This window comes from Dendropsophus ebraccatus, chromosome 4 (assembly GCF_027789765.1).
Source record: "Dendropsophus ebraccatus isolate aDenEbr1 chromosome 4, aDenEbr1.pat, whole genome shotgun sequence".
In the NCBI taxonomy this organism is placed as follows: domain Eukaryota; kingdom Metazoa; phylum Chordata; class Amphibia; order Anura; family Hylidae; genus Dendropsophus; species Dendropsophus ebraccatus.
In genome coordinates, this window is record NC_091457.1 from 48,988,005 (window position 1) to 49,132,183 (window position 144,179).

Below are 144,179 nucleotides of genomic sequence, written 5' to 3' on the forward strand. Positions count from 1 at the left end.
TAGCTCCAAAAGACAGCCATCATTGTGACTATGATGGCCGTAAATAATGATCATGAGCATTGTTTGCAGCCAACATTACCAATACCAATGTCATTTTTACGCAATCGAAATGTATCATTGATATGATATCTTATCATTATTGGATTGGAGCAGCACCAAAGCATCAGATCTTGTGCAGTGTTACCAGTGGAAGGTCATGTATGCCCAGTGCTAACTTTTAGAGAGCAAAGGCTGGTCCAGTCCCACATAAGAGGGTCTGTAGTATAAAATACCTGAATGGCTACATGCCCTTTAGGCTTCATAAATGCAGCATATATACTATTATCTCTCTTATCCAGTTATAGAGCCACAGAGACCCTGCATGCAGTAATTTGGTGCCAACATAGGGTATTTTCTCTGGAATTCAATAATGTCGTAAACCTTGGTGATAGCTATCCGTCATCTGGAACTCCACTGAGTCTGAATGCACATTCTCTTTCTCCCCAGCAAAGTTATGGAAGTTATTAAAAGTTTCTACCTTATATGACTCCAATTTATTTACTGTTAGGAGGGCTCTAAGATAATGTATTGTATAGGACACATATCATGTGGGGCATTGTTTTTTGGGGTTAACTATAGCTATGAGGGCACTGGAGGCAGAAGCGGGTCTTTAAGAGCCAAGAGACGTGAAGAGCCAAAGTTGGGCAACTAAATCTGCAAACAAAGTCATAGTGGGACATGATCTACATGGTATTCTATGCCAAATGGAAAAGAAATGGGAAAGAATGATTCCAGTCAGAGAAGACGTCATCTATGTGGATATTCCGATGTAGTTCTTATTAGGATGTACCTAGGAAGTTCTAAACAGTTGTTGTCTTGGTTGGAGGCCCACTCAGGTTTAGGATGTGTTTGGTGCTCCCCCCATGCCAATGGGATTGTGATGTCGGTCTGACTTCTATAACAGTATAGTAAAACTCTTGAAAACATATTATTAAAGGATAGTCACCTCTTTGAATTAGGAAACTGATTACATATGACTACTTAGTTATAATTATAGGAATCTATGAGCAAAAAGGTGATTAACTTAAATTGCCCTGTAAGTCTGTCAGCAGGATACCAGCTGCCTGTTATACGATTCTGTAGACATAGACTTTCATATGAAAGGTTTTAGTATGCAGACAGACTGGAGGCACTATGGGGGATTTCATTCTCCTGTCCCGATCCTTGTCTTGCACTCTGTCTCTAAGAAGTTTTATATATATATATATATATATATATATATATATATATATATAATTCCTTAATGTATAACTGTAGGTTCTCATTTGTAAAACAGTAAATTGGCAGCAGCACTTAATACTACACCCCTTCTTTCTCAGGACCAGTGGGAGTTCCAGTGGCCAGACCACTATCAATAATAAAGTGATGGCTTATTCTCACATGCAGGCTGTTTTGAGATCTGGGGCTTGGGGGGGAGGGGAGTCAGTGTATTTTACCTTATTAAGGGTGCTTACAGTGTATTATACCTTATTGGGAGGGCACAGTAAAATAGGGAGCCGCAATGCATGATGCCTAATTAATGTGGGTCGCAGTGTTAAGGATGTCATATGTCACACATTATACCTTATTAAGGGGGGGGGGCTACCGTGCATTATACCTCATTAAGGTGAATCACAGTGCATTATACCACATTAAGGGGTTCCAGTGCATTATACATCGTTGGGGGGCTAATTAAGGGAAGTGCAGTGCATTATACCTCATTGTGGGTAATAGATTTTATTTAATTAAGGGGCTTAGTACATTATATCTGACTAAGGGGAGGCACAGTGCATCATACTTCATTGTGGGGCACAGTGATTATATCTCATTAAGGGGGTTTGCAGTGCATTATACCTTATTGGGAGGGCACAGTGTACACAGGAGCCAAAGTGCATGAGGTGGGTCACAGTGCATTACACCTTATTAAGGGGGGGGGGGCGTGCATTATATCTCTTTAAGGTGGGTCACAGTGCATTACTCCTTATTAAGGGGGGGGGGCGTGCATTATATCTCTTTAAGGGGGGTCCAGTGCATTATACCTCATTGTGCACAGTTATTGCATTTCATTAAGGGGCATAGTGCATTATATCTCATTAAGGGGATGCACGGTGCATTATACCTCATTGTGGAGCACAGTGATTATATTTCATTAAAAGGGTATAATACATTATATCTCATTAAGGGGGGGGGGCACAGTGCATTATACCTCATTGTAGGACACAGTGATTATATCTCGTTAAGTGGGTTTTCAGTGCATTATACCCTATTGGAAGGGCACAGTTTAATCAGGAGTGTGTGTGGGTGTGTGTGTGTGTGTGGGGGGGGGGGGTGCTCCAAACGGAATCTTTTCCTCTGGGTGCAGGAAAAGCTAGCTACGCCTTTGAAAAGATAACCAGCTTTCTGGTCACTCTATAAGGTACCCTTTTTACCAAGGACCATTGACCCCCATACAGTAGGGAAGAGGGTTATTACTTCTCTAACGCAGAATCCAAGGTCTATCACCATTTGCAAATATTCCCAATAACCTTCTGGCTTTATTCCTTTTTTGTATTCCATTCTCTTTGTATACAATAAACTATCTAATTGTAGTGTACCAAGAGCAGACAGGTCTATTGTTATTTTCTCAAGCTGCAATATAAAGAGTTTAAATCAAGTGAGATATCCAGTTGAAGGCTATGTTCACACTACGTAAAACTACGGCCGTTGTTGCCAATGCCGTTGCCATATATGCTCAGGCCGGGATCCCGTACGGGGCTGCAAAAAACTGACATGTCAGTTTTCTGCGGCCGGAACTCAGTGAATTCCGGCCGCAGAAAGACCTGTCAGTGCACAGAGTAAAGTGAGCGGCTCCGGCCTCTTGCTTCACTGTGTGCCATGGGAAGCTCTGATGCGGGCGCACGTTGATGCGCCCGCATCAGAGCTCTGCGGCCGGAAAGATCACTGGCTGGTCTCATATGTTGTGTGAACATAGCCTAAAAATTACAACTAATAGCAATGAAAGTAACAATATATACATTGATAACAAAGTATCCTATAATAGGATGTATTTCTACACGGAGGTGCCAGTCAGTAACAACAGCTTCAGCACCAACAGTCAGGTGAAAAATATCATTATTATCTTACATTTTAGAACTTCATCAAAGTTTGCCAATCACCACTGTGTTTCAAGCATGAGCTCGATGACTCAGTATCACCTAGAGCTGTGTAGCTCGCATGAACCTTTCAAGTGAGAATAGATGTCATTGAGACTCCCAAGTAGGGTTTTTTCATGTTATGAACCCTGACAGAGAATAGTTCTTTTTTCATTTTACTTTCATAAAACATTCTTTCCACTTTTCGTTGCTTTGCAGGCTTTCATTTGCCAAGCAAGGAAAGTGTTACGGTTTTAGAAATTCAATCACTGTTTCCTGTATACTGTATGTGTACATGTTTATGTCGAGAAGTAAGTTAACAGTCATTGTTCAGGCTGGAATATACTGTAGGTTGCCTTAAGAGGTTGGGAAGGTCAAATGAAGAAGAGGTGTACATGTCTGTAAGGGCATGAGAGCAATCACTAGACCTACTACACAAGTCTTGTACCAATTTATATATATATATATATATATATATATATATATATATATATTTATTTATATGTACTGGCCAGACCATTGTTTTTAACCCCTTAAGGATCGGGCCAATTTTGTTTTTTGCGTTTTCGTTTTTTCCTCCTTTTGCTTAAAAGGCCATAGCACTTGCAATTTTTCACCCACATGAGTCCTTATTTTTTGCGCCACTAATTTTACTTCGCAAAGACAGGCTGAATTTTTTCATAAAGTACACTGCAAAAGCAGGAAAAAAATAAATGTGTGGTGAAATTGAAAAAAAAAAAACTGCGCATTTTGTTTATTTGGGGGTTATGTGTTTTTATGCCATTCGTGCTGGGGTAAAACTGACTTGTTATGCATGTTCCTCAAGTCGTTACGATTAAAATGATATGTAACATGTATAATTTTTATTGTATCTGATGGCCTGTAAAAAATTCAAACCATTGTTAACAAAAATATGTTCCTTAATAGGCTGGGTTCACACTATGTATATTTGAGGCTGTATTTGGTCCTCATGTCAGGTCCTCATAGCAACCAAAACCAGGAGTGGATTGAAAACACAGAAAGGCTCTGTTCACATAATGTTGTAATTGAGTGGATGGCCGCCATATAACGGTAAATAACGGCCATTATTTCAATATAACAGCCGTTGTTTTAAAATAACAGCACATATTTGCCATTAAATGACGGCCATCCACTCAATTACAACATTATGTGAACAGATCCTTTCTGTGTTTTCAATCCACTCCTTGTTTTGGTTGCTATACAGCCTCAAACATACAGCCTCAAATATACGTAGTGTGAACATAGCCTAAAATTGCTCTATTACCATGCTTATAGCACTTTAATCCTTTGGTCTATGGGGCTGTGTAAAGTGTCATTTTTGGCATCATGATGTGTTCTTTCTATCAATACCTTGATTACGCATATGCGACTTTTTGATAATTTTTATTAAATTTTTCTGGATTTGATGCGACGGAAAATGCGCAATTTTGCACTTTGGGATTCTTTTGCGCTTACGCCGTTTACCGTGCGTGATCAGAAATGTGATAAATTAATAGTTCGGGCGATTACGCACGCGGCGACTTCAAACATGTTTATTTTTTATATATTTATTTATTTTTATTTATAACATGGGAAAAGGGGGTAATTCAAACTTTTATTAGGGGAGAGGGCTTTTTATTATTAACAAGTCCCTGGGGGACTTCTAGTATAAGTACACTGATCTCTCATTATTATCTATGCTGTATAGATATACAGCATAAAGCAAACGAATGTCGAGCTGGGATCAGCGCCATTACCCGGCCGGGTGAGGATGTGTGGATCGGTCCTCTGGGACAATGTTGGAAAGGATTCCCTTTGTCACTTTATCACCACCACTGTACCTTAGGGTCCTATTAGAGCGATCTACAGGAGCGAGCGCTGACCTGTCTGGTCAGCACAGACATCAAGCGGGGGGGGTGACACAAGTAGCTGTGGGAGGGGCTGCCCAGATGATCTTTAGATCGTCCAGGTGCCCATAGAGGAGAGCTGTGGTCTGCTGCCGCTGTGCCTATTACATGGAACAAGAGGCAGCGGACCTACGGAAATCAGAATTATAGAACATGCTGAAAGACAACAATCAGCCAACATGGTGCTTGTCAGCTGATCATTGCTTTTCAGCATGAGCTATTACACAAAACTATTATCGACCAGAACAGCCCGTAATTGGCCAAACATAGCTTATATTCATCAATTAATAGGATCCTTACGGGTTCATGGCTGCCTAGGGCCTATTAAATGCCCCCGAGTCTGCCATCTCTATATGCCTATTGGCCTCAGCCTGGCTGTACAAAATTATTGCAGTTTATTATAGAACATATCCTGTTATATTGGGACATTTTATAGTGGAACTAAAAAAATATGTTAAGAACATCAATACACTTTATAAAAAAGCCCAAGGTAAAGGAAATTTAGTATTTGTATTACATTTCTTGCAGCTGCAATAACCTAATGACCGAATTGTTATCTTATGATCATCCTGCCTCCCAAAAATGTAAGAAAGGGCAACCAAAGAATTTTAAGCACCCACAATGGTATGAATGAAAACTAGAGACGAGTGAAGCAAATCCAGCCAAGCCAAGCAGCTACAGACTGAGACAAGACAGCTGTGTGGACAGTGATTGGCTGAGCAGGCTGTCACTCTTGTCTGGACGGTGACAGCCTGCTCAGCCAATCAGCAGGTGACAAACACGTGACCGTGCTGTGTCCAGTTATTGGCTGAATGTGCTAAGCAGACTGTGACTCATGTCTGGAGAGTCACTGGCCGCAACGCTGTCCCATTTCAGTCAGTAATTGGCTAAGTGGGCTGGGAGCAGCTGAAGACACAGGATATACAGAAGAGGACTACAGGGGAGTGCCAACAGGTAAGTATTGCACTAAAAAATTGTTTTGCTGTTGTAGTGCTGTTCATTAAGGTTCGGTTCGCAAGTTTGTGAATTGTACACCAAAAAATTGCAAACCTGGCAAACTGACGTTTTTGAAAACCTAATTCATCTCAACATAAGCCCAACAATAAGGGTATGTTCACACATTTTATGCTGTGTAAATTAATGTGAATAAATAATTGAACACTGCATAAAATCTTCAGCATACTGTAAGATGCACACTATAAAATCTGCAGCGTATATGCTATGTGAACACATACCCTAAAAGAGTTTTCTTATTTTGCAAAAGTAGCTGGAATAGTGGTAATTATACTGACATGCAGAACAAAAATATCATGTCATTTATATTACACTGAAAACACTGTGAAAAACTAAACCCAAAACAAATTGGTGGAGTTGTTGATAAATTAATAAAAGTTTTACAATTTATTCTATATACAACAAAATGGTACCATTAACCCTTTGATGACTAAGCCCATTTTCATTTTTTCGCTTTCGTTATTTTTTCCTTGTGTTTAAAAGGCCATAGCACTTGCATTTTATCACCTACAGACCCAAAGGAGCCCTTAATTTTTTGCGACACTGACTGTACTTTGCAATGATAGACTTGTTTTTTCCATAAAACATGAGGCGAAACCAGAATAAAAATTTTTGCATGGTGAACTGGGGAAAAAAGCTATTATTTTCATTTCAGGGGTTTTCATGCTTAGGCTATGTTCACACAACGTATATTTGAGGCTGTATAGCAACCAAAACAAGAAGTGGATTGAAAACACAGAAAGGCTCTGTTCACATAATGTTGTAATTGAGTGGATGGCCGACATTTAATGGCAAATATGTGCTGTTATTTTAGAACAACGGCTGTTATATTGAAATAATGGAAGTTATTTACCGTTATATGGCGGCCATCCACTCAATTACAACATTGTGTGAACAGATCCTTTCTGTGTTTTCAATCCACTCCTGGTTTTGGTTGCTATGAGGACCTGACATGAGGACCAAATACAGCCTCAAATATACATAGTGTGAACCCAGCCTCATGCTGTTTTCCCTATGATAAAACTGACATGCTACATATGTTTCTCAAGTGAGTACGATTAGGCAACTTGTATAACTTTTTTTTTAATGTATAATTTTGTATAGTTTTTATTTATTTTAAAAAATTTGGTCAATGGGGCTATGTAAGGTGTCACTTTTTGTGCCATGATCTGTATTTCTTTTTTTACCTTGTTTGTTTATATTTGACTTTTTAATCGCTTTTTATTACAACTTCTCTGGATTTGATGTGACCAAAAATTAGCAATTTTGTGTTTTGGCATTTACCATGCAAAATCAGGAATGCCTTAATTTAATAGTTTGGGTGATTATGTACATACCAAATATGTTTTTTTTTTTTAGTTTTTTTTTTATTAAATGGGAATAGGGGGTGATTTAAACTTTTATGAGCTAAGGGAATTTTATTATCAATGTAAATTACACTGTAATTTGAAGACCCCCAGGGGACTTGTATGTTAATTATATTGATCTCTCATAGTGATCAATCCAGTATATACATACTGCATTGATCAATGAAATCAGTGATCCATTGTTAAGAGCTGCTGGAGCCCATAACCCTCTTAAGAGAGTTTCCAGCCATCACTATTGCTGTGAACATGGATTCCCTCTATGGTCCCAAATGCATATGTATCGATAGCCTCTGAGGATTTATGGCAAAAAGAAATGCTTTTGGCTAGAAGCAGTGATAGTATGAAGAGTTCTCTATAAGAATTATCATAAGGGAAGTAAGAAAATTATCTTCAGTTGTTGTATACTGTGTTACTTGTTATATGGATACTCCTAAAGAATGGTCATACATTTATACTTACTGCGCTTCATTTGATGGTTTGATGGGAAACATTCATTTTTCCACATTTTTCCAATTTTTAAACACAAATAGGATTGTGTGCAATATATATGGACAAGGATGCTATTTAGTGTGAACAAGGACATTTAAGTGATGGCTACACATAATTAACCCCTTTACATCCACAATAGGTATATATATGTTCCTACTGCCAATGCCCCATGCAGTAGGAATGCGTGTATATACGTTCCTGACAGTAAAGGGGTTTTAATTTGTGATGGGTAGCTTCAATGTCAGCAGTTCCACAGTAGTGTTCAGAAGCCTGGCATAGTGACAGGCAGAAACTTGCTAAAACCATGAAAACCTGTAAAAAAAATACTAAAACAAAACTAAAAGGACAACTCTGGCGCTGATAAAAAAAAAACTTAACTGAAGCTCCAGTTGGTGTCTTCATTTTTTCTTTACTTCCTGGTTTGGGCTTTCACATGATGCACATGATGTCTCCTGTGATTTCTAACTCACTCTGTATAACTGTAAGATGGCTTACAGCTTGCTCAGCCAATCGGAGTCATCTGACAAAATTATATCATTGTCACAAAATGGTTGCCACAGAAAAGCCTGGGGTGAACAGCCATTAGGCAAGAATGAGTTTACTTCACTTCCTGGTGGGGGGGTTGAGGGGGGGAAAGATAGGGAAGAGGGGCAGATAGGTGATTGAAGCATATAACAAAATTATATAACTTTGTAATGTGTTTCAATTACTGGGAAAAAGCTTTTCACCGGAGTTGTCCTTTAAGGCAATCTAAAGAAGCCATTTCAAAAGCAATATTAATGCAACAGCTCTGGCCCTTGTCTTTAAGCCAGTACTTACGTGTTATCATCTTTCAATCACAGTCGGTCTTAGGTGTCAACCATCCTTTCATCCTCATCGTCTTCATCATACAGACATTCATGTAAATTATATAATATAGAAAAGAGCATTATGACAGCCCTGAACATACACCGCACAGTAATGCACGTAGAAGCTTTTTCAGCCACTATTCCTGTTGTCAAGGTCTATTGACCCTGGCAACCCTAACGCCTTGGAGATCTCATATACTTTTATAGAAATGTTTGGTTTACTATAATGAGATAAATTTAATTTTAAAAATTACCTCTTATGTTGAGATCCACTTTAATGTGATTTTCACCAGTCACTTAGCCACCTTTCATCTGTTTGCTTCTTTTCAAGCTGGCATTTTCTACCTAATGTCAGCACATTCATGTGTAAAGGAGAGACACCAGAGATTCACAGATATTTAATGCAGAAAAGGAACCGGTGACGTCTAATATTTAGATGGCAAATCCAAGCTAAGGATTAACAAGTCTATTAGTTTTAGGCTCTCACTTGTTTGTGATTTTATGAGCATTCAAGAATTAAAAAAAAATAAAAAAAATAAAAATAAAATATATATATATATATATATATATATATCGTAGTGACAACAAATAATAGAGTTACCAAAACAACAACAACAACAACAAAATCTAGCCTTTGAATCCAATAGTTTTTATTAGGTATTAACCTTGTGTAAATTCTCCTCAAAGGGGTTATCCAGGACAATAATAATAAAAAAAAATAAAAAAAAAAGCACAGCTACTTTCTTTTTGCATGGGGTATTTTAATTTAGCTCAATTTATTTCAATATGTTTGAGCTACAAAACCTCAACCAAAATGAAAACTGAAAGAAAGCAGCCATTTATTTCTAAGCCTGGACAACCCCCTTTATTAAGGTCCCCCATACATATTACTTAGAGTACATGTTCTGTGATCAGAAGAAGGGGACTTTTTGATTCCTAAAAACTAGAGATGACTGAAACTCGCGCACGCTCTGCAGTTAATTACGATTAGCTGAAGACGTTGGATGCAGCCCTAAGACTGCCTTAAAAACATGGAAACAGCCATTGTCCATAGGCTGTATCCACATTCTCCAGGACTCCCTAGGGCTGCATCTAACGTCTTCAGCCACTGGTAATCAAATGCAGAGTGTGCTCAAAGTTCACTCATCTCTACTGAAAACATGTTAGTTTTTGAACAAATAGGATTTTTGTTTAACTTATCCATGGAGCACTTGATTTTGAGCCAGGTAATTTCTGTCATTTATTCCGTCTATCATGTACTTATGCTTGAAAAGTAGAGCTGAGCGAATCACTCAAAAAATTCATTTTGCAAAGTTTGCAAATATTCACGCAAATTCAAGAATATTCGCAAATTGCATACAAACGAATTTCATTAAGAATAGTGGCGAGTGAACATGTTCTTATGTTCATAAGAACGTGCCGCTAATTGTCCCTGTTTGCCGATACGAACAATTTGTTCGATGATCGGAATGGTTAAAACAATCATTTTTGAACATGCAAACGTTTATCGTGTGATGTATGCAACTGGATAATATTAGCAACTGTGGAATATTTGAAACTGTGTAATATTCGCAACTGCGTAATGTTTGCAACTGCGTAATGTACACAACTGTGTAAGTAAAAGCTAACATGTGCATTCGCTATTGCGGTCGCCATGTTTCGCGAATGTGCGAAGCATATCTGGCGAATTCATATATTGCATTGAGGCAAATTAAACGCCCGATTTGCTGTGAATTGGAATTTGTCAGATTTGCTTCGCTCTTCTCTATTGAAGAGTACCCACGAGGAACAGTGGTTCGCTGGTCCCAATTATCCTGTTGCTATACCAATCGTGGCACCTGTAAAGTCAAACTCTCATCTGTTCGTCAGATTAGAGTAGAGACACAGTCCATACTGGGTAAACTAGTTTTTCTGAAGCAAGTGTATGAATCCCAGCAAGTTATTTGCACAAATCAATAAAAAAAAAAAAAATAATAGATAGATAGATTGATATATAATTTTTTTTTTTAATTACTAATTCTCATTGAGGATTAATTTGCAAATGCTTTTAGAGATATTTAGATAAATTTGAAATGTGCCTTTCAATATTTTCAGAGCTGTGATACAGTTTTCGCACTTTCCGCATTAGTGTTAACCAAGCACCTGGCACAGAATTTATCCACTTGTACATTCCACATAAATTGGGTAGTTTTAGATATTTTTGGTGATGGAGATGGGATGAAATATATGTTCACCTGTGGATGCAGTATATTTCCTGAGCTGAAAAAGATAAACCATGTTGAAATTCAGAGGACTGCACCCATACATGTTAAATTGTTGACTTTATTCTAATCTTTATAGTTATTTTGTAATTGATATTGTGCTTTAGGTGGCCTATGTAATTGTAATTCATATTGTGCTTTAGGTGGCTTCTGTAATTGTAATTGATATTGTGCTTTAGGTGGCTTCTGTAATTGTAATTCATATTGTGCTTTAGGTGAGCTTATGCATCAATCAGAAAAGGCAAAGCATCAGTATGAAGCATTGGATAGATAGACAGTCGGCAGCACGGTGGCTCAGTGGTTAGCATTGTAGCCTTGCAGCGTTCAAATCCCACCAAGGGCAAAATCTGCAGGTTTGTATGTTCTCTCCGTGTTTGTGTGGGTTTCCTCCGGGTACTCCAGTTTCCTCCCACACCCAAACATATACAGAAAGGTGAATTTAGATTGTGAAGCCCTAATGGGGACAGGGAGAAATAATTGGCAAAAACCTGTAAAGTGATGTGGAATTAGTGTATACAAATAAAAGCAATATGGCCTAATGCTATATCAGTAACTAGCATTGTTCTCAGTGATCAGTGCTTGATTGCTCCTTCACAAACAATCAAGCAATTGTACACCAAGCAATTGTACACCAGGGCTGCACAGATAATTGCTTAATCACTCATATGGCCCTAACAATTCATTATTGTCAGCTGTCCATTACCTGTTTATAAAGGGAAATGTGCAGCCAATAACAACTGAGATCAGGTGGAAAAAAACCACTGCATAAGTGTATAGCATTGCTTACCTGTTTACACCAGCTCTGAAACTATAAACATCTATTTTCTTTGTGTGTTTAGGGAGAGTCTCTTCCTATGTCAGATAATCACTGCGCTTCCACCCAGATCACTCCCCTTCAGCAGCACTCTTGCAGAACACTGCAAAAGTTGCTGTATTCCCTGTCTGCTCCTTTGCTTGTGGCATTGTTCAGCACAAGGCAGCATGCTGTCAACACACCTCATTGTTCCCTAAATATTCCAATAAAAAATAAATAAATATATATATATATATATATATACATACATATATATGTATATGACAGGGGGACAGTGATGTCGACTGAGGGAGCCAATTAGAAGTGATGACTAGAGATGATCGGACATCGGGATTTTTCAAGTTTGTTCGAACTCGAACCATTGACTTCTCATTCACTTTAAATGGGAAGCCGATGGTTCAAGTTCCAACGAACTTGAAGAATCCCGATGTCCGATCATCCCTAGTGATGACATCATTCAGGGGATGGAGCTTGAGCTTAGAAACAAGATTCTCGTGAAGCTATAGGTTTTGAAACAGTAGAATATGATGTGTTGTCTTGGTAAAGAGGGAGGAGCAGGGGAGCTGGTGATTATACCACAACATCCTGTCGGGGTAACTCCAGCAAAAACCCACTGAAGTCAGTAGTATTAGTGATAACACTATATTATAAAGTTAATTGTATTGGGGTTATAGTTTTATTTAAAAAACTATTTTCTGATACTGGAAGACCCCTTCAAATTGCGTCAAAAAGGATCCAATCAGCCAGCGTATGAGTGTATGCTAGTTCTTCAGCTGATTAGTAGCACTTTTACAGATTGTCGGGATAAGCATTTATAGGATCACTGATTCAATCAATAATTGGCCCATGTAAAAGGGGATATGTCAACTGTAATTATAGTGCTTGAAAAGCACTATATTGCAATCCGTATTCTTCTTCTTCCGTTTCTTCTTCTTCCAGCTATTTTTCTGCGCGTAATACAGCCCGAACCACTTTACACACAGACTCCAGTCAAACTGCGTTTCGAAGCCCTCGGCGGTGTGTGGTGTGCTATCTATTTTTCGTTTCGATCAGATTTGTCGTTTTTAAGAAATTTACGTTTAAAGACCCCAAATTTCCCATAGAAAATAATGGCCCATTGCAAATAATGGCCACACTCTAACTGCTAACAGCCAATCACAGCACATATGCAAATAGATGAGATATAGCAGCCAATAAGAATTCTAAGGTCTTGTCAGGCAATGTCTCACACCATCCACAGTCACATCCACTATTGGCCAATAGAAGATGTAATACATGGAAGGTCCTTAACGATTTTGTCTCACTAACATGAGTAAGGTTGTCATGGTAACCGAGCAATGATCTTTACCATTATAAGTACCCAGATCGTTCTTAAAGGGACCCAGGTCGCCCTTAAATGAATGCAAGTTGCTCTTAAAGGGACCCAAGTAGCTCTTAAAGGGACGGGAGCCATGTGGCTCCTAAAGGGACCCAAGTCGTTTTTAAAAAGGGACCCAAGTAGTTCTTAAAGGGACGGGACCCAAGTCGCTCTTAAAGGGTTCCATGTAGCTCTTAAAGGCATCCAAGTTGCTCTTAAAGGGACGGGACCCAAGTTGCTCTTAAACGGACGGGACGCATGTTGCTCTTAAAGGGACCCAAGTCACTCCAAAAGGTATGGGACCCATGTCACTCTTAAAGACACCAATGTCGATAGAGCGACCTGGGTCCCTTTAAGAGCGACCCGGGTCCTTTTAAGAGCAACCTGGGTCCCTTTATGAGCGACCTAGGTCCCTTTAAGAGCGACCTGGGTCCTTTTTAAGAGCGAAATATGTCCCTTCAAGAGCGAAATATGTCCCTTTAAGAGCGACCTGGGTCCCTTTAAGAGCGAAATGGGTCCCTTTTAACAGCGACCTAGGTCCCTTTAAGAGCGACCTGGGTCCCTTTAAGAGCGAAATATGTCCGTATAATAGAAAAATGGGTTCTTTTAAGAGCGACCTGGGTCCCTTTAAGAGAGAAATGGGTCCCTTTAAGAGTAAAATTGGTCCCTTTAAGAGTGAAATTGGTCCCTTTAAGAGCGACCTGGGTCCCTTTAAGAGCGATCTGGGTCCCTTTAAGAGCGATCTGAGTCCCTTTAAGAGCGAAATGGGTCCCTTTAAGCATGAAATTGGTTCTTTTAAGAGTGAAACTGGTCCCTTTAAGAGCGACCTGGGTCCCTTTAAGAGCGAAATCGGTCCCTTTAAGAGCAAAATGGGTCCCTTTAAGAGCAAAATGGGTCCCTTTAAGAGCGAAATGGGTCCCTTTAAGAGCAAAATTGGTCCTTTTATGAGTGAAATTGGTCCCTTTAAGAGCGACCTGGGTCCTTTAAGAGCAAAATGGGTCCCTTTAAGAGCGAAATGGGTCCCTTTAAGAGCAAAATGGGTCCCTTTAAGAGCAACCTGGGTCCCTTTAAGAGTGAAACATGTCCCTTTAAGAGCAAAATGGGTCCCATTAAGAGCGAAATTGGTCCTTTTAAAAGCGACCTGGGTCCCTTTAAGAGCGACCTGGGTCCCTTTAAGAGCGATCTGGGTCCCTTTAAGAGCGAAATGGGTCCCTTTAAGCGTGACATTTGTCCCTTTAAGAGTGAAATTGGTCCCTTTAATAACGAAATATGTCCCTTTAAGAGCGAAATATGTCCCTTTAAGAGCAAAGTGGGTCCCTTTAAGAGCGACCTGGGTACCTTTTAAAAGCGAAATTGGTCCCTTTAAGAGTGAAATTGGTCCCTTTAAGAGCGAAATATGTCCCTTTGAGAGCAAAATGGGTCCCTTTAAGAGCAAAATGGGTCCCTTAAAAGCGTGAAATTGGTCCCTTTAAGAGCGACCTGGGTCCCTTTAAGAGCGAAATGGCTCCCTTTAAGAGCAAAATGGGTCCCTTTAACAGCGACCTGGGTCCCTTTAAAAGCGACCTGGGTCCCTTTAAGAGCGACCTGGGTTCCTTTAAGAGTGAAAATGGTCCCTTTAAGAGCGATCTAGGACACTTTAAGAGTGAAGTGGGTCCCTTTAAGAGTGAAATTGGTCCCTTTAAGAGCGAAATGGGTCCCTTTAAGAGCGACCTTGGTCCCTTTAAGAGTGACCTGGGTCCCTTTAAGAGCGAAATTGGTCCCTTTAAGAGCGACCTGGGTCCCTTTAAGAGCAACCTGGGTCCCTTTAAGAGCGCCCTGGGTCCCTTTAAGAGCGACCTGGGTCCCTTTAAGAGCGAAATTGGTCCTTTTAAGAGTGACCTGGGTTCCTTTAAGAGCGAAGGGACCCAGGTCGCTCTTAAAGCAACCCAGGTCGCTCCTAAAGGGACCCATGTTGCTCTTAAAGGGATGGGAGCCAAGTTGCTCTTTAAGGGACGGCACCCAGGATTAAAGTTTCTCCCAAAAGGAAGTCACTGGTAAAGGAGCGCTCTGGAGGTCACTGGTAAAGGGGCGCTCTGGAAGTCACTGGTAAAGGGGCACTCTGGAAGTAACTGGTAAAGGGGCGCTCTGGAAGTCACTGGTAAAGGGACACTCTGGAGGTCACTGGTAAAGGGGCGCTCTGGAAGTCACTGGTAAAGGGGCGCTCTGGAAGTCACTGGTAAAGGGGCGCTCTGGAAGTCACTGGTAAAGGGGCGCTCTGGAAGTCACTGGTAAAGGGGCGCTCTGGAAGTCACTGGTAAAGGGGCGCTCTGGAAATCACTGGTAAAGGGGCGCTCTGGAAGTCACTGGTAAAGGGGCGCTCTGGAAGTCACTGGTAAAGGGGCGCTCTGGAAGTCACTGGTAAAGGGGCGCTCTGGAAATCACTGGTAAAGGGGTGCTCTGTAAGTCACTGGTAAAGGGGCGCTCTGGAAATCACTGGTAAAGGGGCGCTCTGGAAGTCACTGGTAACGGGGCGCTCTGGAAGTCACTGGTAAAGGGGCGCTCTGGAAGTCACTGGTAAAGGGGCGCTCTTTTCAAGCACTATGTATTTCCCTGGAAATGCAAATCTAGTTCACATTAATATGCTGATATTGTTAGATAGTTGTTAGGTCAAGGTGACACATGATACCTTTCATATAACCAGCTGTGCTTCCAGAATGTAGATAAAAGCTTTTACTCTTTGGTACAAAGACTCAAAGATTATTTTGCAAGCTCCTGAATAGCTGAAAACTGGAATGCTTCCATTCTTCTTCTTCCTCCCTGCTTGATTGACACCTGGAAGCTGATACCCAAGCAGGGTAAGGTATGGTAGGGGAAGTAAGGAAGTGTTACAGCTTGCTGCACAGGAACTGTAGAAATCTTCTTTGACTCTTTGTATCATAGAATAAAAGAATTTTCTACCTTCTGGAATCCCAGACAGATATATCAAAGGGAACACGTGTCTCCTTATCCTACCAACTATCTAACAATGTCAGTAGTTTAAAGTGTGCATTGCAACTTTTCTTTCATTTTAAATGGAACAGATCTAAAATACAGCCTGGTGGCCCTATTGTATCAGGCTGGCATTAAAATTGGGTCTTTGAGTCTTCATATTCTTTTTAATTTTTAAGATAATTTTCCTTTTTTAATGAGCAAAGAGTTGAATTTGTTGGATTTTGCCTGACCCTGTTGTACTCACAGGAATAAACTAGTCTGAAAGCAGTCTGGCTTCATTCTACCTTACCCCTCCCAACAGAGAACACATGAATGTTAGGCCATGCTGCAATTTTATCCGTATGTGGAAATAGGGAGACAAGTTGTCTGAAAATTGATGGCTACCTCTAGGTAAGCAACAGTTAACAAGAAGCAAAGCGACACTGATATCCTATATTTGTGGAGACTATAGTGCCACCACAAAGTAAATGTGTATATTGCTCCCAACACAAGCCACCACATTCAGAAGAATATGTAATCTTCTTGTCCATTAGTGACCACTTACCCACAGACTATGCCCCCTTGTCACAGTATATACAGTCTACTTTTTATAAATCATTGAAGTCTTCCTGTATAATAACATGCGGTCAAACTAAAGCTCTGATCACATGCACTTTTAGTAAATACTCTCCCCGGCACTGTGCTCTGCAAAAAGATGGATTGCCTTTTATCGCTATGTATTGATTTCTACAGAGGAGAGTAAATTACAAATATCATTGATTTTAGATGGACATTAGAACAAGGTTTTATCAGAAGATCACTTATCACGTTATGTCAGTATTGAAGCTGCTTCTAATTGTGTTATCTTATTTAGATAGTTGATTATACAGCGTTTATGGTAAAATTGTAGAGTAAGGTTACACTGTATGTCTATATGGCTATAATAGCCTGTTTTTTCAGCTAAAATTCATGTCCACAGTCCTTCTGAACTAAACTTAGATTACCATAGCGTCATATGTGATCTAAGTTACGTCCTGTAATAAAACCGTGGAGGATGGGAGGTAATGCAGGGGATGCTTAGAATGCTAGGTAAACTAGACTTAATAGCCAGCGAGGTGTTAATACACTCAAGATGTTATATATGAGGTCAGGGGTCTGGTCCAGAACTTGTTCTCCTACCAAAGACACCTGATTACCTTACCTACTGATTGGCAGGAAGACCTGCCAATCACAGAAATCACCAAAGCAAAACTGGGTTAACTGTGAAGTGAACAGAGGGAACTATGTAGAGAAAAGATGGGTGTGGTAAGAAAATCAATTACTGAGGTAAAAGAAAGGATAGTGTTCCGACAAGTGTAAAGACATGATTCAAACACAAAAAAATCTGACTTCCGTGCCGAGCTCAAGACAGGTACGGGCATGTCAGGTATAATATTAGTTGCCACGACATGATGTGTTACTTCAGGGTCATATTCCTACACATGAGTGGATGAAGCAGATTTAGGGCTGATGGTGCTACTTCTAGAGTTATTTTAAAAAAATTAAGTATTCCCTCCCCTTTGTCTTTTTTTAACAAATCTTTATTTATAAACAGTTTTATAAACAGGTACATAGCTATACGGTTTGGTATGAGCACATTGCATAGTATAAACAACAATAATAACATGGGGGGGGAGGGGGGTGCAGTATCAATCCAATTGTTGTATGAGATGTTACTCGCAGTCTGGAATAGTCCAGGTATGTGGAGAGTCCATTCCATTCAGCCTTGCAGGTCCGGTTCCCACTGCAGGAGGGAGATGAGTATAGGAGGGGGTTGGAGGGTGGGGATCATGGGGAAAAACTAGCCCACTGCAGAAGGCACAAGGCGGGGGTTGGGTAAGGCACTGGTATCTTTTAATTTGAAATGCATCCATGGGCCCCATATCTTTATGAAGTTATCATGCTTATACTCAGACCAGCTGGTGAGTTCTTCTAGTCTGCATATATGATTCAATTTATCATGCCACTGTTGGGCGGTTGGGGGGGTCACACTTAACCATAACAAAGGGATGAGAAGTTTAGCAGCCGCAATCATATGCGTGGCTAGAGAATGTTTAGACGGTCGGTATGAGGCAGATGGGGCTGCTAGTAGCACAAGGGCACAGGGTCAAGAGGAGGTTTTCCTTACACACCAACATAATAATATTTTCAACCTAGATCCAAAAAGGCCTGATAAGGTGGCAAAACCACCAAATATGTGATATGATGCCCGGGCCTAGTTGACAGCGCCAGCACATCTTAGATTGTGAGAGCCCCATGTGGTGTAGAAGGTCAGGGGTCCTATTCCACCGGGTGAGCAATTTGTAGTGATTCTCCTGGAGTTTAATGCATCTAGAAAAGCCATGGGAGTTGCCTAGAATATATTTTTTCTCGGCATCAAACAAGGTTTGTTGTAATTCAGTCTCCCAAGCTAAAAGAAAGGGAGGTGTAGTAGGGGAGTGGTCTAATAAAAGTTGAGAGTAGAAATGGGAAAGTCTGGGTTTTCCCATAGCTCTGGCGTGGCAGATTTTGTCTTACCATGTAGGGTCTCTACACGCCTTGTGGGAGCGTAAAAAGTGGGTGCAAATCTGTCTGATTAAGTGGCTCTGTAAGAAATTCAGCGTGCTCGGTCCCATCAGGAAGTGCAACTGCTCCTCTGTGGGAGGCTTGTCGTCTGCCATCAGTGTGGATATGGGAGTATGGTGTAGTCGTTGCCATATGGAGTCACCCCTCCCCTTTGTCTTGTTCATATTTATTGTACACAAAGACTGCTCAATGTACAGTTGCTGAGAAGGGGTGAATAGATCTTGTGTTTAACTGTCCAAAAAAGATGGGGCAAATTTATCAATATGCAATTGTGCTGGTTTTGGTGTAAAATTGTCAAAAAGTTTGAGAAATTGCTCTAAAAGTTTGAGAACATAAGGGGATATTAGTCTTAGTTGCCCCTAGCAACCAATCAACCAATTAGATTCCACTTTTCATTCCTCACAGAAAAATGAAAGGTGGAATCGGATTGGTTGCTTGGGGCAACTATGAAAATTCTACTTTCCACCAGTTTAATAAATCTCCCCCATTGTGCAACATTTTACAGTGTTGCCACTTTTTTTCCCCATTTTTTTTCCCTTTGGGTGAAACCATTGACAAATTCCCCCAATGTGTTTTTACAATTCAATATTAAAGTCAGCATTATCATAATCATCTCTAAATCAGCTCTGCTATATCAGTATCTGCTGCATTTATAACCTCGTGCAAACATCCACAAGTGCCAAAAAGTAACATTTACTCAATGACGTGTATAAATAATAAATGTGGAAATATCTGACAAACCAGGTGTATTATCTTAAAACATAGAGGATCCTGGCCTAATCTGTTTTATACAGCCCATTAGTAGAAATGTTAATGTTGTACAGTGTGAAATTGCTCTTAGTAATTGCAGGTGTATAGCAGTTTCATCTTAAAAACAATAAATCTTCATCTTGTGTCGTAGCAGTTCTCCAGTGCTCTTTATGGAAAGCCTGCATGACTCATGGAAGACATTTACGCACTGCGATTTGCTGTTTTTCTGTTAGCATCCTTTCTTATTCAGAATGTGAACTGCCATTTTGTAAGCAGTTTCATTTTGAGAATATATTGAATATTTATATGATCTATCTATCTATCTATCTATCTATCTATCTATCTATCTCTCTATCTCTCTATCTATCTATCTATCTATCTACTATCAATCTATTTATCTATCTAAACCTCATATTTCCCCTCTACATAAAATGTGTTTGTGAGAAACATTATTGCTCTGTCCACTTCCACACCTTTGAGTTTGTAGGGGTAGTGAGCCACTCTGTGTCATCATAGCCTGTCAGAAACTCTGGGCACTGAGTACTTGCTTTTCTGGATACCAGCTTGCAGAAACAGGGAAAATGCTCAGTGCAGGCCCAAATAGAGCCCGCTACTATCACAGTAGTGTGCTCAATGGCTCTGAGCACTGTGCTGAAACTTTTTATATGTTGCTGCCCACAATTCTTTCCACACTTGTTATTATCTATTCAGTCTTCTTCCCCTCGTTCTAAGCTGCTTCTTTGTGCTGAAGATACAAAAAAACCTGTGTGTGAGCTTTTCTCTGTCTCCCCCTTCTCGCTCCCTTCAGAAATGGCTGATGTAAACCAGTTCCTATCTGCAACTTGGTAGCAACTGTGTAATGCTGTTGGGATAATCACAGTGAGTTCGTCAGCAACTTGATCTGAGATTAACCCTCCCAGCATTACAAAGAAGCTACAAAGTTGCAGATAGGGACTTGTTTACATCAGTTGTCTCGAATGGGAGGGAAAGGAGGAGGGGATGAAGAGAAAAGCTCACACACACAGTTTTCAGCAGAAAACAGCAACTCAGAACTGGGGGAAGGAGATTGAATAGATAAAAACAAGTATGGAAGGACTTATTAGTCTCACCATGGGTAAAAACATATGAAAAGTTACGTTTGAGTGGTATACTTCCTTAAAGTGTCACATGACAATTAACAGTGGATGTGAAATAAATTATTTTTGCAATTTACTTTTGTTTTACTTTTTTTTTAACTTATGACTTAAAACAAAGGTATACTTACTTGTATCCAGGTCCAGTCTCCTGAAGGCAGTTTTTTAGTATTGTGCCGATTAAAAAAAGAGATTAAACACATGAAGTTCTGTAACTCTGTGCTCTCACAGAGAAGGCAGTCATTTCATTGATGGCCAGGACTTCCTGCATTTAGTCATCCCACTTTTTTTTTCCAACCATCTTCAGACTAAAATCTACTTTCAGGAGACTGGACCTGGATTTCTGTTAAGTATAGCTTTGTTTTACAGCATGATAACAAAAAATAAAATATTGAATGTAAATTGGAAACTTGCTTTATTTCATATGTACAGTTGATTTAGATTTTCAAATTTTCAAAAAACTTTGCAGAGATTATAAGAAGGTCTGAGAGTCTGTAGACAAGCAGCCTGTGCAGTTTGCGGACTCTGTGGCTACATAAAATGCTGTATTTACATGTTAGACTGCTCAGTGCTGGTCTAGGAACTTCTGAAGGTTTGCTACAGTGAAGTAGGGTTGTAGGATCTTTTTTTTTAGTATGTACAGTATATACTGTAATGCATAGAAGGCAGTACAGAGACTAGTCAGCATCCACACTGCAGCTGATAGTAGGGAAAGCAGACATGGGGATTGTAGGTGGGGGGGGGGGGTTATCAAGGGGGGAAACAGCATAAACTTGTAATCTCATATACATACCCAGGACGGCACATCCTAAAAAGTAACCTGGAATGACTGAAATGACTTTAAAACTACTAGTGTGAGCTTTAGATAGAGAGGTAAGACCTTTTCTGCTCCAAGACAAACCTTTGAAGGGGTACTCCGGGCTAAGGGTATTTTGTACTCAAGCCGCAGCTCAGACCAGGAGGTGGCAGCAGGACGGGAGAACTGGGCGGTGCAATCCGGGACCCGGCACTGGAATCGGGGAGGTAAGTGGACAGCGGCGTCTATATCCAGTACAGTAAAAATACCCCTAGCCCAGAGTACCCCTTTAAGATAAACGTGACGTGTGTGAAATTATAGCTATGAGTGTATGGCTGTATTTTCACACACGGCACCCTTATTTCCACAAAGACTTGGATGCAAACTGTAGTCCAAATAAGGTATACAACATGGCACTTCAGTCTTCAGATGAATTCTTTATTTCATATAGAAAAAAAAAAGCAGCCAGACATGGAGAGAGGACGCCATCAGCGTAGCAGCTACAGCTGTTTCGTACCTGTATGGTACTTCGTCACGGCTGCGTGTTTGTGTCATGCGGCGTCTGTGCATATAAAGGGTTCAACCCACTGCATTAACATAAACAAAGCATGTATTTAAAAACAAGTTAAAAACAATTCATAAGAAGGCATTAAATTCATTTTTTTCATTAAAACCCAAAGGGCCAGTAGCTTCAAAATGTGCTATAAGAAACAGGGAATGCCTATCTCCGCCCCCTTCAGGTACATGAACCCTTTGTAGCCCTGCAAACATAAGGACCTTTTTGTCACCATTATGTACAGCATTGACATGCTCAATGAGCTTTGTTGCTCCCTTACCAGTAGTAAACGAATAGAAATGCTCCCTGATTCTATGGAATAACTTCCGTTTTGTTTTCTCAATATAATACAGTTTACAGGGACATATAATTACGTATACTACAAAAGTGCTCTGGCAGGTAATTAGTTGTATTACTTCCCATTTCTTGCCTCCCAAAAGCTACTGGACCTTTGGGTTTTAATGAAAAAAATGAATTTAATGCCTTCTTATGAATTGTTTTTAACTTGTTTTTAAATACATGCTTTGTTTATGTTAATGCAGTGGGTTGAACCCTTTATATGCATAGACGCCGCATGACGCAAACACGCAGCCGTGACGAAGTACCGTACAGGTAAGAAACAGCTGTAGCTGCTACGCTGATGGCGTCCTCTCTCCATGTCTGTCTGCTGTTTTTTTTTTTATATGAAATAAAAAATTTATCTGAAGACTTCAAGTGGGGTGAGTGCCATGTTGTATACCTTATTTGGACTATCATTTTACTGGACTTCTTCTCTACACATAGAGCACCACCCCGAAGTTCATTACTATATTACACCATCTTGTGTTGTTTAGAGCCACTGTGTTTACCGGATCCACTAGTAGTGCCGGACTCTACTACCTCTCTATTTGTCTTCTTGGATGCAAACTGTGTTGACTATTTTGCGATCTTGGATTGTGCTCCTGTTATGTGTTGGGTGGCATGCAGAAGATGTTTACAGCTACAGGTAGCTGGTAGGAAATGTGCAAACGGTAGTAACCTAGCCTGCATAAAACACCTAGGTGGGACAGACAGTGGCCTTTCTATCTAACAAAGTTCCTATCTATCATAAGAAAATTGTTAGTTTGGTTGGTGCACTGCCTTCAGCAGGAACCCACAGACTGGACTCTGTAGTTCTCCACAGGTCACTGCATTTAAGAGTAATAAAACACAAATATTTTTCCCATTAAACATCATCTGCACTGCAAATCACACTATGTTATTTATGTTTTGGCGTGCCCAGGCGGAGGACAATATGTGGGTCGTAGCACCCAGCCATTGCATTGTAGACTCAATGGGCATAAAATCATCAAGAAAGGCTACATGGGGTTTCCAGACATTTTGGTGCGATACATGATTTCAACCTGCAGTGCGGTACCTGGACCACTACTCCCTCATTGTTTTCAGGTTTGACATTCTTTTAACTATAGGTGAATTACACATCACCTACAGGGCTCAGCCATTGAGTTCCTGCTAAAGGGAGGGTGCTAACAAAATCACAGATTTTCTTCCCATGTCTAGTTTTTGACAAAGCTCCAGAACAAGCAGCAGCCTGATATTTAAAGGAGAAGTCCGGCGAAAATTTTTATTAAAGTATTGTATTGCCCCCCAAAAGTTATACAAATCCCTATTATACACTTATTACGGGAAATGCTTATTAAGTGCTTTTTTCCCTGCACTAAGTACTGAATCAAGGCTTCACTTCCTGGATAAAATGGTGATGTCACGACCCGACTCCCAGAGCTGTACGGGCTGTGGCTGCTGGAGAGGATGACGGCAGGGGGACACTGAGGGACACAGGGCACTGGAGGGACACAGAGAATCCCTCTGCCATCATCCTCTCCATCAGCCACAGCCCGCACAGCTCTGGGAGTGGGGTCATGACATCACCATTTTATCCAGGAAGTGAAGCCTTGATGCAGTAGTAAGTGCAGGGAAAAAAGCACTTCATAAACATTTCCCGTAATAATTGTATATTGGAAATTTGTATAACTTTTGTGGGGCAATACAATACTTTAATAAAATTTTTCCCCGGACTTCTCCTTTAGGTGTCAATAGTGTTAAGCCTATTGGTGTATGACTGCACCAGGTGAGCGTGCATTGCAGTAGTCTTTTCACTGTCTCAACCAGGTGTCATTTTGTCTGCACATGCAGCACTTTTTACTTTTTTTTTCTCTACCTATCTTTTTCAAAAGTATCTCCTAAGAGTATTGCTATACAGCTAAGCTGTTTACATAAAGTGTAACAAGGGCTCCAATGATGAATGCTACCAATGGGAACATAATCTACAATTTGGCTGCAATTGTTTTTCAGCTAGTCTGTGTAAATGTAAGTAGGTAGGTATAACTTGCACTGAAAAAAAAAAATGAATGAGTGAGTTAAAATGCATCAATCTTTACTCACTAACATTGCATGTCTGCCCACAACAATGCACTCCTGCAGTGACAGGGATGTCACCAAGGCCAGCCTAATGCAATGTAACTTAAAAAATACTAGAATGAAGTTATGTGCTTGGATGATTGATAGTAAATTAATGACAGATAAAAGCCACTTTTCAATCCTTTCCTCATCTAATTTCATTTACTACTATTGCTGGCTGTAGTCACATCATCATGCTTTCAATTTCAAGAAAAGGCAGCTGACAAAACAGCATGGAAAAGGTATTCTAAGGGTGGGTTAACAAATGGCTGTTTTTTGGAAAACTGCCATTGCAATTTTTCAGTCAAAACCAGAAGTGGATTCAAAGTAATGGGTAAATTAAAGGAAGTACTTATATGTCCCCTACCTACCAGATCCACTCCTTGCTTTGCCTCAAATACTGATATTAAAATGTATTTACACAGCACACAGGTCTGTAATATAGCAACCAGGGCTTGCTATGAGCCTGTACAGTGTCTGTGGGTGCCTTTATTTTTGTATTGGGGATTCGTGTCATAGAGGCCCCCAAAGGTGTCCGTGGAGCAGGCCCAGTTACGACTGGTCCCATGTCCTATGTTACTTACTACATTGCAAAATCCTATAAGACTCTCCAGAGGAACTTCATTGCAGTATAGTTCCCAAAGATCCAGGTTTTTTTTTTACCCCAAATGTTTTGTCACATCCTTATGTAGCTAAAGCACAGGCAAATGTTCCTCTAAATTGGTGTTCCTTGGAGGTTTTCTGGGTATTTCTGGGTCTTAAAGTGTACATGTCATAAAAAACAAACAAACAAACAAACAAACATTGACTTGTCACATTTCAAAAGGAATGTCACAAGACATGTCAAAAGTTTTTATCAGTCGAGGCCAGAAAAATGAACAGAGACACCTGTTACTATGCACTTAGGGGGAGATTTATGAAAGGATGTAAATATACACCTGGTGTGAACTGCCCACAGCAACCAATCACAGCTCAGCTTTCAGCTCTGTTAAAATATAAGAGGAGCTGTGATTGGTTGCTGTGGGCAGTTTACACCAGGTGTATATTTACCCCCTTTCATAAATCTTCCCCTTAGTGTCTATGTGAGCTAGACAGCCCCATAGACACACATTATGCAACTGTCATGGTCATGTGACAGGGATCCAGAGGAGAATTATTCTCCCGATCTGTTGGGGTCTGAGCACTCAAACATCAATTGATGAGAACTTTTAATGTGTCTCTATGTCATATGAAAAGTTTTCTTCTCATGACAGTGACCATATAAAGGGTTACTGTTAGAGATGAGCAAGTAGTGAAATATTCGACTTTCGAGAAATCGAATAGGCACCGAGATTCGACTATTCGAACGGTTATTCGATCCCATTATAGTCTATGGGAAAAAAAATTGCGCCACTTGGAAATCAAAATTCGACCACTTGGAGGTCACAAGTCCCCCATAAAACCTCCCTAAATGATGCGAAAGACACTGGGACATTAGGGGGAGCATGCCTGGGTGCACCCAACACCCCAAAATCGCAGTATAATGCCACTCTCCGCAGTTGCAAAGGAAAAATATTTGTGAACGCTTTATGAACATTTATGGCAATGTTCACACATTTCGTTCGTATTTCTTGCGCAGTGTTACATACATGATTCCAATGTGCGTCCGCAGAGCGTCATGTCATTCGCCCGTATCACGCGTAATGCTGTACGAACGTTACTGGAACAGTATGTATGACGTGCCTTTTTCTGGGCTACTGGAACAGTATATATCAGGTGCCCTTAGTGGGCTACTGGAACAATATGTATAACGTGCCCTTAGTGGTGTTAAACAGGGACACTATAAGTCACTTGTACACACAGGGTACTGGAATGAATACACCTGCTGATGCTGATGTTATATCATCTATTTCTTAGCACTGAAAAGTGCTTTTGATTCAGAGATGACTTTTTCGCTTGATCTTAGCCCTGAAAAGGACTTTTGGGTTCTGTAGTAATCCTGCCTAACCAAAACGCTACTAAAACCTATCTCTCCCTGCTGCAAGATCTTTCCCTGGCTAGGTTGAAAGCTCATCTGCAGTCAAGAGGCGGGAGCCAAGTATTTAAGATTCGGGGTCATGTGGTTCAGCTATCCAATGAGGGTAGATGCCGTTTTCGAGCTGTGTGCATACTCCCAGGGTCCCTCCCTGCATGGTCATTGGATTAAAAAAAGCGCCAACTGCGATGGGAGGGCTTTAGAATGTTTCCCGCGTATTCGACTCACTACTCGATTGAATTCGAATCTTTTGAATACCGCAATATTTAATCGAATACCTACCTATAATGCAGCCTTTCTCCTGCAATCTGACAGATTGAGTTTTAAATCAGGGAGTGATGTGCGCTATTATGTGCTGATTCTGGCTATATATAATAATCAGAGGAGGTCCGAATACTGAAATGCCAACCAATCTAAACTTTTGGAATTGTGCAACATGAGTTAGTTGTAAAGTGAGGAAGTGAGTGGAAAATTCAGTCTCTCTCCTTCTGCATAGTCAGTCACTGCAGCCTCTATAGAAGGTCCGGAGGGCCAGCATAATTAAGGCTTCTATTCCAGAGGACCAACATATTTGTGGCTTGTATTCCAGAGGATCGACATTGTTGCAGCCTCTCCATAGCAAAGGACCAACATCATTGTGGCTTCTATTCAACAAGACCAACATCATTGTGGCTTCTATTACAGAGGACCAACATCATTGTGGCTTTTTTTTTTTCCAGAAAACCAGCATCATACAGTTTGTCTGGAAACCATTTGGGGCCCCTATGTGTATCCCAGAGTATCATTTCTGCAGTTAACCACAAGATCTGCACAGCAATGTCACAGTGCAAAAAGAATACACAAAGTAGAGGTAACACTAAAAAGTAGAAGAGAAAAAAAAAAAAAACAATACCTGACAATATTCCTTGGAATGTTGGCGTGCAAGATTACCATGTGCCACCACTATACCAACTCTGTAGATTGATCAGAGTGGGAACATAATAGCTTTACATTTTTTTAAGTTACCATAAGGGTACAAACCCACTTGACGTATTTGCTGCGTGAATCAGTCTTAAAAATAAGCAGGCAAAACGCAGGTTGGCTTTATACAATTGTTCTGCGTTAAAATACGCAATTGCGTATTTTTGAAGCGTGAAGCTTGTTGTTAGCAAAGCATCAGTTGTTAACAACCTGTGCGAAAAACGCATGTAGCTTCACGCTTCAAAAATACGCAATTGCGTATTTTAACGCAGAACAATTGTATAAAGCCAACCTGCGTTTTGCCTGCTTATTTTTAAGACTGATTCACGCAGCAAATACGTCAAGTGGGTTTGTACCCTAATGAAACAAAATTGTTTTTTGTATCCTCGCTCTTTACTGAAAAAGATGTGATAGGAATCAAATCCAAAGATGTTACTACTCTTTGCAAGACAGACAATTAGGAAAAATACTGGAATCAGAAACTGAACTTGTGACTCATATTTGAAGTCAATGATATCTAATTGCCACAGTTGAAAAAAAAAAGTTGACGAGAGAGGTTTACAGAACTTTGTCTTGGAAACTGTGACGTACCTGCTCCCTCATGCTAATCTACGCATATTTTGTTAGGTGGTAATGGGAAGGAAACTATCTCCTTTCGTTTGAAGTTCCTTGCTTTCTATTTTAGCTAACCTACAATTTGCTTAGGGTAAGCTCCTTATTGCAGTAAAAGTAGATCTTCATCTAAATATGGGTCTATGTAAACAAGCCCCTAGGCAAAGTGACACAATTAACTGACAAAATTTACTATTGTAGAAATTTCTCAAATTGTCTTCCAATAGAAAATATATATTTTTAAAAAAGTAAAATAAATAAACAAGTAAAATGGTAGAAAATAATACATTTGGGATTAGTAACAATTACATTTGTTAGTATGGATTACGTGTTAAAGTGGTCATCCAGGCCTAGAAAAACATGGCTGCATCCCTCTAGAAACAGCATCTCTCCTGTCCTCAGGTTGGGTGTGGGATTTGGATCTTAGTTCTATTGAAGTTAGTGGAGATGAATTGTAATACCACACACAACCCGAGGACAGGGGTGGTGCTGTTTTTGAAATAAAGTTGCTGTGTTTTTTTCTACTCCTGGATAACCCCTTTAACATTTTATTCTGACTGTTTTTCTATGTATATTATCATGTTAATAGGGCCAATGACTCACTGGCAGACCCAGGCAATTGAACCCCCAGATGTCACAGTCAATAGCAATGGTAGCATCTAGGTGACTGATAGGTTCAAGCCCTTTCAAAAACTATATTAACTGGATATTGTAATTGTTCTGATCTACACAATAATGTTGATGTGTCAGTTTTGCCACATAATGAACAGTGTAAATGTCAATTATTCCTTTAAGCTATGTTCACACATGTATTTTTGAACCATGATGCCTCCATTTGAATGTAGCAGTACTTCTTTAAGAAGCCATAGAACATGACTGGAGATTTATAAGGAAAAACCAAAAAGTCAAGCAGGGGAAGTTAGCCATCTGTAGTTGTTTTGGTGTAAAAGACATACCAAGTAGCTGATCTTTGTCGCCAAGTGATAGATCTTGATGTAAGAACCTACAGCAGTGAGGTTGGTGAAAATAGACAACCCCTTTAAGGCCACTTTGGCCATATAGTGTCTGGGGCATGGAAGGTAAAGGGTAAAAGAAAAAAAATTCTTGTAGAGACTTTCTCCAGTGGTTGAAGTCTTCAAGTCTTCCCTTAATTATGGTAAGTTGGTGTTTCAGTGTTCAGAAATAAAATTGTTATGAAACCATATACCCTTAGGGGGACATTTATTAAGTCCGGCGCTTTCTGCGTCGGACTTAAAAATATCCCCGCAGCTCCGGCAATACGGAGATTTATGTAGCGGTGGACTGTCTCTATACATATCCCGTGCGCGCCGGTGGGCATGGCAGAAAACCTACGCCAGCTGATAGCTGGAGTAGGTTTTTTGCGTATCTTTAACAGAAAATAATAATGGATCGCGCGGACTCTGAGTCCGCGCCCTCCGCTCCGCCTCCTCCACACCCCCTCCCCGCCCCCCTGGCGTACCCAGCGTAAAGTGCAGATATGCAAATATTTTATTCGCAAAATGGCCAAAAGGGCACTTTACGCCAAAAAAATAAAATTCGCCCTTTGATACATGTCCCTCTTTGTGTCCCTATTGTCGCTAAGGCCATGAAGAGGGGAGCAAATACCAGACGCTTCAAACCTGGGTGGAAAAAGCCAGCACCATAATATGTTGCAATATTTGCTTTTATGCCCTCTGTCTATGATGTTTATCACCAGGATATAGTTCTTGTCGATGCTTTCCTTTTATCACATATAAAACAATAGGATATGTAATAATAAATAATTTTTTAACGTGACGTTACTGGTTTTAATAATAGTCTTCATTTGCTACATAAAGCATTTATATTTTTAGCAATTTAGTTGGATAGTCATAGAAAACAATTCCAAAGGCTTTTAAACCCGATGAGTCAGCCAGGTATTATAGAGGCCATTTGCGGAAGCCTATATTGTTTCTCTCATTCACATTCTGTTTCATGTGAGCTATGGTTTGATGAATGATGGATAGACAAGGCCAACCAGAGGAATGAGGGAGACCTTGAAAATAAAATGTTCATACAAGGATACAGATCAGTAATTATCTTCCTACGAATATATCTATCTATCTATCTATCTCTCTCTCTCTCTCTCTCTCTCTCTCTCTATATATATATATATATATATATATATATATATATATATATATACACATCCACGTCACAACTTGTTCCAGGCAAACAATGGAAAAAAAAATTCAGATAGTTTAAGGTAAAACCATGAGGACGACATCTATCAAAACCTTTGTACAAGTGGGCTGGTCTAACATAAAGCCCCGCCCCATGACTTAAGTCGGATATCTCTCATTAAATCCGGTGAGTCTGAGGCTGCCGTAAGATGGTCACATCAATCTACACCAGTTTTGAGCTGCTTTTGACCATGATTCACCATGATTTATGCCTGCTATGAGGAATGATAAAACAGATGCAGGAGGCCATTCCTCCTGCCACCTTTCCGCACTATGCCTCACCCCCTATCAGGCAAGCAGATTTTTGCCAATTTACCTCAAGTACATTATTCACATATGGTCCTATTCAGTGGAGTTTATGGCCCACTGTCATGAAGTCATAAGTCCCTCTTTATCTCCTCTATATATTTTTTTTTTTTACATGTATGCCTATGTGCTAAAATACAATATAGAAGAATATTTGCAAAGATGCTCAAAATGTTAACATTTTTGTAACAATTTATTCTGAAAGTTTTTACACCATCTCACTTACTTTGACATTTTATTTTGCTACCGTGGGCTAAAATAAAATAATAAATCAAGTTTTCCCTCATCATTCTGCACCCAACATACTGACTTACCATATAGACATAAGTATTCAAACCCTTTAATCAGTATTCAGTTGAAGCACCTGTGGCAGCAATTCCAGCCTTCAGTTTTCTTGGGTAGGATGCCACACCTGGTTTGCACACCTGGATCTGGGAATGTTTTACCATTCTTCTTTGTAGATACTCTCATGCTCTATTAGGTTGGATGGGGATTGTGAATAGAAGCCATTTTTTGATCTCTTAAGAGATGTTTAATTGGGTCTAGTTTAATCTAGAGGAATGATTTAAGAGATGTGTATGTGGTGCAGTCTAGTCTAGAGGAAAGAAGGGAACGGGGGAACATGATTGAAACATTTAAATATGTTAAAGGACTAAACAAGAGGGAAGTGTTTACAAAAAATGAACTCAAGAACAAATAAACACAGTCCGAAGTTAGTTTGGTAAAGATCTAAAGGAACATGAGAAAATATTACTTTACTGAAAAAGTAGTAGATGCTTGGAAAAAAAACTTCCAGCAGATGTGGTAGGTAAATCTACAGTAAATGCATGTAAACCTGCCTGGGATAAACAAATATTTATCCTAAGATAATGAGAAAGGAATTACTAAAATGGCAGAGTAGATGGAACAAGTGGTCTGTTTCTGCCAGCAATCTTCTATGTTTCAAGTCTGGCTGGTCACACAAGGACATTCAGAGCTCTCCTGTGATGTTTTGGCTGCGTACTTAAGGTCATTGTCTTGTTGGAAGGTCAACCTGCACACTAGTCAGAAGTCCAGAGCACTCTATATCAGGTTCTGATTAAGAATATCTCTGTACTTTGCTCCATTTAGCTTTCCCCCAACCCTGACCAGTCTACCTTTTCTGACCACTGAAAAACAACCCCAGTAGATGCTGCTACCTCTATGCCTTACTGTAGGGATGTTATTGGTCAGATGAGGAACAATGTCTGGTTTCCTACAGACAAGATGCTTAGAATTGAGGATAAGAATCTGAGAGTCCTTTAAGAGCTTTGTGCAAACTCCAGACTGGCTTTCATGTGTCTTTTGCTGAGGAGAGCCTTCTTTCTGGCCACTCCGACATGAAGAAAAAAATACTGTTAAAAAATGCAGCTTTTATTATATACCATTAAAAATACAATCCAAAATGCCAAAGTAGCCTGAAAGCCACCATGAAAATATTGTTGTTTTGTGCCTTTTGCTAATGGCAACTTTTTTTTATTGTGTCTCATCTGCACCTGTACATATGAAGTTTTCACTTTAAATGGTATTCTTTTATATGTCTATACATCTAACTTCTAGACAGGTCAGGCAGGCTAGATCAGTACCAGGAGGTCAGGTTAGATCCAAATCATGATGCAAAGATGAGCACTTACAACAATCATCAAGCCGTGTAAGACGGCCCAGAGGCTGGACCTACCTGGTTCCATGCCATGCTGGGGACTGACCCCTGGCACTTGGGCCTCATTTGCATAATAACAAAAAGGATTATACAGTGGTGGCTTGGATTACGAGCATAATTTGTTCTGGGACCGTGCCTGTAATCCAAATCACTGTTAAACCTAAGTAAATTTTCCCATAAGAAATCCTTGAAATGCAGGCAATGGGTTCCTCAACCCAAAATTAGTCTCTTACTTTTCTTGTATAGTTTAAAGAAACAATGAAAGTCCTGCTACAGTAACCACTGTCAAATGTCTTTGCTAGGCCCCTCAGGGTCGAAGAGAGTCTGAGTTCTGCTGCTGACACCTCTCTGTGTCTGTTCTAGGCCCCTCAGGGTTGAAGAGAGTCAGAATGCTGCCCCACACCTCCCGGTGTCTGTTCTAGGCCTCTTAGTGTTCAAGATAGTCAGAGTGCTGCTGCTAGTAGGTCCAGGTGTCTGTTCTAGAATCTTCTAGGACTTAGACATTGCCCCGATGGGGATGTGGCTTTGCAATGTCTACTGCTGTCCTGGGAGAAAGTGTTATTTAATGCCGCCGATTCACTGGCTTCCACTAATGTCCATGGCGAAAACATAAGTATACACCGCTGATTAACCAACATTAGAGATGAGCGAACCCGAACGTTCGGCATTTGATTAGCGGTGGCTGCTGAAGTTGGATAAAGCCCTAAGGCTATGTGGAAAACATGGATATAGTCATTGGCTGTATCCATGTTTTCCAGACAACCTTAGAGCTTTATCCAACTTCAGCAGCCACCGCTAATCAAATACCGAACGATCGGGTTCGGATGGACTCGAGCATGCTCGAGGTTCGCTCATCTCTAACCAACATCTATTGCTGTCCTAGGAGAAAACTTGATTTGATGTCGCAGGTCAACCAATGTCCATTGCTTTCCTAAGAGAAAGTCATTTTACACTGCTAATTTACAAAAATCCACTGCTTTCCTGGGAGAAAATTGATTTTAACAACTGATCTACCAAGGTCCACTGCTTTCCATGGTGGAAATTGAATTGACTTTTTTTTTTTACATTTTCCAATTTTTGACACTGTAACAACATCTGTTGAAAAAAAAAATGTTACTTTGTAATAGTCCCACTATGGTAGCTACTTTAGATTGGCTGTTTCAATGAGATTTGTTGGCATCCGATTAAAGAATAAGAACCTTGCAAAATGAATTTTCCACGTCTTCCCTCATCTCCACCCATAATCATGATGAGCAGCCCTATCTAGTAATGGGCTTATTTACTGTACTGGGGCAAATAGCAACAACATGTATAGTGAAATGTTGATTACAGAAACTCACCCATGCTAAACTGTTTTTTTTTTTATGTGTGTGTGCAAGTTTTGGATATGGCCAATGGTGATACATAAATATCTATAAAAATATTCCAAAGATGTGGACGTGAAGTAACCACTGTAGGACCTTTAAAAATGATGACACTATAAATACATAGAATATAGAACCAAATTGATTAAAAAAAAGATCATAAGAAATGTTGGACACATAATAAATCTAATAGAAAATGGAATGTGAACCTTTAATCCACCGTTTAACTTCTTGTTACTTATCCTCTCTATAATGATGGTCCTATTTTTTCTTCCCCTCTCTACCCTTAATGCCTGTTTTATTACCTGTTATCTACTCCTATCTGTTAACAAGCCCAGGTGCAGCTAATGCTCTAATTCGTTCCAGCAATCTCCAGCTCTACATAAGTGAATCCATGACATGCCTTCAGGATGGAAGGGTCAAGGCTTTCCTGTATACTGTCTGTTCCTAACAGGCTTGATCTTTTGGTGTCATAACGTAAACTTTTCAGTTATGGCACAAGACACAAGCACATTTATAAATGATGTTAGCCTTGAAATGATATACTGTAAATATATTCATATATATCCATTGATTTATTTTTTGGCTATGTTCACACACGGTATAGACAAGGGCTGTAGTTTGGCACTTAAAAACAGTGTCAAACAACGGACATTGTTGCATTGAAAATTGCATTGAAATCATTGCACAACAGCCAGAAATAATTAATGTATCAATAATTTCCATTGCTGTAGCAAGCAACAGCCATTGTTCAATACACTGTGTGACCAACGGACGTTGTTTTCATTGACTTCAGTGCAACACATTTCTCTATGACATGAATGGTCTTTGTTTTATTTGAAAAAAAAAAAACAAAACAAAAAAAAAAAGTCCGTTCTTGTCATAAAATATATGTTGTGTGAACATAGTCTTTGTCTGTATCGTTAGCTTTGTATATATGCAGCCTGGGTGAGTCTGATACCACCTCCTACTTTGGACTGTTGTACTACAGTATGTGCCTACCATGCAACTTTAGAAATCAATTTTAATTGTTGCTAATTCTGCCGTAAAACAGACCTTGATTATGCAATTGTGCCTCTTCTTGAGGATTTGTTCTTTTATGGTGTGTTCGCACCTACAGGATCTGCAGCTGATTTTTTGCAGCAGATTTCATTTAAATAACTGAACACAGCATCAAATCTGCTGCAGATCCTGTAGGTGTGAACGCACCCTTAGGGTATATTCACACGAACGGACTTACAGCGAGATTCTCGCTGCGAGTCCGGCAGGTCCTGGCAGTTCCCACACACTATATACTCGCTGCCGTCTGAATGACCCCAGCGAGTATGTAATTTTACCTCCCTTAACCCCTTCTGCTCCCCCGCTGTAAGAATACATTACCTGTCCTCGCTGCATGGGTCCGGCGTCCTGCTCTCCAGTCCGGCCAATCAGTGGCTGTGGCTGGGCAACACATTGATTGGCCGGACGGGAGAGCAGGACGCCGGACCCGTGCAGCGAGGACAGGTAATGTATGCTTACAGCGGGGGAGCCGGGCGGGAGCAGAAGGGGTTAAGGGCGGTAGAATTACATACTCGCTGCAGTCGTTCAGACCGCAGTGAGTATATAGTGTGTGGAAACTGCCAGGACCTGCCGGACTCGCAGCGAGAATCTCGCTGCGAGTCCGTTCGTTTGAATATACCCTTAGGAAAGCCTTTTTCTACATTCTTAGGTCACTTAAATGTCATAGAAAGGATACCCCCCCCCCTCCTCGCATCATATGCTCTGCCTAGGCTGCAGAGTAGGGGAAGCTGAAAATGAGAAATGTGATCCCAGGAAGATACGTGTACAAGATATCAGTGTCTCCACTTATATTATATGAGCAAGCAAAAAACTGGATAAGTGTAGAATAAGTGGTAGACTCAACATTTATTTATTATTTAGATACTTACTTGGTAAACAATTGTGAAAAACATTCAGTAAATAGTAACCATATACTGTATGTGACATAAGATTAGGAATGATTTGTAGGGGGGTGTATGTCCAGGTACAAATAGCTATTACACCCTGGATTGAGCGTCCCCAGTGCCAAGCGGAAGACTTTCCCTGTTGCTAGACAGGAGAGACAGTCCAGTAGAAAGAGTTGTGCCGTCACTCCTAGATATAGGAAAAGTCAGAAGATAAAGCTTGGTTTGTATTCTGTAAATGCCCGCAAAATTTTGCAGTATGCACTCTTAGGTTGACTGATATAAAGGTTGGTGTTCAGAACAGAGATCTGGTTTTTCCACAAGTCATCCGACGCATTTCCCCCTTGTTCCTGGTAAGGATATCTGGATTCATCAGGGATGTATGTGGATATTCAGCCATGTAATAGGTCATCAAAGGGTCTCTCAGATAAGCCAACTCGATATGGATGATACTGCACAGAGTTCCGGTTTCTTATTGTAGAGGATGATGTTTGTCCGGAAGGGTAAATGTACATGTGTGAGCGCAGGCTTTTAAATTTCTCCGGAAGATGCCCAGGAGTATTCAAATTCTAGCCTGGAGTATTGGCATCTAGTGTTCCCTCATGGTAGGTTATATATAAGTTACATGCAAGGAACCATTCACTGTTTAAGATGCAGGGAGGAAGTGGTGGTGCGGCAGTACAGGCGGCAGATGTGCGTCTCATCTGCTGCACATCTGCCGTCTGGACTGCCGCACCAGCACTTCCTCCCTGCATCTTAAATGGGGAACCCACCTAAAGATCATTCCTAATCTTATGTCACATATATGGTTACTATTTACTGAATGTTTTTCACTGTATATATAGAACACAATTGTTTACCAAAAAATATCTAAGTTACACTGCATAATACAGTGTTGAGTCTACCACTTATTCTACACTTTGAGTAGGGGAAGCTGTAACACACGAGCCTGGTGGTCTCCACAATAGACAATCTTTGCTGTACACAAATATAAAAAGAGAAGTCTTTCAAACTGTCTTTTCTCACTAGACTCATAGGGGGAGATTTATCAAACATGGTGTAAAGTGAAACTGGCTCAGTTGCCCCTAGCAACCAATCAGATTCCACTTTTCATTCCTCACAGATTCTTTGGAAAATGAAAGGTGGAATCTGATTGGTTGCTAGGGGCAACTAAGCTAGTTTCACTTCACACCATGTTTGATAAATCTCCCCCTATGACCTTAGATAAATGAGTTTTAACCCTTAGCCGACCCTGGACGTACCCGTATGTCCAGCACCGCCTACGTGTGTTCAAAGCGGGACCGCGCTCTGAACCGCTGCGGTCCCGGGTGCAGCATGTAGCCTGGGACCGCAGCTATTAGAAGGAGCGATCCACACATCCTACTCCTGCCGGGCTCAGCGTCGTAATGGCGCTGATCCTGGCTCGGCACTCCATTGCTTCCGGCTGCAGCAGCCAGAAACAATTAAAGTGCCTACCTCATTGATCTATCCTGTATTAGTTTACAGGATAGATCTCAATGAGAGATCAGAGTGCTTATACTAGAAGTCCCCCAGGGGGGATTCTAGTATAAGTGTAAAAGTAAAAAAAAAAAAAAAAAATTTTATTAATAAAAAGCCCCCTCCCCTAATAAAAGTTTGAATCACCCTTTTCCCATGTTATAAATAAGAAATAAATAAACATGTTTGTTAACGCAGCATGCGTAATCGCCTGAACTATAATTTATCATATTCCTGATCTCGCACGGTAAATGGCGTAAATGCCAAAAAATCCCAAAGTGCAAAATTGCACATTTTTGGTTGCATCAAATCCAGAAAAATTGTAATAAAGAGATCAAAAAGTCGCATATGTGCAATCAAGGTACCGATAGAAAGAATAAATAAGCCTGGGAATAGAGCGATTTTAAGGAACATATATTTGTTAACAATGGTTTGAATTTTTTACAGGCCATCAGATACAATGAAAGTTATACATGTTACCTATTGTTGTAATCATAATGACTTGAGGAACATATATAAGAAGTCAGTTGTACCCCAGGGCGAGCGGTATAAAACGAAAAACCCCCAAATAAAAGAAATGCGTTATTTTTTTGCGTCCTTTATGAAAAAATCCAGTCTGTTATTGCAAAGTACAATTAGTGACGCAAAAAATAAGGGCTCATGTGGGTTTCTAGGTGAAAAAATGCAAGTGCTATGGCCTTTTATGCACAAGGAAGAAAAAACGAAAACGCAAAAATTTAAATTGGCCCGGTCCTCTAAGGATTAAAGGGGTTGTCCTGGCTTACAAAAACATAGCTGTTTCCTCGCAAACAGCGCCTCTCTTGTCTTCAGTTTGAGTGTGCTTTTGCAACTTAGCTGCTTTGAAGTGAATGGAGCTGAATTGCAGTACCACACACAACCTGGGGACAGGTGTGGTGCTGTTTTTGGTACTGTAGCTGTGCTTTTTTAATCCTGGATAAACCCTCTTAGGCAAAAAGTTGTACTGGATTTTTTCCATTAACAACAAAACATCAGATTGCCCATTTCTTCCTTCTCCACACAGAGAGGGCAATGATTACATTATAACAGCTCTGCTCGGAAATGTCACTCACTTCTCCATCGGATGTCACCTATGGGGTATATGAGATATGATAGGTGAAAATATGGTTTTGTAGTGTGTAACTGATGACACGTGACAGTGATGGTATGGAGTTACACTCCTGTGGGTCAAAGATTAAGAGGGACTGAAGTGGAGAGTTTAGAAGGATCATCAGAAGTCACCTAAGGGCAAGTTTTGAGAATTTTGAGAGTGGGAGAGTAATGGTGCTTTTACACAGAATGATTATGGTTCAAATTTTCGCTATAACGCTTAGTGGCACTTCAGCGATAATCGGCTCTTGTAAACACATTGAACGATCAAGTAACGAGCGAGAAATCGTTCATTGTGATCTTTCAACATGTTCTCAAATCGTTGTTGGTCGTTTGCTAAAAATTCACAGATCGCTTTGTGTAAACAGTCTTTCAAAGATTCACCCTATGTATGAGATGGGCTTAAGAGATCTTAAAAACGATCGCAATAACGATTTTTCTAATGGTTTATTTGTAGAAACGCTGATTGCTATAAAATCGTTAAACGATCGATTGGCGCGAATTATCGCTTTGTGTAAACAGACCATAAGTAAGGCACAGGCTGTCTGGAAGAGGAACTTTCTGTGATTAAAGGAGGAATAAGATCTAGGAAAGATCCTAAACCTGCCACGTCGCATCTCAAATCCTGTCTCAACACCAAGAAGTAGCCATATACTGGACGGCAGTGGATGTTATTTTTTTCACCCACCACCTCCCTGGCATTCTGAAAAAAAGAGGCCCTGACTGAACTACCCCTTTGAGCTTACTAAGACTATTACAAGGCTTGCTGGATAATCATTGCAGCCATTTGTCACCATAATTCATTGGATGCATACCCTTACATTACACAGGGACATGTGTGGCCATTGAACTATGATTTTTGTTAGAATGGAAAAACAATGTAAGCCATGTAATTACACAGGACAATATCAGCCTGTTTGGTCACTAGTCAGTCTGTAGTAATTTAACTTAAGGCTATGTTCACACAATATTTTTAGGTAAAAAAAAAGGTTTAGGTTAAAAACAGCTGTTATTTTATTGTTGAGGCTGTATGTTGAGGATGATCATTATCATTACTAATGGGCATCATTATCAAAAACAGCAGTTTTATTATCTAAAAAAAAAAAAAAAAAAAAAAAAAAGATTGTAAAAACATAGTCTTAAGCCACTATTAAACAGGGCGATGTGGAGAGCAAGCAAGGGCCGACCTGTCAGCTTGCTCCTTGTTCCACTGCCTGCTGATAGCGTTATTACACCTGCTGACAGTGAGCTAGGAGGAGCTAGTAAGAGCAAGGGGGGCTGCGAGGAGCTGCGGGTGGCCTGCCTGAGCGATCATCAGGATCATAAGGAGATATCTGCGGTCTGCTGCTGCCGCTCCTATTACACGGAGTGACGACAGTAGATCGTTGCCAGGCTGAACGTTAGCGTTTCAGCCTGTTGAAAGAAAACGATCAGCCAACATTGTGCCTGTCGGCTGATCATTGTCTTCTATTAAACAAAGCGATTATCAGCAGTAGTGTCCGTAGGGCCTTTAGTGTGGAAGTCACAATACTGTATTCACACATACGATTACTTACTCATAGAAGTGCTTGTGTCAGGGAGTCCTAGGGTCCGGGAAAATGGCAATCCCTTCTCTCGACCCGCAACCCCTGTCCCTACCTGCTTGCCCCCCTAGGCTAAACCCTAGGGCAGCAACTGGACGACAGTCCCTAGCCTAACTAGGGATACGGGGAAGTAAACAGAACACACAGACAGGTATATACAAACAGGTCAGGCAGTCCGAGTCAGCAACAGGAGGTAACGTCAAAATCCAAATCAGCAAACAATGGGTTAACAGAGTCCAGTCCAAGATTGAGCACAGGAGGTATCGCAGTACAAAAGGATAAGGCAGAAGTCTAAGTCCGAGTCCAAATCACAAATATAGGCAACACACTAGACCGCTGGTGTAGCTGGAGACCAAACATACACTGGCAACTACAGGGTGTAAATCACCAGCTTAAATGCTACCAGAGCTCCCTCCCCAGCCTCTGATAGGAGCAAGGAGTCTGACAGCAGCATGAGACACCAATAGCAGCCAGGGAGCCCCCCCCCCCCCTGTACTCAGACAGGAGCAAGCCTCAGGAGCAATTGCAATACCTGAAGGCTTAACCCCACGAGCACCAGAGAGGAGTCAGGAGAAGCATGAAGCCGGGTGTCGGCTCCCTGTCAGCATAGTATGAAGTGTGTGAATCAGGTCAAAAGGATAGGGCGTCGGCTGGTTCTTCCAGCCAAATTCACACACAGGGAACGAACTCTAACAGCTTGTATGTAGATTGGAGTGAATGCCACATTTTATCCCACTCCTCTACAGAAATTTATGGGAAAGAATATAGAGTAAGGACCGATAGCCATTTATGGACACTGTATAGTAAAACCTTACAATGCAGATCTGTAATATGGCCATGTGCATGGGCTCTTATGTTAAGTAATATATTTATTTGGGATATTTAGAGATTAAATAATTATGTCTGAGCATCCCTGGCTTTGACAAAGCCCATTGTATCCAAGCTGACTTCTTCACTACAGTCTACAAATTATACAGTAAATTAAAGTACCGGTAATCCTACATTATAAAAATAGAATAGCTGTAAATAAGCAGGAGACATGTGAACATGATTCCCTTCGTCCTACAGTATTTGCCGGCCCTCCTACCCGAGTGAGCGATGAAACGTCTCTGAAGTTGCTCAGCTCCCATCCTACCATTCCTCATTTGGATGTTATGTATGTAGCTCTCTGTGGCAGCTGCCAGTCTGGCAGCACTTCCAGTGATGCCATCTGTCTCTCTCGTGAGTTCATCAGGTAGTGTGGGCAGCATTGAAGTATCTTTTGGATCAGATGTGTGGTTCGTTTGATGACGAGGTGTCAAAATTTTTCTTACATGTGCCATTTATTTCCATTTAACATTGATGTAAGAACCAGCTATGACTGTGTGAGTTGGAGTTACATAAAAGCCATCTCTTTGTGAGAAGGCTAAACTGAAACAACTTTAAATAGAACATACTGTAACTTGCATAACTATTTTATATTTATTTTTGTATTTTTACGTGTGACTCAGTGTCCTTGTGATGCAAGAGTGCTATCCATTCTGGTATTTGCAGACACCATGAAAGGTAAAAAACTGTTATACAAGATATATTACGTGCCATTTGTAATAGAGCTTTCAAAAACCAAATATGGGATCTTATTCTGTAGGTGTAGGAAGTATGTAGAGAATGTAGAGAACTGAAACTATTCAGCATCCTCCATCATTGTACTGTATGGCCTTAAGTGATCAAGTGAGATGGAAACCAGGCTAAATCCATCAAGTATTGCTAAGACCCGCTTAGTACAGTACGTGTAAAGGTGACCATACACCTTTAATGGCATCTGATCCCCCATACACATGAGCATTTGATTGTGTTTGGGGGAGGGCCAAGAGGAAGCATGCAGGGACACACGCGAAACAGGCTGTCACCCGTCCACATGTCTGTGTCTTGTTACCTGCATTAATGTGAAATAAACGCTTAATCTGCTTTTAGGAAGACAACAATGGTGAGTGCCTCATCCTTCACGGACTGTTTAAAGTGATTTCTGAATGAACTTGCATGGAGGATTGAGCACCACCAGTTGTTAGTAAGGTCTTTTGGGCAGTGTTCGGAAGGTCCGTTTTCCCTGCGGTAGTGCTGAGACACTACTCTTTTTGCTGACCCTTTAAGATTCAGACTAGACTTCTGGAGACTATGCCAGACCAGGGGTATGTGCATGTGGTTCTTGTAGCTGGAAGTGCAATGCTGTCTCTGGCCACAAGAAAAACAGAAAGCACAGGGAGCCAAAGGCTTCATGCTCTGTCAATCAGAGCAGCACAGCATTTAACTGTGAGAATTTATCATGAACGCTCAAAGTTAAAGGGCCAGGGGCCAGTGGACATACTTAGTGCACATGCCCTGTAGCAGTGGTATGGTCTGCCTTTTATGATAGCTACGCCACTGGGTAGATATAAAGAAGCTTAGAAACAAGCTGGCAGGACTTTGTCTTCCTTATTCTGTAGTTCGGTGCTGCACACCTCTTCCCACTAGGGTAGGTGCTCTGTGGTCAACAGGTTCTTTAACCAAGAAACTAGTATTGGTAGTAAGGCCACGTCACTCTTAAATCATAAGAATGTGAATATTTATTGTACAGTGAATAAATACAAGGTTTTACTCCAACCGTTGTAGTAAGTACATAAAAGCAAGAGACCATGTGAGCAACGCTTTGGTTCAGCCAGGACCTTCCTCAGGCCATGCGGTCTCTGTCAAGTGGTAAGAAGAGAAGAGACAATGTAAGTCTCCACTGGTTCTTCTCTTCTCTCCTTACCGCCTGACAGAGACCGCACGGCCTGAGGAATGTCCTGGCTGGGCTGAAACGTTGCTCACATGGTCTCTTGCTCTTATGTACTTAATACAAAGGTTGGAGTAAAAACTTGTATTTATTCACTGTACAATAAATATTCACATTTGCATGGTTTAAGTGCCGTGGCCTTACTACCAATACTATGTCTTCCTTATCATCTAGGACAATGGCTATGGCACCTGACTACTTATGATAAAAAGGCCTGTAGACATAAGAAAGAGATGCATGCATTCCCAGTCCATCAATTGCTATATGAGAAGGTAGGGTCAATAGACAAATGATGCTGACATTAAAAAATCTTTGTCTTCAGAGAAAATCTTATCTATTTTTTTTCTCTTTAATCCAAAGCATCTGAAAACACTTTCATCTAGTAGAAGAAGAGCAACAACAATAGAGCTCAGCAATCACCTCGCTCAATGAGTAAGTATCTTTATTTTAACCTCTAGAAATGAAAACATTATTGTTAGTGTTGACTATACATACATAAACATAGTAAATTCATGTTGACGCTGTCATTGACAATAAAGTGTGAATATTTAAACAGAACGTGTTGTGGGGCTTCGAGGTGCTGTTTAAATATTCACGCTACTGTACTGACACAGCCTGTCAGTACAGTAGTGCAAATATTTAAACAGTTTTGGAGTTCCCAGCATCATCGTAGTTCTAATGTGTCTTGCTATTAGAAATTTCATTTTTTCTTTTAAAAAAAAAAAAATATATTTCATTTACACATCCCTTCACGGGACAAAACATACAAAAATTTGAACAAAAAAAAAAGGAAATAGGTGAACTAGTTAAATACTCGAGTCTCCCATTGGTTTAAATGGGGCGTGTTACTCGAGTCGAAAACTTGAGCATTGAAAAATGCTTGAATCCAGTAGCAAGTGTTTAAGCATTTTAGTGCTTGCTCAACTGTAATAGAAAAATAAATAAATAGATAGATAGATAGATAGATAGATAGATAGATAGATAGATAGATAGATACCACTGTTAATGCAAGTCATACAGATTTTTTTTTTTCATTAATAAGCTATGCTGCTATAGCACAGCTGGTTCATATCACCAACATGGCTGTAATGCAGATGCACATTCCAAGTGCATAATATTCTTCTACCCTGCTTTCTTTCTTATAGACATATGTAAGGTTTATACATCTAAGAAACCTAAGCCCACATGGATGCAAGTCACAACTTTCATTCCCAAATAATTTAAAACCTCATTGCCATTCATTGCTTTGAAAAAGGAAGCATATACTATACTCCATTGTAAAGCTACACATTTGCAATACAGTGGTCCCTCAACATACGATATTAATTGGTTTCAGGACGACCATTGTATGCTGAAACCATTGTATGTTGAGACCAAAACTTTATGGAAAACTGCTAATTGGTTCTAAATCCCCCAAAATGAGGGAAAAAAAAGAAAAATAAGCAGCTAACTAATATGGATACAGCAAGTCCTTATATATAAAAGTCAGAAAGAGTTACAAGAAACTCTAAATTTCTTTCTATGTAGAGGACCGGAGCATTTTAAGGGTCCTGTACAGGTCACAAAGGGTCCCAGAAATATAAAATGAAGCAGCCCTCACTTGGTGCCCAAAGGTGCAACTCATCCTGGCCCAGGTAAAGAACAACACAGGACATGTATCAAACTGTACTATAGAGAGGAGATACCAGACTAACACAGCAATACAGGACATGTAGTATCAGGCTATGTTCACACATTGTTCGACCCCGGACAGCTCACGGAACGGCCAGTGTCAGATAAGATCATGCCGGCCGGTACTGCAGTACCGGCCAGATGATCTTTAGCGCGCTGAGTTCTGATGAGGGTGCATCAGTGTGCGCCCGCATCAGAACTCCCCACTCCACACAATGGTGCATGCGGCGCGCTTCATTCAATGAATAGCCACCACAGAAAACTGACATGTAGAGATCCTGGCTGGAGCCTATACTATGTGTATACGCTCCGGCCGGGATTCCGTTGACGGCAATGTAACATTTATTTTCGGATTAATCACGTACTTTTACAAAAATATAGGTTGTGTGAACATGGCCTAAGGGTAGCTTCACACACCCTATATCGCAGCGGATCCACAGCTGATTTGATCTAAATAACTGAACACAGCATCAAATCTGCACCATCAAATCTGCTGCGGATCTGCTGTGGATCCGGTGTGTGTGAAGGCACCCTTAGGATTTAATGCTGTGCTCTGTTATTAAGATTGGATCAGCTGTGGATCTGCTGCGGATCCGCAGCAAAAAGATCAGCTGCCATACGGTGTGTGTAAAGCTACCCTTACACTGTATTGTAAAGAGGACACACCAGACAGCCAACCAGTGTGTGTACTTCACTAATACTGGGATTTTACCTTTAAAATGCCCACTTTCATTGGTTGGTCAGCTAGTTTTTTTCACATGTTCCGCAGATCTGGACTGTCAGTAGTTTTGTATGTTGAGTCTGGTCTCAAGTTATGATGGTCCAAAAAGGAACATTGTATGCTGAAAATATTGTATCTTGAAGCCATTGTAAGTTGAGGGATCACTGTATATTGATGAATAGACCCTTTTAATGGAATGATCTCCTTTCTTTTTACTGCAAGGGCCTTTTCTAAGTGAACAGCAAATGACTTAAATAATGATGTGTCATCTCATGCAGCATTTCAGATTCCCGGGGCTTTCTATAGTTTCACTGGCACTCTTTGTGTAACACCTAAAAATGTAACTGCTATGTAAGAAATAAATGAATGAGCTATTACAGACAGCAGAAATACCAACGTTCAGGACACTGACAGAATGAGTTGACAAGTCTGTATGTCAAGCCTAATAATTCAGCTCTTACATTTTGCAGCATGTCATTCCTCGGGATCTTCCAGCAAAGTTTATAGCTTTGGTTACAAAATTACACCGACAGTACTTAAGGACCTAACTAGAAAGGAAGGACTTGTGTCAGGAGACCCTTATAGGGTAGCATGCAGAATATTCCTCAAATGCATTGTGAATTTGAAATAATATGTGAACATGCCCCCATTCTGTGTTATTCATTGCATGCACATTAATAAAAAAAAAAGTAAGTTTACAAAGGGGAGTAGACCTTCTAGGACTACCTTATCTTATAGTGCCATGAAGATCTTTTGTAATTCTAATTAACCACCCATGGACCACTGAACATCTTGGGGTTTATATTCACGCTTGACATCACTTACAGTACGTATGCATATACTTAGGGTGTCCACTAAAGTTTAATTTTATGACTGCCTGTAGCCCTGCCTAATACATATACAATGCATTCAGAAAGTCTTCAGACCCTTTCACTTCTTTTACATTTTATGTTGTGGCCTTGTGCACTCAATACTCAATAATAAGAACATGAAAAAAGAATTTTAGAAAGAATTTGTGATAATTTATTAACCCCAGTATTCATAACCCTAGCCTTTTAGGCCCGGGTGCTTAATTTTTTGCTATTTTCTGATAGATTACGTTAGTTAAATTTTGAAACTCTAGGTATTCTTCAAGTATGTAGTTGTTGTAAATTTCCAGTTGTTTATATTATTTTATGCAACAGGCATTTTTGTAAAACAATGCTTTTTTGGAAAACTACATATTTACATAACCCGGGCCTTTTAGGCTTATATTATGTTTTATCATATATTCATCATTTATGTGTCACAAGTTACTAGGTTATTGTAATTAGGGTTACTGGGTGGGGTTGATCATGTGTCTATGTAGAAAGTGAGAGGGGGACTGATTCCTTCACCAACGTCACATAGCCATCACATATCATCACCACATAGCCATGACATCATCACCACATAGCCATGACATCATCACCACATACAGTAGCCATGACATCTTTGCAGGTCTTTCTAAAAATAGACTGATTTTCTGGGGTATAAGATGACCCCTGATTTTTAAGAAGATTTTCAGGGGTTTGTCTTATACACCGGAAGAGGTTAACCCCTGCCTGACCGCAGCAGGGTTTACTAGCTGGAGTTGAATAAAAAAAAAAAAAAATCAACTCACCTGTCACCTGTTCCTAGCAGCTGTGCATCTCCCGTCTTGTTCCTGGCACAGGCAGTGTGATGCACACTGTCCACGCCGGTGGTCCCTGAAGGTCTCCCAGCAGCCAAGTGTCTCATTGGAGAACATCTGAGACGCTCAGCTGCTGGGAGAGCTTCAGGAGAATGACAGAGGCTTTGGGGACTTCCAGCACCTTTGTCATTCTCCCGAAGCTCTCCTGGCAGCCAAGCGTCTCCGAGCTTCTCTGATGAGACGCTCAGCTGCCAGAAGAGCTTCGGGGACCTCCGGAACAGGCAGTGTCTCTGCATCACACTGCCTGCTCCGGAAAGCGTGAACCTGCGCAGTCACCGTATACGGTGGGGATGCGGCCATTTTTTAGCTCCCACGGAAAATACGGTAAAGTTATTTAAACAATAGGTCATTTTCTGATGGCACATTCTCTTTAAAGGGACTTGAAGAATTTAAAATAGCTCACTGTTAAGGATGTGATATTTGTATATTTAGTGAAGCTTACGTAAATAAACTCTAGTGCTACATAACTAGCTGTTCTCGTACCTCAGCCTATGAAGTACTGACACAAGCCTTACTAGAGGAACACACGACCCCAGGGTATATAAACTGGCTGCCATCATTGAATAAAGTAGATCCACCTTAAACATTAGTGTGTCAGGGTGTTTGATTTTCAGTGCGCACTATAAACTTATAACTTGGAACAGGCAGTCAATATGACAGCACTCTTGAGGTGCATCCATTTCAGTAGCATATAGCAGTGTGGTGGTAGACAACATTGGATGACCTGGGTTTAAATCCTACTAAAGGAAAAGTCTACTTGGAACTGCTTGGGTTTCTTCCACATTAGGTTTTCTGTGAAATTTGCCCTAATAAGGGACAGGGAAATCAGAGCGCACCAGGTGCCAGAGGACTAATACAGCCGGAGGACCGCCTGGAAAACTGGGATACAGCCTATGGCTATGGCTGTATCCCAGTTTTTCATGCGGTCCTCTGGCTGTATCCACCTGCTGCACGGAGGCTGCAGACAGCGGGAATCAGACGCCGAGAGTTCAGGTTCATACGAACCCGAACCTCGGCAGGTTCGCTCATCTCTAATTATAATCAATGTACATCCTTATCACATACATTGGTGCGTTATAAGAAACGGAAATCAATAACAACATGAGACCAAAATGCAAAATGGGTGAGTAATTGAACAAGGCATAAAATAACAAATAAGAACAATAAGAAATGAATTTAAGAAGAAAATTGCAACCACATGTGAACACATATCAAAAACGTCACAAATTTCAGCTTGTAAATCATCCTGAATTGTTTTATCTGAGAACATCACACACCTGCATCTACCACATAGCATCTATGCAAATGAAAGCAGCTTCGATGCCTTGAAGATGACATTAATGTTAATATCTGAGATGACTCATTCAGCAGGAACTTACAGCAGCACCCTCTTCACCTGAATACATAGCTTCACAATTCTTCATCGTCTGTCTTCATTGCATCTGCTGCTTTATATACCTGAATGACGTAGATGTGCCACGGCCTATTTTACATCTGTTCAGAGGTTTGCGAGACAATAAATTTACAGTTCAGGCTTGCTGTTGTAATGATGTGCACTCGATGATACATATCTATATCTATATGATAAAAACTAATGTCTGTCTGTCTAACCATCGGTCTTGTATAGACTTTGAACACCAGAATCGCTTGACCCCAAACTTGGCATGCAGATACATTGGCTACCCGGGAAGGTTAGAGTAAAGGTCCAGAGCTATAGAGACACGAATGGGCAGATCCAAAGCATCACAATCACATACAGTATGTGACAGCCATGCCTGGTGGGAGCTCACAAGGAGAGGGTTGGGGAAAAACACATCCATAGTAATAAATGGTTGCATGTTCTGGATATCAAATTTTACCTCAAAAAGATGACGCCAGTGTCTGACCACACCCCCCTCCTCTCACACACACAGTGTCGGACTGGGCCACCGGAGGACCGGAGGATCCTCCGGTGGGCCCCTCCCCCACTCCCACTGCCTGTCCAGCAGCTGGGGCCCCCAGACAGCCATAGGATGATGCTGCCTGTCCTCAGTTGGCCCCAGCTGCAGCAGGATAAATACATGGTTTTGCCGGGTCTGCCCGACTCTGAGGAGACAGCCCGGCAAAACCATGTCCTGGGTAGTCCCAGGAAGCTCCGCCCCCCCATCACAGGAAGCCCCGCCCCCTCCGGTGTTCGTTCTTACTCAAGCAGAGCGGGGAGAGGAGTCGCTGGGGCACAAGAGGAACCTTACAGGTGAGGTAAGTATATCTGTTTGTTGTTTTAAATACAGATGGAGTGGCTGGAGAATGATGAGGGAGGTACTGGTATGCTGATGAGGGTCAAAAGGATGAGGGGGTACTACTATGATGATGGAAGGGCAGGAGGGTGAGGGGGTACTACTATGATGATGGAGGGGCAGGAGGATGAAGGGGGTAGTAGTATGATGGGGTAGGAGGATGATGGATAGGTAGTAATATGGAGGAGCAGGAGGATAAGAGGGGTACTACTATGATGATGGAAGGGCAGGAGGATGAAGGGGGTACTACTATGATTATGGAAGGGTAGGAGGATGAGGGGGTACTACTATGATGATGGAAGGGCAGGAGGATGAAGGGGGTAGTAGTATGATGGGGTAGGAGGATGATGGAGGGGTAGTAATATGATGGTGGGGCAGGAGGATGAAGGGGGTAGTAGTATGATAGGGTAGGAGGATGATGGATGGGTAGTAATATGATGGAGGGGCAGGAGGATGAAAGGGGTAGTAGAATGATGATAAATAGCGTAGTATGATGATGGAGGGGCAGAAAGATGAATGGGTAGTAGTATGATCTTGAAGGTGCAGGAGGATGATGAAGGAGGTAGTAGTATGATGATGGAGGAGCAGGAGGATGAGAGGGGTAGTAGTATAATGAAGTAGGTAGTAGTATGATGATGGAGGAGCAGGAGGATGAGAGGGGTAGTAGTATGATGAATCGAGGAGCAGGAGGATGAGAGGGGTAGTACTATGATGATGGAGGGGCAGGAGGATGATGAAGGAGGTAATAGTATGATGATGGAGGTGCAGGAGGATGAAGGAGTAGTAGTATGATGATGGAGGTGCAGGAGGATGAGGGGGGTAGTAGTATGATGATGGAGGAGCAGGAGGATGAAGGAGGTAGTAGTATGATGATAGAAGTGCAGGAGGATGAAGGGGGTAGTAGTATGATGATGGATGATTTGGTCAGTAACAGTGTGACGGTATGTTGAGAGGTACAGTATGGTGATAATATATATCTTAGTGCTGTTCTGGGGTCACTTCCACACACTGAGCCCCCACATAACTCTGTATTCTGATCTCCTACAAAGCCTCCAGTATACAATACACCAAGAATCCTCCAGGTACAACAGCTGCAAGCACTACAACTCCCAGCATTTACTGATAGTCTGCATCCCTCAGGATATGCTTGGAGTTGTAGTACATATGAGCTGCTACTGTAGAGACATATAGTGCTGGACCTTTAGGGCTGATGGTTGTAACAGATTACGGCCACCAGAAGATTCTGCACAACAATCAATTATTAAAGGTTTGTTCTCTCTGAAACTACAACTCCCAACATACCCTTCATTAAAGCTTCATAAGTGTAGGGTATTCTGAGAGTTATAGTTTGACTGAAAACACGTAATTCACAAGGGAGTTATCACAGATCCAGATAAATCCAGGATAGGGCCGGGTCAGTATGTCGCTTTTTACCGATTCTTCTTTGGTGGGCCCCAAGGATCATTTCCTCTGGTGGGTCCCAGGTACCCAGTCCGATACTGCGCGCGCACACACACAACACAACACACACACACACACAGTAATGGTACTTGGGAAGGTATACTGAAGCCTTAGCTACCAATATGATAACTACATTCATTTTCAAAGGAGCTGGAATCTAATTGGTTGCTAGGGGCAACCACTCATTGGTCAAAGCACTTCATTTGATCAGTGCTCCACTCATCAAGCCGGCAGCCTTTCAGTGCCGTTCCGCTCCCTGCCCTCCTCCCAGGATGCCGGGAAAAGCTGCAACCAATCCTGGGAATCCAGCGATTTGCTCATCTCTATACAGTTCTCATTAATAACAGAGATGGGTGACAACCTGCAGCTGATCTTACTTACTTCAGTGGCATCTTTTAGACTCACTTATGTCAAATCAAGATCAATACTGACTTTCAGCCACTTTGTTTGAGCAAACTCGCTTATTAGGCAGGATATCCCGCATGGCCATGAGAAAAACTGTACCACGAGCTCAGGCGTCAGTCGCTATTTGCGGAACCGTCATGCGTTGCAGTTCCTGGACTAGAGACTGAACCGCAAGTCTGCAACATTACTGTCAATGACTTCCCTGTTAAGGCGTTGCTGGACTCAGGAAGCCTTGTCACCTTAGTGCATGCCAGTCTGGTGGCTGGGGACTTTGTGCCCGAAAGACATATGAGTGTGATGTGCATACATGGTGATACAAAGGTTTACCCTATAGTACTGGCTAATGTCGGGACTGAACAAGGCACTGTACAATATGAAGTGGGTGTGGTTAAAAACCTTATGCATAATGTGATATTGGGGCGTGATTTTCCATTGTTCTGGGCTCTATGGGGAAAACAAAAATCCCCTGAAAGGAGTGAGGATACCCCTAAGTCTATTGCATTACCCACCGTAAGTGATAAAAATGTACAGGATGAAAATGATGCTTTTCCGTTGCAGGTTCTGGCTGGTGAGGAAGAGGCTCCTCCCACTGAGCAGAATGTTCCAGACTTAGAGGTGTCTAGGGATAATTTTGGTACTGCACAATTACAGGACCCCACTCTCAAAAATGCGAGAGAGCAGGTCACTGTTATGAATGGGGTACCTCAGGAACCAGAAGCTGAGAAAAAGTTTCCAAATTTTTCTATGACTAATGATCTCTACTATAGTCACTAAGATTAATGACGAGGTTGTGGAACAGCTTCTGGTGCCTAAGTCGTACCGGCGTCAGGTACTGGACATGGCCCATAATCATGTCCTTGGGGGCCACTTGGGGACGGATAAAACGCAGGAGAGAGTCCTCCAGAGGTTTTATTGGCCTGCGATTTATGCTGACATAAAAAAATACTGTGAGTCGTGCCCCACATGTCAGCTTAGCGCTCCAGTGTCGCATTTCCGCAGTCCTTTGGTTTCGCTCCCCATCATAGAGGTACCTTTTGACCGGATCGCAATGGACTTGGTGGGTCCCATTGTAAAGTCAGCTAGGGGTCACCAGTACATTCTAGTTGTATTAGACTACGCGACCCGCTATCCTGAGGCTGTACCCCTAAAACACTGCATCTAAAACAATTGCACGGGAATTGTTTTATATGTTTTCCAGGGTGGGGATCCCCAAGGAGATCTTGACCGACCAAGGTACCCCGTTTATGTCAAAGGTGATGAAAGAGTTTTTGCAGAAAAATAAAGACAAGTTTTCTGAACTTCCAGGGCGTACGCATCTCATTCACCATCACATTGAAACTGAGCCTAGAAGCAGGGTAAACCTTAAGCCCTATAGGATACCAGAAGCACGGAGGGAGGCGGTGTCAGCCGAGGTAAAAACGTATGCTTGACCTAGGAGTCATTGAGGTGTCCCAGAGCGAGTGGTCCAGCCCGATTGTGTTAATCCCAAAGCCCAATGGAACTTGGAGGTTCTGTAATGATTTTAGAAAGTTAAATGAGATCTCCAAGTTCGATGCCTACCCCATGCCCAGGGTAGATGAGTTGATAGAAAGGATGGGTAATGCCAGGTACATAACCACCCTCGATCTCACTAAGGGCTACTGGCAGATCCCCCTCACTCCTGAGGCTAGAGAGAAGACTGCGTTCTCCACCCCTGATGGGCTCTTCCAATATGTAGTGATGCCATTCGGGTTACATGGAGCCCCTGCCACTTTTCAGAGGTTGATGGACTTGATTCTGCGACCACATCGTGATTACTCCGCTGCCTACCTCGATGATGTGGTCATTTTTAGCCCGGATTGGGAAAGTCACCTCTGTAAGGTCCAGGCGGTGTTAGATGCCATAAGCGAGGCGGGGTTAACCATCAATGCAGAGAAGTGTGCACTAGCCTTAGAGGAGGCCAAATACCTGGGCTACATTATTGGAAGGGGGTTAATCAAACCACAGCTAAATAAAATTGAGGCAATACAGAATTGGCCTCAACCCCTCACAAAGAAACAGGTCAGAGCTTTCCTGGGTATTACGGGCTATTACCGTAGGTTTGTGCCAAACTTTGCCACAGTTGCAGCCCGCTAACTGACCTGACAAAGGGTGCGAAGTCCGCAATGGTGACATGGACTCCAGAGGCCGAGAAGGCTTTTCAAAGCCTTAAGTCTGCCCTGTGCCAACAACCTGTGCTAGTTACCCCTGACTTTAGGCGAGAATTTCTAGTACAGACAGACGCCTCTAACACAGGGTTAGGCGCCGTCCTCTCACAGGTTGTGAATGGCGAGGAGCACCCGGTGATGTATTTAAGTAGAAAGCTATCCCCGGCCGAGAAAAACTACGCCATTGTGGAGCGAGAATGTCTGGCAGTGAAATGGGCCCTAGAGTCCCTGAGGTACTACTTGCTAGGCAGAAAATTCAAGTTAGTGACCGACCATGCCCCCCTAACATGGATGAAACTTAACAAGGAGAAAAATGCGAGGGTGACTAGGTGGTTTCTGTCCCTCCAAAACTTTTAATTTTACGGTGGAACACAGGCCAGGAAAGTTACAGGCAAATGCTGACGCCCTATCAAGGGTACACTGTCTGTGGGGACAGAATGCTCAGCCCTCCGGTCTGAAAAAGAGGGGGGGGATATGTAGAAGTGTCACTGGGAAAGTGTTCGAGGGGAGGTACATCTCACCCAGGCTACTGAATATGGTGAGATGGTGAATCCAGGAGAGATCAGTCTCTCAGCAGTGTTATGCTGCTGAGTTGTTCTTCCTATTTTCTGGGCCTGGATTTACTGGAATGGTGGGTAGGTTGGTAGTGGGACCTGCCATTCCCTTCCCCCGATCCAGTTCGGGTGTTGCAGTCAGGTGTGGCCTGATGAGCCTGCAACAAGTGAAAAGCTCCACAGAGCTACAGGGGATTGCTCTCAGCCAGGGGTGAACAGCCTGCATGCTGTGTCTCCTGGGGAGCAAGGAATACTGCCACCGCTGGGGCCCTATTCATACCCTGCGATACAGCCTGTTGAAGCGTCAGATAGGAGACCTGTGTGTTAGTAAGCGCCCAGACGGGCAGGACCTTTTTGTTTTGGTTTTGTTCCTAAACGCACAGTGTTGCTATATTTCTGTTATGATGGACTGTTTATGTTGCAAATAAACACCAAGCTGTTTTTATAAGGCCAAGTTGCTGCCTGAATTGTGTCCAAACACACCATCCCCCGGGAAGATCCCTACACTAGATTTTATAATACTTTCCTATCCTTAAAGGGAATCTGTCAGCACCTATGGAGGGGGAGTGGTGATGGCTTTGTGCCGCACTTCGTGCCGCACTTTGGCCCGCCTCACCACTACCTCCGCTCAGCTTGTATTGAATATTCATGGCACCCATCCCCCGGCCTCCTAGCGATGGCATCTGTAGCTTCCTGGTTCAGTGTAATGCGCGCACGCTCCCGCGTCGTGATTCGCGCATGCACGGTAGTGTGTTGGAGCGGCGCAAGCGCACTGAGGGTCAAAGCCTATGCCCTCAATGGCTTTGCTCAATGCCGCTCCAACGCACTACGGCGCATGCAAGAATCATGCCGCGGGAGCGTGCGCGCATTACACTGAACCAGGAAGCTACAGATGCCCTCGCCAGGAGGATGGGCGCCATGAATATTCAATACAAGCTGGGAGGAGGTAGTGGTGAGGTGGGCCAAAGTGCATCACGAAGTGCGTCACAAAGCCATCACCACTCCCCCTCCATAGGTGCTGACAGATTCCCTTTAAGCATATATTCAGAGACATGAAGAACAGTGTGGGCCTATAAGATTCTATAGGCACCATATTCACAATGGGACACATTCTATCAATAGTGAAATCAAAGCCGCTCCACTCTTGTCTCCATTTCAGGTGTGGTTTGCAATTAAGCTCCATTCACTTCAATGGAATCAAATTACAAAACCCCACCCAAACTGGAGACAAAAGCAGTGCTGTCTCTGGATAAGAGTGGCCATGTTTTTTAGCACTTTAAAGGGGTACTCCAGCAAAAAAAAAAAATTCCCATAATTGAAACACATTACAAAGTTATATAACTTTGTAATATGCTTCAATCACCTATCTTCCCTATCTTTTTCCCCCTCAATCTCCACCAGGAAGTGAAGTAAACTCATTCTTAGCTAATGACTGTTCATCCCAGGCTTTCTGTGGCAGCCATTTTGAGACAATGACATCATCAAGAGGGAGGCTGGTCTAAGCCCTGTTAGGCCAGCCTCCCTTTGTCAGAAGGTTGCTCAGCTCTAATTGGCTGAACAAGCTGTAAGCCATCTAACAGTTCTACAGAGTCAGTTAGACCATCACAGGAGACAAAGTGCATCATGGGAAAGCCCAAACCAGGATGTGAAGAAAGATGACACCAACTGGAGCTTCAGGGACCTGCAAACTGCGGGAAATTGAAATGGAGACAGACTCAGGAGGGATAGTAAATGTAAAAACTATGTTTGATAGATTTTTTTTTTTTATCAGCGCCGGAGTTCCACTTTAAATTGCAATGGATTTGCTCTACATTGATATTTCTGGTAATTTTAAAGTAATAGCCAAATTAACTATTTAAAAACACCATCAATATAGCACCACCATAAGAGAATATTTATTGAAAATAAACTAAAATAATAAAAATACCATAAAAATACTAATTGTTATATCTGTATCTAAGAAAGTGAATTAGATCTGCTCCAGAACTAAAAAATGAAACCATGAAAAAAAAAAAAATCAGAGGCAGACATGTGGGTGTGGGAAAATAATAAAGAAGATATACTTACCCACTCCTGTGCCCTTGCAGTACTGCCTTCCTGATATCTGCCAGCTGCCATCCTCCAGCAGCTCCTGCTGCTGCAAGGTCACGTACCCCATTGATAGATTGGTCGTGAAATGGGCCGGACACTGCTGAAGTCACTGACTGGCTGAGTGGGCAATCCATCTGCCGATCCGTGCCAATGCAGAAGAAGAAGCTGGGGCCGTGGCATTATAGAAGTCTGGCTAAAAATTACTTAAAAATTACCTGGTTGTGCAAGAGAGGTGAGAGTCGCGCTACAAGGGCACAGGGACTGGTAAGTATACTTTTTTTTATGTTCCTACACCCCCTCTGATTTTTTTATTTTATTGGATTTCTTCTTTAAATATGATAATTATTGGCAAAACCAGAATGTCCTCTAACAGGAAGTGTATATCTATATTGAGTTCCACCCTATGATGCAATCTGCAATCTGTTTCCTTTTTTTCATTTGGTACTCCTGTTTTAGAGCATGGGAGCAGGGGAGTTACTATCAATAGGTGGCACTAAAGAGACAGTTGTCTTCCTTCTCGAGGAGAGCTAGTTTGCATTAAATAATCCTAGAAGGCTTTGCTAGTTTGTGGTCTCCACAAAAACTTTCCTCTTTATCCCCTTGTGTAAGCACACATGTTCCATACTCTGACCTATATCCCGACTCTCACTAGACAATCTGCCATGAAAAAAAAAAACTCTGTATGCCCCTAGTATGGGTTGTAATATGGAACACTAAAATATTAAGTAGAGACCATAAAGCACTGGGAATGATAAAAGAAATAAAGTGCTCTTATCTCCCATGCTCCAGGACTGGTGGCTACATACCACTGCTCCCGTCCCTGTTTTGGACCCTACTACGGCCGCTTACCGGCTGAGCGGACTTCACATGTTACAACTTGCTGGGTCAATGCTCAGACCAGGAAGCCGCCGGGGACCCGGGGATCGTGGAGGCTGGATGCAGCCACCAGTGCTGGAGCAGGGGAGGTAAAAGCACTTTATTTCTGGCCGGACTTATCCTTTAAACCTGTGCGCTAATATTTGAGCGGTTCCTCTGCCACACTAGAAGACACCATGCAAGGTTGGGGCTCCATAACAGAATTTACATTAAGGACCAGGAACCTTAACCTGCTTCTCTATATATTGCTAAATATACTGTTAAATGATACCTAAATGATACCCAAGTTACAATTGCAACAATAAAAATTTTGACACAGACTCGGACACATATTTTGTTAGCTTTGATCTCCCCATTTTCAATACATAATCTTTTCACGCAAATATTAACAGTAATGCCAAAGCCTCCTTATGATTATTTTCATATGCTGTGCCAGCCATTGGTAAATGTATCTGAGGCAGGAATTTTCAAGGTATAATATATAACTTTAGTGCTTTTGTGTTTTGATTTGTTGTTGTGACATTTAAATTTCAGTTAGCGCTACCAATATAATTGTAGGTTTGTCATGTTTCGACTGCTGCCTAAGTGGCATACGGCATGGGAAGGTGGGAGACAAATTAAGAGGAGCTCAGGAGGCTGAGTCACGAAGTCTAATAACTTACAATGGTTATGGAATATATTTAAGCTTTAGCGAGAAAGCAGCTGATAGTGACTCAGTAATTGACTCGTCTTTCTCAGATTTTACTCAGTGGAAAAGCTATAGTTTTAAACTGTTTATGATTCTACAGGGAGAACAAGTAACAGTACAAAATCCAGTAATTGCGTATGAGGGAATGTTGTATGGTGGGGCTGATAAATAATGCCTCGGCTTTGTTAGCAAGAAGCAAGAAACTTTCCTTTTTACTGCAAATAATCTTTTAGCACCTTGATTTTTGTTGCCATAAAATGAAAGGTAATCTTACTCAAGAATGGAGTCAATACTGGAAATACAAATAATGTATACCTCCATGTACAACGTCCATAGTATCATTTACTAATAAACACATTATTAGTTTGTTTCTCCTGACTTTTTAGAAAGGACATTTTCATCAATTTGTTTACTTCTTATAGAGAGAAGAAATCAGAAAGGAATGCAGGATAAGTTATTACAGGATTAGGAAGAAAGATGAAACACCTTCTAATGTCATTTATCCTTTAAAAACTGAGTACAGATTTTCAGAAATGCTACAGTCCACCTAGTTTACAGGGACAATCCCAACAAATCATTAAAGGGATAATATGGTCAAATTAAATGTAAAATGTCTGCTTAAAAGTTATTTACTCTCCAGCATAAACTTCAAATTGAATTTTCTTGGACTTTGGAACCATGTTGTAGTAGAAGGCCCACTCTTGTGTGTATAGTAGGAAGAAATCCCAGGACTCACTAATATCTTTCATAAAAAGGGTTTATCCAGCGCTACAAAAACATGGCCACTTTTCCCCCTCTCTTGTCTCCACGTTGGGCAAGGAATTCCCAGCAGATGGGTTGCACAGCAGGGGGCATTATTACTATATGGAGGAGCACAGCAGGGGGCATTATTACTATCATTATTTTTATATGGGGGCACAGCAGGGGCATAATTAATATCATTATTACTATATGGCGCACAGCAGTGGAAATTATTACTATATGAAGGGGTGGAGCAGGGGGCCTTATCACCATCATTATTACTATATGGGGGCACAGCATGGGACATTATTACTATCATTATTACTATATGGCGGGGCACCGCAGGGGATCCTACATACAGGAGGCAACCTAAAAACCTACTGACTTAGCTGGAAGCAAGAATGTTGCTGGAAAAGTGCAGAGCCTAAGATGTTTGTCTAGCAGGTTTTCAAAAGATGAATTGTAGCTGCAAGACATCATCCTAGTGGTCTGAACAAGATGGAGAAGAAACATTTCAGGTAAAAGAAGACGCCCTGTAAAGAGTGAACGACAATGACGTTTTTTGTATTTTGTAGAATTTAATTTGGTGTGAGTGCCCCAAGGTAGATTTTTTCCCCAAAGGGTGCCTAGAGATGGAAAAGGTTGAGCAACACTGCATTTGCTAGTGGAAAGTTAGGATGCAGAGTTGGAAGAGCAGAGACGTGTTACTTTTTTCTCCTCTCTTCCTCTTCTTTTTTCTTCCTTTCTCATTTGTGTAATATATATCACATCAAGGGCTACAGTAAGCCCTAACTGGAACGTAGCCTGCTGTCCCTGCCTATCTGATATGTTGCCCTAAATGGCAGACCCCAACTGAATGAGTGGTGAAAAGGTGATTTTATTACTTTCACTGCTGTTATTGAGCCTCAGAGAGTCCCTTCTATGGTGGATATATATTTCTCATTCTTTATACTTCAGGGAGTGGGACCAGAGTGGTCTGTAAGCCAGTAGTAGACATACAGTACATGGACTCCTTTACCATTACTTCTTTAGCCATTTACAGCACAGTACACACTTCTTTCAATGCCATGACATAGCGCTTGAGAAAGTGCACTGACTGAACAGACTGGCACTGTACTCAGTTAATGATTTACACAGTACAGTACTATAGATGGCAGTGCATACAAAGAGGGAGAGGGTCCCTACTTACTGTAAGACTTTTCCTGACTATAGGCAGTAAAAAGCAAACTTTCCATGACTACAGTGAACAGCAGATTGCAGACAAAAAGGGTACCTAGTGGCTAAATGAAATCTTTTTCTGTTGTTAGGAGTCATATTTAATTATGAAATGATTTACAAAAATACAAATGATTTACAAAAATACAAATGAAATATCAAATGATTTGAAGTTAAGGGCTAAACTAAAATGTAAATATGTTATTTTATCCTTTGAGGCAGGATTCACACTAGCTGAAACTAATACATTTTGGGAGAGATTTATTAAACATGGTGTAAAGTGAAACTGGCTCAATTGTACCTAGCAACCAATCAGATTTCCCCTTTCATTTTCCACAGAGTCTGTGTAGAATGAAAGGTGGAATCTGATTGGTTGCTAGGGGCAACTGAGCCAGTTTCACTTTACACCATGTTTGATAAATCTCCATATTACTACCAACTGTTAGTTTGGATCATCAGACCCACACTAGGACTTAAGGTCTTACTATAGATGCAAAAATGGATATAAATTATACACAGTAAAGTCATCTTATTTCCTCTAAGGGTAGCTTCACACGTACCAGATCCGTAGCGGCTTTCACGCGAAATCTGCTGCAGATCCTGTAGTGTGAAGCTGAATGGATCCGCTGAGTGTATGGGACCCGGCTCCTTTAACCCCCCCGCCTCTGGCCGCCCGCAGCCCCGGCCCCGAGCATATATTACCTGCTCGGCACCGCGGTTGTGTGTGACGCTCCCGGCTCCCCATCAGCCAATCAGTGCACTCATCCGGTAGGAAGCTACCCTAAAAGTTTGTTTGTGATATTTATTTGAGTATACAATATTCTACTTATAGATCATATATAGACAAAAACTTTTGTACCCTTTGAAAAGTCTTTATACCAAACTAAGGCCTTATTCACACGTCCTGTTCCTGTCCGCAATTGCGGATCCGCAATTACGGACAGAAAAATAGGACCAATGTATTTCAATGGGCCCATACACATATCCATGTTGTGTACTGGGCTGCAATCCGTTCCGCAAAAAAAAAAAAAAAGGACAGGTCCTAGTACGGACAGAAATTCCTCAACTGACACACACAATACAACTCTATGTGGTCCGTATTTACAGATCCAATACAGATGCAATATGGATGAAGATTTGCGGATTGCTAACAGATTGAAAATTGCGGATTGGAAAATATACTGACGTGTGAATAGACCCTAAGCGATCCTAATATTTCAAACTTTTCATTGGACTTCTTGTAACCGCTTGGACTTGAAAAGTTTCTAAATTCTTCATATCTCTCATAATGTTTGTCCGTACAGTATTTCTATGTTGTATGGATCTAAAATCTGATGACCATAGTTTGCTACTACTGTGCTATGATGTGTGGCATGCACCACTGGATGCCATATTACAGTAATATTTTCTTATGACAGTGCCTCACAGTGGCTGACCCATAAAGGGCATGCAGACTCACAGCGAGTTCATATGCTATTGTTCATGTTCTATTGTGCATAGCTTTTCCATGTGAATGATCCACATAACTGTACCCCAAGGTCTGCATGGAGTCTTATACCTCCTGAGTTGATAACAATATTAGTTATGTGTGCAACCACGCTAATAAATAATGTTCCTTATTGTGGATAATGTGTCTCGCCCACTGAATGTCCTTGGAATACCACTTAATCCCAATCTATAATTGTGATTACAATAGAAATTCAACACGTTAGGCATTGCACTGCAGGGCAAGATGTCAACATCATAACAGCTACATTTATTGGTTCATCCTTTGCTTGGGTATTATTCTATGTACACCCTTCTTTGTAGCTGTATGTAAATATAGGTGAAGAAAACATGTACACTGCCAAATAATTCATTAAACAACACACCTGCACCATTATTTTATGAATGGAGCACTTAATGTGATTCCAACGGCCTTCAACTTTAACAATGTAGTAAAATTTATCATTTGTGACTAATAAGCGCTTCTCATTATTGAATTTTGATAAAACACTTCTGGATTGAGGCCATATTAGTTATCTTTAGACCAGAACGGCAAGGACTTTAGTGTTTATGAATGAGGTTAGCTATTATAGCTTGCTTTTAGCTTTAGTTTAATAAATACACAAACAATAGCAAGTAGGAACTGATGGATGTCTATATCCATTCACTATAAATAGAAGTTTGCTAATTGCCAATAAAAATGTTTTTTTTTTTTAATAGAGAAATGGAATCCTGTTTGAAATTTGGCTTTAACCCCTTAACGACACGTGACGTATCTAATACGTCATGCCGCCGTTATGGAAATTAAGAGAGGGGCTGCGCCGCGACCCCCCTCTGAACCTCTGTGATCCCAGCTGCTTTCTGCAGCTGCATTTAAATGCCCTCCATAACCTCTCTATGGTGGTCTAGTGGGGGGATCCCTCTCCTTACCCGGCCGGGACTCAGCATCTGAATGAGGCTGATCCCGGCTCGATATTCTATAGATGTGGTCTGCAGCAGGCCAAAGTAATAGAGCACCGATCCAATGGATCAGTGCTCTATTATATAAAAAGCATTGATCTCAATGGGAGATCAGTGCTGGGTATATAGAAGTTCCCTAGGGGGCTTCAATTTAATGTGAAAGTTTTTTTTAAAAGTCCAAATCACCCCCCTTTTCCCATTTAATAAATAAAAATAAATAAGCAAACATATTTGGTATCGCAACATGTGTAATCACCCAAACTATTAAGTTATTCCATTTCTGATCTCGCACGGTAAACATCGTAAGCACAAAAAAATTTCAAAGTGCAAAATTGTACTTTTTGGGTTGCATCAAATCTAGAAAAATTGTAATAATAAGTGATCAAAAAGTCGGATATATGCAAACAAGGTACCGATAAAAGGTTTTTTTAAAAGATTAAAATTTTTTAAAAGCCATCAAATAAAATAAAAGTTATGCAAGTAGCATATTGTTGTTGTAATAACAACTTGAGAAACATATATATAACATGTCAGTTTTACCATAGGGCGGATGGCATAACCCCCCTCAAATAAAAAAAAAATTAAGATTGACATTGCAAAGTACAATTAGTGACACAAAAAATAAGGGCCAATGTGGGTCTGTAGGTAAAAAAATACAAGCCCAATGGCCTTTTAAACACGAGGAGGAAAAAACTAAAATGTACAAATAAAAATTGTCCCAGACCTTAAGGGGTTAATGGTTATGGGCATATAAAAAATATGAAGCAGTATATTGTACATTGAAGCTTATATTGTATATAAACCACCGAACCAGAAGCATAAAATATATATAGTGCAAGAAATAAATTGTTCGTTTGTGTCCATCGCTTTTAATGTTATAAAAAAAAGTGTTAAAATAAATTATGCTTTATGTCTAAACAATTTATTGCACAAAGTTTCTTATTGCACAAAGTGGGAAGTTAAAACTGATGAAATAACTCTTCTAATGCATACCTGCTATATGCAAATAAAGCCTAAGTAGGCACCGGGTGGACACCAAACCCTAACTAGTTACATCACTCTGCCTATGGTCTTAGTGTCCACCCAATGTACACTTAGGCATCATTTGCATACCCTGGGCACCACATTAAAAGAGCTATGCACAAGCCTGAAGGACAGAAATAGCTGCACATCCCCCCCATGGTTGATACGAAAGCCTATCAGCTACATTAAAAACCAACATCAGAAGTTAGCATATAATTTGATCAAACCATATTGGCTCATGTATCACGTGCAGGTCTCTGATACACGAGCCCGTACGCTAAATGACATTGTGCTGGTCAGCGAACGCCAACCCCGCAAAGCATGTGCAAGCAGGAGAGGGGGACCACAGAATGGCCCTCTAACCTCACTGTCACAAGACCAAACCCCAAGGGCCCCCTCAGTGTGTAGGGACTCATGTGGGCCAGAGGACCTGCATGTGGTACATGAGGCAATATGGTTTGATCAAATTATATACCAACATCCTGGTGTTGGTTTTTAGATGTACATCTGATGTACAGCTTCTTTCTCTCCATGTCCAAACATTAAAAGAGTTATTTTGGCAGTTTAAATTTCTAACTTAGTGCAATAAAGATATGGTGAGAAGCGTTATTCAGACATGTGCCCTTACTGTTAAAGAGCCGCATGTGCTGACAGGTTCCCCTTAAAGGGTTGTTTGGTAGCAGAAGATTTTTAATAGGTGTTCAAACTGGATTCAAGAAATAATAAAGATAGTAGTCACCTCACCTCATCATTTCTCCATGGCTGTCATAATCCTCAGTGATTTGAGATGTGTTCTTGGGGTTTTTAAGTTATTGCAAGGGTACTTCGAGCTTGCACAATGGTTTCTGATAGGATACTTGTTGTGTGATGTTCTAATTGCTCTTGTGGGTTTTTTTTTAGCGTTTAAAGTAATAGGATTCTAATGGAGCTTCCGTTACAGAGGGGAAATCGTCACACTGGGGTCCGGATACATGAATTGGGCTTCGGTCCAGAAAAAGGACTGCACCATCATTAATCCACACTGGCACCAATCTGTTAAGGTGAAAAAAAACAAGTGATGTACGTTATAGTACAATTGCTTTAACTGTATCCCAACTGTCTATGTTTTCATTTCCATTTTTTGGCAGTTGGATGGTCTATTTAGCTCAACTGTCAGATTAAAGTTATTTTCATTGATATGTTAATAGTAATTGGGCTTTCATTTTATTTCTTGTATATTTTAAAGATTATGTACCACCTGGTACATCCTCTTTAACCTGAACCCACTGATCGAACGGCACCGGCACGGGGAAGCCGGTGCCGCGGTCCGTTTTTTTTCAGACAGAGGCCCCGTTCCCGTGCACGGCACCGTTCTATGCACGGGCACCGGCCGGTGCTCAAGCACTGGAGGCTGGCCCACCTGCCCCCAGTGGGAGGGAATTCCCTCCCCTGTATGACGCGGCTACGTTCATTCTAAGCTTCCCCGTGCCGGCGCCGTTCGATAGGTGGGTTCAGATTAAAGAGGATGTACCAGGTGGTACATCCTCTTTAAAGAAAAAAAGGATAGTCCCACTACAGTTACCACCCTCAACGGTTAAAGAGAGTAAGAGTGCTGCTGTTGCCACCTCTCAGTGTCCTGTTCTAGAGCCATCTAGATAATTATTATTATTATTTATTTATAGAGCTATAGAGTGCCCTTAATTCCAGAGCACTATACAATAGATATGGGTAACGAGCAAAAACAACACAAGATCAAAACACATTACATGAAGGCAAATGGCAGACTGGTACATGGGGAAGAGGACCCTTCCCGCGAGGGCTTACAATCTATAGATCCACTGCCTCTGATGGACCTTCTGTTTTAAAATTTACGCCACTGATCCACCGGCATCCTAATGATGGAGAAAAGGTAAGTATACACCACTGATTCTCCATTGCTGTCCCAGGAGAAAATTGATATTACACCGATGATCCACCAAGGTCCACTGCTGTCCATGGCGGAAATTTAATCATTGACTGGCTGATTGACATTTTTTGTCATTTGTTAATAGTCATTTTCTAATTTTTGACATCTGTTAAAAAAAATCACTACTCTGTAATAGTCCCATTATTGTAGCTACTCTAGTTTGGCTTTTTTAGTCGGATTTGTTTGTATTCTGGTTCACCGAATAATTACAAAAATTTGCAAACCTGGCAAAACTAATTTTCGGCTGCTTTGCTCATCAGTAATCTTCACTTCTTAAAGCCTGCTGGCTCAACCAATAACTGGTAGCAGCAGTGATGGCTAAGGCCACATTCACACGTAAGTATATTTTCCTGGATAAAAATCTGGATCCTCTATTTTTTAACAAAACACAGTATTCACTGAACTCAAGGAGAACAGTGAAAAAAAACTCCAATGAAGTACTCAAGTAATCAAGAGTCTACACTGATGCCCCCAAATATTTAAATATGCAAAACAAGAGTCCGTAGAGTCTCGGTTGCGAGTCTCAAAACACGGGATAGCCAGATATCTCTAGCCTGTTGCCATGGGGGGCCTCCATGATGGGGAGAGCACCACACCACCCTGATAAATAGCCCCTTAAGTCCCACTCGGTTGCGACGTATTGGAACACAAACAGGGAAATACCAGGGTGGCCCCTTTTTGTCAATGTCTAACTCAAGGTACGAGTATTGCGATCATGACAAGGGCTTGCCAAGGCAGGCCGCCATCCACAGACAGCCGTTTCGGGGTATTTGCCCCTCGTCAGTGTGGAGTAGGATTCTGGCTAGTTGGGGCAATAACAAATCAACCAACAAAACACAGTAATCACTGAACTCAAGGTGAACAGTGAATAAAACTCCAATGAAGTACTCAATCAAGAGTCTACACTGATGCCCCCAAAAATTTAAATATGCAAAACAAGAGTCCGTGGAGTCTCGGTTGCGAGTCTCAAAACGCGGGATAGCCCGTGGCAACAGCCTAGAGATCCTCTATGTTTTATCCGCAATCCGCAAAAAAATCAATCATCCGTTTTTGCATCCGTTTTTTGTTCTGTTGCGGAAAAAAAAGCGTGTATGTGAAGAAAAAAAGGGGATGGAAAAATGAGGTAATTTGCTGTCCCAACACCCAAAAAAAAAGTCACCTGTTGTCTAGGGGTCATTTTACAGTCATCTATCAGGGAGGATTTTTCTGGCAGGAGACTGGTGATGTCACGAAAAAACGGATCAGTGATATGGATGGTTTTTTAACAAACTTGCCTTCGCCTCATGGTAGCGCCACCCTCTGCCTGACATATCAGCGCGCTTCCCCGGGCTGCGAGGGTAGCTGCATAGAGAAACGCCTGTCCATTTATTCACATGCTGTGCAGTCTTGTGAATCCTGGTCAGGAGACTGAGGCGCCGGGTCAGTCAAATCCGGTCCCAGTCTTCCAGATCTCCTTGATCTGGTCCTCCTAGAAGCTTTATATAGCGCTTCAGCTGCTTATGTTCCTGAAACCTGGTTTCAAAGCGTCCCTAGTCATTTTCTACCTGCTGATACCTGTTGTTCTACTGACCTCTGCCGGTCCTGGAATTCCCTTTGTCTCTGTGTTCCTGGTTTTTGACTGCTTCTCCTGGACTTTCTGACCTCGGCTTGATATCTGACTTTGCCTCTGTTTTGTGATTTTGTTCCTGATGTGTTCTCCTGGTTTGACCTGGGGTAGTCTGACTTAGTTATTTCTGTCCTTTTCCCTTTCCCTCACAATATCTTAGGAAGGGACTGCGGCCCAGTTGGGGGCCACTATTTAGGGTGGTTTGTGCAAGCAGGCAGGGACAGTCCAGGGGGTTTAGTTCCAGGGCTGCACTCACCTTTTACCCCTCCGGACATTACTGGGTTTTGCGGATTGCACTTTACTCTCCGCAAATTTTGTGCTCTTCATAGATCCTATTGGGGTGTCCAAATCCGTAATTGACGGACCGTATTACAGTCCTTTTTTTTTTTGTCACGGATTGTGGATCCCTGCAAAAAAACTGGATGTATGATTAGCACCATTGAAAATGGAGGGATTTGTAATGGGTTCCTATTTCCCGATCTGGGAATATTGGCTGAAAAATACTGAGTTTGAATTAGCGCCTAAATTGGCCTTTATTTCATTAGAATAACAACAGGGTAGATCTGTGAGCTGGGTGTTCATTGTTATTTATATATTTTTATTTTTATCCCAGAAACAGGAAATTGGGCGAAAATGACCACTTTGTCCATCTCGTTTGCTCTTTTAGTAATTCGCTTCTTAATAATCTTAGAATAGATATACAGTATGTTTACCCAGGCATGTTTCCATTCTGTTATTGAGATTTACCAACCACATGTGCTGGAAGATTGTTTCAAATATCTACTAGTGAAAGCCAACATGTCGTAAATGTTCATATGTTTGTACGAACATACGCTAATGCGCTAATTACGAAATGTGCGTTTATACTGTACGTTCATTATTTGTTTGTGAACGTTCGTCGAACATGAACACGAACCGATCACAATCATTTTTTTTATGTTTGTGTTCGGGATCCGAACCGAACATCAGGATGTTTGCTCTTTGCTAATATCTACTACTCTCTTTCAGTAAAGTAATATTTTCTCATGTTGTTTCTGATCTCTTCTTTTCCCCAGTTGTCTGAGATTATGTCTCCTTGTCTGTGCTTTTAGTTTCTTATTAAAAAGACTTCCCTTCTAAACCTTTTTAAAGGTTTTGCTCATGTCCCCCCTTTCCCTTCTTTCCTCCAGACTATACAGATTTAGACCCTTAAATGGGGGTTGGCCACTTCTTATACATTATTACCCTACTGATTTATTAAGAAAGGGCCAATACTTAGACTTATGGTGCCTTCAGGGATTCACCGTTTTTTCCCCTTTAGGCAAGGCCTTCCAGCCAATCATTACAGCTTGTGTGTTCCTGCTGTGCTCCTTCTCCTTCCCCTGGAAGTTCAGCCCAGGAGAGGCATGTGATCAGCAGCCCGTCGACTGCTTCTTCCCGGCATCCAATGGGAGCTAGGCATTCGGTGCCTGTGCAGTGCTCTTCTGCCCTGCTGTGTCAAAGGATCCTGGTATGTGTACTATTGAGCACAACAGCATTCGGTCTCTGCTCAGTGCTCTCTCGTCCTTCTTCTCTCCCGTTCTGTTGTGCTCAGTAGTACACATACCAGGATCCTTTGACAAAGCAGGACAGAAGAGCACTGCGCAGGCACCGAATGCCTAGCTCCCAGTAGATGCCGAGAAGAAGCAGTGAATGGGCTGCTGATCACATGCCTCTCCTGCGCTGAACTTCACAGGGAAGGAGAAGGAGCGCAGCGGGAACGCACAAGCTGTAATGATTGGTTGGAGAGCCTTGCCTAAAGGGGAAAAACTGTGAATTCCTGAAGGCACCATAAGTCTAAGTATTGACCCTTTCTAAATAAATCAGTAGGGTAATAATGTATAAGAAGTGGCCAACCCCTTTAAGTCTTTCCTTTATGATAAAACCCTCCACCATTTTTGTAGCCCATCTTTGGACCTATTCTATTTTATCAATATCTTTTTGTAGGATAGGTCTCCAGGACTGGACACAGCATTCCAGATGTGGTCTCACTATCACACAATCACAATTTCCTTCCTACTGGTTATGCCTGTAGCTATACAGCCCAGCATACAATTAGCTTTCTCTACTATATAACCTCTTTAATTTTTTTATATTACATGGTGTCCGTAAATGCTCATTCAGCGGCAAGTGCCTTCCTTTAAGCATGGATGATTGTCCAAAAGGGTGTGTTTATTAATAGGGAAGCTGCAGACAAGATACTACCAGATACCCCTGGCAATAGCTTATTCCGGGCAGAACATAGAATCAGCCATGCCATCCAAAGACTTATGTTGTCTCTATGGTAAGTATTAACATGATTTAAATATTGTTTTCTACACTAAACCGTACTTTTATTTTACTCATATCACTAAAATAGAAAAGGTAGCAACCTACAGTATAAATGCTTCCATAATGAAAATACATAGCCCTTTTGTCCATTCACTTTTGCTTTTGTAACAAACTATAACTATTGTTCAAACCAATGGAGGTCCTAAGAGTGTTGTCTGTAGCATCTATTGATTATCCTTAGGATAGGTCGTGAATATCTGTTCAGTGGGTGAGCCAACACCTGGCACCTCACCATTCAGCTGTTTGCCAGAGCTATAGCACCTGTATACACAGAGAACAGAGCCAATGGCAAAATGTATATCATGTAGTGACCATAATATACTACCAGTGTCGGGCTGGCCACCAGAAGACCGACGATCCTCCGGTGGGCCCCCAGCTTTAGAACATGCACAAACACTGACTGACATGTCATTTCTCACTGGTTCTTTATTGGGCGACCCCCAGGATAATTTCCCCTGGTGGTCCCCAGATACCCCTGTCCGACACTGTATACTACACAGCCCCTGGACAATAATATATGAAGCTGTCTACTTCCAGATTTGTTCTCTATGTATAGAAAAACAGCTGATTGTTAGCACACCATTGGACTGATATTCATAACCTATCTTGGGGAAAGGCCAACAATAATTTTAAAATGATGTTCTTATGGCCAATTAAATAATAAATGGGCTAACTGTCTTGGTTAGACATTCCCTTTAAGATTTGAATTTGTTTATTTTCAGACTTTGCAACTTTTACATTCTTCTTTATATTTAGGTTTGCTGATCACTCGAGTTTGCACACAGCTTGTCTCTAATTTACAACAAGTGTAAAAAATAAACCTCTGCATACTATTTGGCTACTTATAAATGAGGCGATGAAAGATATTTCTTCTATATACAGTTTCTCCCAGACTTCTATACAGTAATTAGTATCTGCTAATATAGAGACGGAGTCTATTAGGCATTACTGTACAATCTGAGAATGTTATTGGTTTCCTCCCAGTAGAGATTACAATCTAATTTTCCTTCTTACTGACACTAAATGAACACAGGTATCTGGGTCAATTAATCCTAGACTATTTGATACATTGTATGTCTTTCAATTGCAGCTGAAACAGATGCAATGAAACAAACTAAATTTAAATGGTAAGTAAGTATTCAAAGGGAAGCTCAATGGGAAGGAGAACAATGGTTCAATTAAAGGGGTACTGCAATATAAGAAAAATGTATTTTAAATTAGACTATCACCCCAAGATATTTAACTTATATACTGTAGTGTTACTACCAATAGTCTCGCTTCAGTGGCTTTCTCCGTGTTTTCACCACTGACCGGAAAACTGAAAACAGGACTAGAAAACTTCTATTGATCCCAACTTCTCCCTTCCTGTGGCAACGTATAATCTTTGATGTCACAGGAGGCTTGGCTAGATTTCGCCACTGTCTCCCACCATCTCAGACCAGCCCCTCCAGCCTACACCTGAGCATGCAAGGAGTAAAAGAAGCAGGTGCTGCAACCTCAGCAAGGCAAAAAAGCAAGGCAAAATAAAGTACAAACTTCACAATAAAGTGCAACCTCACTGATTGTGCAAACTTTTGCAGTAAAATTAGGGCTATGTTCATACATGTTGTAGTTTCATTGCAGTACTGCAGCATCTTTACAAAAATGATGCAGTACTGCAATGAATACAGCATGCTGTGTGGTGTTACAGATAGAGAATACAGTGTGGTGTTACAGGTAGAGAGTATAGCATGCTGTGTGGTGTTACAGATAGAGAATACAGCGTGCTGTGTGGTGTTACAGGTAGAGAATACAGCGTGCTGTGTGGTGTTACAGATAGAGAATACAGCAGGCTGTGTGGTGTTACAGGTAGAGAATATAGCGTACTGTGTGGTGTTGCAGGTAGAGAACACAGCATGCTGTGTGGTGTTACAAATATAAAATGAACAACGCTCCATAGTGTAGAAATCAAGCAAAAGGGCATCAGGAAAAAGAGAAAATGGACATTGTCACCTGATGGTGTTGTGTAAATACAAGGCACAACACTCGACCACAGCAGGCAAATGAGTCAAAGCCACTCCCAGGGCCGCCACAACGGGATAGTAACAGCAACAAAATCCTCCACTCCACAACTCGGTCCATCGGGCGCAGGTCCAGGTAAAAAAGCAAGGCAAAATAAAGTACAAAAAAAATTTAATTAAAAAATGACACAAAGCATTTCAGATCGGAGACCGATTCCTTTCTCAAGTGGACACTTGAGAAAGGGATCAGTGCGATCTCGAAGCGCGTTGTGTCGTTTTTTTATAAATGTTTAGTACTTTATTTTGCCTTACTTTTTTACTTGGACCTGTGCCTGTTGGACCCACTTGTGGAGTGGAGAATTTAGTTGCTGTGTGGTGTTACAGGTAGAAAATACAGCATGCTGTGTGATGTTACAGGTAGAGAATACAGCGTGCTGTGTGATATTACAGGTAGAAAATACAGCGTGCTGTGTGGTGTTACAGATACAGAATACAGTGTACTGTGTGGTGTTACAGGTAGAGAATACAATGTGCTGTGTGGTGTTACAGATAGAGAATACAGTGTGCTGTGTGGTGTTACAGGTAGAGAATACAGTGTGCTGTGTGATGTTACAGGCAGAGAATACTGTGTTGTGTGGGGTTACAGGTAGAGAATACAGCGTGCTGTGTGGTGTTACAGGTAGAGAATACAGCGTGCTGTGTGGTGTTACAGGTAGAGAATACAGCGTGCTGTTTGGTGTTACAGGTAGAGAATACAGTTGCTGTGTGTGTTACAGGTATAGAATACAGCGTGCTGTGTGGTGTTACAGGTTGGAGAATACAGCGTGCTGTGTGTGTTACAGGTAGAGAATACAGCGTGCTGTGTGGTGTTACAGGTGGAGAATACAGCGTGCTGTGTGGTGTTACAGGTAGAGAATACAGCATGCTGTGTGGTGTTACAGGTAGAGAATACAGCGTGCTGTGTGGTGTTACAGGTAGAGAATATAGCGTGCTGGGTGGTGTTACAGGTAGAGAATACAGTGTGCTGTGTGGTGTTACAGGTAGAGATAGTGTGCTGTGTGGTGTTACAGGTAGAGAATACAGCGTGCTGTGTGGTGTTACAGGTAGAGAATACAGCGTGCTGTGTGGTGTTACAGGTGGAGAATACAGCGTGCTGTGTGGTGTTACAGGTAGAGAATACAGCATGCTGTGTGGGTGTTACAGGTAGAGAATACAGCGTGCTGTGTGGTGTTACAGGTAGGTAACAGTGCGCTGTGTGGTGTTACAGATAGAGAATACAGCGTGCTGTGTGATGCTACAGGTAGAGAATACAGTGTGGTGTTTACAGGTAGAGAATGCAGTGGTGCTGTGTGATGTTCCAGGTAAAGAATACAGTGTGCTGTGTGGTGTTACAGATACAGAATATAGTGAAAATAAAAAAGAAAAAAGGAGGGTAAAAGCAAAACCAGCGCTGTCTCTGGAGTAAAGCCAGTATCTTGGATCAATTATAAGTAGAACAGTAACAATTTATTGCACAGAGTTAACATGTTTTCAGGAGTAAAATCGCCCTTCCTCAGAACAAAGGTGCATAACAAGCTCATGGCAGCACTGACATTTAGGGTATAAACCCACACACCGTATATGCAGCAGATATGCAACAAATACGCAGCAGATTTGTTGGTACAGATTTGATGCTGTGTTCAGTTATTTAGATCTAATCTGCTGCGATTTTGCTGCGAGTTTGCTGCGTATCGCAGCAGTAAATACGCTGCATATACGGTGTGTGGGTTTATAGGGTATAAACCCACACACCGTATATGCAGCGTATTTGCTGCTGCGATACGCAGCAAACTCGCAGCAAACTCGCAGCAAACTCGCAGCAGATTAGATCTAAATAACTGAACACAGCATCAAATCTGTACCAACAAATCCTCTGCGTTTTGTTGCATATCTGCTGCGTATATGGTGTGTGGGTTTATACCCTTAAACACATGGAAAACCGCCAAACACGCCCCCAGGGTGTGGGAAGGGGGGGGGGGGGGAGAGGGGGAGGCGGGGAAAAGAGGGAAAAAAACACAATTAGCATAAAATTCATTATATATAAATTCATTATATGTAAAAATATAAAAAACAGTTTTTAGACCACAAGTCATGAGACTGACCGGCTCGCATGGAGCCGTCATGGAGTTCAAATGAGGCAATTTAAATTGTATTAGTAGTAGGTGTACTCTGTACGCCGGGTCTATAGCACCGCAGGCGATACAGGTAGGAACGCTAATCTCTTCAATAACGTGAAGAATCCAATATAGACCGTCACGAAGTACAAAAGGGGAGGAGCTTACCGCAACCAACTCAGATCAAATAGGATCTCTCTCTGCAACGCTGCGCTCGGCTAGCATACAGGTAACGTGAAGAATCACATATAGACCGTCACGGAGTGCAACAGGGGCGGAGCTTACCGCAACCAGCTCAGATAAATCAAATAGGATCTCTCTTTGAGACGCTGCGCTCGCTAGCATACAGGTACCATGAAGAATCCGCATATATAGACCGTCACGGAGTGCAAAAGGGGCGGAGCTAGCCACATCCAACTAAAATCTGTCAAATGAATTACGAGGAGTATAAAAAGGGGACCATATCGTATGCCAGAAGGTAGTGCCAGACTAAAGGATTACTCAAACATAGATCTAATGTCGAGAGGGGGTTCGCTTTCCATAGTGTATCCAGACATGCCCTCATCTGTAATAACTGTAATTTTTCCACCTTTACCATCACTCCCATTGAACAAGTACCAGTAGGAGGTCAGAGATTCCAAAAATTGCGTAGGCGTGAAAACTACTGATATTCAAAATGAAGACTTCGATACCACAAGGCCTCAATGAGTATATAGAGAATGTCCATAACTAGTTTACATTAATATGTCACTTACAGCATTTATTATATATATTTTCTTAGTTTTTGGTTTCATTATTAGTATTGTTATACATACTTTTTATTATTTATTATTATTATTATTATTTATGATTAATTTATTCATTCTCAGTTTAGTTTAGTTCAATCTAATCAATTCATCTATCTTTGTTGTTGTTGTCGCTATTGGTATTATTATTGTCATTATTATTTCAATTATTTATTCATTTTCAGTTTAGTTTAGTTCATTTAATCAATTCACCCCCCCTCTTTTTATACATATTTATATATATTTTTATTTATTTTACATTTTCTAATTAACTTCTAGTAATTCATATTTATTCATATAAAATCATATTCACTATATTCATACATGGTAGGTTATATTTATATTTATGTTAATATACATTCTATTTGTTCACTACCCATTTTTAGTTTTTATTCGGCATATGCCGAACTTGTTTCTGGATTTTCACATTTCATATATATTATATATTAGATCGGGTTGTCCACCGTATATTTTAGTCTGGCACTACCTTCTGGCATACGATATGGTCCCCTTTTTATACTCCTCGTAATTCATTTGACAGATTTTAGTTGGATGTGGCTAGCTCCGCCCCTTTTGCACTCCGTGATGGTCTATATATGCGGATTCTTCATGGTACCTGTATGCTAGCCGAGCGCAGCGTCGCAGAGAGAGATCCTATTTGATTTATCTGAGCTGGTTGCGGTAAGCTCCGCCCCTGTTGCACTCCGTGACGGTCTATATGTGGATTCTTCACGTTACCTGTATGCTAGCCGAGCGCAGCGTTGCAGAGAGAGATCCTATTTGATCTGAGTTGGTTGCGGTAAGCTCCGCCCCTTTTGTACTTCGGTGACGGTCTATATTGGATTCTTCACGTTATTGAAGAGATTAGCGTTCCTACCTGTATCGCCTGCGGTGCTATAGACCCGGCGTACAGAGTACACCTACTACTAATACAATTTAAATTGCCTCATTTGAACTCCATTGACGGCTCCATACGAGCCGGTCAGTCTCATGACTTGTGGTCTAAAAACTGTTTTTTATATTTTTTACATATAATGAATTTATATATAATGAATTTTATGCTAATTGTGTTTTTTTTCCCTCTTTTCCCCGCCTCCCCCTCTCCCCCCCCCCTTCCCACACCCTGGGGGCGTGTTTGGCGGGTTTTCCATGTGTTTAAATGTCAGTGCTGCCATGAGCTTGTTATGCACCTTTGTTCTGAGGAAGGGAGATTTTACTCCTGAAAACATGTTAACTCTGTGCAATAAATTGTTACTGTTCTACTTATAATTGATCAAGATACTGGCTTTACTCCAGAGACAGCGCTGGTTTTGCTTTTACCTCCTTTTTTTCTTTTTAATTTTCACTGTGTTCACTTTACGGGCCCTCTGTGAGGAGTATCCCGTCTTGGAGGTACTACCAGCATTTGCAGTCCAGGATTCATCAGCCGAACCATAGTCGAGTTGTGAAGGATTCACCCAAGATCCATACCCTGTTTAGGGTGATATGCTACTAGCCCAAGTGGCTAAAAGGTGAGCACGCTACCGCTCTCTTTCTTTATCAACCTAATCCCTCTGGTATCACACGAGGCGCCTGTGCCGTTTTTTGCCTCTTTTCTTTTTAGATACAGAATATAGCATACTGTTTGGGTGGGGCCACTATGAAATGATAAAGTACTGCAAATAATTCAGTTAAATTATTTAATTCAATTAAAATTCAAAGTGTGAACACAGCCAAGATGTTCTGCAACAGCTTATAGGGGAGAGTAGGCATAGTGAAGGACTGAGATAAACAGCTGAGGGAAAGCAATGCATTGTAGAACTTGTAGTACTGAGAAACTGTTCAGCCAGGAAGTACCGCCAGAAAATACAAAACCAAGACCCCCAAAACAAATGGATTTTTGGAAGTTTCAGAACTGGGTAAGACAAGGAGCAATGCTATATGCTTTTGCAGCTGGTTTATTTATTTTACTTTAGTATTGGCTTATCTGGCTTCACCCCAGGCAGCCCCCCCCATGAAATCTGCTGCGATATGGTATGTTTGAAGGCACCCTTACAGGAGAGGTCTGGCCAGACCCATATTTTAGCAAGTGCTGGGGAGGGGCAGATGGAAAGCAATAAAGTGCTCTTATCCACACACACCCCTATCCCCCCCCCCCCCCCGCTCCAGCGCTGGTGGATGCATACTGCCGCTGTATGCACCCACCAGCACTGGAGCGGGAAGATAAGAGCAGTTTAGTTTTTTTTCTCCCTTCACTTGCTAAAAAATGGGTCCGGGCCAGACTTCTCTTTTAGGGTATAAACCCACACACCGTATATGCAGCGTATTTACTGCTACGATACGCAGCAAAACTCGCAGCAGACTCGCAGCAGATTAGATCTAAATAACTGAACACAGCATCAAATCTGTACCAACAAATCTGCTGTGTATTTGTTGCGTATCTGCTGCGTATACGGTGTGGTGGGTTATACCCTAAAGCAGTGAAGAATAACAGGCTCCACATACCCTCCTGGTGCTAGACTGCTCCATTACAGTGGAAAAAACCAGCAGTTATGTCCTGCCAGGGCCGTTTCTGCCATGAGGCGGAATGAGTATTCCGCCTCAGGCGGCAGATTCTGCGCCCCTGCAGGGGGCGGCAGACAGCAGCCCTGCGCCTGCAGCCGCTCACCTGTCCTGCCGCAGCCGTCCGGTCCCGCCGCCAATGCTTACCGCTGTCCCGCGCCGTCAGTCAGCAGCTGTCATCGCCCTCCAGCGAGTCGTGAGTGCCCGTGGTCAGCGGGGGCCGCGATGCCCCCGCTGACCCCAGGCACTCACGACTCTCTGGAGGGCGATGACAGCTGCTGACTGACAGCACTGGAGCGCGGAAAGGAACAGCGGTGGGACGGGACGGCTGCGGCAGGACAGGTGAGCGGCTGCAGGGTCGGGAGACAGCGGTGAGCGGGACGGGACGGCTGCTGCAGGACAGGTGAGTGGCTGCAGGGCCGGCCCGGGGGGGGGGGGATCGGTGCGGGGCGTCCAGGCGCGGGTGATTCGGTTACGGCGGGGGGGGGGGTGCGGGGGGGTGCAGGAGCGGGTGATTCGGTTACGGCGGGGGGGGGTGCGGGGGGTGCAGGCGCGGGTGATTCGGTTACGGCGGCGGCGGCGGCGGCGGGGGGGGGGTTGTCAGGGGGCGGCCGCCTGAGGTTTGCCTCAGGCGGCAGAAACCCCAGAATCGGCCCTGTGTCCTGCTATAAGGAATTACAAGACCCCCCTCCTCCACCCTTTCCTCATTAAAAAGAAACACAATGAAGTTTCACATCGCACATTAACAGTAGTTGTAATGCATAAAGGCTCATATTATAGACAAATCTTTATAAAATATGTTACATAGATCAATTTGTTGCCCATTAGTTGTTCTTAATTGATTATTCTTACAACCATTAGAGCCCTCTGGTTTTAAGTTTTTTTTTTAATTACATTGATTGTGTTCATGCATGATAGAGTATACTATATATTTTAACAGTTTTGCTGAATATCTTTAGGGTGGATACATATTTTATATTTTACATTTTTTTAAGCTATGGAAGGGTATTAGCACAAATCCATTGATGAGCTGCTGGTTTGATTGCATATATTAGGTTTTATTATAAACTGTTTTTTATTTTTGGAAGTTTTTTTTTTACTTCCATGTGACTCCACGAGGAAAAAAAAAACCTTGACATATTTCAATTTTCATATAATACTGGGCTGCCATTTCCTGTTTTCTGTAGCTAATTTGTCAATTTATATATAGACTAGGAAAAAATAAGCAGAGTCATCCTATTATCATGAGGTAAATGAGTAGTCCAACAAATATTTTTATTAAATATTGTATTGCCCCCCAAAAGTTATACAAATCACCAGTTTACACAATATACACTTATTACGGGAAATGCACATAAAGTGTTTTTTTCCCTGCACTTACTACTGTATAAAGGCTTCACTTCCTGGATAACATGGTGATGTCACGACCCGACTCCCAGAGCTGTGTGGGCTGTGGCTGCTGGAGAGGATGATGGCAGGGATATGCTCAGTGTTCCTTCAGTGCCCTGTGTCCCTCAGTGTCCCTCTGCCATCATCCTTTCCAGCAGCCACAGCCCGCACAGCTCTGGGAGTCGGGTTGTGACATCACCATTTTATCCCAGAAGTGAAGCCTTAAAGTGATACTGTCACCCCACCACCACCACCACCACCTTCAAGTATTTGTCATTTTCAGCACTTTGCCTGCTTTACATTATAAAATGCACTTGAGAAAGGTGTCCTAGTCCTCCTTTAGGTGAAAAATGGCTTTTGATCATTGATGGACATTGTCAGTGAGGTGGGGTTTATGGGCCATTGAGCCCCTTTTAGAGAGAACGAAGATATTGTAGCTTATTATATTTGCTACTAAATGGCTTTATAATGTGGCAGTAAATTGCCAGAGACAAGGTGTCGAGCTGTGGCAGCACTCCTCCTCCTTCTCAGAGCAGGCTCGGGATTTGGCAATTTAACCATTTAAATACCTCTGTACATCTTTGATGGTTCAATGGCCCTTTGCTAGGCCTCAATGGCTGTCATGAGTCTATTAAAGAGGTTATCCAGAAAGCAATAAACATTCTATCTGTTCTGCTCTCGAGAACTCCACTTCCTTCCGCTGGCTATACTTCTGAGATGAGAGGGGGCAGGTGTATGTTGAAAACATTGTGTGCTAGCCAAGGATGAGTGAACCTTGAGCGTCTTTAGGTTTGTGTGAACCCAAACTTTCTGTGTTTGATTACCAGTGGCTGAAAAAGCTTGGAGAGTTTGGGTTCGGACAAACCCAAACGTGCTTTAAATTTGTTGATCTCAAGTGCTGGTCAGACCAGACCAACATGAAATGTCCAATAGCTTCCTGATGTCACAATAAATGGCAGCTATTGAACATCGCCCCCCATACACCTGCCCCCCTCCCATATATGGCTGGAGGAAGGAAGTGGAGCACTGGAGGGCAGAAGAGGTAGGACCCTTTCTTCTCTCCTGATAACCCCTTTAATATAACTTGCCATAGAATTCACACAGAGCTGACTGATTCCTTCTAAATACATGAGACATTTCTTTAGATGGAAACCATTAGAGCAAGCTTTGCATAGCTGCATGGCTGCAACGGCTACCTGGAGATTTCTCCTGTGAAGTCTGCAGAATTGTGAATGCAGTTCTGTATTGTAATACAGGTTGCAAATTGGGAGCATATAATGCAATGTGCCTACAACATTTCTCAAGTATGTTACTTCAGTGTATACTGTAACATCTTCAAAGATGAACTTCCCTTTTCTGTTTTTCTTAGTAATGTATTTCTTTTGTTTTATATATATTTAGATTTATTAGTTATTTCTGATAATTTAAGGAAAAAAATGCTGGGCACATCTACTTCTTTATCCTTAATTCACCCCAATATAAAATGCTCCATACTTAACAGAATGTTAACTCAGCTTCTTCATGCAGACGTGTGAAACACATATACAGTTTTAGATATTTCAAGTCTATTTTGCTTGTGCTTCCATCTCAGTTTTTACATTTTGTTTTGTCCTTAATTCAAAAAGGAGCATCGTATTTCTTCACAGTTTCCAGTGATTAAAGATACATTAAGATGCCATTTTGCAAGGGAGAAGCCATCTGGTGACTTGCTTGCTATGAAGTCTGGCTTTTTTTTCCAAGCAGAAGAAACAGTGCATTTGTCACAGTATATTATAAATGTATGAAAGGGGCAGTAGTGATGGAAGAATGTTCTGTCTACTGTACATTTTAGGAGGCAGCATGATGTCACCTCCAGGTCAATGTATATGTCACCATTACCCAGTTCTTTAGTCTATGCATCATTTGTACCAACCAGGCAGACTATGACCACGAACAATTTTGGAGTCCATTCAATTTTGTTCATCTATTCACATGATCCACACTGCAAAAAAATAGGATATGTCCTAGTGCGGAGGCAGATCGCGGCACGCATCTCTAAATAGAAGTCTATAGGATCTGTGTTTTTCACAGATTCCACGGATGCCACTTCCATGGAATCTGTGAAAAAGAGGGATACCAGCAGCCCCTTGGGTTGTAGGGAGACCTGGCAGCACATTGGCAATGCATCCTCAACTGCTAAGGCCCCCCCCCATCCAGCCACCCAGCAGCAGAGATGACAGTGCATAATCCATGCCAGCATGCACATATTTACCGCATAGTCCCTTGCATAGTCCCTTGTTGCCTTCTCCTCCCAGCGCACAAACCAATGTGGTCCCCTGTTGCTTCCTTCTCACAGCTCCTTGGCACGAGTGATGTCGCTGGGAGCTGGGAGAAGGATGCAATGGGGGACAACACTGGTTCATGCGGGAGAAGAAGGCAACAGGGGACTATGCAAGTTGTGGTAAACATGTGTTTGCCGGCCCCGGGAATCCTAGCATGCCATAGAAAGGAGAATACAAAGGAGAATACAAGGTTTTGTAATTAAAAATGTTGTGCAGGGTAAATGACCATTTACTGATGCTGCCAGGGCTGCAGAGGACATACCAGTGCTCAATACTTACCTATTTCGCTTTGCTGCTGTATGCATTCAGCACTGGTATGTCCCCATCAGCATAAGTAAATGGCCACTGCGCAACCCCTTTAATAAATGCACATTATCCTCATAGTAATCATGACCGTTCCGTAGTAATCATGGCCGTTGTGGCTGATTTTTAATAACGGCCGTGATTACTACGAAACTTACGTTGTGTGAACATAGCCTTAGACTGTGTAGTGTATTTATGCTGTGAGTTCCGCAGTGAAATTTGCTGCGGTAAGTGGTAGTTATGCCCTGTGACTTTTGCATTCATGCTGTGGATTTTCAATCTACTGCGAGAATGTAGCATATCTGCCTTATTAAGTAATCAGCTGCAAGACCTTTTGTTAGGGCTGTGGCCTTGCTCTGCGGACGCCAGGACCCATGTGTCCGGGCCCTGCGCTGCGTCTACTTAGGCTCTGCTCTCCATTGTCCCAGTCGGCTCATGCGTCCCCACTTACTAGCGTGCATGCGCACTGGCTGTCACAAGGACAGTACCCAATTGGTTATGTGCACCAACACTAAATATCTGCCCTGCCCCTAGTGTTGGAGCCTCTGCATGCTTCCTAGCATCTGGTCTTAGCTCTCCCGGGGTTTCTGCCTGTGGTTTCAGCTGTGTTCCTGCTGCCTTTGGTTGCAGCCATGACTCCTGCTGTGTCCCAGCTGTCCTGCCTACGCATGTCCTGTTCTGTCTCCAGCTGCACATCGCATGCTGCCACTAGCAAGCCAAGCCAGGGGTAGCAACCTAGGGGTCATTTGCCGCAGAGAGTCCAAGACCAGAGGCCCCTTAGACTCCGCTCCCTGATGCAGCTTATGTCAGTGCTAGCGGTGGTACAGCGGATCCATGACTTCCATTGTAACACCTTTAAGGAAGCTCATATGTTACCTGCCAACGCCTCGGCTTTCTTCTTTAGCTCCCAGGTAACTGGTGGGGCTTAGCCAATCAGTGATGGCATTGGGACCAGTGAATAAAAATGGTTAACATGGCTATTATTACTGTACAATGATTCTTACTTTGCACTAACATGTGACAGACACATTTTTTTTTTACTAATGTATCCACAGTATACGCCTTAGTTCTGAATTACACTGCTTTCTCATGAGATATACATGGCGTATGTATGCCACTTGCATCATTAGTTAAATAATAAATTAACCAACAATGTAATGAATAGGTTGTACTCACAACCGCAGAGACAATGCAATTAACAGAATGTTTCTTTTGCATTTTTCTTGCTCTCGGTTATACAGGGGTTTAGTGGATATTTCATATAGAAGAGGAGTCATGCTTGATGTATTATCGGGAAGGTCAGGATTTAAATGAGGAAAATATTGAGATAGCCCTGATGACATCAAGATCCTGCATGACTCACTCATTCTGCGCTTTATGACAGAGGATACAAATTGTTAGTGTCACAACGTTTTGTGTTCATACTTTTTCAAGATGACTAAACTTTTGCTCGATTCATGCTTTCTTGCTCAAGAATATAAGGAAGCATTGGGTTGTAAAGTTTTTAAAGGACAGTGGCAACTTATAACTTGTATTCCACAAATCTAAAATACAGACTGTAGAAATATTCATCTTGATGTTTTTAATAACTATAAAGGAGATTATATTTGATCATTAAGTAACAAGTGGGTTATGCACACACCTGTAGCCATTAACAATCACTGACAGGAGCCTTGACTACCAATGGGGTAAAATACTGGCAGATATATGAAATACACTTTTACACACTGTTGTAACTGTTGTTTCAAAGGGAATGTGTCACCTAAATTTTCTTTTACCGATTAGAGTCAGATACAAAAATTGTTCTTGTATTTTAATCTGCTTCTATTTTCTGACTTTTTTTTTTATTTCCATTTTTATACATTGTTATGGAGGCTGCAATCTTGCCTAGGCTGTTTTTAACAGCATTTAGTGACAGGCTTTACAGCAAGCCTCATGGACATAGATGACAATAGACAGAGTCGGTCCCCTTGAGATGACTGAAACATGACTTCAGAAAGAAAAGAAAAATTGGAAGCACCACTATGCCTGTGTAGGTTGCAAGTAGCAACCTATAGGGGCAAGTGCTTACCATATAAATACCCCCCCCCCCCCCCGGTATATACACAAAAAAAACCTGCTTTATAGATATTAAAAAATGAGAAAACTATTTGATCAAACAGAGTGTACCATGTCGACACGTTAATATATGGTAAGCACTTGCACCTGTAGGTTGCTTATTCACAGTTTTTTTTTGTCTGTGAAACATTACTAAGCATGCTCTGTGACCTTTGAAGGGGTCATTCTACAGGAAGCTGCTATTGTCTCCTCTATCTACTGGTGTCACATGTTGCTACAGATCACAATACAGCAGACTCCTCTTATTACTACAGACACAACAGTAAGTCTCAGCTTAGTTTTAGCCCCAGTGGTGAGAATGAAAATATCAAGATCTTAGGATTATTTTATAATATAGATCAAAAACTGGAAAAGAAGGAAAAAGTCACCAAAAATTCTTTAAAAATATGTTTAACATAAAAAACATTATTTAAAGAAGAAGTCCAGAGAAAATTTTTATTTAAGTGTTGAATTGCCCCCCAAAAGTCATACAAACCACCAATATACACTTATTATGAGAAATACTTATAAACTGCTTTTTCCCTGCACTTACTACTGCATCAAGGCTTCACTTCATGGATAACATTGTGATGTCACCCCCCCGACTCCCAGAGCTCTGCGGGCTGTGGCTGCTGGAGAGGATGATGGCAGAGGGGTGCTCAGTGTCCCTCCCGTGCCCTGTGTCCCTCAGTGTCCTTCTGCCATCATCCTCTCCAGCAGCCACAGCCCGTACAGCTCTGGCAGTCGGGTCGTGACATCATTATCTATCCAGGAAGTGAAGCCTTGATGCAGAAGTAAGTGCAGGGAAAAAAGCACTTTATAAGCGTTTCCTGTAATAAGTACATTGGTAACTTCTATAACTTTTGGCCTGACTTTTCCTTTAACAAAGTTATTTTTTTATGTTACATTCCCTTTAAAGGGTTTTAACCAATCTACATGGCTTTGTTAGTTGACCTTAAACTTTAATGCTGGAGACAAGATGATTTTAGTGCACTCACTGTTGTTTTTGAGCCCCTGAGAGTCCTTCCACCCCCCACACCCACATGGTCCACAACTGTTTCTCTCCATTTTGGGGGTTATTATTATTTATTTATAAAGCGCCCTTAATTCCAGAGTGCTATACAATAGATAGGCAACAGGCAGGAACAATACAAGATGAGAAAACATTACATGAAGGCAAAAGACAGACTGGTACTTGAGGAAGGAGGACCCTGCCCGTGAGGGCTTACAATCTATAGGGTATAGGGAGAGAAACAGGAGGTAAAGTGCAGGGTTGGGACCAGAGCTGGGCTCTTTCCTTGCCCTTACTTCTCTAGCTAAATAAAACACATACACATATACACTACTGTTCCAAAGTTTGGGGTCACTATGAAATGTCCCACTGTACTTTTCAATGAAGATAACTTTAAACTGGTCCTAACTTTAAACAAATACACTCTATACATTGCTAATGTGGTAAATGACTATTCTAGCTGCAAATGTCTGGTTTTTGGTGCAATATCTACATAGGTGTATAGAGGCCCATTTCCAGCAACTATCACCCCAGTGTTCTACTGGTACAATGTGTTTGCTCATTGGCTCAGAAGGCTAATTGATGATTAGAAAACCCTTGTGCAATCATGTTCACACATCTGAAAACAGTCTAGCTTGTTACAGAAGCTACAAAACTGACCTTCCTTTGAGCAGATTGTGTTTCTGGAGCATCACATGTCTATTCTTGTTCTTAGAAATGAAGGCTATTCCATGCGAGAAATTGCTAAGAACTTGAAGATTTCCTACAACGGTGCGTACTACTCCCTTCAGAGGACAGCACAAACTCTAGCCAGTCTCTAAAGTCTCTAAGCCTCTAAAGTCTCTAAAGTCTCTAACCAGAGTAGAAAAAGAAGTGGGAGGCAGCGTTGCACAACTAAGCAAGAAGATAAGCACATTAGAGTCTCTAGTTTGAGAAACAGACGCCTCACAGGTCCCCAACTGGCATCTTCATTAAATAGTACCCGCAAAACACCAGTGTCAACATCTACAGTGAAGAGGCGGCTGCGGGATTTTGGGCTTCAGGGCAGAGTGGCAAAGAAAAAGCCATATCTGAGACTGGCCAATAAAAGAAAAAGATTAAGACGGGCAAAAGATCACAGACATTGGACAGAGGAAGACTGGAAAAAAGTGTTGTGGACGGATGAATCCAAGTTTGAGGTGTTTGGATCACAAAGAAGAACGTTTGTGAGACGCAGAACAAATGAAAAGATGCTGGAAGAATGCCTGACGCCATCTGTTAAGCATGGTGGAGGTAATGTCATGGTCTGGGGTTGCTTTGGTGCTGGTATGGTGGGAGATTTGTACAGGGTAAAAGGGATTCTGAATAAGGAAGGCTATCACTCAATTTTGCAACGCCATGCCATACCCAGTGGACAGCGCTTGATTGGAGCCAATTTCATCCTACAACAGGACAATGACCCTAAACACACCTCCAAATTGTGCAAGAACTATTTACAGCAGAAGCAGGCAGCTGGTATTCTATCGGTAATGGAGTGGCCAGCGCAGTCACGAGATCTGAACCCCATTGAGCTGTTGTGGGAGCATCTTGACCGTATGGTACGCCAGAAGTGCCCATCCAACCAATACAACTTGTGGGAGCTGCTTCTAGTAGCGTGGGGTGCAATTTCTCCAGCTTACCTCAACAGATTAATAGCTAGAATGCCAAAGGTGTGCAATGCTGTAATTGCTGCAAAAGGAGGATTCTTTGACGAAAGCAAAGTTTGATGTAAAAACAATGTTATTTCAAATACAAATCATTATTTCTAACCTTGTCAATGTCTTGACACTATTTTCTATTCATTTCACAACGTATGGTGGTGAATATATGTGACTTTTCATGGAAAACACAAAATTGTTTGGGTGACCCCAAACTTTTGAACGGTAGTGTACATAGTGCCCTGGACCGAACTGGCTGGCACTGTGCTGGAATGATGATTTATTCAGCACACTACTACAGATTGTATGTAGAAGGAGAAGAAGTTACTGATGTGTTTGCAAAGTGCTTTGTGAGCAGAAGGGAAAGAAACAGCAGGATTACAGCAAAGAAGGGTTGCACTTACCATTGAGCTGTTGTTACTGCTGCTAAAGGGAGGGTAGAAGGGGAGATTAACCTTCAGCACTGTGAACATATAACAGTAGGTAAAACTGGACAACTACCCTAAGCTTTATTCAAAGATGATTGGGAAGCCTTGATTTGTTTTTAAGGTACAGTGTGGATTATCTTCAGCAGGTAGACAGGATCAGCTTGCAGGTGCACAGCCCAGGCTTTCTCAGGCTCTTCCCTCTATCTGGTGCATCTAATACATTTCTGTGTCCAACCAGTAGTCCGATCTGCATTCATGAAGGGTAAGCAGTGCATCATTTAAAGGAGAAGTCTGGCTAAAACGTTTATTTAAGTATTGTATTGCCCCTCAAAAGTTATACAAATCCCCAATATACACTTATTATGGGAAATGCACATAAAGTGCTTTTTTCCCTGCACTTACTACTGCATCAAGGCTTCACTTCCTGGATAACATGGTGATGTCACGACCTGACTCCCAGAGCTGTGCGGGCTGTGGCTGCTGGAGAGGATGATGGCAGGGGACACTGAGGGACACATGGCACTGGAAAGACACTGAGCATCCCTCTGCCATCATCCTCTCCAGCAGCCACAGCCCGCACAGCTCTGGGAGTCGGGTCGTGACATCACTATGTTATCCAGGAAGTGAAGCCTTGATGCAGTAGTAAGTGCAGTGAAAAAAGCACTTTATAAGCATTTCCCATAATAAGTTTATATTGGGGATTGTATAACTTTTGGGGGGCAATACAATACTTAAAAAAAAAAATGTGCCGGACTTCCCCTTTAAGTGAAAAATGTTTGTAAATTTTTTTTCATTCTTGCCCACTGGCACAATATTTATTTTCTAAGATAATTTCTCTGTGCATCATGGAGCCATTACACAACACATGTAGATAGTAACTGGGTGGCATGGCAACCAACACTGCCAGTTCACAAGTAGGAAGGCAGATTCTTTATCATCTCAAAATACTAATGCACTTAGATACAGATAAAAAAAAAATTCTGTGAGAACTCTTATAATACACTGTCCACAGCAATCCGAATCCATACTGTATCTTTGTGTGCCTTGAAATTAAAATGAATGCAAACTTCTTAAGGATTACTATAGAATTAATAAAAAGAAACAAAAATAATAAAGAATACAAAATAATAAAAATATGTATATATAAAAAAAAGATATGGCATGTTCTGTATCATAGAGATATCCCCTCGGAGCAATATTTCCAAAGAAAGAATATTGTACCTCACTGTGCCACAGGAGTGCTTATTGGTCCAAGTTAGAGAACTGTAGAGATATGGGGAAGATTTATCAATGCTTATACTGATATGGATACACCTCAAGAGTGCTGTCATATTGACTGTCTGTTTCAAATTACCAGTTATAAAGTTAATAGTGTGCACTAAGTAACCAAGCTGAGTAATCACGTAACCATGCCAAAAAAATGACATAAAAAGTCATAGGGGGAAATTTATCAAACATGGTGTAAAGTGAAACTGGCTCAGTCGCCCCCGGCAACCAATCAGATTCCACCTTTCATTCCTCACAGACTCTTTGGAAAATGAAAGGTGGAATGTGATTGGTTGCTATGGGCAACTGAGACAGTTTCACTTTACACCATGGTTGATAAATCTCCCCTATAGATTTTTGTGCAATGCTTGTAATTTGTGCGTAAAACTAGCGGTCACAAATGTTGCCTAAAATTTTGTCAGGTATATATGTATCCTCTATTTACTCCTGTGTATGCCTCCTCTGTATATATATTTATCCTTTTTATATGCGTATGTAGGTCTCCTCCTGTATATATGTATCCTCCATGTACTCCTGTGTAGGTCTCCTCCTGTATATACAGTATGTATCCTCTATGTACTCCTGTGTAGGTCTCCTCCTGTATATATGTATGTATCCTCTATGCATGCCTGTGAAGGTCTCCTTCTGTATATATGTATTCTCTATGTATGCCTGTGAAGGTCTCCTTCTGTATATATGAATCCTCTATGTATGCCTGTGTATGCCTCCACCTGTATACATTTGTATCCTCTATGAGCGCTGGGGTAGTAAGCAGCTGCAGCGCGGCCCTGAGGCCTTCAACCAGTTGTCAGTGGCAGCTGTGCGGCCGTATATTGAAAGATCGGATGCCCCCGGCCTGGTCCGCCCCTGGTTGGGGATCTAAACTACAACACTAGGGACATTATGTTGTGTCTCATACCTCTTGAGCAAGATGCAACTCTGAGGGCCCGTGCGCCAGATTTTTAAGGACCCTACCAATGCCTCTAAATGCAATAGCAAGCATTTTCTTCCACAGTAACACAACCACAGGCAAAAAATTCTGTAAAATTTTTCAATTGTGCTTGGTTCTAGCAATGTAAACTCTTCTTTCCTTTCTGGTAGCTCAAAATTCCAAAAGAGGGTGTCCTAGACAATCCTAATACATGCCTGTCTGCTATTATGAATACATTATTTTTGTGTTGTATTTTGGGAAAATAAGAGAAATTATTGCTGGTATTTGAATGGGGAAGTGATATCAGGATGACTTTGTATTAATATGATAAAACCTATTAAAGGGGTAGTGTGGCGCTAAAACATTCACAGAATAACACACATTACAAAGTTATACATTTTTGTAATGTATGTTATGTCTGTGAATCGCCCCCTTCCCATGTCCCGTGTCCCACGGCAGCATCATCAACTGCTCAGCCGCGATTGGCTGAGCATAACTGTGCTCAGCCAATCACGGCTGAGCACAGTTATGACGCGGCAAAGGGGGTACGGCGGCAGCGATTCAGCCGGCCGAAGATGAAGTTTGGCACAAGATGGAGGACATGTGCGACACGGATCAGGTAATGTATAATGCACCAACACTTCCGGGTACACGGGCGGGGGGGGTGGGACACAGGAAGGGGGCGATTCACAGACATAACATACATTACAAAGTTGTATAACTTTGTAATGTGTGTTATTCTGTGAATAATTTTATAGCGCCGTGATACCCCTTTAATAATTCAAATGGATATAACAAACTTTGCAATATGGTTTTTTTGGACGGTTGTCATTTTTGCACCAAATCGCAGTCGGTTAATGAAAAAATGGCCACAAAACAGCATTGGGGGAGATTTATCAAAGGGTGTAAAATTTAGACTGGTGTAAACTGGCTACAGCAACCAATCACAGTTCCTCTTTCCTTTCACCAGAGCTGGAAGCTGAGCTGTGATTGGTTGCTGTGGGCAGTGTGCACCAGTCTAAATTTTACACCCTTTGATAAATCTCCCCCATTGTGTGAACATAGCCTATTACTGAAAACTGCCTGTTTCTCTATCTATCAGGCTGCATAAAGTGGACATTTTTTAACCTACAGACCCATATGAGCTCTTCTTTTTTTCATAAAATATGTTAAGAAGCCACCAAAAAATTGTTTGCAAAGTGAAATTGCGGAAGTGGGGTTTTCTTTAAGCCATTTATCTTGTGGTAAAACTGACATGTTATCTTTTTTTGTCAAGTCAGTACAATTGCAACAATTTGATATGATTGCATTTAATTTAATTTATTCAAAATTAAATGTATTTAAAATTGCTCTATTACCATCCTTATAATGCTTTTATTTTTTGTTCTATCATTGCCATGATGTGTACTTTTTATCGGTATCGTACTTGCGTATATGTAACTTTTGGATTTCATGTGATCAAAAATCAACAATTTTGCACTTTAGCACATTTTTGCACTTACACCAATTACCGGGTGAGATCAGGAAAGCGATAATTTAATAGTTCAGGCAATTCTGCACGCTGATGTGAGCTGCTACATGAGACGTGATATCTCAAGGCAGCTCAGCTATTCAGTGGCCGAGGCAGGACTTTGCTTGGCCGCTGAATGGCTGAGCTGCCTTGAGACGTGGCGCGATCCGGGACCTGGCGCTGGAAAGGGGTAGGTAAGTGACCTCCGCCATCCATAACCACCCCATCCCCGACCATAGCTGAAAAATACCCCTAGTCAGGCGTACCCCTTTAAGACACACCCAAAGTCCAATTAATAACCCCAAACTAGAATAGAGTACAGTCATGGGAAAAAGTTTTGAGAATGATACAAATATTAATTTTTACAAAATCTACTGCTTCAGTTTTTAAAATGGCAATTTGCATATACTCCAGAATAGGAGTGATCAGCTTAACAGCAATTACTTGCAAAGTCAATATTTGCCTAGAAAAGGAACTTTATCCCCCAAAACACATTTCAATATCATTGCAGCCCTGCCTTAAAAGGACCAGCTAACATCGTTTCAGTGATGAGGACAGGGCTGGAGGTCAATCTGTCATGATTAAGTAAGAATGACACCACTGGACACTTTAAAAGGAGGCTGGTGCTTGGTATCATTGTTTCTCTTCTGTTAACCATGGTTATCTCTAAAGAAACGTGCAGTCATCATTGCACTGCACAAAAATGGCCTAACAGGGAAGAGTATCGCAGCTTTAAAGATTGCACCTCAGTCAACAATCTATCGCATCATCAAGAACTTCAAGGAGAGAGGTTCCATTGTTGCCAAAAAGGCTCCAGGGAGCCCAAGAAAGAAAAGGAAGCGCCAGGATCGTCTCTTAAAAGTTTTTCAGCTGCGGGATTGGGCTACCAGCAGTGCAGAGCTTACTCAGGAATGGCAGCAGGCAGGTGTGAGTGCATCTGCACTCACTGTGGTGCAGAGACTCTTGGAGCAAGGCCTGGTCTCAAGGAGGGCAGCAAAGAAGCCACTTCTCTCCAGAAAAAACATCACTGATATTCTGCAAAAGGTAAAGGGAGTGGACTGCTGAGGACTGGGAAAAAGTTATTTTCTCTGATAAATCCCCTTTCCGATTGTTTGGGACATCTGGAAAACAGCTTATTCGGAGAAGACGAGGTGAGCGCTACCACCAGTCTTGTCTCATGCCAACTGTAAAGCATCCTGAAACCATTCATGTGTGGGGTTGCTTCTAAAACAAGGGAATCGGCTCTCTCACAGTCTTGCCTAAAAACACAGCCATGAATAAAGAATGGTACCAGAATGTCCTCCAAGAGCAACTTATTCCAACCGTCCAAAAGCAGTTTGGCGATCATCAATGCCTTTTTCGGCATGATGGAGCACCTTGCCATAAAGCAAAGGTCATAACTAAATGGCCCAGGGAACAAAACATAGAGATTTTGGGTCCATGGCCTGGAAACTCCCCAGAACTGTCAATATAAGCTTTTCTTACTCATAATATGATTGTAATTATATTTCTGTATGTGATAAAAACATCTGACAAACACACATAAAAACCAGAGGGCAGCAGATCATGTGAAAATATAATATTTGTGTCATTCTCAAAACTTTTGGCCATGACTGTACAAACACCAGTCATTGTACTAAGGGGAGGCCAGAAAGCTAAATGGCATCTGTTATTTTAGACTCAAAATAATGGACGTAATTTTAAACGGAACTGAAAAAAATATGTGAACATAAGGCAGAGGCATAAGGCACCAAGATGCTGCTGAAAGCTCTAGTAAGTGTTTATATTAAATATCATGTCCCAGAACTGAAATCACAACATACACTGCTTAGTACTGCTCTATAATGTCATCCATACTTCAACTGCTGCAACTGAGGTATACAGGGGAATGTGTGTGTGGGTGTAACCATAGCAGCTCGTCACCACCCTCTGGCTTAAGGATAACTGAAAGTTAGAGATGAAGCCTGCAAGATGGGCAACTGGTAGAATATGCTCTTTATATAATGATTAGAAATAGTGTTACTCATGTACTGTACACACACACAATTACATATCCTAAAAAGTTTATTAAAGTTTAGTGTCTATTTTTATCATGTTTAACTTTATACATTTTTACTAGTTTCCTCCATAGTGAAACTCAGATGGGATACTTATCAATTTTTTTATTAATTTGTGAACAGACCCGATCGAAACATCAATAGATCGCCTACATTGTAATGAAATTGGAAATAAATCTGCAGAATGATGAAGAACAGAAGGATGCTTAATTTTCCACCCTACTTGTTAAGGATAAGCTAAGGCAAATATTTGAGTAGGAGATTACATTTCAGTATCTGCCTTTTTTTCAGCTATCACAATCATTTAGAAAGCAGAGGAGACAGATAGAAACAGATAGACATTACACTATACTTCATAGGTGTGTCTGACATTAGAGGGGTTGTCTAGGTTGTGCAGTAAAATCATTTCATATGTTGCTGGGGGTAATGTAAAAATAAAAAAGATGGTTCACTCACCTACCCTAAACCCCTACAGCTGCCACGATAATGCAGCCTTTCCTTGCTCATCACTGTTATTCCCTGGTTCTTGGTGACACATTGCTCCTTCAAGAAGGACCAACTCAGTGGCTGAAGAAGGACACCTCTGCAAACAGTGATTGGCTGACCAGAGCAGTTCCTGTGGGGATGAAGCATCACCAGGAAACAGGAAGTAGTAGTGATATATGGGAACCATTAGTATCGTCATGGCAGCTCTGGGTAGGTGGGGATATCTTCTCCCCCTGGCAACATCTATAAGTAAATGCAAGATAGAGACACTGTAACAGACAAAAGGTACAAAAGGAATTTGCTTGCCTTACAAAGCTTGTAATTTCAATTGCAATAATTTATCAACTAAATGCATACATAAGTTCATTCTACCAGATTGGATGCATCAAAAAGCATGTTGTATGTTCTAGATAAGTGGGGATGGGTGGTTAACCCCTTAATGACCAGGCCATTTTTGCTTTTACATTTTAGTTTTTATAGTGTGCACCTGTAAAACTGATAGTTATCTTTATTCCTTGGGTTAGAATGATTACAGCAATTCTTAATGTACATAGCTTTTGAAATGTTTTAACTATAAAAAAAAGGAAACTTTTTTAAAACTTTTTTTTCTCTGCGTGGTCTCCTTTTTTCACCATGATCTCTAATTTGTAATGGTACCATTTTCATGTAGATGGGGCTTTTTTTTTAATTTATTTTATTTAATGCATGATGTGACCTACACATGAATTCTGGCACATTTGCAATAGTAAATTTGCCCCAATTACATTATTGATTCTAGGGGTCTTAGTGGATATTGGTGATTTGTTTTCTTTGACTATTGGTGTTAAACATCATTCGCCAATGATCCTATTATCATATATATCCTTTCTAATTACCTATTAACCATTAGCTCATTTATTTTACTAGATTGGACCATTGACTATGTTTTTTTTTTATTCATTTATACAGTGTCAACATATTCCACAGCCCAGTACAGAAATCCTCACCATTCACTATGCTTTTGGAGGATTTAGAGCACCAATACAAACAAGTGGAGAAAATAGAAAATCCATGCAGATGTCACTCCTGGTTGCAATCAAAGCCAGGACCCAAACATTGCAAGGTGACAGTTCAAAACACAAAGACCATGTGCTGCCTGTATAACTTTCCTATTTGATATAGTCTTGTTGAATTTTTATATTTAGCCTGATGTCTTAAAGAGTAGTCCAGATTTACTCTTTCAGTTCTAAGGGTCTGTTCACAGAGTAAAATAAGCAGAATTCCACGGCGGAGAGCAACCTGCATCAATGGCTGTTGTTTATCGCTAAAATACAGTGTGTGCCCTTACGTTGAAAATATGTCTATATGTTTCACAATAAAATATGGCTGTATTTTGCTTCTATTTTACTGTGTGTAAACCTGACCTAAGACTGTCTACACCTTTACACCTTGTTAGTTTACTTATTATATGCCAAAAATGTGCCCCAAAAAGTATGCACATTATATGCCAAAAAGTAAATTTTGGGGGCATTTAACCCCTTCGTGCTGCAGCTAGTTTGGGCCTTAATGACCAGGCTAATTTTTCAAAATCTGACCTGTCTCACTTTATGCTCTTATAGCTCAGTGGTGCTTTAACGTATGCTAGCGATTCTGAGATTGTTTTTTCGTGACATATGGCACTTTATGTTAGTGGCAAAATTTGGTCACTACTTTGTGTGTTTTTTGTGAAAAACATCAAAATATCATGAAAAATTAAAAAAATTTGCATTTTATGAACTTTGAAATTCTCTGCTTCTAAAAAAAGAAAGTCGTATCACATAAATTAGTTACTAAGTCACATTACCAATATGTCTTCTTTATTCTGGCATAATTTGGTAAACATATTTTACTTTTTTAGGGTGTTATGGGGCTTAGAAATTTATCAGCAAATTATCACATTTTCGTGAAACTGATTTTTTTAGGGACCAGTTCTTTTTTTAAATGGATTTAGAAGTCTGGTATCCTGAAAACCCCCATAAGTGACCCCATTTTGGAAACTACACACCTTAAAGAATTAATCTAGGGGTATAATGAGCATTTTAACCCTACAGGGGCTGGAGGAAAGTATTCACAATTAGGCAGTAAAAAAATTGAAAATTTAAATTTTCCAATAATATATACGTTTAGATTAAAGTTTCTCATTTTCAAAAGGAATATGAGACAAAAAGCACCCCAAAATTTGTAATGCAGGTTCTCTTGAGTACAACGGTACCCCATATGTGGGCGTAAACCACTGTATGGGCACACAGCAGGGCTCAGAAGGAAGGGAGCGCCAATTAGCTTTTCCAATGCAGATTTTGCTGAAGAAGTTTCTGAGCGCCAGGTGCGTTTGTAGTGCCCCTGTAGTGTCAGCAGAGAGAAAACCCCCCATAAGTCACCCCATTTTGGAAAGTACACCCCTCAAAGAATTCATCTTGGTGTGTGGTGACCATTTTTACCCCACAGGTATTACAGGAAAGTATTCAAAAGAAGACAGTAAAAATGAAAAACTCGAATTCTTCCAATAATATGTTCGTTTAGTTTGAAATTTCTCAATTTCACGAGGAACAAGAGGAAAAAAGTACCCCAAAATTTGTAACGCAGGTTCTCCTGAGTACAATGGTACCCCATATGTGGGCATAAACCACTGCATGGGCACACAGGAGGGCTCAGAAGGGAAGGAGCGCCAATTAGCTTTTTCAATGCAGATTTTGCTGCAGAAGTTTCCGAGCGCCAGGTGCGTTTGCAGTGCCCCTGTAGTGCCAGCGGAGTAAAATCTCGCCATAAGTCACTCCATTTTGGAAAGTGCACCCCTCAAAGTATTCATCTTGGTGTGTGGTGACCATTTTGACCCCACAGGTATTAGAGGAAAGTATTCAAAATAGACAGTAAAAATGAAAAACTCAAATTTTTCCAATATTATGTTCTTTTAGTTTGAAATTTCTCAATTTCACGAGAACAAGAGGAAAAAAGTACCACAAAATTTGTAACGCAGGTTCTCCTGAGTACAATGGTACCCCATATGTGGGCGTAAACCACTGTATGGGCACACAGCGGGGCTCAAAAGGGAAGGAGCGCCAATTAGCTATTTCAATGCAGATTTTGCTGAAGAAGTTTCCGAGTGCCAGGTGCGTTTGCAGAGCCCCTGTAGTGTCCACAGAGTAAAATCTCCCAATAAGTCACTCCATTTTGGAAAGTGCACCCCTCATAGAATATATTTTGGGGTGTGGTGAGCATTTTGACCCCACAGGTATTTGAGGAAAGTATTCAAAAGTAGACAGTAAAAATGAAAAACTCGAAAAACTGCTTTCCAATATTATGTTCCTTTAGTTTGAAATTTCTCAATTTCACGAGGAACAGGAGAGAAATGTCACCCCAATATATGTAAAGCAGGTTCTCCTGCGTAGAACGGTACCCCATATGTGGGCATAAACCACTGCATGGGCACACAGCCGGGCTCAGAAGGCAAGGAGCGCCAATTAGCATTTTCAGTGCAGATTTTTCTGAAGAAGTTTCTGAGCGCCAGGTGCGTTTGCTGAGCCCCTGTAGTGTCAGCAGAATAGATTCCCCCCAAAAGTCACCACATTTTGGAAAGAGCACCCCTCAAAGAATTCATCTTGGTGTGTGGTGACCATTTTTACCCCACAGGTATTAGAGGAAAGTATTCAAAATTGGCCAGTAAAAATGAAAAACTCGAATTTTTCCAATAATATGTTGGTTTAGTTTGAAATTTCTCAATTTGACGAGGAACAGGAGAGAAAATTCACCCCAAAATCTGTAACGCAGGTTCTCCTGAGTAAAACGGTACCTCATATGTGGGCATAAACCACTGTATGGGCACACAGCAGGGCTCAGAAGGGAAGGAGCGCCAATTTACAGGAGCAAAACCGCAGCTAGTAATGGTTATTAGAATAGCGCAGTTACTAAAATAAAATAAAAAAAATGAGATTACAGGTAATGTGGGGTGGTTACGGGCAACCAGGGGTGGTTATGGGCAACCTGAGGTGGTTACAGGTAATCTGGGGTGGTTACGGACAACATGGGGTGGTCACGGGCAACCTGCTGTGGTTACAGGCAACGTGGGGTGGTTACAGGCAACGCGGGGTGGTTACGGGCAACGTGTGGTGGTTATGGGCAACGTGTGGTGGTCACGGGCAACCTGCTGTGGTTACGGCAACGTGGGGTGGTTACAGGCAACGTGGGCTGGTTACAGGCAACGTAGGCTGGTTACAGACAACGTGGGCTGGTTACAGGCAACGTGGGCTGGTTACAGGCAACGTGGGCTGGTAACGGGCAACGTGGGCTGGTTACGGGCAACCTGCTGTGCTTACAGACAATCTGGGATGGTTACGGGAAACGTGGGGTGGTTACGGGCAACCTGCAGTGCTTACAGACAATCTGGGATGGTTACGGGAAACGTGGGGTGGTTACGGGCAACCTGCAGTGCTTACAGACAATCTGGGGTGGATACGGGCAACGTGGGCTGGTTACGGGCAACCTGCTGTGCTTACAGACAATCTGGGGTGGTTACGGGCAACGTGGGGTGGTTACGGGCAATGTGGGGTGGTTATGGATAAACTGAAGTTCTTATAGGCAATCTGGGGTGGGTACCTGTAATCTGACATGGGCACCGCAATCTGGAGGGGGTCATTGGCAATTTGGGGTGGTCAGAGGCGACGTGTGGTGGTCAGAGGCGACGTGTGGTGGTCAGAGGCGACGTGTGGTGGTCAGAGGCGACGTGTGGTGGTCAGAGGCGACGTGCGGTGGTCAGAGGCATCGTGGCGTGGTCAGAGGCATCGTGGCGTGGTCAGAGGCATCGTGGCGTGGTCAGAGGCATCGTGGCGTGGTCAGAGGCAACGCGCGGTGGTTACTTGCAATCTGGGGGGGGTTACATGTAATCTGGCATGATTACGGGGAACCTGGGGGGGTTATGTGCAACCTGGAAGGGTTACAGACAATCTGGGATTGTTACTGATAAACTGAAGTGCTTATAGGTAATCTGGGGTGGGTACATGTAATTTGGGGTGGTTACGGGCAATCTGGAGGGGGTCACTGGCAATTTGCGGTGGTTACGGGCAACGTGCGGTGGTTACGGGCAACGTGCGGTGGTTACGGGCAACGTGCGGGGGTTACGGGCAACGTGCGGTGGTTACGGGCAACGTGCGGTGGTTACGGGTAATCTGGGGAGGGGTTAGGGGTAATTTGGGAGTAAACTGCAATTATTACTATAATAAAAAGTGTGTGTTTTATTTTTTTGTATGTTTGTCACTTTTTGTACTTTATACATTCATTTTCACTGTATTACTATGATTACTGTGATATTTTCTATCACAGTAATCATAGTTCAGTGACAGAGACCAAATTGGTCTCTGTCACTTTAAATTTTCAGAGCTTGGCTGGTTGTGAAGCGCATGCGCACTTCATAACCAGCCAGGACGTCGAGGAGGAAGGAGCTCCAGGAGCAGGTAACGTATATGGGGAAGGGGGGGGGGTGACTGGGGGACGGGGGTGACAGGGGGGGTGGGGGGCGACTTGGGGGGTGGGGGGACATCACTTTTTATCCCCTGTCACCAATCATTTATGGTGACAGGGGATAAAAAGTGCCGAGAGCACATGGTACAAGCGATCAGCGGTATATAGTATATACCGCTGATCGCTTGTACCGGGACCCCACAGGGGGGGCCCCGATGACTGCCCCATGCTCTCCGCTACCTCCGGTGGCGGAGAGCATGGGGCTTTCATTCATTTTAACTTTTTAATCGCTGTGAACCGACGTTAGTCGGTTCACAGCGATGGCGGCGGCCATCTTGGAAATGATGGCCGCCGGGGGAGGGGGGTTAGTTATCGGGGCACTAGGGGGGTCTGATCTGGGGTCTGATATACACTTATTTCATCTCCCCCCGCCGTAGATTCACGGCGGGGGGAGATGAAAGGTGGCGGCGGCACCGGTAATCCTCTTTACCGACGGCCGCCGCTATAACGTTAATAGCGGCGATCGTCGGTAAGGGGGGGGGGCGGGACGGACCTCACACACTGCCCCAACCCCTCAGCTACCTCCGGTAGCCGGGGGGATGGGGTGGGGGCCGTCCCGGCCCCGCAGCCTTATTCTCTGCCATCGCCGTAAAAAGCTGATGGCAGCAGAATAAGGCCCATTAGTGACCGCCGTAGAAAGCCGTATCGGCGGTCACTAAGGGGTTAAACGATGTCCCTGTCTTTTTTTTTTTTTTTTTAAACATTGCACCAATGCCAACCCTAAACTGTTAGGGCCCGTTAACACTGAGCAAAAGCGGTGAAATTCTCGCCTGCCTCAAACAGTGTGTCTATGGGAGTGCTTGCGCGCCTCCGCTCTCCATGGCTCTCCTCTTAAACAATTGACATGTCAACTCTTTGAGCAGAAAACGGGGGAAGCGGAGGCGCACAAGCTCTTACATAGACACACTGTTTAACGCTGAAGCAGGTGGGAATTTCATCGATAAAATGTGCATACTTTTTGGTGCACATTTTTGCCATATAATAAGTGAACTAATATGGTGAAGACAGTCTTAGGTCGGTTTCACACACAGTAAAATCAAAGCAAAATACAGCCATATCTTGTAGTGAAACATATGGGCACATTTTCAACGTAAGGGCTCGTTTACACACTCTTATTTTAGCAATAAACAACGGCCATTGTTGCAGGTTGCAACAATGGCTGTTGTTTTTTGACAACTATCGATCACATTAAAGTGTATGAAACAATGGCCGTAGTGTATGCACCCTGACAGGGACATAATTTAAATGCCCCAAAAATGTACTTTTTGGCATAGATGGACAAATACGATAAAAAATAGTCAGGCAGATAAAGGGAAATGCCAGAGATAGCAGAACAGTACAAAAACAGCAGGCAAAAATGGAGGTCAGAAGGACAAAATAATTCCAAGCAATCCAGTCCGATATAAATGCCAGCTCAATCTACTAGAGACTACTGCAAGCAGGGTCACAGACCACAAGTGAACTTCTTAAATGATGTTAGAGTTTTGGTCCAGAGAATTATTGGACCAGCCCTCTGACATCCAGACCACATAGAATAATGACTGGAGGGGAGGAGAGTGGTGAAGGCAACTGTCCATCACTACTCAGTTTAAACTATCTGCAGCCCAGACAGCCAGCGATGTCTTCTATGCAGCAGCTGTCATCATTGCTTCACTGAGCTCTGTGCTGTACTTCAGTGATTGATGCCTTTCTTCAGAAGTTCCTGAAGTTGCTGTAGTGGGATGGATAAAATCCCATGGGAGAGCTGCTGGAACTTCTGAAGAAAGGCATCAATCACTGAAGTACAGCACAGAGCTCAGTGAAGCAATGATGACAGCTGCTGCATAGAAAACATCGCTGGCTGTCGGCTGCCGTGTGTGTGCTGCCCTGTAACTCTCTGGATAGGTGATCGGACTGCAAGGGGGTAGATGAAATTAGTTGGGAGAGCTGCTGGAGTGTCTAAAGAAACCTATAAATCACTAAAGTGCAGCGCAGCACTCACTGAAGCAGGGCTAACATCGGGTCCATGGTAGATCACATGGCTGCTGGAGTGTGTGCTCCGCTGTACTTCTAAGGTCTCTAACTGTGATCGTACAGCAGGAGAATTAATAAAATACCATGGGAGAGCTTCTGTAACTTGTAAAGAAAGGAATCAATAATCTAAGTACAGCACAGCACTCACTGAAGCCACCCTGCACACTTTAAATTCTCCTCTACGTCAGGAACGTATATATGCATTCCAACTGCACGGGGCATCGACAGTTGGAACGTATATAGCCGTATGGCTGACGTGAAGGGGTTAAATGTTTGAAGTGTGACAAGCAGCATGCAGTTTTTATTGTCACACCAATCACCAACCAAAAAAACCTATGCAAATTGGTATGAGGAAAAAAGTACAGGGTCTGGCAAAAATGGTGATTCCAGTGGTGCAAGCCTAAGTTGCCCAACACCCGCTTTAAGGAATTGGATAATTAAATTAAAACAAACACTGGCTTTAATAAATAAAGAACAGCGCATTTCGAGTAGACTACTCTTCTCTTCATCAGGTCCATGGTGAATATAGCTTAAAAAAGACTGATAAGTGCGCTAGTATAAGTTGCTAATATAATATACCAGAATTCTAGCACATTTTCAATAGTAAATTCAAAAAGGAAATTTTTGCACATATGATAATTAAGGCACGCTGACCTAAAATAGGAAATATTTTGGCCAATACTAGGAAAAGACCAATTTCAAAATAATGAAACCAAATAAAAAGTCCATCAGTGAATACTCACTGGTAAATACCACTACATCCAAAAAATGAGTGTAAAGTGAGTGTATTCACCCTATAAAAGCAAAAAAGGCCATGATAACTCTGGGCCTATAGGTTTAGGCCGCTCATTATTATATAATAGAAAATATTTTAGGTCAGTGCTTCCAGTGTCATGTGCACTAACCAGTCTCTATGTCCTGCACACAATCTAGCAGCATGTTATAAAATATGTAAATGTGGCCATTTTTTAAATGGGTAATTATAAGAGATAAGCGAACATTGAGCATGCTAAGGTTTGTCCGAACCCAAGCGTGCAGCATTTGATTATCGTTGACTGAAGAACCTGTATGCAGCCCTTGGGAGTCCTTGAAAATATGGATATAGCCTATGGCCTATGGCCTAATCCATGTATTCCAGGCATTCTTATTGCTGCATCCAACTTCTTCAGCCACCGGTAATTAAATGTTGCATGCTCAGGCTTGGACGAACCTGCGCATGCTCGAGGTTTGCTCATCTCTAGTAATTATGTGAGCTATGACCCATAAGTTCTTGTTTATGTTGACACTATATAGGCAATAGCTATACATACTGTATATAGCCATGAGAATATAAGGAACCCACTACTTTAAGGCATTTGTTAACATGCAATTAGAGTTAAATTCTGCCTCTTCTAATACTGTCCATAGTAAACACATAGACCGCTTTCTACAAGTCGCCATTTGTCTAACTATTAAAACTAAGAACAATTACCCCAGCTTAACATTACTTTCTTGAAAAAGAAGACATCAAAAGAGGAGCTTTCTGGAGATCCGGATAAATTCCTGCTGTGTATATTACATTTAAAAGCACCATGTTCTCAATAGATAGAGAGATAAGTAAAAAAAAAAAAAATAGGACTTAAAATAACTCATTTCATTCTTTCAATCAGCAGGTTTGTACAAAGCTTGAGTTTAGTATCGAAGGCAAAGCAACAATCACGTTGGTGACATGTTATTCTTCCCTTTTAGGATGCTGAATAGCTTTTGCTGCATTTCAATTATTATTTAGAAACTCTATGACAGCTTTTTAAATTAGTAAGTTTAAAGGAGCAAAGTAGTCTGTGGCACAGTAGGAACCTGCAAGAAGCAATATTGATGACATAGAACTTGTATTCATATTTCCATGGAAAAACACATACCGCAGAGATTCTCCAAATTCAGGTTCTAAAAGCAAAGCATAGGATTATTGGAAACCTGAGTTATCTCAAACTAGTTGGTGATCTTTGATTTCTTTTTAAAAGTGAACTTTGGTGGCATGAAAATGGGAACAACTGCAGAGGCATACAAAAAGCAAGTTGTTGAAATCAATATAGGCTCAACTCAATAACCTTTTAAATAAATCAACATGCATCAATGTCCAACAACTAATGCCATGACAAGCATCCATGGACCCCTTAAAGGAGAAGTCCGGCCAAAATTATTTTTTTATATGTTATTACTGATGGAAAGTTAGACAATTTTCTAATGTACATTAATTATGGGAAATGCTCATATACTGCTATTTTCCTTAATTTAGTGTATCAGGAAGTGTTAGAATTATCTCAGAAGCAGTGACGTCATGACGAATGGTGTAATTCCTATGGAGTGTCCAGCAGGGGGCGCACTATCCATTGACTTCTATATATAGTACGCTCCTGCTGGACAGAATCTATAGAATCAATGGATGTGTGTATGTAATGTAATGTACTGTACTTTGTGATTGAATACATTTATGGAATACTTTGGGGAGCAAGTGTCCTTGCTCCCCAAAGTATCCCATAAATGTATTCAATGAATACATTTGCAGGGCACCCAGCAGGGAGGCAGAGAGGGGCCCGTGCGTCTACCTACCTCCCCCCTCCCTCCCTGCTCGGTGCTGTGGGACACATATTCACAGTACTACTCCCCCATTATCTGCAGATAATGAGGGAGTAGTACCTGTGCTATCAATCCCCGCCGCGCCGCTGCTCACACAGGGGCTGCTCTTCATGCCCCCTCCTCCTCTTAGCTTTAAACAAACTATCGCGCAGCTGACTTCCCAGCCCTCCCCCACCCCGCAGGGAGCACCAGGAAGCACCGGGAGCGCTGTGGGTGGGGGGTGGCTGACGTGGCCGGCATGCAGGGCAAACAGCAGCCGGTATGTAGGAGCAGAGAGCGGCAGCCGGCGGCGGGGTAGTGTGAGGAGCGGCGCGGGCAGCGGGATAGTGTGAGGACCGGCACGGGCAGCGAGGAGCCAGCGGAGCGATAGTTAGTTTCAAGCTAAGAGGAGGAGCATGAAGAGCAGCCCCTGTGTGAGCAGCGGCGCAGGTGGCAATAGATGGCACAGGTACTACTCCCCCATTATCTGCAGATAATGGGGGAGTAGTACTGTGTATATGTGCCCAGCACCGAGCAGGGAGGAAGGGAGGGGGGAGGTAGGTAGATGCACGGGCCCCTCTCTCCCTCCCTGCTCTGTGCCCTGCAAATCTTTTCATTGAATACATTTATGGGATACTTTGGGGAGCAAGGACACTTGCTCCCCAAAGTATTCCATATATGTACAGTATTCAATCACAATGTACAGTACATAACATTACATTACATACACACATCCATTGATTCTATAGAGTGTCCAGTAGGGGCGTACTATATATAGAAGTCAATGGTACTCATTGACTTCCATATATAGTGCGCCCCTGGCTGGACACTCCATAGGAATTACACCATTCGTCGTGACGTCACTGCTTCTGAGATAATTCTAACACTTCCTGATACACTAAATTAAGGGAAATAGCAGTATATGAGCATGTCCCATAATTAATGTACATTAGAAAATTGTATAACTTTCCATCAGTAATAACATATAAAAAAATAATTTTGGCCGGACTTCTCCTTTAACAGTGCTTGGAATAGATCCCTATTCTACCATGAACACCTACAGGACATGACATGGAAAAACTTACTGACTAAATTTACTATGTAAACCCAACACTATATTCATCCCCCGTTGTTAGGAAAATTGTGGCCACAGCATCCATTTTATTAACAAAACATAAAGTATAAATAACATTTAATATCCTACCTAACCTAAAACACACACTAGATGGAAAGGGGTCCTTGAAGCTAAAAAAAAACATCCAGTCACCCGAAAATGTGCCAGCAATTATGTTTCACCCCCAGCTGCCTACTACTGGTTCAGGAGCCCTCTCTAATTCTTCAAAACAAATGGCCAATTTCCCATAACACCAAACCACCCATTCAGGAGCCCATAATAATTCAACTTTACCAGATGATCCTTTAATTAAAGGGAGTTAACCTCCCCTGGTGTACCCCTCCCCTTACTTTTTCACCAACCCCAACAACCCCCAGACCCACCTGCTATGACAACATAATAAAATCCCCTTTCCTTCCATAAACCAAAATGGAAGAAACACAGGGAGGGCTCGTAGGACTTTACAGTTGATGCTCCATGTGTGAGAACAGAATGGATTTTTTAAACACCTTCCTCTAAATTCTCTGCCCCCTCCTAGTTTCCTGTGCAAACAGTATACTCCCCACAGTAACACCTTCCATGCTATTTACCCTGTCATGCCTGCCTCCCTCTCATTCCATTGCATCTGGCCTTTCTTTTTTCATGAATTTAGTTTTCTATGAGTAGAGGTACGAACCCTTAGCTGTTGCAGGCAAATGCTATACTACCTGGAAGAAAAGTCCATGCATCTAACCCGAATAAAGTCCATGATAATAAAAGCAGTCTATAACAAATGTTGACCATTAGTGATCATAATTAAATGGCTTTACATCATTCCACATGGCCAATAAATAACCAATCTATGGCTAAAAAGAAGACAGTATGTGCACCATGAGTGATTCAATATCGAATATTTGAAGGAAGAGTAGGGTGGGGAATACACTCACCTGAAGATGATGATGATGTAGACAGGACCTCCAAGGAAGAGGAGCAAACCAAATTCCTGGGTAGATAAGCCAAGGAGTAGTGCCGAGATACTTATACGCACGGTACCTGAATTGGAGACTTGAGGCGCAGAGAGGCAATGGATGTAGTGCAATAAATCTTTATTATCTTCATGAATAGCAACATGTTTCGGGGGCCTCAAATAAACGACCAATGTCTGACAAAATATTGGTTAATATTTCAAGCAGTCATCTGCTGAAAGTCCAATTGATCTGCCCAACATTGGCTAGCTGTAATCTTACATGACAAAGGATGTACTCTGGCCCTCCCATACAATGCACATTTGACTGGTGTAGATATAGGAAGAGGGGGTAAAATGACTCTAGTCACCTTACTTGGATATTATTGCCTATTACAGTGATCTCGCCACTTCTTCCTCCCTCTCTAACCTAGTCAGTCCCTTCCTCCTTTCTTTCTTCCCAGTTTCTCTTAACTGACATATGCCTTATAGCCAAATTCCACAAAATCAAAGTTTATATGAATGGCTTATACTCTATAGGTGTTTGTTTACTGTAGTTTTCTGTTCGACTTTTACATGTACATTCCCTGGAATGGATTTTTCATGTTAACCCTCTATAAAAACTTTGTTAAATAAAGAATTACAAAAAAAAAAAAAGAAAAGCTATAATGTAATCCATGTGACAAGTGACACCTGAACAGGGCGAGGCTTTAATGTTCTATGCCCCCAGGACCCAGCACTGTAAATCCATCCCCGCTGAGTGATGCTCCTGTGCACCAAAATAACTACAGACAAATACAACAGATCTACAAACCAAACTTCCTGGAATGAGGGCAACGTTAATTGAAGGTACTTCACATGCTGTTGCCAGTGCTTGAGGCCATACCAATCCATTTATAAAGAAGAACAAAATAAATAACACAAGTCATAAACTTACATTTACATAGAGTAAAATATAAAGCTAATTACACACAACAAGCTGCTAACATTGCTGACATGTTTTTAACTCAAGAAGTGGACCCATCAAACCAGCTTATACAAAGTGTTTTATGGCATTGGAAAACCACCATTTAACACAAAACTATCTCTAGTTTGGATGTCAACTCTCTGCTATCCAGCATCTTAGAATGTCTATTACCTATATCTTCCTTCTTCTTCTCCAGCTTCCTAAAACTCAACATGGACAAAACAGAACTAATCATCTTTCCTCGCTCCCCCCTCCATCTAATCTCTCAGTCACAGTCAATGACTGCACTTTGTCCCCTGTCCCCAAGTCCACAGTCTTCGGATAATCTTTGTCATTAAAAACCCTCTAGTCTATCCTTAAAAGTAAATAAATAAATAAATAAACATGTTTGCTATCGCCGCGTGCGTAATCGCCGAACTATTAATTAATCACTTTCCTGATCTCACACGGTAAACGGCGTCAGCGCAAAAAAATCCCAAAGTGCAAAATTGCGCATTTTTGGTCGCATCAAATCCAGAAAAAATGTAATAAAAAGCGATCAAAAAGTTATATATGCGCAATCAAGGTATCGACAGAAAGTAAACATCATGGCGCAAAAAATGACACCTCATACAGCCCCATAGACCAAAGGATAAAAGTGCTATAAGCCTGGGAATGGAACGATTTTAAGGAACGTATATTTGTTAACAATGGTTTGAATTTTTTACAGGCCATCAGATACAATACACTGTAAGTTATACATGTTATATATCGTTTTAATCGTAACGACTTGAGGAACATGCATAACAAGTCAGTTTTACCCCAGGGCGAATGGCGTAGAAACACATTCCCCCCAAATAAAAGAAATGTGTTTTGTTTTTTTTCAATTTCACCACACTTTTAATTTTTCTTGGTTTCGTAGTGTACTTTATGCAAAAATTCAACCTGTCATTACAAAGTACAATTAGTGTCGCAAAACATAAGGGCTCATGTGGGTCTGTAGGTGTAAAAATGCAAGTGCTATGGCCTTTTAAGCACAAGGAGGAAAAAACGAAAATGCAAACACGAAAATTAGCCTGGTCCCGAAGGGGTTAAACAAGGTTACAACCTACAATAACTCTGCACCTCACTTTGACTTGCTGGCCCTTAACTACTTTCTCCCTTCCCTTCCCTTGTAGATTGTAAGCCCTCACGGGCAGCATAATCAATATACTGTATGCCAGTCTGCCGTATACCTTATTCATGTAATGTGTTTTCTGATTTTGTAATGTTCTGTTTGTTAACCCTTAACTTAACTTAACCCTTAATTTAAAAAATAAATACTAATAATAATTTATATTTTATCACTGCAAAAAGTTGGTGGGTAGATAAGAAGGAGATGAGATAACTCATCACAATGTAGAATATTTATGAAATATGTAGCGAGTGTGTTACCTGTGTACTCAGTACAAATACTAAAATATACAATTATACGTGAAATGAGTTTGATATTTTTCCTCTTGGACATGTATGGGCACCTTTAAGCAGAATGGATGCCATAAATTTAGTGTCAAAGATTTTATTGAAGAAGATTCAATGTATACAATAAACAGCATCAAGGCAAAGTCGCCCCACACAGGGAAATAAAGTACATTGGATACATCTTCCGGGTTTGGAAAAAAAGACACATATAGCCAAGAAAGATGAAACATAAAAAACAAACAAACAAATGGATAAACAGTATTATCATTCAGGTACGTTTAAGTGCAGGTTTTAAACAAGAAGGGTAATAGAGTCCCTTGGGGGGGGGGGGGAGGGTTCAGCTCATGTATAGGTATAGAAGATCCCATTTATAGGAAGCTAAATCGAGCATTGATAATAAGGATGGGGTGGTTGCATAGTCTAACCATGGTTGCCAAACTGCAGTGTATTTTTTGAGTGTGTCAGTACGGGTGGCTTCAATTTTGGAGGTGTAGGAAATCTCCATTTGGCCGCTATGTGGTTTCTAGCCATCATAAGGACGTGATGGAGTAGTTTATGTTGTTTAACCCCTTAGCGTCCAATGATGTACCTGGTACGTTATGGTGGCGCAGGGGGAGTTCAGAGAGGGGTCCTGCCGGGACCCCCCTCTGAGCGGGCAGTGCCTCTATTAGCCGGCGCGGGTCCCGTTGCTGCGCCTGCTAATAATCATGCTTTGTACTTCATGTCCCTGGTGTCTAGTGGGTCGGATCTCCTCCCCGCGATGCGATCGCGCGGGGGGGGAGATCCGTGCTTCTGGCCAGGCCTCAGCGTCGCAATGACGCTGATTTTGGCTCGGCAATACATTGCTATGGCCTGCAGCAGGCCAAAGCAATGTATCACCAATTACAATGATCATTGTTGTGTATATACACAGCATTGATCTCTATGAGAGATCAGTGCTATGTATATACAAGTCCCCCAGGGACTTCTTGTTAATGTAAAAAAAAAAGTAAAAAAGTGTTTTTATTAATAAAAAAAAATCCCCTCCCCTAATAAAAGTCCAAATCACCCCCCTTTTCCCATTTTATAAATATAAATAAATAAAAAAATATACAAAAATATTTGGTATCGCCGTGTGCTTAATTGCCCAAACTATTAAATTATCACATTCCTGATCTCGCACAATAAATGGCATAAGCACAAAAAAATTCCAAAGTGCAAAATTGCACATTTTTAGTCACATCAAATCCAGAAAAAAAATGAAATAAAAAGTGATCAAAAAGTCGCATATGCGCAAACAAGGTACCGATAGAAAGAACACATCATGGTGCAAAAAATGACATCTCACACAACCCCATAGACCAAAGGATAAAAGCGCTATAAGCATGGTAATAGAGCAATTTTAAACACATTTAGTTTATATAAAAAGGTTTTCATTTTTTAAAAGCCATCAAATAATATAAAAGTTATGCAAGTTACATATCGTTGTAATTGTAATACATTGAGGAACATGCATAACATGTCAGTTTTACCATAAGGTGAACGGCGTAAGTAAGAAACTCCCTGAAATGAAAACAAATTCCTTTTTTTTTTTTTCGATTTGACAGCGCAAATGATTTTTTTACCGGTTTCACAGCATATTTTATGGGAAAATAAAGTCTGTCATTGCAAAGTACAATTTGTATTGCAAAAAGAAAAGGGCTTATATGGGTCTCTAGGTGAAAAAATGCAAGCGCTATGGCCTTTTAAACATAAAGTGGAAAAAGCGAAAGCGCAAAAACGAAAATTGCCATTAAGGGGGTTAAGGGGTTAAAATTAGTGTAAGAAAATTTGTCTCCTCGTAGGAATGTTGATGGCCTTTTAGGGAGGGCTTTTTGAAGCAGGGAGGAGAGAATGGGGCAGGTCCACCAGGTATGCAGTATATTGCCAATATCTGAGCAGCCACGGAAACAGGTTGGTGGCACATAGGGATAGAATTTATGAATGAGGCTAGGCACATAATGGACCCTATGTAGTAGCTTAATTGAGGACTCCATAAGGCATACTTGTTGGCTTCCTTTAGTGATCTGTTAACAGCAATGATGCCATTGCTCCGGGGATAGTGTAAGAGCGAGGTCCATTTCCCACTTCACCATGAAAGGTAATTTGGTTTGTGTGTGTGTGTGGGGGGGGGGAGTTGAATGCAGAATAAAGATCTGAGATTATTTCCTTTCCAGTTGGGTCAGAGCGGCAAATGTGTTCAAATGATGAGAAGGACGGGCAAGGGTGGGACAAGGTGGTCTTTGCGGAATCTGTTTAAAGGGACTAATATGGAAAGTTGCATAAACTTCTTGACGGTTGTCAAGTGGTTTTCTGTCCTCCACCGAAATTTTAATGGGAAAAGGCCAGGGGGGAACATTGGATTGCATAGTATTTCTAGCATTGGGGAGGGGTTTAATTGCAATTTGTACTGGAAGCACAGGGTTCTCCAGAGAATTAGTAAATGGTGCGTTATTAGGGGCTTTCAGTTCTCGTGGGAGAAGGCCCGTGGACCATAGTAAACAACTCAAGGAGTAGGGTTCCAACAAGGCTGATTCCAGGTGAACCCAGTGGGGTGCATCTTGTTGGGCGGAGATCACAGAGAGTTGGGCAATGCGAGCAGCCTTATAGGACCTGTCGAAATGAGGAACTGAGAGGCCCCCCCAGTCTTTTGTCATAGTGCATAATAGATTTATGTGGTAGTAGGAGAAATAACTCCTGCACTCACCGGTTCCAGTGAAAGCATGCAGTCCTTTATTGTGTATACATACACTTAGCGGGGAGGGGATGGACTAGGGTGCTCAGCGTGCCTCTGGCGGCGACGACCGTTTCAGGCTATTCCAGCCTATCTTCTGGCCTAAGAGTACGCGCCCTGCAGGCGGAAGGGGTGTGAAATAGGGACGGGGTTTGTGTGTACGTGACATCATAAAAACAATAACAATAATATGTAAAACAAGGTGCATGCATGGACAGACTATCGCATATAATACGTACGTTGTCTTGCAGGTAATAAAATCTGAAATAAAACATTCTTTACCCCCTAGACGTATATATGCTGTGCTCATTAAGTGCTGGCAGTAATTACATTGGCCGCACTTCTTATTGCCTTGCGGCAGGGATGATGAGGGCCAGTTCACATTGCAATTGCGGTCATTACTTACATTCAAAATATCGCCTATGGTCTTATTACATCTGTGTGTGATGCACGGCTTAGGGGAGGCTATTGCTTTAAGGTCGGTGTCATTCTCCAAAATAAACCAATAACGATTAATCGCTTTTCTGATTATATCATTTTGAGGTGAGTTCTGGAAGACAAACATAAATCTCCTATCTTTATTTAGTTTCTGGGTATTGGGGGCCAGTAATGATGCCCTGTCGAGACCTTCTGCATGGGTGTATGCTTCATTAATCATGTCTTGCGGGTATCCCCTGCGTGCTAGTCTCCTCCCCAGATCGCCAGCTTGAGCCCTGAACTGTCTAAGATCGCTATTCACTCTACGGAGACAAAGCATCTGCCGTATGAAATAGTGAGAGCTGGCGAAATGGAGAAGGGAGTTGCACGCAGTGGGTTTGCGGAACACTGTAGTTGGAATACGTCCGTCTTTCACCTGTAACTGAACATCTAAAAAATCTAAAAACGATTGCCCTCCAAAATTATATGTAAAAAACATATTGACGCCATTCTGGGTATTAAGGTAGTCTATGTAGTCAGCAAACATCTCCTGTACCCCGCTCCAAATTATAAACACATCATCGACAAAATGATATGCCTTGATGTACCTGATGTAGGGATTGTCAATGGAATAAACCATATCTTGTTCCAGCTTAGCGAGGAACAGGTTGGCGTACGTACACGAGGCCGGCGTGCCCATAGCAGTGCTGATTTCCTGACAATGCTACCTTCCCTCGAACTGGAACACGTTGTTCTGTAAAAAAAAAAATACAATGCATCTCTGACAAATGCCCGCATGGTGGTGGGGTTGCCCCCTCTGGCCAGGAACCAGTCGACCACCTTTACACCCGCATCCCACATCCCTCTACACCCGCATTCCAACATTGATGGAAGCGAGGGAAAAACCCTCCTCCCATTGTGAGCAATTGACAATATTAATGAATTCCCCACAGTCCTTTAAATTGGAGGGTGTGCGTTCCAAAATGGGACGCAAGAGCCATTCTACATATTGTGATATGCCTTCTGTTACGGAATTGCAGGTGGACACGATAGGGTGCTATTGCTAGGGCAAATAGGGCTGGGGAAAGAGGGCATCCCTGCCTAGTACCTCTGGTGATAGGGATATGGTTAGGAGAGCTAGAAGGGAGTTTTAAGAATGCTGTGGGCAAGTCATATAGGAGCTGTAGTGCTTTAACAAAGGGGCCTGAAAAGCCTAGTTTGTGTAAAACTTGTAAGAGATGAGGCCATGATAAGGAGTCAAAGGCTTTCTCTATATCGAGTGCCAGGAGCAAAAGGAGGTGTTTGTTCAGGTGGGTGGCATGGATCAGATTGAGGGTGCGACAAATCTTATCAGGGGCTTGACATCCTGGAATGAATCCTATCTGGTCTTTGTGTATTAGTGAGGGGAGTAGTAGGTTAAGTCTCTGGGCTAAAATGGAGGTGAAAATTTTTAAATCAATGTTGAGGAGGGAGATGGGCTGATAGTTTTTAGTCTGCAGGGGTCCTTGTTATGTTTTTGGATGACAGTGATTAATGCTGTGTGGAATTCAGGCGACATTTGTTTTCCAGCTAGGATGAAATTGTAGGCTGATTAAAGGTGAGGTACGAGGAAGTGTTTAATAGTGGCGGTTATCTTTTCTTCAGTTATATCCCATCCTAGTGAAGTGGCCGCATCGGCTGGGATGCCATAAATTTAGTCCTGTTGAGGGCCTAACAAGGAATTAATTTTGAAGCAACTTATGGTGTCAGACCCCAAATGCTAAGTGTGAAAACCCGAATAGAAAAAGACTACATAGGTATACTTTTAAATAATCTTCAGTACTTACCCTAAGTTAGCTGACAGCTATATGTCCCAATTTTACCATTAGAGATGAGCGAACCTCGAGCATGCTCGAGTCCATCCGAACCTGAACTTTCGGCATTTGATTAGCGGCGGCTGCTGAACTTGAATAAAGCCTTAAGGCTACGTGGAAAACATGGATATAGTCATTGGCTGTATCCATGTTTTCCAGACAACCTTAGAGCTTTATCCAAGTTCAGCAGCCCCAGCTAATCAAATACCAAACGTTCGGGTTCGGATCAACTCGAACCCGAACCCGGTTCGCTCATCTCTATTTACCATGCATATATATCATGTTGACCAAGGGTCCATGTGTTCTGCATGGCAAGAAGGGGTAAGCTACACAGCCGCACAGTGCATAAAATCTTGTGGAAATACATATTAAAGAGCAAGATAGTGATACATAATGTAAAAGAATTACAAAAAAAGAAACAATGATGATACTCACTACACGAACACGACAGCCTGATGCAAAAAGAGACAGGGATCTGGAACACACACCTCTTTTGGACCTGTCATGGCTCTCTGTGCATGCTGCGATGAATATTGATTGCAGCATGCACAGGGTTAAATTCCTGGGAATGGGTTGAAGTCCAGTCCCGGTAATTGCAGACAGGTGTCAGCTGTAGCATACAACTGACACCCACTGCATATAGCGCAGGCTCATCTCCTGAGCTGGTGCTATATGTAACGACCATTGGGCCGTAAAAAGGGGTATATAGGTGGTCATTAAGGGGTTAAGCTAGGTTTACCCCTCTCTGAGCTGTTCAATCTTGCACAAAACATCGCTGGTACACTCCCAGACACCATACACCAGTGTACCCAGGGGTTTAGGACTTTCCAGCCACAAAGTCACATGTGACATCCCTATAAGGGCAAATTCACACTGATGAATTAGCGCTGAATCAGTGAGGAAAGTGTTCCGGGCGGAAAGTGTTCTTATGGAATTCTGCATGGAATTCCCACAGAACCTGCAAGGAATGTCCACGCTTCTTCCGCTCTGAAAAATTGAAAAATTTCAGAGCAGAAACTCTCTGATCAATACATTTCAATGTCAATGTAAATTCTTCTGGCGAAAAGTCGATCCGCCACAGAAAATTATGCCCGGTAATATGGAATTTTCAGTAAGGAATCAGCGCTAAAATTCAGCGCTGGTTCCACTGTGTGAACTGGCCCTTAGACTTTGAATCAGCTTCCTTGAGTACTCCCCCTATCATCCACCTGGCTACTGTATATAAGCTTTTTCCTTAATACCATAAGGCTCCTTTATTATTCTAACTATTTATGTGGTTATAACATGTTATTATTGAGGATTAGAATCATTAATTGACTCAAAAAAGCACTAGCAGCTCTGATTTTGTACTTCAAAGATAATAAATACCAGGTAAGTAATTTTTGTAGGTATCATATTACGAGCTTGAGACAATAGAGTGTTTACAGCCACAATTATCCATGGCAGATGTCTTTGTGAGTGGATTTTTCAGGACTGAATACCTTAGACAAGTGAGTCAACAGAATGCCGTGCAGCTGTAACGTACGTCTGTCCATACTGAAACCCTTATTGTCTCTACTTACTAATATATTTCCCCTATGTTTATAGGATCTGTGTATGCTTTTGCTAAGTTTATATAGTAAATCCACATTTTGCAGTTTTACAAGCAAAGCATAAGGTTGGCAAACAAAAGAGGCCTGAAAATTGTGCTACTCTTGTTTCAACATGAGATGTGCATGTAATGGGATCTGTAGAGGTGTGAGGTCACCATATTATTATCATTGTAGTTCTCTTGATGAGCTATGTTAGAAATGTCTTCCTGAAGGGGCAAGAAGTAGCTGTGAAAACTTCATAGCAAATGACAATAGGGGAGATTTATCAAACTGGTGTAAAATAGAATTGGCTCAGTTGCCCCTAGCAATCAATCAGATTCCGCCTTTCATTCCCCACAGATTCTTTGAAAAATGGTTGGTTGCTAGGGGCAACAAAGACAGTTTTACTTTACACCAGTTTGATAAATCTCCCCCTATGACAAAAACTTATATACTTTTGTTTTTTAAAGAGATAGTCTTGGCAAATGTTAAAAACTAGGGAGGACAGGGGTGTAGCAATGTGTATACACTGTGTATGGCCTCATGGTATGGTCTCACTACTTACAGTATGCTGATTCAACTCAATTGTTGCAACTTCTTGGTTGGGGTTCAGTTGTCTGCCTCATGTGTAATGGCAGCTAACATGTGCACAGAATAAACTGTTTGCTACTCACTACACGGTCTGAGCCCCTGGATAAAGCACCAACTAACAGAACAAGGGGCTAGTAGGAACAGAATAATCAAGTTATACCCACTGGCCCCCTGTGTCTCTCAATCCTGTAACATCATGGGTCCACTGTTAGCCAAACAGTGACAGATGTATTTAAATCAGTGTCATAAAGTTATGCAGGTTTGTAAATCAGTTCTATTTAAAAATCTCAAGTATTCCAGCACTTATCAGCTACTGTATATCCTGCAGTAAGTGGTATATTATTTGCAGTCTGACATGAGGCTGTTTGCTGCCACCTCTGTCCGTGACAGGAACTGTCCACAGCGGAAGAGGTTTTCTATGGGGATTTGCTGTTGTTCTTGGCAGTTCTGACACAGCTTGTTTTTTGGTAACTTCATTCTGAAGGTCAATGAAGTCAAAGGTCAATGTTGAAATAATTTTTGTGCCATTTTTTTCTATTTTTTAAAAGAGCCGAACTTTTTTTTTTACAAAATAAATATGTGTCACAAACTCGCCGGACGTAGGTGGGGAACAGAAGAAGACAGTGAGCCCTAACCACTAGAACCCACCTTCTGACCCTACCTACTTGCCTCAACGGCCCTAAACGGCCGTGGACAACCACGGTGTCAGTCCCTGTCCTACACCAGGTGATACACAAAACAAGACAGACGAAACAAACACAATAATGCAAAGTCTACGGTCCGGGTCAGCAACGGCGGTCAGCGAGGTACAAAAACGTAAGGCAGAAGAAGAGTCAGAGACAGACAAGGAGGTCAGGGCAGGCAGCAGACAAAGCAGGTTGGAAGATCAAGCAATAGGTCAGGCAACAGAAGTAACAGAACCAGGAGAGCTGAAGCGCTTAGCTGAGTAACACTCAATAGCCAGCAGGGAAATGAAGAGCCTGCTGCTTTTTTATCTGGAATCAGGGACTGGGTCCAGCACTTGATTGGATCAGCCCTGAACCCAGCACCCAGCTCAGCTGGACAGGTCTATAAGGAGTAACCCCTGCACTGCCAGAGTGTAACAGGCAATGCGGGTGTGGCTGGGAAACTAAGACAGCATTCAGACAGGACTGCAAACAAAAAACAACCAGAGGCTCAGCGCTTCCTCGGTCGCCCAGTACGGACCGAGGAGCGCAAAGTCACATTCCTGACAGTACCCCTCCTCTTATGAGGGGCCTCAGGACCCTTATTTAAAGGACCCGGTTTAGAGGGGTTATGGTCATGAAACTTCCGGATGAGACGTGGGGCATGTATATCCTTACTGGCAACCCACGTATTTTCTTCAGGACCATATCCCTTCCACTGGACAAGATATTGGATGGAATTTTGAATTTGACGAGAGTCCAATATCCTGTCCACTTCAAACTCCAGCTCCCCCTGGATGACCAGAGGAGCAGGGAGGACTGAAGGAAGCACAGGATTAACATATTTTTTGAGAAGAGACTTATGAAATACATTGTGAATTCTCATAGACCCAGGTAATCGTAATCTGAATGAAACAGGATTAATGATCTCTGTGATAACGTACGGACCAATGTACTTGGGTGCTAGTTTACCAGAGGGAACCTTCAATTTCAAGTTTTTAGTTGAGAGCCATACCTTTTCTCCTATACCGTAATCTGGGCCAGATATGCGTCTTTTGTTCGCCTGTTTCTTAGCTGTCTCTTGGGCTTTGACCAAGTTCTGAAGAGCTTGGGCCCAAACTGTGCACAGTTTAGAATAAATACCTTCGGCCGAAGGGTTTACGGACTCTGACGCATGTACAGAAGAATATCTGGGATTAAAGCCATAATTACAATAAAATGGCGACATCTTGAGTGACTGATTTTCACGATTATTTAGAGCAAATTCCGCTAAGGATAGAAACTCTCTCCATTTATCTTGGCTCCCTGCAACAAAACACCTCAAAAATTGTTCCAGAGATTGGTTCACCCTTTCTGTCTGGCCATTAGATTGTGGGTGAAAAGCCGACGAAAAGGATAATGAGATGCCCAGCCGACCACAAAATTCTCTCCAAAATCTGGAGACAAATTGTACCCCCCTGTCAGAAACTACATTTTCTGGAACACCATGCAAACGTAAGATATGGTTTATGAACAATGTAGCCAAGGTACGAGCATTAGGGAGCTTACGCAGGGGAATAAGGTGACACATCTTAGAAAATCTGTCAACAACCACCCAAATGACTGTTTTTCCCTTAGAGGGTGGCAAATCGGTAATAAAATCCATAGAAATATGAGTCCAAGGTCTGGTAGGCACCGGAAGGGGATGGAGGAGACCTTCAGGTAGTCTACGCAGAACCTTGGATCTGGCGCAAGTTTCACAGGCGTCGACAAATGATTTGACATCTCTTGCCCATGAAGGCCACCAATAATGCCGTGAGAGTAAGTACCTAGTACCTGCAATTCCCGGGTGACCAGCCAACACAGAATTATGAATCTCCTCCAAAACCTTAAGGCGAAGGTTTGGAGGAACAAACAGTTTAGACTCAGGAGTGTTCCGGGGAGCCAGAGACTGAGATTCCGCAATCCGAGCTGCCAGATCGGGTTGCAAAGTGGCCACCACCACCCCGGGTGACAGGATGGTCTCTGGTTGCTCCCTGGGAACCGTGTCGATGTCAAAGCTGCGCGATAAGGCGTCAGCTTTAACATTTTTAGACCCAGGTCGAAAAGAAATTTCAAAATTAAATCGTGTAAAGAACAAAGCCCATCTGGCCTGACGAGGAGTGAGACGTTTGGCTTTATCCAAATATATCAGATTCTTATGATCTGTTAACACCTTAATTCTATGTTTAGCCCCTTCCAGAAAATGTCTCCATTCATCAAAGGCTAATTTAATGGCCAGAAGTTCTCTGTTACCTATGTCATAGTTGCTTTCGGCTTTGGAGAACTTCCTAGAAAAGTAGGCTATGGGTCTGAGGTTGGTGAGGGTCTCTGAACCTTGTGAGAGAACTGCTCCTACCCCAACCTCAGATGCATCAACTTCAATGACAAAGGGTTGTTCAAAGTCAGGCTGAGTTAACACAGGAGCTTCAGCAAAACACCTCTTAAGCTTGTCAAATGCCAGGATAGCCTCAGGACTCCAATTAACCAGGTCTGCCCCCTTTTTGGTTAGATCAGTTAATGGTTTAGCAATAACAGAAAAACCCTTGATGAACTTTCTATAGTAATTGGCGAATCCCAGGAACCTTTGTAGGGCCTTAAGGCTACTGGGTCGCTCCCAATTTTCAATGGCTGTCACTTTAAGGGGGTCCATACAAAATGAGTTGGAGGTGATCTTATACCCTAAGAATGAGACCTCCTGTATCCCAAACTGGCATTTTGACAGCTTGGCGCAGAGGTGATTTTGCCTTAGCAATTCTAACACAGTACGAACATGCTGAACATGAGAGCACCAATCAGGAGAAAATATCAAAATATCATCTAGATATACCACCAAAAAACGACCCAGATGTTCACGGAACACGTCATTAACAAAATGTTGGAAGACTGCCGGAGCATTACATAATCCAAAGGGCATAACGAGGTATTCGAAATGTCCCTCAGGAGTATTAAAGGCAGTCTTCCACTCGTCTCCCTCCTTTACTCTTATTAGGTTGTATGCTCCCCGCAAATCAATCTTAGAGAACCATTTGGCTCCCACAATTTGGTTAAACAAGTCTGGAATGAGAGGCAGAGGGTGTTGATTTTTCACAGTGATCTTATTCAATTCTCGATAATCAATACAGGGGCGTAGACCACCATCTTTTTTACCCACAAAAAAGAATCCCGCCCCCATGGGAGAAGAGGAGGGACGGATGTGACCTTTACGCAAGCTATCCTTGATATAATCTCGCATAGCCTCTCTTTCTGGACAGGACAAATTAAATATTCTACCCTTAGGGTACTTAGACCCTGGTATCAAGTCAATAGTGCAATCATAGGGACGATGGGGAGGTAATCCATCCACCGATCTCTCATCAAACACATCAGCATAATCAAGCAGAAACTCCGGAATCTCCCCATCATCAGAAGAACATTCAGCAAGCGACAAAGAAATACAATGAGGAGCACACTCTGGTCCCCATCGAACCAGTTCCCTGTTGGGCCAGTCAAACACGGGGTTATGCTGGTCCAACCAGGGTAACCCCAGAATGATATCAGCAGACAAATTTTCCATAAGCAAAAAGTCAAGCTTTTCAAAATGAACTGATCCCACCTTTACCTCAAGATGGGGGGTAATGTAGCGTATATTACCCTGAGCAAAAGGGGCAGAGTCCGCTCCAGTCACATTCAACGGACATTTAAGCTGAAGTGGACATGCCCCCAGACCAGACCAGAAAACAGTATTAATAAAGTTAGCAGAAGCCCCAGAGTCAACCTGGGCATATCCCGAGATAAATTTATCTCCCAAAGTCAAAGAAATAGGCAACAACAACTTCTTTTTCTTGTCGAAGGTTACCTGTGCACCTGAATGACCCCCTCGATAATCATTCAGGCGCTGAAGTTTTCCGGCGGTGAACCAGGTCTAGCGGTACATTGTCGTACTTGATGCCCCGCTTTGCCACAGTAGAGACACAGATGGTTCTGGAGGCGATATGCACGTCTGGCCTTGGCGTCAGTTGACCCGATCTGCATAGGTTCGTCTTGCGGAGGGGACACAGGAGAGGAAGAAGAAGGTTTAGGAGGTAAGGTCAAAGGACATGAAGCAGAAGGGAATTTAGACGTTTCTCTCTCTTTGCGTCTGTCCCGCATACGCCTATCTACCCGTATGGCTAAGGTCATAGTTTCCTCCAGAGTCTCAGGATTAGGATAGGCTACTAACAAGTCCTTCAGTTGGTCAGACAAGCCCGCACGAAACTGGAAACGCAGAGCTGGGTCATTCCAAGTAGAGGGTACACACCACTGCCTAAAGTCAGCACAGTATTCTTCCACTGGTCTCTTACCCTGTCTGAGTGTCGTCAATTGGCGCTCTGCCTCTGCTGCTCGGTCTGGGTCATCATACAGAAGGCCCAAGGCTGAAAAAAATCTGTCAACGGTCATTAAATCAGGGGAGTCAGAAGGTAGTGAGAATGCCCATTCTTGGGGTGGGCCCTGCAGGAGGGACATAATAATGCCCACCCTCTGGGTCTCATCTCCGGAGGAGCGGGGACGTAGCCGAAAAAATAATCTGCACCCCTCCCGAAAGGTCCGGAAATTTTTCCTGTCCCCCTTAAATTTCTCAGGGAGCTGCACTGGGGGTTCAGGAGCCTGCGGGGGGGTCAGACACATCTGCCTGGGCAAGGACTCTTGTTCCTGCACACGCTCAGCAAGGGTCTGAACCAACGTATTCAGACCCTGCATCTGGGTCACCAGGGTGTTCATAGGGTCCATGATGCAGGTGACCCAAAAATCTTCTTACGGGCTGGCTATTCTGTCACAAACTCGCCGGACGTAGGTGGGGAACAGAAGAAGACAGTGAGCCCTAACCACTAGAACCCACCTTCTGACCCTACCTACTTGCCTCAACGGCCCTAAACGGCCGTGGACAACCACGGTGTCAGTCCCTGTCCTACACCAGGTGATACACAAAACAAGACAGATGAAACAAACACAATAATGCAAAGTCTACGGTCCGGGTCAGCAACGGCGGTCAGCGAGGTACAAAAACGTAAGGCAGAAGAAGAGTCAGAGACAGACAAGGAGGTCAGGGCAGGCAGCAGACAAAGCAGGTTGGAAGATCAAGCAATAGGTCAGGCAACAGAAGTAACAGAACCAGGAGAGCTGAAGCGCTTAGCTGAGTAACACTCAATAGCCAGCAGGGAAATGAAGAGCCTGCTGCTTTTTTATCTGGAATCAGGGACTGGGTCCAGCACTTGATTGGATCAGCCCTGAACCCAGCACCCAGCTCAGCTGGACAGGTCTATAAGGAGTAACCCCTGCACTGCCAGAGTGTAACAGGCAATGCGGGTGTGGCTGGGAAACTAAGACAGCATTCAGACAGGACTGCAAACAAAAAACAACCAGAGGCTCAGCGCTTCCTCGGTCGCCCAGTACGGACCGAGGAGCGCAAAGTCACATTCCTGACAATATGCTTAAAATTGCCCTATTCTGACCCCTATGAAAATTCAGAAAAGTATTATATAAGCCATCTGCAGATAGCTGTTAGAGTCACCATGTGGGAATAGTAAAAAATTACAAAATATAGTATATAAAATAATATATTTTTAAAATCCCTCCACTTTTGCACAAGGAAATAAAAAATACATTTCACATTTTCCACATAAAACATAAAAAATAAATTTTTAGTATTGTCATGTTTGTAACACAATAAACATTAAAATTATTACTTATACCACTAGGTAAACACTGTAAAATATATTTTGTTAAACTAAATCCTAATAAATGGAAGAAGAAAATTAAAAAGTCAAAAGAGTACCAATAAAAACCACTGGAGTCGTGAATCCAATGATCCACTGAACCACCACTAGCGATGGTGTAAACCACCCCAGGGAGCGGAGTCTAAGGGGCTGCTGGTCTTCACCAGAACCTGCCACAAGGTGCGATGGATTTGCTGCCACAGATTACCCCCAGGTTGCTACCACTGGCTTGACTTGTTAGTGGTTGCGGGCGAGGTACAGCTGGAGACACGTAGGCGGGAAGCAGACAGGAACACAGCAGGAGCCTCAGGCAGGACTCAAGGACAGGAACCAAGAATCATGACCAGGAATCATGTGCAGGGAAGCTGGGACCACAACGCTTAGGTTGGCAATACATGGGGGATAACTAGATGATCAATAAGGATCTAACCACTGAGACCCCACCAATCAAATTGTTTCATTCATTCTGTACGTTTTGAGCTCATCGTTAAACTGTGGAAAGAGGATCACTTTGCGTCTTTGGGTAACCCCCTTAAAGACAGGATCGGCCATCTAATAAGTTCCTTTCTGATACTGTATTTGATGTTACAATCAAACCTTAAGAAAAATATACAGAATTCTGCTGATTTCCTGAAGATAAATTCCTCATATCTATGGATACTCCCTTCTTAAAGAGCTGTGTTTGTAAGAGAACTGGTTGCACAAAGATCCCTGGAGCAGAAACTCTATGCCCCACCTTCAATAAGGCCCAACGACGGTCCAACATTTTTAGAATCTAAAGAAAGGTGGAATTCGAAGAATTCTAAACATAAGGCAGTAGGAGTTAAGGCGGCCTTAAGGGACTACATGAAACGTCACTAGATGTTCCAAAAAATGTACAAAATAAATATCAGGTGTCGTATTGGAACTTTTTTGGAGTTTGGACGTACTGATATAATTCAAAAATTTTAGTTTTTTCCCTTTTTTCTTCATAAATCTTAAGATTTAAACACATAAGATGTATCTGATCATCTGTACAACCTTAGACATGTACCTAGAAACTACATCTATATTTTAATTAAAGAAAATAACATATTAAATATTTCTTTCTATTTGATTCTGGAAAGTCATTACTTTCCGAGTTTCTATCAAGAGTCTTTGAAGTTAAATAAATCCAAAATTGTTTTTCTTGGACATTTTGCAAATGAGCTCTCAATTTGAATACATCATTTGCATTTTGTTTAGCAGGAATTGAATGCTGGTTTAAGACAGATGCTTGTTCCCATAGAACAGTCTTTACAATTTGCATGTTTTTTTTTTTCAGGTCTTGTACTATCAACATGTTACAAAATGACACAAGGTGTAATTTATTAGGGAAAGTTGGCTATTTAAGCATTATTACTAGCTAATAGACATGATCTACAATGTGTTTCATTACACAGAGAGGAACAAGGTTGTTGCTGAAATATTTGCAGGTGGAAAGGTTGCAGGTAAATAGCAAAAATGTGAAAGTGCTATTATGTTATATAATATTGTTAATCCTATTAGATATATAGATATATTATACTAGATAAATTTTACATAGCGCTTTGCTTAGGCGGGACAAACACAATAATGCTCTTACAATTCCTTATGACCAGTTCCCTATTGGAAAATTAGTTATAGTTTATGGTGAATAACAAGGTCAAAGACTATAGATAATGCAATTGCTCATGGAAATTTCAAAACTGCTAAAATCTGCAGTTAGCTGTAATCTGTGGGGAAACCTGGCATTAAGTGCTCACTTTTCCTGCAGCACCACCTCAGGGAAAATTAAAGGGGTTATCCAGTGCTACAAAAACATGGCCACTTTCCCCCTACTGTTGTCTCCAGTTTGGGTGGGGTTTTGAAACTCAGTTCCATGGAAGTAAATGGAGCTTAATTGCAAACCGCACCTGAACTGGAGACAACAGTAGGGGGAAAGTGGCCATGTTTTTGTAGCGCTGGATAACCCCTTTAATTGCAAACCGCACCTGAACTGGAGACAACAGTAGGGGAAAAAGTGGACATGTTTTTGTAGCGCTGGATAACCCCTTTAAGCATTACACAGTGAGGAAGACAGGCAAAAAGTTGGAAATTTTAGCGCACATTCCCATTTTGAGCACAAAGTTTGTCACTGTGTGACACTGACTAAGGGGGAATAGGGGGAGTGGCTAATTTATAACAATTTACACCTGTAAACAGATTTATCAAACATGGTGTAAAGTAAAACTGGCTCAGTTGCCCCTAGCAACCAATCAGATTCCACCTTTCATTTTCCAAAGAGTCTGTGAGGAATAAAAATTGGAAACTGGTTGCTAGGGGCAACTGAGCCAGTTTAATTGGGGATTGGTATTTGTGCTACATGGCATTTCCGGATTTACCTATGCAAATGGTGACATTGAAATTGAGAAATACTCGATCTGAAAGTGTTGTTAATTTTATATAGCATCTCCGGAGCTGAACTCATTAAATAGATTGTTTAATTGTCAGTCTTAGCAGTCGAAGTGGTGTGGCTAGAATTATGGTACACATGAGCACCATCAATCCTGAAGTATGTGTAGGATTTTGTCAAGGCTCGGAGAGCCCTGGCTGTCCATCATACAGGAAGAGGGTGGGGAAGGTGGGGAAAGAAAGCTGGTAGCTCTGGGCTCCTTACTGCCTGGCCATGCCTTTTTGACTCCTCATACCAGCAATTAAAAAGCATTTTTTTGTCTAATTTATTTATTTATTTATACTTAAAAGAGTTTAACTTATGAGCTGATGAATTCTCACAGAATAGGCCATCAGTCTCTGACTGGAGGGGTGCCAACACCCCACAGCGCCATCAATCAGCTGTTGAGCACCCGCACAGCATAGGCTAGAAAAGATCTGGTGGCATATATTTTTACCTTGTTTTTGCCATAGCAATTGCAGGAAAACAGCCCTGCCTAGTGGAAATCGCACTGCCATATAACCAGTAACCTGAAGACCACATGATCCATAGAAATAATGGAGAATACAGCAGCCCATGGTATTCAATATGCAGTGATGACAAAGGCAGGGACTCTCTTGCTGTCTGGCTGTCGCTGACAGCCACACACCTAAACCATGGCCTTGTGATCTCTAGAATAAAGCTCATAATGACGTACCAAAGGGCATCTCAACAGTCATTAAGAGGTTAATGGTCAGAGAAAAGTATGACAAAAATGTCTACTTGTTGGAAGAGTTCTTTTGCTGTAGCCTAGGTGGACTTGTTTTCCAGGCCCGATAGGACCTGTACAATAGTGCAATTTACTAAATTACAATGAACCTGCAAACTGCTAAGCCATGATCCTTCCTTATTGTACTGAATGAAAGAACCATGTGGCAACTGAAAGCTTCTCTGTGTAAAAAGACTTATAAATGGCTGCAAATGCCTCAGCACAAGTAAGTGTAAAAAGATATAAATCACAAGTCTGAAGCCAACTTCCTTAAGGGCATGTAAGCTATGACGGAGACAAACACCCACTCAATATATAGACCCATACACAAAAAGGTAAATGTACAAAATGGCAAGAATTCCTGACACTGGATTCCACCCATTCTACTGCTGTAATAGGTGGTTATTGGCTGCCATAAATATTTTATTTGGATGTTCACTGTATTTTATGTAGACTTTGTCCTGTAAACATTAGAGGAGATTTATTCGCACCAAATGTAAGTGTATTTTAGTTTTAAATTAGCAATAATTTGAGGTTGTGCCATGCTCTACAGGAAGGGTAGGGAACCTTCCGCCCTCCAGCTGTTGCAAAACTACAATACCCATCATGCCTGGACGGCCAAAGCTAAGGCTACAATTTATGTGCATTATTAAAGGGATACTCCAGGGGGGGGGGGAAGTATTTTTAAATCAACTTGTCAGGAAGTTATACAGGTTTGTAAATTACTTCTATTTAAAAATCTCAGCTGCTGTATGTCCTGCAGGAAGTGGTGTATCCTTTCCACACTTACATGGTGCTCTCTGCTGCCACCTCTGTCCATGACAGGAACTGTGCAGAGCAGCAGCAAATCCATAGAAAACTTCTCGTGCTCTGAACAGTTCCTGTCATTGACAGAGGTGGCATCAGAAAGCACTGTGTTATACTGAAAAGAAAACACCATTTCCTGCTAGGCATACAATAGCTGATAAGTACTGGAAGCATTGAGATTTTTAAATACAAGTAAGTTACGAATGTGTATAACTTTCTGACACCAAAGATTTAACAACAGGTTTTTTTTCCCTCCGGAGTACCTCTTTACCCATCCTCTGCAGTTGGTAACATATACTTTAGTGATAAATAGGCATTCATTATGTCAGGATATAATGTACTGGATATTATATCCACTTTTACAAATTCTGAAAGTATTACATGACTATATAGATGCAGGTACATGCATACAGGTCGCAAAACAGAGAGGATGTCATACAGTGGACTTTTCCATCTGAAAAAAAATTGCCACAGAGTCTGCAACAGAAATCCAATCCAATTACCTTTTCTTTTCACTGCAGTTCTGAATGTGGATGAGTCTCTATAATGGTGCTGATCTGTTTCTTGGGCTACCAGCAAGGTTTCTGCCCAAAACAGGGCAATAGGAGACAGTTAATGTCCTTTTCTTTTTGTAGCTTTTCAAATTTGCGCTGAGAAAACTGCATCATGTAGACAACATAGATTCCAATTAAAAACAGTGTCTAACTTCCATAGAGTGAAAGTGATACTGGATTCAACTAACATTCAAGGGGTTTTGCAAAGGTATTTTTTTCCTAAATTGGAACTGGCATGCTTTAAAAAGAAAAATTCTACTTAAAAAGAAAAATATCATACTTACCTGTCGCAAGCCCCCAGCAGTTGCTATTTAAACAAACAGACAAACAAACAGAGCAGGAATTTCCTTTCTTACAGTAAGACAAATCAGGAGGCACAGAGCAGTGGGAATGAGGAAGTGCTGGAATGCAGCCTGCAAAGCATCAGGGCAGGTAAGTATGGTTTGATTTATATTTTCAAAGCACCCAGACTCCAATAGGAAAGAAAAAACTCTTGAAACCTTGTTTCATTGATTGTATATGGCCACCTTAATTGGAAGATTATAAACACAATTAATTGAGATGACGCACATAATAACAACAGTACCTGCAGCAGTGACACGGTATTACATAATATGCACTCTAGTTCCTGAAGGGAGCATTACATGCCCGTCAATATGAGGGAACATTGAAATGCATGGTTGGGCGCGTCACATAGGCAGCCACAAGTTCTTAGGGTCCTATTCCACGAAGCTATTAACGATAAACAATCTGAAAGGACCATTATGGTGAGCGACCAATTACATGGAACGATGATCGTTACTTAAAATCGTACTTGCGGTCATCCTGTCGTCGCTACTGCGTTCGCCGCTACTGAGTTCGCCGCTACTGAGAACGACCGAACGTTGTCTTATTACACACCGAATGATGCGCGAACAATTTGCAAATGATCGACATTAAAAATAGGCCCGAATTCTATCAAGCGACCAGCGATTTATCATTGTTCGCTTAATAATTGTCTGCCATTACACAAAACGATTATTGTTCATTTATAAACAATAATCGTCCTGTGGAACAGGGCCCTTAGCTAGTCTTCTGCATATGAAAGACGGCCCCTGCGGAAAGACATTAGTAGAGTCCATGTGTTGTTGCATCATCAATGCAAACAGAAAAAAGTGAGAAGTGAGTCATATTTTCATAACCATTTAATATGAATACAGGAGGTAAGATTTCTTCCTTTATTTTCATTTTCTTCTGTTTGACTATTGGTAGCAAATAAGAAATGTATAACGTTACATCTTAAATACCTGATTACATGCATCTCCATACTGTAAGATATAATGAATATACTTGTGTTGTAAACTAGATATATGCGTATATTAGTGATGTTTCCATGCCTGAGAGAAGCTTTGTACAAAAGTTAACCAATAGGTATGCTGCAATTTTAATCGTACTTTATTAAAAATCTGTGCATTCTATATCATATGAGGTAGCAGAGCAATCAATAAAGTCATATATGCTTTAATACAACTTAATATTATAAGGGTACAAACACACACACCGTATACGCTGCGTATTTACTGCTGCGATACGCAGCAGATACGCAGCAAATAAGCAGCAGATTAGATCTATATAACTGAAAACAGCATCAAATCTGCTGCAGATCTGCTGCGTATACGGTGTGTGTGTGTTTGTGCCCTAAACAGTCATTTTCTCTAAAATTTAGAAAATTAAAGTAGAATTGACACCTACTTATGAGCGGAGGTGTATATGGGATGCAGAGGTACACCTATGCCTTGATACCTGTGGGGGCCCAAATGCCCCTCTGGCACATACAATTATACCAAACAGCACCTGCACATAAATCCAATAAATCTTTATTGGATTTAATAAGCTTTAATATATGTTGCGGCTTATGAGTGTATTCAAATAAAGGTGATAAAGGAATGAACCCATCATTTCTAATTGTGCTTTACAAAAGATTTTCAGATTGCTGATTTGTGAGACAATCAAAATCAAAGCAGCAAAAGTCAAAGGTGTCATGCCTCGTTCTATTCATTTAAGGTATGTCAGTGATGGGAGGAGATATTGGTGCACTTGGGGTGATGGGCCCGCCTACAGTGCACCAGACAAGCTAATAAGTATAAAAAGAAAACTGTCCTTATCTGCAGAAGCGGATGTCCGAATGATCACCACTGCTCTTATCAGCATGGTGACACCAATCAGTAGGTTTATTAAAAACTTCTATCAGCATCTTTGCTGTTAGATTTACTGTAACTATATTACTTGAGATGGGAATTCCACTTTAATATGAATCTCCACCTTTTATTCCCATTTTAAGTCATTTTTAGGTCCAAAGTAAGGATGGTCCGAACCGAGTTCGGTTCGGGTTCGTACGAACCCGAACTCTTGGTAATGATTCCCTCTGTCTGCCCGCTCCGTGCAGCGGGCGGATCCAGCAGGAGGACCGCCTGGAAAACTGGGATACAGCCATAGCCATAGGCTGTATCCCAGTTTTCCAGGCGGTCCTCCCGCTGTATCCACTGGTGGCTGCTTAGAGGGGACCCTCCCTAAATGCTCATCTCCAGTAGATATGCATATTGACCATACTGTTACACTATGGGAAGAAACCAAAAAAAGTCAAAGTAAAACAATCTGACAAATGGAGAAACATGCATTCTCTATGTAGATTTAGTCGTGTTCAAATCAATGTTTTTCAGTATCAACCACTGAATATCCGAGCTTATAAAACTTCATAACTTCATATAAATAAGCTTTTTTGATACAACTATACTGTTCATTTCATCTATTCACGACAAAATAAGCAAAGTTTCCTGCAAACATTCTCTTTACCCTATGACCTACTGACATGATGCAGACTAACAGGTACAAAGAGACTGTATGTTTGTCTTGACATGACAGATCATGCCTTACTCTCATAGATTTTATGATATATAAAAGATTGAAATGACTACACAAACAAAAGTGTCAGCGAGAATAGAAATCAGCATTTTTACAGGATCTAGAAAAGACCTTGTGAATGTACTGGGAGCACAGTGAACATGCAAACAAAGTTAGAGAGAGGACATTCTTCAGATTCTTGGACTGTAAGGCACATCATTTTACCTCCTTGTATTAGATGTCCCTCTTGTGGAAGAAACCTGAATGTAAGAAACAGAGAATAGAGTCCATTCTAGGCCACCTTTACTAGCCCATATTGTGGTTGTGGAATTCTGCAAATAATTCTAATTATTCACTGTTGCTCACATCTGCCTTGTTGAAACTTGCTACAAGTAGGGAAGGAGATTTGTTTTAACTAGACAAATCCTCATTGAAAAGTTTTGGATGTTGTTTTTCTCAAAATCAAACTTAAACCTGATATAGTCTAAAGGCCCTATACTGCAATCAGGGCCGGGACAAAGAGTAGGCAGGGGTAGGCGATGGCCTAGGGCGCCAAAGAGCAGGGGGTGCCACCAGGCCGAACCCGGAAGCAGCATACAGGAGCTGATTACATCAGCCCCCGGCCGGGAGAGACAGGTGTGTGGAGTCCTCAGCTGCTGCTGCTGCTGTACATAGGAGGGGGGAGGGGCGGCTCCCTGCCGGGACACTGCTCTGGCTGAGCTTCCACAGCCAGGAGGCTCTGACCTGCTCCAGGACACCAGCATTGGGGACTGTGCAGCATTACTCACATCCCCTGCTGCACATCCTCCAGGCTCTGGGAGCTGCTCAGCTGTCGGGCCAGGGAGGAGGAGGTAAAGAATGGCAGCCTGCAGAGACCACACAGGGGGACCAGGAAGTGTCTGCCCCTGCCTCTCCTGTCAGCTGCTCATCTCTGCATCATCATCATCATCAGCCAGATCCCTCCATGACAGTCCCAGGATGGTGAGGACAGAAAGTGCAAGCAACCTAGCTGAGAGGTAGCTGTTTTGTGTCTGTGTGTGTACATAAGAGTGTGAGTGTGTATACATAAGAGAGAGAGAGAGTGTGTGTGTATACATAAGTGTGTGTGGTGTATACATAAGAGTGTGAGTGTGGTGTGTATACATAAGTGTGTGTGTGTGTGTGTGTGTGTGGTGTATACATAAGAGTATGAGTGTGGTGTGTATACATAAGTGTGTGTGTGTGGTATATACATGAGTGTGAGTGTGTGTATACATGTGAGTGTGGTGTGTATAGATAAGAGAGTGAATGTGTGTGTGTGTGTGTGTGTGTGTGAATATATATACATAAGTGTGTGCCTGTGTGTGTACTGTACATAAATGTGTGTGCCTCTGTGTGTGTATGTATAAACTGTACATAAATGTGTGTGTATACATAAGTATGTGCCTGTGTGTGTGTGAGTATATATATATATATATATATATATATATATATATATGCAGAAAAGTGTGTGTCTGTGTGTATATCCATAAATATATATATATACACAAAACTATATACAACTGGGGGCAGCACACAGGGGATATATATACAACTGGGGGCAGCACACAGGGGGTCTATATACTACTGGAGGCAGCACACAGGGGTTTATATATAACTGGGGGCAGCACACAGGGTCTATATATAACTGGGGCAGCACACAGGCATCTATATACTACTGGAGGCAGCACACAGGAGTTTATATACTACTGGAGGCAGCACACAGGGGTCTATATGCTACGGGGGCAGCACACAGGGGGTCTATATGCTACTGGGGGCAGCACACAGGGGTCTATATACTACTGGGGGCAGCACACAGGGGATATATATATATATACAACTGGGAGAGCACACGGGATATGTATATACACAACTAGGGGAGCGCACAGGGGATATATATACAATTGGGGGAGCACACAGTGGATATATATACACACACACAAAACTGGTGGAGCCCACAGGGGATATATAAACAACTGGGGGCAGCATACAAGGGCTCTATATACTACTGGGGACAGCACACAGGGGTCTATAAAACATTGGGACTGCACAGAGGGACCTTACTAATATACTGGGGCACAGAGCATACCTAATTATTAAGTGGGGGCACAGGGACACCTTAAAACTATGGGGCCATATAGGGGTACAGGGGACCTAACTACTGTATGTGCCTGAGCCTAAAATGTTTCTCTGGCAGATTCTAGAGAGAGGATTTACAGCCAAGAGAAGACTTCAAGGTGGCCCAGACTGGATGGAGAGAAAAAGAAAATGTGAAAGACTCTTATCAGAGAAGACGTCACTTGTGAGGAACTGGATGTAACTGCACTCTGTTATCTGGGTTGTAGTGATAGTGGCCATGGTGTGGCGGTATTACTCAATGGTATCATTAGTGATATCTTTTGGTTTTCTCCAGAGGCAATATGTAATCACTGTATGGTGGTAGGAATGTTATAAGATAACTACCGAATGTACTGGGGCTCGTAATACAGTGTGGGGGCACTTTCTGGGCTTTACACGGTCTGTGCCGCGCCAATTCTGATAACAGTGGCTTGGGGGGGGGGGCGCCATTTGCCTTCTCTGCCTAGGGCACCAAAACTCCTTGTCCCGGCCCTGACTGCAATTATTGGCCATATTCAGCTGTTGCGGACAATAATCGTCTATGAAATAGACAATAATCAGCTGACATGCACAATGTCGGCTGATTGTTGCCTTTTTAACATGTTGAAAAATAAACAATCACGATAGCAGAGATCTGTTGCTGTTGCTCCATGTAATAGCGCCTGCCGCGCTATCTTCTGTGGTGTGCCCGGACAATCTCGTGATCATGTGTGCAGCACCCACCCACCTCCCCCCCGCTCCCCAAGGCCCTCCTGGCTCTTACCGCTGACAAGTGTAATAGCCCTGGCAGTAAGCGGGGGGGGGGGGGGGGGGGAATTGAGCACTGACCTGACAGGTCGGCGCACACTTGCTCCCTCTTGTCGCCCCGTGTAATAGGGGCTTAATCCTGGCTTCTTGAAACTTACCTGTAACAAATGAAAGTAATTCTTTTAATTACTAACATTTGTATTTCCAGATCAAGTAGTGGAAAAATTTATGGGATTACACTGTAATTTGCATCTGTAAAACAAATATAGACACAACAGGGGAGATTCATCAAACTGGTGTAAAGTAGAACTGGCTCAGTTGCCCCTAGCAACCAATCAGATTCCACCTTTGATTCCTCACAGATTCTTTGAAAAATCAAAGGTGGAATCTGATTGGTTACTAGGGGCAACTGAGCCGGTTCTACTTTACACCATGTTTGATAAATCTCCCCCAACAGGTCTAAAAATGCAAATTAGCCTACAGTTAACCCCTTAACGACACAGGGCGTGTATTTACACCCTGTGGTTGCCTCGGGGACTTCAGAGGGGGGGCGCGCGGCGTCCCAGGTGCGGCATGTAGCCCGGGACTGCGGCTATTAGCGGGCACGTTCCAATTGCCATGCCCGCTAATCAAGTAATCAGATGCAGCTGTCAAAGTTGACAGCTGGATCTGATTGCTTGCTGTCCTCATACCTGGTGGTCTAGTGGGTTGGATCGCCTCCCCCTCCAGGACATTGTAATGGCGCTGATCCCGGCTCGGCACTCAATTGCTTCTGGCTGCAGCAGCCGGAAGCAATGCAGTGCCTATCTCATTGATCTATGCTGTATAACTATACAGCATAGATCTCAATGAGAAATCAGTGTGCATATACTAGAATTCCCCCAGGGGGCTTCTAGTATATGTGTAAAAAAAAAAAAAAAAAGTGTTGTTATTAATAAAAAAAAATACCCCTCCCCTAATAAAAGTTTGAATCATTCCCCTTTTCCCATGTTATAAATCAAAATAAATAAATAAATAAACATGTTATTTATCGCCGTGTGCGTAATTGGCCAAAATATTAATCAATCCCATTCCTGATCTCGCACGGTAAACGGCGTAAGCGCAAAAAATCCCAAAGTGGAAAATTGCACATTTTTGGTCGCATCAAATCCAGAAAAATTGTAATAAAAAGCGATCAAAAAGTCGCATATGCGCAATCAAGGTACCGATAGAAAGATCACATCATGGCGCAAAAAAAGACACAGCCCCATAGACCAAAGGATAAAAGCGCTATAAGCCTGGGAATGGAGCGATTTTAAAGAACATATTTATGTTAACAATGGTTTGAATTTTTTACAAGCCATCACATAAAAGAAAAGTTATACTTATTACGTGTTACCTGTCGTTGTAAACGTAACGACTTGAGGAACATATATAACAATTCAGTCTTACCACAGGGCCAACGGCGTAAAAACAAATACCCCCCAAATAAACAAAATGCGTTTTTTTTGGGGGGGGGGGGGGGTTCAATTTCACCACACATTTATTTATTTTTTCCTGGTTTTGCAGTGTACTTTATGAAAAAATTCAGCCTGTCATTGCAAAGTACAATTAGTGACACAAAAAATAAGGGCTCATGTGGGGGTTCTAAATGAAAAAATGCAACTGCTATGGCCTTTTAAGCACAAGGAGGAAAAAAAAAAGCCGAAAGAAATGAAAGTGCAAAAATCAAAATTGGCTTTGTCCTTAAGGGGTTAAAAAGAATAGAAAAAAACATGACCCAAACAACTACTCCTTTCCTATGCAAACCTAATAAGAGCAAAGCAAATGATGTTGGTTTTTCCCTGTGTGTAGAATTTTTTATTCAATTTTAAATAAAAAGGGAAGGTTATAATAAGGGAAACATATGGGTAGATGAAGACAAACATTAAAGAGTCAGAATGGAAAACTCAAAGCAATATGCTTTGAATATAGAAAACATACAACAAAACAAATTTAAAATAAATTAGTGGAAACAGAAGTCAGCGTTAGTGGTAGAACTTTAAGAAATTAGCTACATGAAATGGTAGGTAAGGTTTGTCTGTTTACTGATGACACAAAAGTGTGCAATAGGGTTGATATTCCTAGAGGTGTCAGTAATATGAAAACTGATTTAGCTTTACAAGGTAAGTGGTTAAAATTATAGAAAATAAAGTTCAATGTTTCCAAATGTAAAATAATGAACTTTGGGAGAAGGAATCCTCCATGATTATCGGCAGTTCTGTTTTAGCAAGGACTTCGGAAGAAAAGAATCTAGGGGTAGTGTTTTCTGGCATTTTTTTGTGTTTTTGTGTGTTTGCAATTTCAGCCATAGCAACGTGCTCCTGCCTAGTGTGAATGGTGTTCTAGGAGAGCTGACCAAATTTGTCTTTTTTTTCTGTGTTCCAAATGGAGGGAGTGGCTGCCTCTACTTGGACGTGCACTCCACCCATCCCACCCAGGTGGTGTAATTACTTTTGCCAGTATAAGATGGATCTTGCATGCCCAGAGCATAGGCGTATTACAAGCCATGGAGAGGCTATAGTGCAGTGTAGGGTCCACCCCAAGCATGAGGCCACCTTATCGTTGGTGAGGTGGTTTACACTGTTTGCAAATGGTAACCAAGAGCCTTGTTATTTTTGTGGGAGTTTTTTTTAGCAGTTGGGTCTGTATCTTGCCATAGCAGTGAGCTGTTTCATTTTTCTGTGTTTTAGTGTTTTCTGACAGCCTTAAAATGAGTCACCAGTGCAACCAGGTAGTAAGAAATGCTAATCGTATGCTGGGCAGTTAGAGGTATAGAGGTATAACCAGTAGGAAGAGGGAGATTGTGATACCGCTGTATAGAGCTCTAGTGAGACCACATCTGGAATACTGTGTCCAGTTCTGGAGACCTATCCTACAAAAAAATATGGATAAAATAATTAACAATCTAAAGTTTAAAACCTACCAGGAAAGACTGACTGGTTTTAGGGGTACCGTCTTCATGTCCTGCATGCAGCTGCTCTGCAAGGGACGGTGAAGGTAGGGGACAACGGCGGCGGGCTAAAAGAAATCACAGCTGCATGGCCTGGTGTTCTTTTTGCTGGGCATTTAAAAAAAACAAAAAACTTTACTAGGTCTTACTTTCAGGGAGGTCTAATATTTAGCAATTCAGCACAACCTTTACTAGGTCTTATTTTCTGGGAAACAGGGTAGGAAAGGAAATACTAAAAGGGCAGACTAAATGGACTAGGTATCCATTTTCTGTCAAAAATTTTCTATGTTTTAGGGCATATCAACTTAATGACATGGCCAGTACAAAGATTTCAATATTATATATAAAAAAACATTCTGTGAGCAGCCGCCGTGTTTCTCACCTAAGTTATTCCTAGTGCTCTCTGGGTGGATTCTGTCCTGGACTAATTGATTGCATTCTTGTTAACGTCTGGCCATTTTCTAGAGTGAATTCTTATAGCACCTTAATGGTTAACTCCTTATCTTGCCAGTGACAGCCCTATCCTCCTAAGTTTTTGTCTGTCTGCCCCTATCACCTCTAAAACTGGGACTCTGTTTCTCAAAAAACTCACTATGCCTGATTCCTGCTATAGCGTATAGTTAGTGTGCCTATACTTGCTTCCTATCCTGTGATTTGCTATCCTGATCAATTAATTTCCTGACTTTGGATTGTGTCCCTGCCTATGTGTTTATCTCCTCACTTGGTCTGTATCTTTGTCCTCTCGTTTGCCTCATTGACTCTGTTTATTGCCTAGCGATTTTGTACTAGTATTTGTCTCTCCTTGTTTTACGCTATCTTGCTGATCATTCACCATTGTGTATTTCTGTGCTTGTCTCATATTTGTCTCGTATTTGTCTCATTCGTCTTGTGTGCTGTTTCACCTTTATGGGGACGCTTCAAGTTGTCCCATATAACCTAGGACACGTTGAGGCAAGTAGGCAGGGCGGTGGATGTGGGATAGCGTCAGGGCTGCACTAGTCTCTGTGTCACCTATGTGTACCATAACCTGTCCTGGCACATTCATGGCGGGAATTTTCAGAAAATTGATCCATGAAGATGGCAAAGCGGTTAGATGATATCTCTCCTAGTTTTCTGGCATAATTGCATTAAAAAAATTCAGTTCAGTATGAATACAATATTGGATTGCTGTATGTATGTCATTCAGTAGGACTACCCCCTGGATTCATTAGCTGAGACAGAGCAAGGATTCAGAGCCATATATTACAAGTTGCAATGAATATTTGCTTATAAAATGATATATCAATCTGTATTCATTAGACTGTATGTTCACTGTGACAGGTTCCCATGAATAGATAATATTAATCAGAATATGTATCAGTTCTAATATTAGATAATTGTACTAGCTGGGGACATGATGGTGTATATACAAAGAAAATATGTTTTCCAATAATAATTGTTACAATTATCTACAAAACCGAAAAGTCATGGCATTAAACAGTGAATTCTTCACGCTGAAAATACACTGCAGTTCTGAATTGCAGCAACAATAGCAAAGTGATATGTAATTATATAATGTGGAACTAAAACCCATTGAAGTAAGTGAAATATATTCTAATAAGCATGAGGATAGTTGGAAAAGCTTTCACAGTGATAATTAAGCCCAGAGGGTTAAATAGATGAACTTGACATTGCACTAATGGGATCTTACAAATATAGGCTCTTCTTTGTCAATGTACATTAGTAATCTATAGTGGTAAATGCTGCACGCTATGTTTGACTGCTCATGTAGGTTCCAATTACTTTCATTTGTTACATTTTAGCAGGTTTCATAGTCCATGGGTTAGACTACATTTTTTCTTCCTAATCTTCATTTGCTCCTTTGTGAATTTTCAGGTATGAAGTGGAACAACCTGTAGCAAGGAATAATTGACTGCCTAACATCAGTACCAAATATGAAGTGAAGCTTCGGTTCTGGGTCCTTCTTGCTGCTGTGTTGTAAGAGACATCAAAATGTGAAATATTTTCTAATATAAATGTAGAAAAAAACTTCTTTTTTTTTGCCTTATCCTTTAGTCTTAGTCTTCAGGTAACAAGAATTCTTAGTTCAATAAAGTGCTCTCCTTATCAGTGGTTACTATGCAATTCATTTACATCAGCCAGTCAGTCACTTTCCTTCATTCACCATCTCATCGTGGCACACACGTCTATACGGCTCCATATTACAGATCTATGGGCACTCATACTGTATAATATGCTTTAGAACAAGCCACAGACATGCTGATAAAATCACAGACATGTGGAGGCACAATTAGTAATGAATGAGTGCTGTATTACAGAGTGAAATTATATAGATTCTTAATAAGGCCATATGCATAGGCCTTTACAGACCCACAATCACATATATCATTTTATACAAGGGTCTATAATGAAAGTTAAAGCCAGCTCAATGCTGATCCCACGGATCCCACAGTGACTGATGTGCTCTGCCCCCAGGGCCAAGTTAAGGTCGGTGGAGGCCCTGGGCAAATATTTTGTTGGGGGCCCCCCCATTTTTTTTCCCAAATATATCCCATACAGCGATCTATACAGGTGGCTACTTACTGTAGCAGACTTAGCACCTACCCCTCCTCACTCCTGGCTGTGTGGCTCAGCATCCTCCTCTGTTTTGCATGTGATGGTCACTACAGGCTGCAGTCCAGAGGAAGATGCCAGGCCCTAGAGACAGGATGGGGAGGGGTGTATTCCCACTTGGGGTGTGTTCCCACTTTGTGTTTATGTTAATAATGCAATGCGAGAACATAGCACTTCAGCACTTTCTGTGCTCTCTTGCCCCCTGTGTTAGCCACCACAGCAGCATATGCAGATGTGAATCGCTGAAGGAACCTGGACTTGCAAGTCTAAGTCCCATCTGCAGTTCCCAACCATGTACACTAGCTGAAGCAGTAAGGAGCAACCAGAAAGTACTTAAAGGCTGTGTAGAATATATAGCGGATATGGTACATGTGAACATACCATAAGGATTAAAATACACAGCTGTGTGCAGCCCATGATATGGCATATATAGCCTGTGTGCAGCATATGACATATATAGGCTATATACCATACACTGCACACAGGCTATATACCATACACTGCTCTCAGGCTAAATATCATATGCTGCACACAGGCTATATATCATCCACTGCTCTCAGGCTATACTGTATATCATATGCTGCACACAGGCTATATATCATCCACTGCTCTCAGGCTATACTGTATATCATATGCTGCACACAGACTATATACAGTATATACCATATGCTGCACACAGGCTATATGTCATATGCTGCACACAGAATATATACAGTATATACCATATGCTGCACACAGACTATATACAGTATATACCATATGCTGCACACAGGCTATATCTCATACACTGCTCTCAGGCTATATATCATATGCTGCACACAGACTATATATCATCCACTGCTCTCAGGCTATATATCATACACTGCACACAGACTATATACAGTATATACCATATGCTGCACACAGACTATATACAGTATATACCACATGCTGCACACAGGATATATACAGTATATACTATATGCTGCACACAGACTATATACAGTATATACCACATGCTGCACACAGACTATATACAGTACATACCATATGCTGCACACAGACTATATACAGTATATACCATATGCTGCACACAGACTATATACAGTATATACTATATGCTGCACACAGACTATATACAGTATATACCATATGCTGCACACAGGCTATATACAGTATATACCATATGCTGCACACAGGCTATATACAGTATATACCACATGCTGCACACAGACTATATACAGTATATACCATATGCTGCACACAGGCTATATACAGTACATACCATATGCTGCACACAAACTATATAAAGTATATACCATATGCTGCACACAGGCTATATACAGTATATACCATATGCTGCACACAGGCTATATACAGTATATACCACATGCTGCACACAGATTATATACAGTACATACCTCATGCTGCACACAGACTATATACAGTATATACCACATGCTGCACACAGACTGTATACAGTATATACCATATGCTGCACACAGACTACATACAGTATATACCATATGCTGCACACAGACTATATACAGTATATACTATATGCTGCACACAGACTATATACAGTTTATACCATACACTGCACACAGGCTATATATCATACACTGCACACAGACTATATACAGTATATACCATATGCTGCACACAGACTATATACAGTATATACCACATGCTGCACACAGACTGTATACAGTATATACCATAGGCTGCACACAGACTATATACAGTATATACCATATGCTGCACACAGACTATATACAGTATATACTATATGCTGCACACAGACTATATACAGTATATACCATACACTGCACACAGGCTATATATCATAAACTGCACACAGACTATATACAGTATATACCATATGCTGCACACAGACTACAGAATTATTATCTCATGCAGTTTTGCCACAATTTCAGCTGATACAGTAAAACTCTGCTATTAAAAAGCAGCATGTGTATTATGGCAAAGTTCCCTACCAAATAGTTTTCTACAAAAAAAAACAAAGAAAAAACATGTAATTCAGTGATTGAATGTAGGTATGACTGTATGTAGGATCCTCTGCTGTGCTCCCATATAGTAATAATGTCCCCTGTGCCCACATATAGTAATATCTCCTGTTGTGCCTCCATATAGTAATGAAGTCCTCATGTTGTGCCCACCTATAGTAATATTGCCCCCTGCTGTGCCATCCCCCCGGCTGGCAGTAGTACTAGGTACTGGGGTGCCACTTTGTTTGATGCCCGCTCTTCTCATCAAACAGACGTGATGGAGGAAGGAAGGAGGCCAGGGACTTAATTTGGGGACCGCTTCTGTCCAGTGTCGGACTGGGGCACCTGGGGCCCACCAGTATAGAACCAGTGAAATGTGACATGCTGACCCGCTCCTTTCCTGGATTCATCTGTATCTGTGACAAATCCCTTGTAAATAACATTTTCAGTCGAATTAAAACTCAGGGTATGCTGGGAGTTGTAGTCTCTGAATAAATCACTGTGTGCAGAGTGTCCTGGTGGCTGCAGTCTGTGGGTGACTACCATCAGCCCTGAAGGTCCAATACATCTGTCTACAGTTATGAGAGGATTGTAATGCTGTACTACAACTCCCAGCATATCCTGAGGGCTGCAGACTGTCAGTACATGCTGGGAGTTGTAGTGCCTGCAGCTGTTGTAGTTGGGTCCTATACACTGGATGCTTTGTGGCAGATCAGAATACATAGATCTGTGGGGGCTCAGTGTAAAGAAGTGACCCCAGAACAGCACTAATAGGGGACAGAACAAAAACATCTCCCCCTATATCTTATTAGTGATGTTCTGGGGTCACTTCCCTACACTGAGCCCCCACAGATCTATGTATTCTGATCTCCCACAAAGCCTCCAGTGTATAATGCACCCAGGACCCAACTACAGCAGCTGCAGGCACTACAACTCCCAGCATATCCTGAGGGCTGCAGACTGTTCTGGGAGTTGTAGTGCCTGCAGCTGTTGTAGTTGGGTCCTGGAGGCGTTGTGGGAGATCAGAATACATAGATCTGTGGGGGCTCAGTGCAGGGACGTGACCCCAGAACATCACTAATAGGGGATAGAAAAAAAACATCTCCCCCTATCCCCTATTAGTGCTGTTCTGGGGTCACTTCCCTGCACTGAGCCCCCACAGATCTATGTATTCTGATCTCCCACAAAGCATCCAGTGTATAATGCACCCAGGACCCAACTACAACAGCTGCAGGCACTACAACTCCCAGCATTTACTGACAGTCTGCAGCCCTCAGCATACGCTGGGAGTTGTAGTGCCTGCAGCTCTTGTAGTTGGGTCCTAGTTTAAAAATTTGCGCTAGTGTACTGTAGTGACCCCGGGGCTGTGTCAGTACACTACTGCAAACAATACACGGACCCATTAAGACCCCAATGATACACAGGCTCTGCACACTATAGAAGTGATTACAGTGCAGTTACTAATGACTCACAGGTGACGTCTTCTCCTATTGCCGTCGCTTACACTTCGCTTTCTTCTCCATCTGGAGCAGCCATCATGAAGACTTCTCCGACCACAACTCATCTGCAGGCGGGCAGCTGGGGGTGACTGGGGAAGGGAGGCAGCTGAGGGTGACTGGGGAAGGGAGGCAGCTGGGGGTGACTGGGGAAGGGAGGCAGCTGGGGGTGACTGGGGAAGGGAGGCAGCTGGGGGTGACTAGGGAAGGGAGGCAGCTGGGGGTGACTGGGGAAGGGAGGCAGGGAGAGCAGCTGGGGCGACCGGAGGAGAACCTGGGGAACAGGGGGAGCAGCTGGGGCAACCGGAGTAGGGGGAGAACCTGGGGAACGGGAGCAGCTGGGTGACAGGGGGAGAAGATGAGAGGGCAGCTGGGGTTGCAGGGGGAGAAGATGGGGGGCGGCTGGGGTTGCAGGGGGAGAAGATGGGGGACGGCTGGGGTTGCAGGGGGAGAAGATGGGGGGCGGCTGGGGTTGCAGGGGGAGAAGATGGGAGGGCGGCTGGGGTTGCAGGAGGAGAAGATGGGGGCGGATGGGGTTGCAGGGGGAGAAGATGGGAGGGCAGCTGGGGTTGCAGGGGGAGAAGATGGGAGGGCAGCTGGGGCTGCAGGGGTAGAAAATGGGGGGCGGCTGGGGTTGCAGGGGGAGAAGATAGGGGGCGGCTGTGGTTGCAGGGGGAGAAGATGGGAGGGCGGCTGGGGTTGCAGGGGGAGAAGATGGGGGGCGGCTGGGGTTGCAGGGGGAGAAGATGGGAGGGCGGCTGGGGTTGCAGGAAGAGAAGATGGGGGGCGGCTGGGGTTGCAGGGGGAGAAGATGGGATGGCGGCTGGGGTTGCAGGGGGAGAAGATGGGGGCGGCTGGGGTTGCAGGGGGAGACGATGGGAGGGCGGCTGGGGTTGCAGGGGGAGAAGATGGGGGGCGGCTGGGGTTGCAGGGGGAGAAGATGGGGGGCGGCTGGAGTTGCAGGGGGAGAAGATGGGAGGGTGGCTGGGGTTACAGGGGGAGAAGATGGGAGGGCGGCTGGGGTTGCAGGGGGAGAAGATGGGGGGCGGCTGGGGTTGCAGGGGGAGAAGATGGGAGGGCGGCTGGGGTTGCAGGGGGAGAAGATGGGAGGACGGCTGGGGTTGCAGGGGGAGAAGATGGGGGGCGGCTGGGGTTGCAGGGAGAGAAGATGGGAGGGCAGCTGGGGTTGCAGGGGGAGAAGATGGGAGGGCGGCTGGGGTTGCAGGGGGAGAAGATGGGAGGGCGGCTGGGGTTGCAGAGGCAGAAGATTGGGGGCTGGGGGAGAAGATCGGGGTAAGCTGGGGTGGCAGGGGGAGAGGATGGGTGGGGGCAGCTGAGGTGACAGGCAGGGAGGGAAGAGGGAGCGGTCGGGGGGCTGAGGGATCAGCTGGGTGGCAGGGGGACCAGCCGGGGGTCCGGGGGATTAGCCGGCTGGCAGGGGGACCAGCCGGGGGTCCGGGGGATTAGTCGGCTGGCAGGGGGACCAGCCGGGGGATCAGCAGGGCGGCAGGTACAGAGGCAGGCTGGAAAGGTCTCCCCCATGCAGGGCCGGCGTGAGCTTCCGGTACAGACAGGCCGGAAGCTCACAGTGCAGCCCCGCGATGCCCGAACTTCTTCCCTGCTGAGCAGCGTGCGTGTGACGTCATCACGGCGCTGCCAAACAGGAGAGAGGTTCGGGCATCGCGGGGCTGCATTGTGAGCTTCCGGCCTGTCTGTACCGGAAGCTCATGCCGGCCCTGCATGGGGGAGACCTTTCCAGCCTGCCTCTGTACCTTCCTGATCCCCCGGCCGACCCATCGCCCCCTCCCCCCCCCCCAAACCGCCCGAGGGCGGACGTTGGCGGCGGAGGGGTTTAAAAAAAAAAAAAAAAAAATAGCTCCAGAACTCCCCTTCCGGGTTTCAGCTGGTGGGGGCCCCCTAGTGGTGGAGGCCCAGGGGCACGTGCCCCTTGTGCCCCCCCTTTAATCCGGCCGTGTCTGCCCCCCACATGGGAGGGTCAGCGGGAGTCCTCTGCACAGTCCCCTGTTATTACTATGCCACTCACCTTTGGGGCACCTTTTGCCAGGGAACTGTTGGCAAATCTTGATCTGCCTTTGGATTCTCTACCACTTTTTACTGATGAGGAGGAGGTAGTAGTAGTCCCCCAAAGTCAGCAGGTGGAACGTGCTGAGACTGCAGAGGAGATGTTGGCTGTAAGCCAGGGAGGGGCATCCAGTGCCACACCTGAGATCCTGTCCCAGCCACTGGAGGACAGTAGCAGTAGCCCCCAAGCACCATTATCCTCAGCGTCATCAGGGGAGGAAATTGAGGTGCTACTGAGACAGAAACATCCCACTGGTGCAAAGAAGCGAGGCACAAGAGGGAGGGGTAGAAAACAACCTACCAGTCCATTACCTCCAAGCCTTGGTCCTGAGAGGGGACCCTCAGGCAGCGGTGGCAGTGAACAACCAGCAAGACCCCCCGTGGCTGGAAGCAAACCACGGTCCTCTGTCGTCTGGCAGTTCTTTCAGCTGGGGACAGATAAGCACATCGCTCTGTGCCTGCTGTGCAATGAGAGGGTCAGTCGTGGCAGGGGTGATAATCTTGGGACAACATCCATGAGGAAGCACATGGAAAGGCAACACCAACAGACCTAAAAAAAAACGTGACCCCAATACCACCTCCCATCAGGATGCACCATACACTGCAGATCCCATCATGCAGCATCCTCTCACTGGAACTCAGGGCTCGTCAGCCTCAGTTGCCAGCAGCAGCACAGTATCACTGCCATGTACACCCCTATTGAGGCAGCAATCCCTTACTGAGTCCATGGCCAAACGTCAGGTGTACTCCAGCAGCCATCCCATGGCACAGAAACTGACCGGACACCTGGTTAAGCTGCTGGTGCTTCAGTCCCTGCCTTTTAATGTTGTGGACCCCCAGCCTTTCAGGGATTTTGTGGAGTGTGCGCACCCCAGATGGCGAGTCCCCAGCCGCCACTACTTCTCTGGCAAAGCTGTCCCATCACTGCACAGTTATGTAAAGAGAAAGGTTGGCGACTCATTGGGACTCTCTGTGTCCAAGACAGTGCACCAGAGTGCTGATGTCTGGTCCTCTAATTATGGGCAAGGGCAGTACATGTCCGTTACTGCCCATTGGGTCAACATCCTCCCAGGAGACCATCAGGAAGTCGGCCCATTCTTGCCATTGTCACCTCCACGGTGCTTTAGGGGGCCAGCAGCGGGTAGCACAAGTTCTGCCTCCACCACCACTGCAGTCCAACCCGCCCCGGTGTCTTACCACCGATGTCAGGCCCGGCGCTCTCAGGCTGTCCTCCATTTGGTTAGCCTGGGTGAACAAAGCCACAGTGGGCAGGAGCTCCTCATAACCATCAGGGAGGAGATCAACATCATCAGCGAGGATTCCCAGGCCACAACTCCAAGGCTGAACATAGCCTTGAGCCCAGAGCTGAATGAAGTGCAGATGGAGGTTGAGGAGGAGGAAGATGTCTACGCCTAGCCATTCCACACACCGCCACCTGGTTTCTCTGCCTCTCCATCACAGGAGGAGATGGAGGACGAGGTGGTAGAGGAAGAGCAGGAAGACCCCAGCAGACCCTGGAACTATACCGAGGACAGTGGAGAGGAGAGGCACTCATTGTCCTTGGTGCAGATGGCAAGGTGTCTGCGGGAGTGTCTGCGGAATGATAGCCGGATTGTAGACATCCGCCAGAGGGACCAATACTGGCTGGCCCACCTGTTGGACCCTCGCTTCCTCCGCAAAATGGCAGAATTCTTCCCGCCATCACAGAGGGAGGCTTAACTGGTGTACTACAGGGACATGCTCACCAGTCAGTTGGTCTCAACTTACCTGCGAGACCAGCCAGGTTCCCAGACAACATCCTCTGGGGGGGGAACCAGCGCGCTCCACTCCCACCACCACTAGTGGAGGCGTCAGAAGTCGCTACAGCCTGCAAGCCCTCATGAGCGATTTCATGCAGCCAGCTGGTGAAGAAAGGACACAGCACCGGACTCATGGCGTGGACCAGCATGAGCTCAGCCACCAGGTCACTGCCTACCTTGATTCTACATTGCCCCAAAGTGTCACCGACCCGTGCAGTACTGGGCAGAAAAACTGGAGATTTGGCCTCAACTGGCAGAGTTTGCCTTGGCTCTGCTGTCCTGCCCAGCCAGTAGTGTGGCGTCAGAGAGGGTATTTAGTGCGGCGGGTAACATCGTAACACCGCAAAGAACGAGGCTCTCTTTTGTAAAGATGAATCGTGCCTGGATTACATCGGATTATACCACCCCCCTGCCTGATGTGAATGACTAAGTCATCAGTCACCCGTCTTGCATGGCAATCCGTGTGTCCAAGAAATTGACCTTAATATCCTAAATATGTGCCCAACGTAAAAATCCGTAATTTAACTTATTAAGTAATGTTCCCCCCTTAGACCCCAAATTTTAAAAAAAAATCACCTTAAAAATTCCCTACTTAATTCGGATACATTTGAAAAAACAGATCCCCATTTCCAAATTTGATGCCCATGGTGTGTTGGTCATTTAACATCTCCACACCAGATTAATGCCTCACACCAGTGTACCGTCTAACCCATACCCCAAGAACAGTAGCAACCCTAAAATAATCCCCACGACTATGCTTCAAAAAGTGTGGATTTCACCTTTTGTGAACTATAGCCGTGGGGTTCTATCCCTGGCACCCGTGCCAAGGAACACTACTCACCGTTTTGTGAGCGGGTACTAACTGTTCTTGAGGTATTTTGTGGATATCATGAGAGTAGTGAAATCTTGCACCGCAAATCCCGATGGGGTTCTTCTGTGTGCAAATTATTTCACGTGTCTCATGCAGTCACGCGTGGAATAAGGCTGTCTATGGGGTATATATCACGGAGGCTGCTGTCCTTCAACTGTGATATAAAAAACCACCACAGTTAGTTACAGCAATAAACAGTTGCTGAAAGGCAGGTTAACTTGCCTTATTTACAGGTGCCTTTACAATGGGAGGCTTTTTTGAGGTTCCCTGCTGGCTAAAATCCACAGCGCATTGTTGGCTGATTTTATGCCACCTTCAGTACTATGGTGCTGGGCGCAAATACCCAGTTCAGCGCAGAACTGCGTATGTCCGGCCGGCACCCTAGTAGTGAATGCCATTTGGTGAA